General features: G+C 42.0%; 1 protein-coding gene and 1 pseudogene across 1 annotated transcript; one reads left to right on the forward strand and one right to left on the reverse strand.

The window, feature by feature from the left end:
• Positions 1-10,519: 10,519 nt before the first annotated feature.
• zc3h13 (zinc finger CCCH-type containing 13) lies at positions 10,520-108,237 on the reverse strand. Its single transcript, XM_060833358.1, has 20 exons — positions 107,712-108,237; positions 97,386-97,518; positions 89,818-89,927; positions 85,435-85,546; positions 84,806-84,920; positions 75,040-75,179; positions 73,878-74,029; positions 70,723-70,923; positions 61,024-61,328; positions 56,759-57,135; positions 55,159-55,258; positions 50,994-51,182; positions 49,158-49,632; positions 44,752-44,849; positions 38,327-39,331; positions 34,513-34,974; positions 29,246-29,395; positions 21,916-22,116; positions 16,469-16,632; positions 10,520-11,059 (listed from the first exon to the last, which is right to left on the reverse strand). The coding sequence occupies exons 2-20, from the start codon at positions 97,500-97,502 to the stop codon at positions 10,889-10,891; spliced, it is 4,644 nt and encodes a 1,547-aa protein (XP_060689341.1). The 5' UTR covers positions 97,503-97,518; positions 107,712-108,237; the 3' UTR covers positions 10,520-10,888.
• Positions 99,805-100,077, forward strand: LOC132820676 (large ribosomal subunit protein eL37-like; annotated as a pseudogene).
• Positions 108,238-134,787: the final 26,550 nt, after the last annotated feature.

Genomic DNA, 134,787 nt, shown 5'->3' on the forward strand with positions numbered 1-134,787 from the left:
TCCAGCACCATCTGAAAACACAGAAAATAAGCCAACTGTTTTTCATAAAGAGACCACATGTGCATTCCTCCAGCACCTCACCTGTGTTTAATGGAGGTTGGAAAATAATCCTTAGAGCATCTGCTATTTCCTCCCTGACTCCTTCAACATCCTCGGGAACAATCCATTGGCCCTGGGGACTTATTCACTTTCAAAGGAATCCAAGTCCTCGAACATATCTCTCATTACAATTGTCTTGTCCAACATTTCACATTCATTCCTGATGAAGAACTTATGCCCGAAACATCAAATGTCCTGCTCCTCGGATACTGCCTGACCGGCTGTGCTTTTCCAGCACCACACTCTCGACTCTGATCTCCAACATCTGCAATTGTCACTTTCTCCTAATGTTTCACACTGCTCGTTTTAAATGACTATATCCACATCATCCTTTTCCTGTGTGAAGACAGAGATGCACAATATATCCTTGATCAGAATACACAGATCTGTTTTAATATATGAGAAATATACAGGGAGTCCCTGATTTACAAATATCTTTCTTACGACTGCTTGTACTTACAAATGCGATCCCATGCATGGTTGTAATTTCAAAGCCCTGATATATGAACATTTCCCGTACTTATGAACAACTGCTTTCCATTGTCCTACATTGCGTTCTGTACAAATCGACTTATAAACTGACTCCAGGAACCTGTTCACAAATGGGGACTGCCTGTATAGGAATTAATGGGAACGCCTTTATATGTGATCCTCAAATCTCCATCATATGGACAGAAGAGAGCCACAAAGACAGAACTTAGAAACACCCACTGCACACTTTTCCAATGGGAAGCTCTCATTTGTTGTATGTTGCCTCTACAACTGATAAGGAAAAATGAAAAAGATGAAAAGATGTAGCAGACAACAAACTTTATGCAACATACTATAAAGATAATTAAATATTGTTGGTTTTTAAAGGCTAATTTGAATTTGAGATTTTTCTGCTATTCAGAAGGTATTGCATTTCATCCTTACAGTTTATAGTATTAGCAGAGCATTAGAGCTCAAGTAGGCCATTCAGACTGAAGACCTATTCCACCATTCATGAAGATCATGACTGATCGATCATGGACTCCAACTCCACTTTCATCGCTACCACCCCCCCATAAACCTCAATACCTGAGAAAAGTTCACGAGGTGGAGGGATTTTACTACAAGGAGAGGTTGAGTATTTTGGACCAGAAAAGGAGACCGAAACCGTACACAGTACTCTCAATGTAGTCTCACGAAGGCCATGCAGCTGCATCAAAACATCCCCATCTTCACACTCTATTCCCCTTCAATAAGTGGCAATATTCCATTTACCTTCCTAATCATCTGCTTGACCCTCCTCTGTACAAAGATCTGCGATCTCTCTCCATTTATATAACAGAGATTTTCTATTCTTCTGGCCAAAATGGGCAAGTTCACACTTGCCCACATTTTACTGAATCCACCACATTTTTGCTCATTTCCCCATACCTGTCTGGATCCCTTTTGTAAATTCACTACCTTTTCTGAACAACTCCCCTTCCTACCTATCTTGGTGTAATTGACAAATTTAATTTCCTTCCTTCAACTCATGCAGATTGTAAATAGTTCATCCGTCTGTGCTGACACCTTTGGAATGCCACTAGTTACAGCTTGCCAACCTATTTATCTTTACTCTCTGCTTCTCATTAATAACTAATCCTTTATATAAAATATGTGGCATTTTTGGTATTGGCAGGCTGTGACTAGTGGGGTACCACAATGATCAGCACTTGGGCTCCAGATTTTTCACACCATTTATCAATGATATAGATATGGGGACCAAATGTAATGTTTCCAAATTTGCAGATGACACAAAGCTAAGCAGGAATGTGCTTTGAGGAAGGTGTAAAGCTGATTCGGAAGGATTTCAACAGGCTAACTGAGCAGGCAAAAACATGGCAAATGAAATATAATGTGGAAAAGTGAGAGATAGCTCACTTTGGTAGGAGGAACAAAAATATGCAGGAGTTTATCTTAAATGGTCAGAAGCTGGAAAGTGTAGATACAAAAAGGGACCTGGTGTCTTGACAATCATTAAGGGAATCAAGGTTTATAGAGATAAGGCAGGAAAGTGGAGTTGAGGACTATAAAATCAGCCATGATATTCAATGATGTTGTCATTAGTAATCCCCCACTGTCAATATCAAGGCAATTACCATTGACCAGAAACCGAACTGGACTCACAACATAAACACAGTAACTGTAAGAGCAGGAGAGAGACTAGGAATACAGCAGGGGTAACTCACCTTCTGAATCCCCCAAGGCTGTCCACCATTTACAAGGCACAAGTCAGGAAGGTGATGGACTACTCCCCACTTGCCTGGTTGGTACAGCTCCAACAATAGTCAAGAATCTTGACACCATCCAGGACAGCCCACTTGATTGGCACACAATCCATAAACATTCAGTCACTTCGCCACCAACACTCAGTAGCAGTAGTGTGTAATATTTACAAGATGCATTGCAGAAATGACAGAGAAAGTTCAAGAGGTGGAGGGATTTTATTATCAGGGGACGTTGAGTATTTTGGACCAGAAATGATGACCAAAACTGTATACAGTAGTCTCTATGTAGTCTAAGGCCTTGTAATTCACCTTCCAAACCCATGACCACTTCCATTGAGAAGGACAAGGGCAGCAGATACATGGGAACATCGCCACCTGCAAGTTCCCTCCAAGCCACTCACCATCCTGACTTAGAAATATCTTGCCATTCCTTCACTGTCGCTGGGTCAAAATCCTGGAATTCCCTTCCTAAGGGCATCGTGGGTCAACCTTTAGCACATGGGGGCTTCAGCAGTTCAAGAAGGCAGCTCACCACCAGATGGGCCAATGGGATGAGGAGTGGCAGATTTAGATAAATGCGAGGTGCTGCATTTTGGGAAAGCAAATCTTAGCAGGACTTACACACTTTATGGTAAGGTCCAAGGGAGTGCTGCTGAACAAAGAGACCTTGGAGTACAGGTTCATAGCTCTTTGAAAGTAGAGTTGCAGGTAGTGAAGGCGGCGTTTGGCATGCTTTGCCTGATTGGTCAGAGTACTGAGTACAGGAGTTGGGAAGTCATGTTGCAACTGTACAGGACATTGGTGAGGCCACTGTTGGAACATTGTGTGCAATTCTGATCTCTTTCCTATCGGAAAGATGTTGTGAAACTTAAAAGGCTTCAGGAAAGATTTACAAGGATGTTGTCAGGGTGGGAGGATTTGAGCTATAAGGAAGTTGAATAGGCTGGGGCTGTTTTCCCTGCAGCATCGGAGACTGAGTGGTGACCTTGTAGACATTTATAAAATCATGAGGGGCATGGAGGGGATAAACAGACAAGGTCTTTTTCCTTGGATGGGGGAGTCCAGAACTAGAGGGCATAGGTTTAGCGTGAGAGGGGAAAAGATATAAAAGAGACGCAAGGGGCAACTTTTTCACGCAGAGGGTGGTGCGTGTGTGGAATGGGCTGCCAGAGGAAGTGTTGTAGGCGAGTACAACTGCAACATTTAAAAGGCATTTGGATGGGTATATGAATAGGAAGGGTTTGGAGGGATATGGGCTGGGTGCTGTTAGGTGGGACTAGATTGGGTTGGGATATCTGGTCGGCATGGACGAGTTGGACTGAAGGATCTGTTTCCGTGCTGTACATCTCTATGACTGGGTTTGTATTCACTAAAATTTAGAAGGTTGAGAGGGGATCTGATTGAACCATATAAAATTTTAATAGAGGTGGACAGATTAGATGCAGGGAGGTAGTTTTCCCTGGTTGGGGAGTGTAGAAAAGTGGGCAGAGCCTCAGGATATAGGGTAGACCTCTTAGGACTGAAGTGAGGACCAATCTTCTTCACTGAAAGGTCAGTGAGCATGCAGAATTTTGTATCACAGAAAACTGCGGAGGCCAAGTCACTGAAAATGTTCAAGAAGGAGACAGATAAAGTTTTAGATTTTAAAGGTATCAAGGCATATAGAGAGAAAGCAGAAATATGGCATCAAGACAGAATTTCAGACACGATCATATGGGATGATGGAGCAGGCTCAAAGGTCTGAAAAACATTATAGCTCGGTAGCCAGCAATACATTTCGACTCCTCCTCATACACAAAAATTTTATGTAAGTTTTAACAAAATGCAATGAGGATGATTTTACCCACTTGAAATCTACCACCGGTCATAGAGTCAAACAGCATGGAAACTGGCTCATTTGGCCTGGTAGGACAGGACTTAGAGTTAATAGTACGGCCCTGGGAAGTGCTGTCAAACACAGACACCTTGCAGTGCAGGTACATACTTCCTTGAAAGTGGCGTCATAGCTAGACAGGGTGGTGAAGGCGGCATTTGGCATTCTTGCCTTTATCAGCCAGATAGCATTGAGTACAGGAGTCAGGACGTCATTGTTACCGCTGCACAAAATATCGTTAGGTCCACATTTGGAGGACTGCATACAATCCTGGTCACCCAGCTATAGGAAAGATACTGGGAAGGGTGGAAAAAAAGATTGACAAGGATTTTACCTAGACTAGAAAGTTTGACTTGTAATGAGGGGCTGGATAGGTTGGGACTTCACAGTCACACCATTGGATGGCTATATTGACTGGGAAGGTTTCAGGTGTAGTCATTGATTGTGTTACATTTGAGCCAAGACAGTGATACAACGTTGTACTCATAGAACACAGCGCCAAGTTGGTTTGGTCCAACTGGTCGAAAATAGCTTTAATGAGCCTCCTGCCAGCTGCCTCAATCCAACCCCGTTAGTTCAAGACTGCTCTCCAGATATGGTCTGTATAATTGAAATATCACATTTTTGAATTTCAACATCCTTGAGTCGAAGGCTTATTGAATCTGAAAGTCTGGGCTTGTATTGAAAGAATAGGCACTCTAGCAAGGTAACACGAGAGCCACTGTGGATTATGGAACTAGACCCTGGCAAAAATACACTAACCTGAAGAGAGAATGGGACAGTAAGGAGGAAAGGAGGATTTTCAGTTTATTAGTCAGCCAGCTGCCCTTTAGGCCTCAGAGTTAAGCTTTGAAATTTGATTTAAGTCCCACTCCAAATTCAAATCTGGAACTTCAGTGCGGTACAAAAACATTACTGCTCCCTACTGACACTCTGCCTACTGTCTCAAGTAGATGCAATAGGACCTATTTTTAAGAGCAGAGTACTTATTCCCTATGCCCTGGCCCTCAATCAACAGAACAACAGATTATCCAGTTATTACTGTATGTGGAAGCTTGCTCGACATTAACTGATTGCTAGGTTCCTTGCATCACAATACTGACTACAGTTTAAAATTACATAATTGGTTTATTTGTTAAGCATAAATATCAATCTTTCCTTTTTAGTAAATTTTCTTGTTCAAAACACCCTCCTTGTGTAAATTGGAAACTGCACTTAGGGACTTCTTATCAGGGGATAAAAATCTGATGAAATTTGTCATACATTTGAGTGGAGGAAAATGATAAACATTCCTCCTATTTGTTTATTTGTAATTTGAAAGTATCAATTTTCCAGACAGCATGAAAATCTTCACGTACGGGTTGTCTCCCTAGGAGGCTATGTTTTGGGATGACAGTGATTTTCTTCATGAAGCAGCCACAGCAGGTAAGGGGATAACTGTTGCAGGATCTCCAAGCCAGCAAGGAAATTTAAGCTTTGGAAGGGGAATTAAATGAATCAAAAAATGAGGCGATTAGTCTTCCTTTTTTTTTAAACCCTGTTATAGGAAGCATATTATTCAGCTGGAGAGGGTTCAGAAGATATTTACCAGGGTATTACCAGGAATGGAGAGTTTGAGTTCTAAGGAGAGGCCAGAGAGGCTGGGACTTTTTCACTGCAGGTAGGAGGTTGAGGGGTGACCTTATAAAGGTTTATCAAATCATGACGGGTATAGATGAGGTGAATGGTTGGTGTCTTTTCCAGACAGTGATTGATTTCAAGACCGGAGGCATATTTTAAAGGAGGAGAAAGATTTAAAAAGAACACGAGAGGCAATTTTCTTTCACACAGAGTGGTTTGGTGTGTGGAATGAACTTACAGAGCAATTTTGCTACAGTTACAATGTTTAAAAGACATTTGGACACGGTGGCACAGTGGTTAGCACTGCTGCCTCACAGCGCCTGTAGACCCGGGTTCAATTCCCGACTCAGGCGACTGACTGTGTGGAGTTTGCACGTTCTCCCAGTGTCTGCGTGGGTTTCCTCCGGGTGCTCCGGTTTCCTCCCACAGTCCAAAGATGTGCGGGTCAGGTGAATTGGCCAAGCTAAATTGCCCGTAGTGTTAGGTAAGGGGTAAATGTAGGGGTATGGGTGGGTTGCGCTTCGGCGGGTCGGTGTGGACTTGTTGGGCCAAAGGGCCTGTTTCCACACTGTAAGTCTAATCTACGTGAATAAGAAACGTTTGGAGGAATATGAGTCGAGCGCATGCAGCTGGGATCAGTTTAGCTTGGGAAAGTTGGTTGGCATGACTGGGTGGACCAAAGGGTTTGTTTCCGTGCTATATGACTCTAAGGTGCTTTAAATACAGCATGCCTTGATTTGTGAATTAAGAGTCAGAGAGATGTACAGCATGGAAACAGACCCTTCGGTCCAACCTGTCCATGCCGACCAGATATCCCAACCCAATCTAGTCACACCTGCCAGCAGCCAGCCCATATCCCTCCAAACCCTTCCTATTCATATACCCATCCAAATGCGTCTTAAATGTTGCAATTGTACCAGCCTCCACCACATCTTCTGGCAGCTCATTCCATACACGTACCACCCTCTGTGTGAAAAAGTTGTCCCATAGGTCTCTTTTATATTTTTCCCCTCACCCTAAACCTATGCCCTCTAGTTCTGGACTTCCCAACTCTAGGGAAAAGACTGTCTATTTATCCTATCCATGCCCCTCAATTTTGTAAACCTCTGTAAGGTCACCCCTCAGCCTCCAACACTCCAGGGAAAACAGCCCCAGCCTGTTCAGCCTCTCCCTGTAGCTCAAATCCTCCAACGCCAGCAACATCCTTGTAAGTCTTTTCTGAACCCTTTCAAGTTTCACAACATCTTTCTGATAGGAAGGAGACCAGAACTGCATGCAATATTCCAACAGTGGCCTAACTAATGTCCTGTACAGCCGCAACATGACCTCCCAACTCTTGTACTCAATACTCTGACCAATAAAGGAAAGCATACCAAATGCCTTCGTCACTCTCCTATCTACCTGCGACTCCACTTTCAAGGAACTATGAACCTGCACCCCAAGGTATCTTGGTTCAGCAACACTCCCTAGGACCTTACCATTAAGTATATAAGTCCTGCTAAGATTTGCTTTCTCAAAATGCAGCACCTCGCATTTATCTGAATTAAACTCCACCTGCCACTTCTCAGCCCATTAGTCCAGCTGGTCCAGATCCTGTTGTAATCTGAGGTAACCCTCTTTGCTGTCCACTACACCTCCAATTTTGGTGTGATCTGCATAACCTTCTCCTTTAAAAATGACCACGTGAAAGATTCTCCTTTAAATTTAGGGTAAATGTACATAATCAGAACAACATTTTAGCACCGTTCAAATTAAATTGATGCGATTTAATATCAATCTTACTTTTTTGAAAATTCAATTAATAGTAGATCACATATTGAGGCAAAGTCCAAACTAGGTGCTGAAAGTTTCCAACACACACTCTGTACATTAAACACGAAGAACAATAAGTTAGGTGTTAGAAATCGGGACCATGGCCAAGCCAAACGTCAGCTATTCACATCCGTAACTACAATTTCAATTGCCCACAAAACCTATACCATACACCATCTTGGGAGATTCATGATATTTAGCAAAAACATGGTTAATGCAACCAGTTTCATGGCTGAAACATGAACAGTTCTACAGAGTAATCGCCTTCTATCACAGGTTGATGTGCTAAGGGTTAATATTTTCTTGGATATTGTACCTGTATGGGATACAGGCAGTCAATGGTACATTGTTTAAAATATGAAGTACTCTTCCATTTAATCAATGTTGTAATGTAAGCTATTGATCTGTGTAGGGATTTATAGCTGGGGCTTCACTATAAAAAAAAAACTAAAGTTCAGTGAGGCTGTCCACCAAGACAGTCAAGGCCATAGTTATTATCGATCAATAATTTGCTTAAAACACACAGGATGGGTTGGTTTGTTTACTCATTAGTTAGATCTACATTTCTCTTCTTTATTGAGGATAATTCATCATACTGATCCCCCTAGAGAGCATATTCTGTCCAGCCTCAGTATGGGATTACCTTATTTGCTTTGTTTCTTAGTTCTTCCCTTGGGAGTATGCATCTCAGAGTAGAGGGATAGTTCAGGTATAAAACGATGAATCATTAAACACATTCAACTCACCATGACAGAGAAAAACCTGCTGTCAGAGATTGGTTAGTATTACTCATTTATTGACAGTCTCTCAGAGTACAAGAACATTTTACTGTGACTGAATTTGCCTTAAAACAATAACTAAAAAATACTGTGCTTAACAACCCTGCAAACTGCTCTCTCTTTACCTGACAGCAATGAAGTTAGTTGATTCCTCTACTAAATAACATCTCATTATGAGGACAGCCACAAGTCATTGTCTGTGGTTTGGAATTCAACATCCAAGAATCAGAATCAGCATTGTTTACATCTTCAGACTGGTAATGGGATCACTTAATTCACACCATCAGACCCTCCTATCTCAAGGACATTACCTGAATGCTTGCAACTTGTACAGTTGCATGATATTCTAAGCAGCACTTGTTAAAGCTCTACCTGAATTCCCTGAGCATGCAATCAGGTATGATACTTACTCATTATTTTAACTCTGATTAGGCTGCTGTCCCAATAAAGTTGCTTTGATCATTGACAGTGGCCAAATGAGCAGCCAATTATTTTCTTTGATGGGAAAATCACGAGGTGGGGGTATTTTGAAAATGTTACTGTAATCTATGTGCTAATCTTGACCGTATGCGAGAAATCCAGAACTACGACCACATCATGACAGTAGAGAACAGGTGAACTAGCTTTTCTTTCAATAGTAGTGCCCACAAACAGATCCAGAACTTTATAATCAACTAAGTTGCGTACTTTCAAGAATCTATCCTTTGTTGTGGTTCTGCTCGCCGAGCTGGAAGTTTTTGCTGCAAACGTTTCGTTTCCTGGCTAGGGAACATCATCAGTGCTGTTGGAGCCTCGTGTGAAGCGCTGCTTTGATGTTTCTTCCGGTATTTATATTGGTTTATATAATTTTATAAATTTATATTTATATAACCAATATAAATACCGGAAGAAACATCAAAGCAGCGCTTCACACGAGGCTCCAACAGCACTGATGATGTTCCCTAGCCAGGGAACGAAACGTTTGCAGCAAAAACTTCCAGCTCGGCGAGCAGAACCACAACAACGGATACCCGAGCTACAAATCTTCAATCAGATTTTAGAATCTATCCTTGTTTAACTGTTTCACCTGAAGGTAACCATACATGCAGAAACTTGTTCACTGGTGTTAAATATAGACCATCACATACATCATAATTAATTCAGAATGGTGAATATCAAACTGAGACCAGATTTTCAGGCTAAACCAACTAATATATTTATTTAAAATTAAATAAGAATGTTAAGCCAAAAAGTTCATAAAAAATTCAAACAGTGCATTGTATAAATATAGATATGAAAAATGTCTGCTAATTACGTTTTGCACGTAAGTTTGAAGAAATGTAATAGTCTTACAAGTTTGGCAAGGTAAGATCATTTTTTTTGAACCACAGAGGCAAATTCAATAGGTTTTGTCTTCCCGTGCTATATCCATATTGCTGTAACGCATTGCGTCAAATCGAGTCCTCCAATATTAGAGTTAAGTGAGTCTTCTGTGCATTTGGTTACCAGAAAATGCAGGAGGGTTGCACAGTTTCACAGACCTGTGTTAATCTCTTAATTAGTCCGAGGTCAGGTTTTCAAATGACGACAGTTTATTTCGGTTTTGTATCATTCGATGACTCTATGGTCTTGGCAATGAAAATAGCATTGTGCATGAAAACATTCAAATACATTTGTGCATGTGTGGAACTCAACAAAAGAGAACAGGAGAAACGGAATTTTACCTATGGGCCTTCACCAGAGCACAACTACCCATTTGAAGAGGTCTTTTAGCTGTAACATAACCAGACATACACAAAGGTCACACAATTGCTCTGTTTAGATTGAAGGAAATCTTGGCTGCTAACATCAATTTATCTTAAGAAATTTAAAATCAGTCAACGAAGCTGTTCTATAATCAAATACATTATCTGGCTCTTTAATTAAAAATTAAATGAAGTGAACATTATTCATTCATTAGTTGGTAAGATTTCCTTCTTTCAAGGTTGTAAATACTCCTGGACGAGAAGAAGCAGTTGACTGTGCCTTGGAATACTTAGTATAAAGATTTGACACACAAAAGCATTCACCTTTCTGAACATTACTGAAGCCGAAAAATCAATGATCATTACACACAATGGTAAGATACTAAATTGTGATTGGATTTAATTCCTACGAATCACCTCCTTTTGAATACGCCTTTAAACAAAAAAAACACATTTAAACAAAAAAAAAGCACAAAGTTGACAAGGTTTTATTAAAGACTTCAAAACTGTACTGCAAAAATGAAACATTCACTTGTCCAGTACATAGAACAGTATCTGACAAGGCGATCAGAACTTCTAAAACAAATACTCTTGAAAGCTAGAACTTTAAAGTCTGACCAATACAGTCCTGAGTCAGGCTTGTCAATAAGCACACAGTATCCTTCCAATTGTTCAGGTATGGGGTCCAATTCTTTATATACAGATTCATCAAAATCAAACTCAATCCATGATGCGGCTAAAACTTTATGTAACACAAACTTCTTGTTTAACCTTTGGTCGAGAAATCTTGGTCTCATCACTTTTTTCCTGTCCAGAACCACGACATAGTGCCTTGCGTTTGAACAACCGAAGGCTTGATCTCAGAAGGTCATTATCCACGACTGGTTGATTTGCGTACATCTGCTTTATTATACCCTGAGAAGTAAACACCAATACAAATATAATAATAAATGCAAAACCAACAAAACAAATGCCTCAACATCAATGCATTATATGTTCCAGCGAGGTACAAATGTCAAAAAGGCTTCTTTCTCATAAATCTCTCAAACAGCCCACTCAACATCAGACTTTGAACAAATGAGAAGCTGGTTTCTAGTTTGAACACGGGCACATAAGAGCAAAGAGCAAGAGTGGACAATTCAAGGTCTCGAATCTACTCTGCTATTCAATAGGAGTATGATCTCATCTTGGCCTCAACTCCTGTCTGTTTCCAATACTCCTTCAAACTATTACTAATAAATTCACTGCCTATCTTATCCTTAAATTTATTCAGGGTTCCAATATCCACTGCACTCTGGGCAGTCAATTCCAGAGATTCACGACCCTTTGAGAGAAATAATTCCTCCTTATTTATGTTTTAAATCTGCTACCCTTTCACCTAAAATTATGACCTCCCATTCTCGATTGCCCCACGTCTACTTTGTCAATCCAATTTAGCATCTTATATACTTGAAATAGATCTCATTTCATCCTAAGCTCAAGTGAATATCAGCCTAAATGGCTCAATCTCAGGATCTCTCGGAAGCTATATTGAAAAGGAGGGGGCACGGGACAACACACCATGAGATGAAAAGAAACTAAATTGATGCTAAAGGTTTCATAGAGGCAGAGAGCAATATGCATATGTCAAGCCAAATTAGATGAGACTGCTCTGTGGAGTGAGAGCATGGGGGTTGGGAGGACGAGAGGGAGTGAGAGAGGGAGAGGGGGAAGTGTGAGAGAGGGGGAGTGTGAGACAGAGAGAGATCACAGAATGTTATAACAGGTGGCTATTCGGTCCATTGTGTATTCACTGGCTCTCCAAATGAACAATATGACTTAGTGCCATTTTCCTACCTTTTTTCCTAATCCCCTGCACATTATTTAAATAGAAACAATCATCTAAACTCCCTTCTGAACATGTCAATTCAACCTGCCTTCCACGCAGTGCAACTCAGACCCAAATCACTCAGGTGAAAAAGATTTTTTCTCATTTGCTTGTTGTGCAGATCACTTTAAATCACTCTCATTCTCAATCTTTTAATGACCAGCAATAGTTCCTCCATTTCTACCTTTAGTTATTCCCTCATGATTTTGAAACCTGCGAATCGATTTTCTCTGAACCTTCTCTCCCAAGGAGAACAGTCCCAATTCCACAATGTATCCTCCCAAGTGAAGTTTCTGATCTCCAGAGCCACTCTCCTGAATCTCTCTCGCATTCACGTCCTTCCAAAAGTCCGGCACTCAGAACTGTATGCAATACTCGCGATTAATTCTCACAAGTGCCTTGTACCTCCTTACACTTGCACTCTATGCTCCTACTAATACAGCCCAGGATACTGTATGACAATAGATGATAGGTGCAGGAGTAGGCCATTCTGCCCTTCGATCCTGCACCACCATTCATTATGATCATGGCTGATCATCCTTAATCAGTATCTGTTCCTGCCTTATCTCCATAACCCTAGATTCCACTAGCCTCGAGAGCTCTATCCAACTCTTAAATGAATCCAGGGACTGGGTCTCCACTGCCCTCTGGGGCAGAGCATTCCACACAGCCACCACTCTCTGGGTGAAGAAGTTTCTCCTCATCTCTGTCCTAAATGGTCTACCCCATACGTTTAAGCTGTTCGGCACTCACCCATTAGTGGAAACAGGTTTCCTGCCTCCAGAGTGTCCAATCCTTTAATAATCTTATATGTCTCACTCAGATCCCCTCTCAGTCTTCTAAACTCAAGGTATACAAGCCCAGTCGCTCCAGTCTTTCAGTGTAAGGTAATCCCGCCATTACAGGAATTGACCTTGTGAACCTATACTGCACTCCCTCAATAGCCAGAATGTCTTTCCTCAAATTTGGAGACCAGAACTGCACACAGTACTCCAGGTGTGGTCTCACCAGGGCCCTGTACAGCTGCAGAAGAACCTCTTTGCTTCTATACTCAATCCATCTTGTTATGAAGGCCAGCATGCCATTAGCCGTCTTCACTACCTGCTGTACCTGCATGCTTACCTTCATTGACTGGTGTACAAGAACACCCAGATCTCTGTACTGTCTCTTTACCGAAATTGATTCCGTTTAGATAGTAATCTGCCTTCCTGTTCTTGCCACCAAAGTGGATAACCATACATTTATCCACATTAAACTGCATTTGCCATACATCTGACCACTCACCTAACTTGTCCAGGTCACCCTGTAATCTCCTAGCATCCTCATCACATTTCACCCTGCCACCCAGCTTAGTATCATCAGCAAATTTGCTAATGTTATTACTAATACCATCTTCTATATCATTAATATATATTGTAAAAAGCTGCAGTCCCAGTACTGATCCCTGCGGTACCCCACTGGTCACTGCCTGCCATTCCGAAATAGAGCCGTTTATCACTACTCTTTGTTTCCTGTCAGCCAACCAACTTTCAATCCAAGTTAGTACTTTGCCCCCAATACCATGCGCCCTAATTTTGCTCACTAACCTCCTATATGGTACTTTATCAAAAGCTTTCTGAAAGTCCAGGTACACTACATCTACTGGATCTCCCTCGTCCATCTTTATTAACGTCTCACTCTACATCCAATAATCTGTGCAAGTATACACCCCAGAGAGGAGAACAAAAACCTGATCAAAGGGAATGGAAGTGAAGAGACAGGGGTTCTGAAGATGAATTTCAAGTATGGGGCCTAAACAGCTGACATTTTCTTCCAAAGATAGCGCTGTTTGCTTGGAATTTAGGGGAGAGGGGTTCCAACTTCCTGTATATGTTAATTCCTCCAGAGACCAAAAACAAATGAACCTCTAGCATCAGTAATAGTGCATTGAAGCAAAATAGGGAGGAAATTTGCAACAACAATATACTAAACAAAAGACAGCATTACATTGTGCTTTTAACATACTAATACAAACAAACTGTACATCAGAGTAGGAGTGAGCCGGCGAAGGCTTGATGAAAAATAGATATTGAATGAATTTTTTTTTTGAAAAGGAGAAAAACAGGACAGACAACAAAAAGAAAAAAAGCCAACAGGGAAATTGCACTTCAGAAAGAAAAACTTAAACATTAGAGAGTTAATCGTGCCTTAATAGAGATGTACTGGAGGCCAGAATCTGATATTAAAGAGTGAGTGTGAGAAAGCCTGGAGAAGATTGCAGAGGTAAAACAGAGCAAGATCAAAGATTTGAAAACGAAAACATGGATTAGGGCAAAGAACCAGGCCAGCCAACAAGGACATATATTTATAGAGAAATGAGAGTTACAGTGGGAATGGATACGAAGAGATCAATTGTAAGTGGGAGTTTATGAAAGGCAGATAAAGGAAGGAATGCAAAAACAAAATTAAAGTTGAGCTGAAAATTGTGGTTTCAAAGTAATAGGGGTAGCCATTGTTGTAAGGAAAGAAGCAAACAAGTAGGTTTGGGTGCCATCAATACACCCAAAGGGAGTGACACAATGAAGGAGGGGCATGGAAATGTGAAAAAGGAGGGGACATGGCTAAAGGAAGTTAATGGTAGAAATGCTTTGAATTATCAAAGGAGTTGAGAAAATAAACAGTAAAACATTCTTTTAAAATACTGGTCCATAATTGGGTAGGAGAAAGTGAGGACTGCAGATGCTGGAGATCAGAGCTGAAAATGTGTTGCTGGAAAAGCGCAGCAGGTCAGGCAGGATCCAAGGAACAGGAGAATCGACGTTTTGGGCATGAGCCTGAAGAAGGGCTCATGCCCGAAACGTCAATTCTCCTGCTCCTTGGATGCTGCCTGACCTGCTGCGCTTTTCCAGCAACACATTTTCAGCCGTAATTGGGTAACAAACATTTTAAATTTAACATTAGTTGATGGGGGTCAGTTATCTCAATTGGTTAGCGTGGCTCAGAATATCAACAACAATATGGAGTCAATTCCTGCTGCAGCTGGGTAAGACTTGGCACCAACGTAGCCTCGCTGTTCCTGACAGTAGAAGGCAATGACAAACCATTCCTGACAAAAACAGTCAAGAAATTGGCTCAAAATGAGATTTCGGCAGAGAGTCAGCCAAAGACCTCCCACAGGACATAGCACGTATAAAGGACTGAACAGCTAAATAGGTAAAGAGGGAGATTATGGTTTTAGTGTGCACACAACAGGTTATTTGATATGGAATGCTTCAGCTCATGTTGGCTACTGAAGTAAACTGAAGTAAATAAGATCCGGGAAAATGGAATTTCAGCAATTCCATTTCAGAATTTTCAGAAAAAGGTAGCCCCGGTAACGGATTATGCAGTGGCACAAGAGTGGGCCAAAAGAATTTTCAACACAACAGGAAATCAATGATTTCTAGAAGCTACAAATGAAAGTTAGTGAAAAGCTTGAAATTACCTCAGGAATAATGTCATACTGCAAGTAATGATATACGCTTGGTATACTATCCAAGGTTAATTGCTGGAAGAAAAATAATGGCTGTTTTCAAGACACATGGACTTCTATTATGGAAGCACTATGAGCTGCAACTAGGTGAGTAACAAGCATGGTGCATATATTATCTTACTTTCTTACCAGACATTTAAATAAACTCACTTCAACATCATCACTGGATGGCACTAAGTAGGCAGAACCTGGGAATGATTCTTCTACTTTTGGGGCTTTCAACGACTACAGATTGCGGCTACCCAAGCTGAGCCGACTAATTTGTCGCAGGATCAAACAATTAGGATACTTTTAGATAGGGGTCCACCCTGCTTGCAGTTCTCTGCTCTGACCAAGTCAAGATCAACCAGTTGAACACAGGAATCTTGCCAGCTCTTTACGACTCTGTAAAGTGTGTTGACCATACACGTAATCTTCACTGCAAGTTTCCAATAAAATTACTGACTTGTTTAATCTCCATTTAATACCATACTTTTAGAAATTCACTATAAGGTACGCTGTCATTAGTTTCAAAAGTAATGGCTCATTCCAGATTCTGAGCTATGATGTTATATTGAACAAAAAGCTTACCTGCTTCAAAATTAATTAGACCTAAGTTACATCTTAAAAAATGACTTGCATATTCAAAGCAGAGATGAGGAGTAATTTCTTATCTCAGAGTTGGGAATCTGTGGAACCCTTCGCCACTGAAGGCTGTCGAGATTGGGTCATTAAGCATATTCAAGGTTTGAGATAATCAAATTTTTTAACCAGTAAGGGAATCAAGGGTTACAGAGGAAAGGCAAGATAGCGAAGTTAAGGATTATCAGATCAGCCAGACTTGATGGGCTGAATGGCCTACTTCTGCTCCTACTAAGTAACACAGATGTAAATCAGAGATAGACATAAAATTCCACTCTAGATACTAATCCAGTTAGTGATAAAACAAAAGTGGAAAGATACTTACTCTTTCATTTCTTAATAGCTGTTTGCGAATGGCAAGATCCCTCCGAGAACAAAGTGCTTTACAGCAGGGTCCCAGGTTACTAAGCAAACTCGCTCTCTCCTCTTTTCTCTGTATAGCAGCCATGTTGAGAGCTCCAAGCTCATGTTCAAAAAGGTTTTCTGCATCTTTAAGAAAATTGTAAGAATGGCAAATAAGGACAACGTTTACATTAAGGATACAAAAAGCACATATTCACACTTAGACAAGAAAAAGATTGAAAAAGATTAATAATCGAAATGCTTAAAATTACAAGAGCAGACACAAAGTGGTCGAGCATGTGGTGCTGGAAAAGCACAGCCGGTCAGGCAGCATCCGAGGACCAGGAGAATCAACGTATCAGGCATAAGCCCTTCCTGACGAAGGGCTTACGTCCAAAACATTGATTCTCCTGCTCCTCGGATGCTACCTGACCAGCACCACATGCTTGACTCTGATCTCCAGTATCTGCAGTCTCACTTTCTCTACACAGAAAGTGGCATCAATTATGAGGACTAGAGGCTGTCAAAATAGCCAGGATATCAAATGGAGACAATAGTGAGAATACGGACCCCAAGGAGTAGTTAAACAGTAGACACAAGAATCAAACACGAAGAACAGGAGAATGGAGGATGCACTAATTTGTTAGATTCCCTCCAGTATGGAAACAGGCCCTTCGGCCCAACATCGACCCTCCGAAGAGTAACCCACCCAGACCCACTCCCCTCTGACTAATGCACTAACACTACGGGCAATTTAGCATGGCCAATTCACCTAACCTGCACATCTTCGGACCATGGGAGGAAACCAGAGCACCCGGAGGAAATCCACACAGACACGGGGAGAATGTGCAAACTCCACACAGGCAGTCACCAGAGGCTGGAATCGAACCTAGGACCCTGATGCTGAGGCAGCAGTCCTAACCACTGAGCCACCGTGCCGCAATTGCTGCATTCCATATTCTCAGGTCTTTTAAGGTTGCCATGGGCACAGTTTTACTGTGTCCTTATTTGGATATTGTACTTCTTTATATGTGCAGTGTGACTGAAAAAACACACCTTCAAAAGATACTCTGATAATCTTACACTGTGCGTCCAGGATTTAAACTTATACCCACCATACATGTTTCTGAAATTATGAGTATGGCATAAAATAATACCAATCTCACAGATAAGTAACAAGTTATTTTTGTCAGTTGTTTGCTATTTAGTTTCATTATGAAATCCAATGTTTCTGGAGTCATCTCACATACTCACGGGGTTATAATTCATAGGGTATGGAAACAGACCCTTTGGCCCAATTAGTCCATGCAAATCATGTTCCCAAACTGAAGTAGTCTGACCTGTCTGCAATTGGCCCACATCCCTCCAAACTTTTCCTACTCAAGAACTTATCCAAATGTCTTTTAAACATTGTAACTGTATCTGCATCCACCATTTTATCTGACAGTTCATTCCACACACAAACCACTGTGTGTAAAAATGTTGCCCTTCATACCTTTTTAAATCTTTCTCCTCTCACCTTAAAAATATGCCACCTTGTATTGAACTCTCCACCCTTAGGGAAGAGACCTTGTCATTCACCTTATCTCTGCCCTTCATAATTTTATAAACCTCATTAAGGTCACCCCTCAATCTTCTTATGCTCCATTGCAAGAAGTCCCAGCCTTTCCAGTCTATTTTTATATCTCAAACCCTCCATTTCCAGAACTAGAGCTAATCTTTATATATTCTTATAAGCTTTTATTTATGGAAGGACAAATTACGAATAGATAACTCCAAAGGCAGCCATTACAGTTCAGTCAGTTTATGACACACGTCCAGGCAGGTAGGTGATGTTGAACCCTGATCTTCTGAGCCAGAGACAGGGACTATCCACTGTGGTACAAGACCCTTATTCCATTTTATACAGGAATTCAAAGGTTATGACCAACTCCAGTCCATAACATTAAATACTACTAATGTTCAATTATTAACAAAGAAGTTAGAAATAAACTAAAATACATAAGCAGAGTATAACAGTGGTACTTTTTTTTATACATTACATTCAGTTCATTCAGACCTCCTCTTCCAGTCTATTTTAGCAACTGAAAGGTCATTTGATTTGAAATTAGATTGTGAACCTGCCCAGAAACCAATCCACTCACCTTGAAGTGTTGTAATCAATACTGCAGACTTGAGCTCATTTATCAAGAAAGCATTCATTGCGTCGCATTGCATTTTTAACACAGCGATCATTTACTGGCATTATTTCAATCAAACACAATGATTTCAGAATTCCTTATAAGGTAGACACTGCAGGCAATCAAAAATCTAACCATATTACTTTTCACCACTTCAACGTTTGAAATATCAGCTTAGAAGGGTCGAAGTTATACTTGAGTAAAAAGTGAGGTCTGCAGATGTTGGAGATCAGAGCTGAAAATGTGTTGCTGGTTAAAGCGCAGCAGGTCAGGCAGCATCCAAGGAACAGGAAATTCGACGTTTCGGGCCAGAGCCCTTCCTGATGAAGGGCTTATGCCCGAAACGTCGAATTTCCTCTTCCTTGGATGCTGCCTGACCTGCTGCGCTTTAACCAGCAACACATTTTCAGCTCTAAGTTATACTTGGAAAATTATTCATCCTTCACGTATCATGGGTAATCTGCCTAGTTTGAAGTTTGGGGCAGAAAGAAATATTCAGGATGCTCACAAAAGCATCACTGAGGCACTGCATACAGTCCCATATAATATACTGCACCATTATACCCAGATTGTTCCATCCTGAAGTGAATCTAAAACTAATCATCATTTAGCCTTCAATTGTATGCATGTGTTTTTTTGAGAATGTGAATCTTTGGGATTCTCAGTCTCTGAGGATTGCAGCTGCTGTGTTGACGAATATACTTAAGACAGAAATGGACAGATAATTGGTCATTCAGGGAATCAAAGATACGGGCAACAGGTGGAGCTTGGGTTAAGGCTGATGTTCATATGGAAAGAAAAAGCAGGCCCGAAGGTCACATGATCTACTCCTGCTTCCACCTCAGACAAAAATCTATGAAACTCCATCTATTTGGGAGGAAGAAAATCAGATAACCTAAACTGTAGAAATATTCAAGAAAATACGCAACATATAGTTTTCTACAAGGTTTTGGATGTCAAGTAATTTTCTCAGAATGGAGCGTCAATCAAACAATATATGTAATATTGGTCTCCCACTAACCAGACAACACGATTCACCCGATGGTATTACAGCACATTAAAAGTGATAACTGTGGCGACAATAGACAATAGGCACAGGAGTAGGCCATTCTGCCCTTCGAGCCTGCACCACTATTCAATATGATCATGGCTGATCATCCTTAATTGTTATCCTGTTCCTGCCTTATCTCCATAACCCTTGATTCCACTATCCTTGAGAGCTCTATCCAACTCTTTCTTAAATGAATCCAGAGGCTGGGCCTCTATGGCCCTCTGGGGCAGAGCATTCCACACAGCCACCACTCTCTGGGTGAAGTAGTTTCTCCTCATCTCTGTCCTAAAATGGTCTACCCCGTATTTTTAAGCTGTGTCCTCTGGTTTGGCACTGAGCCATTAGTGGAAACATGTTTCCTGCCTCCAGAGTGTCCAATCCTTTAATAATTTTGTATGTCTCAATTAGATCCCCTCTCAGTCTTCTAAACTCAAAGGCATACAAGCCAGTTGCTCCAGTCTTTCAGCGTAAGGTAGTAACGCCATTCCAGGAATTGACCTCGTGAACCTACTAATGCAAAGATTAGAACAAACAGTCTTACTGCAAATACAACCCAAACTCTGGGTCAGATATGTGGACGACACCTTTGTAATTATTAAAAACACAGAAATAGAGAACACACACCGGATCATCAACGTCACACTCACAGGAATCCGATTCACTAGAGAGGAAGAAAAGGACAACCAACTCCCATTTCTAGACCTGATGATACAGAGAACACCTCCTAACGGAGAATTCACCACAAAGGTATACAGGAAAGCCACACACACAGACCAAGTCCTGAACTACGAAAGCAACCACCCCAACACACACAAAAGAAGTTGCATCAAGACACTATTAAAAAGGGCCACAACACACTGCAGTACACCAGAACTGCAAAAAGAGGAAGAAGAACACCTACACAATGTATTCACCAAAAACAGATACCCCCTCAATTTCATCAAGAGATGCCTAAGGGAAAGACAATGGAACGAGGACATGCCGCAACCCAAAGGACTAGCCACACTACCATACATCAGGAGCATTTCCGAACTGACAGCCAGACTGCTGCGACCACTAGGACTCATAACAGCACACAAACCAACAGCCACTCTCAGACAACAACTCACCAGAACGAAGGAGCCGATACCCAGCATGAGTAAAACCAATGTAGTGTACAAAATACCATGCAAGGACTGCACAAAACATTACATAGGACAAACAGGAAGACAGCTAATGATCTGCATCCATGAACACCAACTAGCCACGAAATGACACAACCAGCTATCCTTAGTAGCCACACACACAGATTGATAAGCAACATGAATTCGACTGGGACAACACTACTACTATAGGACAAGCCAAACAGAGAACAGCCAGGGAATTCCTAGAGGCATGGCACTCATCCACAGATTCAATTAATAAGCTCATCGACCTGGACCCAATATACCGGCCACTGCAGCGGATAGCTGGAACTGACAACCGGAAGCGGCAGATTCAAACCACTACAAATGTCAAAGGAAAGATCACAGAAGCGCTTCACAGGAGGCTCCCAAGCACTGAGGATGTCACCTAGACAGGGAATGAAACGTCTGCAACACAAATTCCCAGCTCGGCGAACAGAACCGCAACAACGAGCGCCCGAGCTACAAATCTTCTCACAATCTTCTGCCATTTCTTTGTTCCCCGTAATACATTCCCCTGTTTCTGTCTTCAAGGGCCCAATTTTGGTCTTAACCATTTTTTTTTTGCCTTTCACATACCTAAAAAAGCTTTTACTATCCTCCTTTATATTTTTGGCCAGTTTACCTTCGTGCCTCATTTCTTCTCTGCGTATTTCCTTCTTAGTAATCCTCTGCTGTTCTTTAAAAGCTTCCCAGTCCTCCGTTTTCCCACTTACCTTTGCTATGTTATACTTTTTCTCTTTTAACTTTAAATGTTTCTTAACTTCCCTCGTCAGCCACGGCCAACCATGCCTCTGCCTAGGATCTTCCTTCCTTTTTGGAATGAACTGATCCTGCATCTTCTGCATTATACACAGAAATATCTGCCATTGTTCCTCCACTATCATCCCTGCTAAGGTATTGCATTATTGAATTTTGGCCAGCTCCTCCCTCATAGCTCCATAGTTCCCTCTAATCAACTGAAATATTGTCACTTCCAATTGTACCCTCTCCCTCTCAAATTGCAGACTGAGGCTTATTTTATTATTATCGATACCTTTGGTGTTGTTCATGGCAGCCCGACAAGTTTCATTGACCTTGGCGAACAATTCTGCACCAGCCAAACGCTTGGATATTCCAGCTCGTAACAGGATTGCTCCGGGCGTGAACTTTAACAGAGCAGCTCCGGGCTCCCTCTGCTCTTTAGGCTGTTGGGGCAACAGACTCGACCAATCGACATCAATCACATCCATAGGATCTACAAGATAAGCTTTTGTCTTCAGTTTACTGTGTAAAACACATTTCTGAATCAAATGACAAGTTAATAACACATGTATATTCTGAAAAGCATGCAAGTAGCAAATAAAGATTCTCACTCAACAGACATTTCAAGTTTTGGCATAAGGTTTTTGGATTCATCTGTTCATACAAATACAGAACCCTTAGCACCTCGAGGATTCTCAATTTGTTCATGTAGCTTATTTGCCTATATTGTACATTTGCCTATTAGTAAAAACACAGCTATACTGGTGTGTACTTAAAATACTGGAATTTGCTCTAGAGAACGAGAACTATACACATTCACAAAACAACAATTACTCCTTACAACAGAAGGTTATTCCAAAAATTTATTTTACTGTTAATTATATATTTTCTTTTCCGTTAGTGATGTATGATTACTACTACACGTCCTCTTGGATAGTGAGAGACATGTGAAGGAAATCAAACATGACTTCAGGAAGAAAAAGTAATGTCCTACAAAATTAATTGTGCTATTTGAAATGGATGGATGAGGAAGTCAGGTTGAGATGGTCTCCTTTGAATTTTAACAGTACTATGAAAGAGGCTTCTCTCTAAGCTTCAGTCTCTGGCATTTATGGAAATACATGAACTATGATCTAGGCTGTGTGATTTAAATACATTTTTGATATTTGGAATGAATTAGTGACATGAGATATTTTGTGTGTCTGAAAGTTTCAAGAATTATCTTTCAAATATTCATATAGCTATGGCGATTTATTTTAAAAGTGTCTGACAGCTAGCGTTCAGAACTATTAGTTTTTTTTATTTCCATTAGGTATGGGTTGACAATAAATGGTAAACAATTGTGCATGAGGGTCTGTTAGAAATTTCTGGATTTGGTTTTCTTTTCAATTTTAGGGAAAAGTCGCATAATTTTGAGACCATTTCCAGTTGTAGTTTCAGTTTTGCAGCAGTTCTGAAGTCGCCCTGTGGTGAAGGCATATGTATAAAGTGGTACTTCTGAGTAAGGAGAAGACAGTGAGGTTTGTTAACACTAGATTTTCTTAGGGTAAGGAATTAGTTATAGCTTCAAACCAAAAATGTTTGCACAAAACCTTGAAGAGGCTATTTGAAGCTGAGTACATTTAAACTAATGCGTTTGATTGCTCCAGGAAGCAGCTCTCGAATTTCCAGACTGGGAATTGAGGTCATAATTAACTTAAACCGCATTGTAATGCGACAAGAATATTTTTCTCTGGTGTAACCATGTACAAAGGGTTGTTTTTGGAGCTGGAAAACAGCACTTTAAGATTAATGTAGTTATTCTTTTATCATGCTTTAAAAAGAATTATATACGTTTGTGATACAAGTAAACAGACTGATTTCATTCTTTTGTCTTTATTTTCTTAAAACTTTTGTTTTATTGTTAAAAATCAATCTGCAATATCATATTGCTTATACTTCAGACCACGTTTTAGAAACAAATAAAGCAAAATAAGCCGGATTTCGATCTGAAAGTTGACTTGTCCAGTAAAAACTTCACCAAGGATCATAATAACTGCAAAAGCTCGTTATGAATACATTTGAGTCTGTGTGGAGATTGTTAGCAACTTGAAGAAATCATGTCGGGATTGTTGTGCTTGGCTAATTCAGTGATAGTGAGACTTTGGAAAACGTGCAGAAGGGGACCACAGGATTAATTGCTAATTTAAAGCATCTTGGTTGTCATGATGGGCTAAAGAATTGGAACTTTTACAATTTGAGAGAAACAAAGTCTTGTCTGGTTTGGGGGTGGGGTGGGTGGGGGGGATGTCTTCTGGTTAACGCTTATAGGATGGTGTATTACAGCTGACAGTTTGTTTTGATTACAAATGTTAGGGAGGATCAGAGTCACAATTTTAAGGTGTAAATGGAAGATCTAGATTAAAATAAAGAACTGGAAGATGCAGATGACTGGTTGAAGACAGTATTGCATGTGGTTTTGGTTGGGGAAGATGTCAGCTGTTACAAAAGAGGAGTCAAGGTCAAAGTGATTTGACCTCATGGGCTAGAAAGGACCTTCCCAAATCTCCCCATCCTACTGCGGTCTGAGTTTTTATCTGATTTCTTACTGCTGCTAGGAGATCATATTATTCTGGGTGGGGTAAGCGTGTACATATGTTGTGTTGCACAGGCATTGAGATTGTATGGGGCTGAAGTGACTAGAGAGTCTTTGTTGGTTTATTATTTGTATGTTGAAAGTGTATTGCTGGAAAAGTGCAGCAGGTCAGGCAGCATCCAAGGAACAGGAAATTCGACGTTTCGGGCATAAGCCCTTCATCAGGAATGCTTATGCCCGAAACGTCGAATTTCCTGTTCCTTGGATGCTGCCTGACCTGCTGCGCTTTTCCAGCAACACACTTTCAGTTCTGATCTCCAGCATCTGCAGACCTCACTTTCTCCTTTATTATTTGTATGTATGTTTTTGGTAATCCAAAATCACAACACTGAAACAAGAGCTGCAGGGGAGTGAACGTATGGCAAATTCTGAACTGATCTAAACAATATTTGAGTAAAATATGGGGGTTACCTTACATGACAGCTTTATGAATATTTTTCATTCCAGCATTGCTCAGTGCAGCCCAAAAATAGCAGTGTAATGGATTAAATGATTATTAATGATCATACAAGACCTCTTTCTTGCTGGGTAATATCAATGGGTACATTTACTCATTTAGCAACCAAATAGATTTGCATCTTTATGAAATGACAAATGAACAGATAGAAAAGGGAGGCCGAATGCAAAAATAAAACAGCTTTCGTAGCTCACATGCAACTTTGATTCATTGAGAAATTAAACTACAAGGTTCATTGATACGTTAAGATGGTTTTCTTTATTTAACATCTATAATTCCACCTGCACTGGTAATTTTACAAGAAACTTATCTTTCAGCTAAATTACTGAATATTTATGAGGAATAGCTGAATTGACGCACACCTCCACAAAACTGCCCAGGGCCCCAGCTTAGCTAGGTCAATTGCAGCACCAAAATCAGTACCCCTGAAATCAGCTAACACAACGTAATAGTGTAGGAAAGCATAGGTTAACCACTTGGCACAGATGCTCGATTATGCAGAACTTGAATATTACTGAGAAAAGAGACATGCTTCAAAGCTGTTCATCACACACAGAAAAGGTTTAACTGGAATAGGCAGGTTATCTTGAGGAAGGTTTGAACAGACAAGACTTGTGTCCACTAGTATTTATAAGAGTAAAATGTGATTTGATTGAAACAAGGCATCTTGATAGGATGGATGTGGAGAGGATGTTTCCACTTGTAGGAGAATCAAAAACTAAGGATCACTTGTTTAAATCAGAAATTAGGTGAATGTCTTTTCTCCCAAGAATCATCAGTCTATGGAATTCTCTGATCCTGAAAGCTACCAAAGCTGGGTCGTGAGCCCTGGGAGCTCTCATCCTTCAACTGCAGTGGAAGCAGAATCCTTTCATACTTTAAAGGCAGAGGTGGACAGATTCTTGTTAATGCACTTGGCATGAGGAGTATAAAATTAAAATCTTCAACAGCATCCCTCTTCTACCCAGCAATATCTTGTTTATAAGAGCATTGTTGGATATGTAGCACAGAGCACTCTCGGAATATACTGCCTTGATTTAGTACAATGTATTGAATATTTATGCAAACTGAGCAGTAATAACCAAATATAGAAGTGAATATTTTATATCTGTCTTGTGGGAACTTATTTTGCGTAATAAAGGGTAGCAGAGTTTCAAATTAGATCATAATTGTTCGGGTAGCAAGGATAACATGATAGCATCTTTGAATCATCAACCTTCCAATTACACAGTTATGAAACATTTTAAAAGTTTTATCACTTAAAAAAAAAACCCGAGTAGCAGTCTGCACAGGCTGCATACATGTTTTCCGAATGTCATTCTATTTTTAAGAATGTAGACTTCTATTAACTTAATGTCAATATTTAATACACTATTGGGCTACTTTATTTTTAGTGTCCAACTGAATGTGGTCACATTGATAAATTCAATACTCAATACCAATTAGTAATTGAACCTCAGGTTCACAGGTCCCTCCTGATTTATGGGATATTATGCTTCATTTTTACCCAGATGGCTACCAAGAGCTGCCTGAGTTAGGTGCCTAACTTCTACATAAAATTGATCAACAGTATCACAAAGAAATACATAGATGGAACTCTGTTATATTTCAAGCTGAAACAGCATTGGAGCCCTGACATATCAAAAGACTTGCTCTAGAACACAGATTCTTCACAAAAAATGTTCATCAGTTCATGTAGCTATCCTGCAGTTAACATTGAGAGTACCACTGCATATAGACACAGTGAGCATGTATTTAGAAGTGGCCTGCCACTAGGTAAAGAATAACCTGATTGAAGAATTTCAATATCCCATGGAAGCAGACACATTCTCCAGTGTTCCATTACAGAGTGGGTGTGCGCACTTGTGTGTGTGTGTGTATGTGGGTGGGGTGGAGGGTGGGGGAAGGTTGGTTTGGTGCATACGCTAGGGCACAGAATGATCAATAAAAGATATACTTTGTTTAAACTATGTAGTGACAGAGACATTCCTGCACCATAACTTGCTGGAGTACAGAAACAACACACTTATAATTAATTTTGATTTCTGGTCGAAGAAACAAATGAAGTTGTAGGAATGAAATTCAGTTGAATACAAAAAGCCTTGGATTTAGGAGACAGAAAAATTAAACTCAATGTTGGAAAATTAACCCACCTAAATTTTACCTTGCCAAGGATCATGCATTTTATCACCTATTGGAAGGGTGCAATTCTATTGAGAATGTCATAGAATGTGTGGCAAGCTGTGGTATTGCTCACTCTCAGTGATTAAATTAAACATTTTGAGTATCCCAATGGATAGACACTGTACTTTACTAAAGACCTATGATAAAAGTGACTGCATCTAATATCCTGGGCGGGGGGTTTACTGGAACTCTTCGGGAGGGTTTAAACTAATTTGGCAAGGGGATGGGAACCGGAGCTACTGATCAGAAGATGGCATAGCTGGTGAACAGGCAGACAGTGTGCAGAGAGTCTATGAGGAGTGATAGACAGTTGATCGGTCAAAGTTGCAGTCAGTGTGATGGGTTGAAGTGTCTATTTTAACACTAGGATATCAGGAATAAGGGTGATAAACTTAGAGCATGGATCAGTACTTGGAGCTACGATGTTGTGGCCATTATGGAGATTTGGATATCCCAGCGGCAGGAATGGTTGTTGGATGTTCCGGGGTTTAGATGTTTCAAAAGGAATAGGGAGGAAGGTAAAAGAGGTGGGAGAGTGCCATTGCTAATCAATCAGAGGTAGTATAATAGCTGTAAAAAGGGAGGTCGTCAAAGAGGGTTTACCTACTGAATCAATATGGGTGGCAGCCAGAAACAGGAAAGGAGCAGTCGCTTAATTGGGAATTTTCTATGGACCCAACAGCAACACAGACATGGAGGAGCAGATAGGGAGGCAGATTTTCGAAAAGTGCAGAAGTAAAAGGGTTGTTATCATGGGCGACTTCAACTTTCCCAATGTTGATTGGAACCTCCTTTGTGCAAATAGGTTGGATGGAGCAGAGTTTGTCATGTGTGTCCAGGAAGGATCCCTAACTCAATATGTAGAGAGGCCAACTAGAGGGGAAGCCATATTGGATTTGGTGCTGGACAACAAACCAGGTCAGGTGTCAGATCTCTCGGTGGGAGAGCATTTTGGTGATAGTGATCACAACTCCCTGACATTTACTTATAGAGCAGTGAATGTGGTATATATGGATTTTTAGCAAGGCGTTTGATAAGGGTCCTCAAGGTAGGCTCATTCAGAAAGTAAGGAGGCATGGGATATAGATATTTGACTGTCTGGATACAGAATTGGCTAGCCTATAGAAGACAGAGAGTGGTAGCAGATGGAAGGTATTCAGCCTGGAACCTGAGACCAGTGGTGTACTGCAGGGATCTGTTCTGGGACCTCTGCTCTTTGTGATTTTTTACAAATGATTTGGATGAGGAAGTGAAAGGGTGGGTGAGTAAGTTTGCCAATGACAGGAAGGTTGGCAGAGTGGTGGATAGTGTGGAGGACTGTTGTAGTTTGCAATGAGACATTGACAGGATGCAGAGCTGGGCTGAGAAGGGGCAGATGGAGTTCAACCTGGAAAAGTGTGAAGTCATTCATTTTCGAAGGTCAAATTTGAATGCAGATTATAGGGTTAAAGGCAGGATTTTTGGCAGTGTGGAGGAACAGAGGGATCTTGGGGTTCACCTCCATATATCCCTCAAAGTTGTCACCCAAATTGAAAGGGTTGTTGTGTTGGCTTTCATTAGAAGGGGGATTGAGTTGAACAGCCACGAGGTTATGCTGCAGCTCGATAAAACCCTGGTTAGACCACACTTAGAATACTGTGTTCAGTTCTGGTTGTCTCATTACAGGAAGGATGTGGAAGTTTTAAAGAGGGTGCAGAGGAGATTTACCAGGATGCTGCCTGGACTGGAGGGCATGTCTTATGAAGAAAGGTTGACATAGCTAAGGTTTTTCTCATTGGAGTGAAGAAGGATGAGAGGTGGCTTGATAGAGGTGTACAAGGTGATGAGAGGCATAGATAGAGTGGACAGCCAGAGACTTCATCCCCAGGGCAGAAATGGCCATTATGAGGGGGCATAATTTTCAGGTGATTGGAGGAAGGTTTAGCGGAGGTGTCAGAGGTAGGTTCTTTACACAGAGTGGTGGGTGTGTGGAATGCACTGCCAGCGGTGGTAGTAGAGTCAGATACATTAGGGACATTTGAATGCTTTTGGATAGCAAAATGGATGATAGTAAAATGAAGGGTATGTAGGTTAGTTTGATTTTAGAGTAGGATAAAAGATCAGCACAGCATTGAGGGCCAAAGGGCCTGTACTGTGCTGTTCCACATTCTATTAATGCAATCTTAATTAGTATAGTAAATGGAGCACTTGAACACGGCCAGATGCACCATATAGAGAACATTCAATTTAGATTTTATAAACACATTATTTCTTAACCATTTACAAAAGATTAATCATTTTAAAATTAGACAATGGACAAACATATCCTACTGTACAAAAACACAGTGCAGCTTTTTAAAGGGGTACCTGATATTTTTTCTTCATCCTGGTTCTCTTCTCTTTTTTCTGCATCGTCTGCCAGTATTTCATCCAGTTCATCATCACTAATTGGCTCATATTCCTCACAAGACCCTGACACCGAGTACTGCGCATCATCGACTTTCCCATCTTGCTCACCTAAATGCAAAGAAAAATGCATGCTAGTGACTGAGTAATGAACGAACAGAAGAACCTCAGATACACACTCTTTTTACCCCGTTCTCAAAAGAATTTAAATACAACAGACAAGTTCAGCGGAATCCTTTACTTCTTAGGTACAATGTCATTAAAACTACTTATCTCAGATTGATAATCACAAAGTCCAATTGCTCACAGTGACTGCACGATCCAACAAACGTGTGTAACCAAGGCCTTCATATATGTGCCATGACCCCCCGACCCCCTCCTTTGTTACACTTCAGAAAGTGAACAGTAACACCCACTTTTTCCATCCATTTAAATTATTAGAAGCCAAAGAGCATCAATGGATCATTTCAACACTATTTATCTAGTTTGACAACCTACCGGTCTATACCTCAAAAGAGAAAGTGCACGTGAGTGTCTTTGAGCAGCCTCTGGAATCAGACTAAGATCTGCCTTTCGAGCTTGATTGCAACTTGAGTGCTGCTGTGAAGACAACACTAAGGCAACACCAAATGCGCTTTTTAAATAAAAAAATCTTGTACATGGGGTATGGGCATGGTAAGCTCTATCGTATTCATTATTCACCCTTGTGACGTTAAAAACGTGGTGGTAAGTTGCCTTCTTGAACAACATGGATCAGTGTGCACAGTTGTTAGGTAAGGAGCGCCGTGAAGTTGACCACAACAACGAAGGAGTAGCGGTCTATTTACAATTTAGTCTAATAGAAGACTTAGAGGGGAACATGCAGGTTGTGGTGTTCCCATGCAATTGCCATCCTTGTCCTTCCAGACAAAACAAACTGAGGGAAAGGGATAAAGAAACCTGGTGAGTTACCACAACACAAACTGTACATGTTAAGATGGGTAAGGCGCAAGTTATGTGGGCTGCTTTATTCTGAATGGCACTAAAAGGTAAAGGGTTGAGCTGTCAAATGAATTATACACTTCACACAAAACTTCAGCCTATTTCCATTACAATGCAAGAAACAAGTTCCCCTTTATTGTCTGATCATGACCTCATAACAACAGCACTTACAAGCTCCATAACATCCTTTCAACATCCCAAGCAAAGTATGCCAAACCCCTTGGAATGGCAACTTTGCATATGCAAAGGTACACAGACATAATCCAGCACAGTCACTGAAGCAAGCACAGATATGTGACCAAGGTTTTCAGATAACAGGAGAAATGGTAAGCATTTTAGAGATAGATTATCATCACCAGCACATGTTGTGACACACAGGAGAATCAAGTCAAGTTTCAAACCTGCTTGATAGCTGGTGGTTGGAGAAACTGCAGCCAGATACATGCATACCTACAGATCCCATGCTTAGGTCGAATCAGATGGCAATCCATTATCAAGAGTTGTTTGGCAGTATCACTACTGACCGAACTGGTCAAGTTCTAAAGGACTGGGTCTGTGACAGGTGGTGAAGGATCCAAGAAGATGGGAAAACAAACTTGACTTCATACTGCTGCAGATCCAGTTCACCATGATGGTATCAGTAAGAGAGACGACTGTGCAGTCCTTATGGAGATGAAATCTTGTCTTCATGTTGAGGAGACCATCTGTTGTACTGCGTGGAATAATCACTGTGATCACTGAGATAGACTTTGAACAGATCCACTAAGTCATGGGCGGCACGGTAGCACAGTGGTTAGCACTGCTGTCTCACAATGCCTGAGACCCAGGTTCAATTCCTGCCTCAGGCGACTGACTGTGTGGAGTTTGCACATTCTCCCCGTGTCTGTGTCGGTTTCCTCCAGGTGCTCAGGTTTCCTCCCACAATCCAAAGATGTGCGGATCAGGTGAATTGGCCATGCTAAATTGCCCGTAGTGTTAGGTAAGGGGTAAATGTAGAGGTATGGGTGGGTTGCGCTTCGGCGGGTCGGTGTGGACGTGTTGGGCCGAAGGGCCTGTTTCCACACTAAGTAATCTAATCTAATCTAAAAGACTGAGCAGTGCTGTAGACCAACAGCAGCAGGATTATTATGCAACCCAATCATGGCCCAGTGACTTCCCCACTTACATTATCAAGTCAAGCGATGAACCCCAGTTTAACAAAGAGTGCATGCCCGGAGCAGCAACAGACATACCCTAAAAATGAGGAGAAACCTGGTGAAGCTACAAAACGTGTGCCAAATGACCTAAGAAGGAAGTGACAGACAATTAAGCAATACCACAACTAATAGATAAAAGCAAATGCTTTGGCAAAGGGTCAGTTAGACTCGAAACATCAGCTCTTTTGTCCCCTTACAGATGCTGCCAGACCTGCTGTGGATTTTCCAGCATTTTCTCTTTTGGTTCCACAACTAACAGGTCTGACCCAAGATCTGCAGTCCAGCCGCAGCCAGTTGAGAAAGGTATTGGACAATCAAACAACTCACTGGAGGAAGAGAATATCACCATCCACAATGATGAGGGAGCCCAGCACATCAGTGCAAAAGATAAAGCTGAAACATTTGCAACAAGCTTCGGCCAGAATCTCGGCCTCCTCCTAAAGTTCCCAGCATCACAGTTATCAGTCTTCAGCCAATTTGATTCTCTTCACTCCACCAAGAAACAATTAGAGGCACTGGAATACTGCAGAAGGCTATGGACACTGACAACATTCCAGCAACAGCACTCTGTCCAGACGATGCCGCTCCCCTAGCCAAGCTGTTCCAGTACAGTTAGAACATTGGCATCTATCCAACAATGTGGAAAATTGACCAGGTATGTCCTGAACGCAAAAGTCAGAACAAATGCAACCTGATCAATTACTGTCCCATTAGTCTATTGTCAATCACCAGTAAAGTGAATGGAAAGTATCATCGACACTGCTATCAAACAGCATCTTCTCAGCAATACTGAATTTGGGTTCCGCCAGGGTCGCTCATTACAACTTTGCTCAAACATGGACAAAGGAACTGAATTCCAGAAGTGAGGCAAGAGTGATTGCTTTGGCCATCAAGGATACATTTGGTTGAGTTGACATCAAGAATTCTGAGCAAAATTGGCATTGATAGGATTCAAGGAACAAAATCCTTTGTCTGTTGGAGACATACTAGCAAAAAGGAAGATGGTTGCCATTATTGGATGTCGGTCATCGAAGGTCTGGGACTTTCCTCAGGGTAGCATTCAAGACCCAACTATCTTCATGCTTCGTCCCATTCACAACTCCTTTAATATTGAAATAGTCCAAGTCCAAATGCAGAAAGCCTGGACAACATCCGAGTGTGGGATGAAAAGTGGCAAGTAACATTTGCACCACAAAAGTACCAGGTTATGACCATCTCCAACAAGAGAGAATTTAATCATCAAACCCTGACATTCGATGCATTACTATCACTGAATCCCCCACTATCAACATCCAGGTAGGTTACCATTGACCAAAACTGAAATGGACTAGCCATATAAATAGAGGCTAGAAATTCTGTATGAGTGACTCATCTGTTGACTTCCCAAAGCCTGTTCACCATCTACAAGGCAATTCAGGAATGTGATGGTATACTTCCCACTTGTTTAGATGAATGCAGCTCCAAAAGAAGTTTGCCACTCTCGATTGTAACCACATCCACAAATAGACACTCTCTCCACCATCAATGCTGAACAGCAGCAGTGTGTACCATCTACAAGATTCGCTGCAGACATTCGCCAAGGCTCTAACACAGCATCTTCCAAACCCACAACCACTACTATCAAGAAAGACAAGGGAGATAGACACATGGGCACACCAATACCTGCAAGATTTCCTCCAAGTCTCTTACCATCCTGACTTAGAAATATATCGTCATCCCTTCAGTTACTGGGTCAAAATTCTGTAACTCCCTGCCTTATGACATTATACATCAAAGACTGGTGCAGTTCAAGAAGGTAGCTCATCACCACAATCCCAAGGAAATTAGGGAGGGGCAAGAAACCTTGGTCTACCAGTGAAGCTCATACGGCGTGAATAAATTAAGTATAAAATTCAGGCACCCTGGGCCTGATTATGATGTCTAATCCAAATCCCATAATGACTTGGATGAGGAAAGTATATGTACGAAAGCCAAGTTTGCAATTGATACAAAAATAAGTAGGAAGGCAAGTTGTTGGGATGACACAGTCCCATAGAAGGACTTGGGTTAAACAAGTGGGCAAAAACTTAGCAGATGGACTATAGTGTGGGAAACGGAGAGGTGGTCCACTTTGATAGGAAGAATTGAGGAGCTGAATATTAAATGGTTTAAAGACTGAAGAAAGCTACAGCACCAAGGAAATTGGGAGTGTAGTCAAGATAACTGTGGGAGTAGGTGGGTTTGTAGTGGATATCAGTCGACACCTTATCCCAAGAAATGGAAACACTGAGGTCAAGGAGGGGAAGGGGGGGGTGGGGTCAGAGACAGTCAAGCTGAACGTGAGTGAAGGATGGATATTGGAATTTAAACTGATCAATGCTTCCAATTCTGATTGAATTCTACATCTGGTTTGAAAGGGAGAAATGTGGGTCCAAGACTAACTTTTGAAACTTAATATGTGGACATGGACATGGAAGTTGAGCTAACTGAAGTAATTTGGGGTAGTAGGTTAGAAGACAGATCAGTAGAGAAGCGGCAAACATTTAAAGAGCTATTTCGGAACATTCAGAATAATTACATTCTTACTAAAGTTGTTAACGAGGGCATAAACCGAAGGAAAGACATAAAATTGTGTAAAGGTGAGCGCAGTTCAGACCACCGGTCAAAATTCAAAGAGTGGCAGAGAATTACTTAAAAGGTCAATTGAAGATTAAAAGAACGTTTACTATCGTTCAGTATCTGGATCAATCATTCTTTCTGGCATCACATTTCAGATCCTAATAACACATCACCTTTAAAAAAAACCTCTCATCTCTCCTCTGACTCTTGTGCAAATTACCTTAACTTGTGTCCTGGCAATTTGGCTAGTTTTGCCTGTGGGACAGTTTCTCACCATTTACCCAATAAAAGCACTGCAATGTCACTCTATAACTAACCACTAGAAGGAATGTGGAACAAGAAACTAGAAACTAGGTAATTTTGTCACTTATGCAAACATATGTATCATTGATTCATGCTTGGTTCAATTCAGACTTTTAAGTAAATATCCTCTATTCTATAATGAAACACTACCTTCAATGCCATCAATGGGTTCATCGGCTTGGTTCTCATCATTCTCAGGCTCTTTCACCAACTCATTCACATCTCTTTCACTGCTTAACACAGTTGCAGTTTCAACTTGCTCAAATTGTTTGTCAGATTCTCTTCCTGGTCTTGGCTCAACTCGGGGCTGTTCCAATGTGGAAGCAGCCTCCAGAGTTCGCTCCTTGTCTTTATCAGATACTTCTATGGATGGCTTCTCCCTCTCTTTGTTGACCTCTCTTCGCCGGTCTCTATTTCTGTCCCTGGTCTTAACCCAGTCTCGGTGTTCCCCATCCCGTTCCCATTCCCTTCTCTCTCGTCTTTCGCGATCTCGGTCAAGTTCACCCTCTTGAAGCTTTTCTCTACTCTCAAAGGATCCAGCGCGGGAGCGACCTTGTCGATCAGATTCAGGGGAGCTTCGTCTAGAACTGTGACTCCTTGAATCTTGACGATCTATAAAACACATTAAGATCCATTACTCACTTAAATGAAAGCACATTTCCAAACGTTTTCTCCCATGAAATGTAGAATATTTTATTTATCAAGGGAATGGCACCAGCTACTCTGACCAATTACTTGATGGCACCATGCAGGGTCTTTCCCCAATCAACACCTGCAGTCACGCTGACACAAATGGAACATTTGGCAGTCAATTCATCAGACACGCCAGGCTCTCAAATAAAAACTGAAGTTTTAAATCATAAGAAAATCTGGAAAACAAATGACATGCTTGATCTATTGCGTTTTCAATTCCAAAATGCCCTTGCTGTGTTACAAAGTCCTTTTAATTTAACAAGTGCATCACAATATAACACTGCAAATGTTTCTACATTATTGTGTTAAGTAGGAGGGATGGATTTTTGCCATACCTTTATTTTCTACCATTGTCATGCAATCCTTTGTCATCTCAGAACACCACAAATTAAAAAAAAAGCAACTTCCTAGGTGCATCAACAATGTTCCAGTTATAGTAATATTCTCTCAGGCTAACCCCTCCAGTGTGAGAAAGCAGTGTCCAAGGCAGGTGTCTTAATATCCAGAAAAACGTGAGCTTGATAAAGAGTTAAACTTGCTATGTATTAGGTTATATCCTTAATTCCAAAACTATGCCCCCTGCTGTGCCATATTAATTTTTCTATTTTTCACCTGAACAACTCTAATTCAGCATAAGACGCACTAAATTATCAGTCTGACTCAAAGAAGGTAAGCACAGGAAATCGGAAAATGCCAGTTGCCATAGTGAAGGATGCCTTTTGAATGAGAAGGTTAAACAAAGGCACCAGCTGGTCTCAAAAGAGAATGCAAACAAAAATCCCATGACATTACTTTGAAGAAGTAGATAATTATCTCATATCTTGGCAAAACTAACTCTCAACCAACTTCACTGAAACAAATCAACTGATCTTTATCACATTGTGTTTATGGCATCTTGTTGAGTTCAAATCGACCGCATATCTTCCTGCATTACAAACAACACGATATTTAACAATACCTAATTGGCTATAGAAGGATCTTTAAAGCAGGCCATGAAAGAAACTGCATTAATGCAAGTCCACTTTCTGTTTCTCTTCTGCAGTTTATTGTAGAAGAAACCATCTTCCGATCTGGGAATGTTTGATGTGTGAAACGGAAGTTGTTCCATCTCTCAGCACAAACATACATCATTTTGATGAAGAAGAAAACTTTCAAAATTAAGTCATTTAAAAAAAAATCAGTATTTCAACAGAGAAATTTTTTTTCCCAAAACCATTGTCTGTTAAAAATATCAGTAGTTCTGGAAACATAATGCATAAGGTTACAATTTCCAGATGAACCAATGTTGAAAAGAGCCGAAGATTGATTAAAATAAAGTTCTTCACTTCAATTTTGTGAAAACCATTTCTGCTAATAAATTGAATGAGTGCAAGGGATCTCAATCGATTAACAAAACAAAGACTGCAGAATTTTTTTTTAAGAAGAATCAAGAAATAATTGCTTTTAGTATTTCTGGTTCAACTGAATTGCATCCAAGTATTTTACAAGAATTTAGGGGAGTGAATAATAATTGATTCGGAAAAGATGCAGTACCAGAAGACAAGATGACAACTAAAGTAATGCTTACATTTAATAGGGATGGGAACCGAAATGCGTCCAGCATTATAGACCATTAAGTGAACATTGTTCATAGGAAAGATAATAGAACCCTTATTGAAAAGAATAGAAGAACATCCAGAAATGAGAAAAACAAGGTGAGGTCAAAAGTAGAGGGCATATTTTTAAGATGAGAGGAGAAAGATTCAAAAGGGACTCGAGGGACAGCATTTTCAAACAGAGGGTGGCTCGTGTGTGGAATGTACTGTAAGAGAAAGTGGTAAATGCAGGTATAGTTATAACATTTCGATAGGAATATAAATGAGAAAGGTTTACAGGGATGGGGGCCAAGTGCAGGCAAGTTGGACCACTTTAGTTTGGGAAATTGGACTGATGAGTCTATTTCCTTGCTGTATGACTCTATAATAATGAATAGTCAGCATGGATATCAAAGGAAACATTTTGCGTGACTAATGTTATTGAGTTTTTTGAACAGTTGAAAGACAAAATAGATAAAGGTAATGCATTTGATGCGATTTATCTGAATTTTGACTGTCTTCAAGACGGAAATCAGAGAGTGGGAGTAAAGGATAGTTTTTCCAAACAGCAGAATCGAGACTTGATGTTCCATCTGCAACCATAGCTGTTCACAATTGACACAAAAGAATTTGGATTTTGGAGTCAAAAATACTGTCTCAAAATGTTCTTGCCACCAAATTGGAAGGAGATGGGGTGGTGGAATTGTCCAGACTGAAGACTTCTATACCAAATTACAGGAAGGCATTAATAAACTCAGTGGGAAAATAACTGGTAATGAAGTTGAACTCAAATAAATGCAAAGTAGCACATTTTGGAAGAAAGAATAGTAGCGATTTAATACTTGACGTGGGATACAGGAACGAGAGAGATATTAGAGAATAAATGCCTCAACTGCTGGAAGTTACAGCACAGGTTAGTTAGGTCATCCAAAAAAAAAGGAATAGAATTGATAAGTAGGGAATTACGTTAAATCCGTATCAAGCTTTGGTCAGGCTTCATTAAGACTACTGCATACAATTTTGGTTGCCATAAAATAAAAAGGGTGCAGAGACACTTGGTAAGGTACAGGGAATACGTACAAGGATCACCTTTGCAATCTTAATTTCATTTAATTTCACTTGTAATAACATACAGACTTCTATTTTAGTGGATAAAGAAGAGGTCCAAATATTTGAAAGTAAGCTTACAATGATGTCCTGAAACATGGGATTGAAGACTAGTACAACATAAATGACAGACAATGACAATAATTTTGATGAAATTTCTGGATTGGATCAAAAGGAAGGAATTGGGTTTTATGCATATACAATCATGTCCAAGAATCTGCATCACACAACATTCTGGCAAGCAGTGATAACTGCAAATGTCCTTGATAAGGTAAATTCCTGCTGAACAGGATTATGATCATTTTGAATACACATTAATACTTGGGGCATTATAATAGAATCCATCTTTTCCTGTATTCTCAAGAATGATCAAGTATCAACCTACAGTCATTCATCGCACCGATTTTATCAGGGCCCGAGCTATTGTAAATCATTATTGCATTAATGACAACATTATTTACTGCCAATTGCTAGCAGATTTTTCACATGCTATTTCGATTATTCAATGTAAAAAGATGCCAGTCCATTTACCTTGTATATTTCAACATTTGTCATGTTAATACAATCAGAGAAAGTCGAAAGTACTCTACCTGAGGAGGTGCTGCGGCTGGGCTCCCCACGTCTGAGGTGATCGATTCGGGATTTCCGTTCACTGGACTCAATGCTTCTATACTTCTGCCCATCTCTCGATGTTCCGTGCTGTAACCTCCTTCCAGCACTCTGATCATCGCCACTGCGGTGGGTGGATTCATTGGATGGCGATCGTAACCGACTTGAAGTCCGGCTGCGGTTACTGCCAAGGCTGCTGCTTCGTTTGTGCTCATCGGTTTTACGTACACGGTCGTCTGCCATGGTAGGGAGCTCTACCTTCTCTACCTTACTTCTGTGACTCTTCCTTCGAGTTTCATCAATGCTCTTGTCAGAAATGATACTTTCGTCACGATCCGGCACATCTTCATCCGACCAGTCACTGAAGACCACATCCCCTGTTCCATGTGCATTTCCTTCAACACTCTTTTCAGACACCTCTTCTACAGATTCTTCCTTTAGTGTTACAGGTGGAGTCCTGGGCCCTTTCCACTTTTTGGCTTGTTGACCCACTTCCTCATCAGAAGGCTCTGAATCACCTTTCGAGCGTTTTCGCTTCTTATCGGCGTTTTTCTTTTTTGGAGGTTTTCGAGGTGATAAAACCGAAGATTCCTCCACTACCGGCTCCGGTATGTATTTGTCAGACAAATAATCTTCATCCCTCCTATTTCTCTTCTGAAATTTCCGCGGCCCTTTAGTCTTTTTCTTACCATATTCGTGTAATGCGAGAAGTACCTCTCTATCCTCAGCAGCATGGTGAGTCGTGTTGTCTGATTCTCTGCCTCGTGAGCTCTCAACAGTATCTGTAACATGCTCCCTCTGCTTCTCCCCTGAAGAAATCCGTTCTCTTATAGAGTGGTCATCACGTCGCCTCGCACCTTCCTTCTTGTCCGACTTCCTGTCATCCTCTTTCCAGCTGCTTGTTCTGTCTTCGACCGAACGGGACGGACTGATGGCCCGGAAGTCCTGTGGGCGCACAACCTGGCTCAACAACCGGTGGCTCTCACCTGAAACAAAAAAAAATAAATATTTCACTCCAACTGACGGGACGTTAACAAATCAATTCTACAGAATCACCTGCTTCCGCCTGGATAGCTGTTAATTTTACCTTTGTTATCAACGTACTACTTGCCTCACAGGTCCAAAAGAACCATACGGAAATACTTCAATATTTAGGAAAATTTAATTCATTGTCTCCATTTTCTATAATTTTAATAAAGCATTTATATGCACTAGAAAGCAGAGATTTACAAGATTTAACACTGACTGCATAGTCAGACATTGGCAGTTGAGCAGCATTCATAGGAAGCATTCTATGGAAAACTTTGACAAACTGCCTGGTTAACTTAAACAGACTAATAATCAGAGACCACGGCTCTTATGGTACAGTGGCAGTGTTCCTATGTCTGAGGCAGGAAGCCATCGTTCAAGTCCCACTCTGAAAGGTTGATGAGAAAACAGGGCTTATGGGTCTAAGACAGACTTCTTGCTATTCCCTAATGAATACCAGAGCAGCCTCAAAGAGTCTGAAGGAGAATCGACGTTTCGGGCATAAGCCCTTCTTCAGGAATCCTGAAGAAGGGCTTATGCCCGAAACGTTGATTCTCCTGCTCCTTGGATGCTGCCTGACCTGCTGCGCTTTTCCAGCAACACATTTTTCAGCAGTGTTATAACATTGGTGATTAACACTATTGAGAAGGGTGATTTCTTTTTTTAACAACAATTATGGATAGTTTCAGAACACTGTTACTAGCTTTCAGCTCCAGAGTTTATTAATCAAATTTAATTTCCATCAGCCATAGTGCTACTACAGTCTTTATCCCCCAAATTATTACCCTGGGCTTTTGGATTGTGGGTGTAGTGACTCTACCATGACACCACAATCTCCCCAAGATTAAAAGGCTGAGAGATGTTTAGCATGGGCCATAAATTAAGGCATGGACCATTGGGGGCCATTATAATTCTATACAATCTGGAGAGAGATGGTGAGCATACACAATCCAAAAGATCCAAATGTGATTATGACTTATAAGAACAAAGAAGTCAGACTGTAATATGGGTTTGGGCGTCTTAATTAAATCCAGTTCACAAAAAATGAATTTGGATTCTTCTTGGCCTCATACTCCTGAACATAGAGGAAAGGAGGCTTCCGGAATTATAACGTAGCTTCAGGACTAACTAAACAATCACAGATATCATCAGGCTGGATTAAATGTTTTACATTGCAACTCTGCGGTTGAGAGAATATCTATTGGTTCAGAGACAAGTTCTCGATGGAATGTGTGGCAAAGCGTGCATTGACTCTGTCCAAATTGTGTGAAGCCGGATTAAATATAAGGGATGGCTCCTTTGTAAATTTACTCCAAATGACGTAACTAGACATCGATTATAAATTTGTACACTTCGCTTTTTCTAGATTGTGAATACGAAAGTTCTGCCTGCATAAACAATACCACAGCAGATCAATTAGTTACAATTAAATAATGCAATTTTAACCTTAAAAAGAAATTATGATGAATACAAGTTGTTCATTCTGAAAAAGATCTGTGTGACTAAATCATCCAGAACATTTCCAAGTTAATCCTCCCCAGCAGCCACCCAGATACGACGCACTAGATAAATAGAGCAACACTGCCACATTGCCAATTAGTTTCACAGCAGGCTGCCAAATGCCAATTTATCATCTTTACTCTTGGCACTGCTTATTGTACCTTGATTCACCATAAAACAGCTCTCCATAACCCTAAAATCACAGGAACTAAAACCTCCACCTGTTGGTCAGGACAGCAGAGAGATTAGATTACATTCCGTACAGTGTGGAAACAGGCCCTTTGGCCCAACAAGTCCACACCGACCCGCCGAAGAGCAACCCATCCCCCCCCGACTAATACACCTAAAACTGTGGACAATTTAACGTAGCCAATTCACCTGACCTGCACATCGTTGGAATGTGGGGAGGAAACCAGATCACACGGAGGAAACCCACGCAGATGCAGGGAGAACGTGCAAACTGCACACAGACAGTGTGGGACCCTGGTGCTGTGAGGTAGCAGAGCTAACCAGAGGCACCATGCCACCCTATGCAGGCTGTCATTGACAATGCTAAAAGCCAACTGCAGCCTAATCTGAAGACGATGCTTACAGATTAGGTACAGAGATATGACTTCAGAGTTGTGGATTGCATATGATCCTGTAAAGCATAAACTAGCCCTAATCAGATGGGATAAATTACATGGGTAGATTTCATACATTTAGGAGGCATCATGTCTAGAATGGAATTGTCACCATTATATTGCTGCAGCATGTCTTCATTCTATTCTAATTGTAGGTTGCTGCGCAGAGCAATAGAAAACACCTCAGAATAGGAAATAAAAGCACATGGCATGAGATTACCCATGGCTATTTCAGATCTTGCAGCCAGAGGTCATCTTTCAGGAATCACCGGAGTAAAGGAAAATCCCAGACGATTGTAAAATAACTAATAGAGGAATCTCAATTATCCAGCATTCGATTATCCAAACAGCTATTATCTGGCAAGATCGCAAGGTATGGATGCTTGGCTAAACTATGCTATCCAGCATTCGATTATCCGGAATTTGATTAACTGACCAAAAGACTCTTCGCCAGTGTCCTTCGGATAATCGAGGTTCCTCTGTATATCATCCAGGTTTAAGAGGGAGGGAGGCAGAAGACAGGAAATTATAGTGTTATGACATGGGGTAAACCCTTCTGTTAATTTGAACTAGGCCCACGAAAAAGCTCACCCTGCCTCGTAATCTGTTAAAGTATGAGTGACCAAGAAATACAAAAATCCGTCTGTGTAAAGAAAAAAATTTTTTTTAACATTAAATTAGATTCCACACAGTGTGGAAACAGGCCCTTCGGCCCAACAAGTCCACAACGACCCTCCAAAAAGTAACCCACCCAAGCCCATTTCCCTTTGACTAATGTACCTAACACTATGGGTAATTTAGCATGGCCACTTCACCTGACCTGCACACCTTTAGACTGTGGGAGAAACCAGAGCACCCGGAGAAAACTTACGCAGACACAGGGAGAATGTGCAAACTCCACATAGACAGTTGCCCAAGGCTGGAATTGAACCTGGGACCCTGGTGCTGTGAAGCAGCAGTGCTAAGCACTGAGCCACCGCGCTGCCCAAAACACTAACTTAATTATTTATTCTTTAACTCCGAGAAACACAAGAAAATTAAACAACCATCATCTATAGGGTAATCCTCCTTTGTCTGATCAATTTATCAACTTCCCACACCACAGTAACATACTGATCGGATAAAACACCCCTGATCAAGTTTACACACACACACAAAAAAAAATCACGTTTCAAAACCAGCCAGTTGCCGCTGTTCCTTTGATATCTTTACCTGTACTTCCCTGGGTCTTTTCTGTCTACTGTTTCACAAATTTCATATGTAAAGATACCTTTCAGACAGCGATTCTGCAGGCCATCTGTGTTTGTTGGTGCTCTTTGTCACTCTGGCTAACTGTTCAAAATACCTGACTCTAAATACCCCAAAACATCGCACCGTCTCATTGGTTTGATGTTACCCAAAATTCAAATTCAGTTGGATTTTGGTATCTTGGGGCATAGTTTAAACTGACTGGCCGAATTCGAATTTGTTGTGTGACGCAGCAACGCAGCTTCAGCTATTTGTTTCACAATCACCCGCGACATTTTTAAATATTTAAGCACACTCAGTGACTCTCTAGATCCGTGCCAGCTTCCACTTTCTCTTAAAGATGCAGTAGACACACACACCTTCATAACAATAGGCTGGTTAGCCTGGCCTCGATCGTTCGTAACATTTTAGATTATTAAGGATGAGATTGTGGAGTATGTGGAAGTGCTTGGTAAAATGGGCAGAGTTTTCAAAGGAGAGATCACACCTCACAAAACTGTTGGAGTTCTTTGAGGAGGTAAGTTAGTCAAAGGAGAGCCAGTGGACATGATCTACTGGATTTCCAAGTCTTTAACAAGGTGCAGCATAGGAGACTGCAAAATAAGATTAGAGCTCATGGTGTTAGGAGCAAGGTATGGGCATAGTTAGGGGATTGGCAAAATGGTAGAAGGCATAGAGTAGGATAAAAGGGACATTTTCCAGGAATGGCTGCCATTGAAAAGTGAAGTTCTGCAGGGGTCAGTTGGGAACACAACTATTCATGGTTTACATTAACAACCTGGACAAAGAAACTGAGGACATTATTGTTTAACTTGCAGATGACACAAAGATCGGTAGTGGCACAGGTAGTATTGAGGAAGTGGGGAGGCTGCAGAAGGACTTGGACAGGCTAGGAGAGTCATCAAATAATTCATAGATGGAAGACAAGTGGGAAAGTCAGGGATTATGCACTTTGGCAGGGAAAAACAGCAGCACAAGCAATTTTATAAATGAGGAAAGGCTTCAGAAATCTGATACACAAAGAAACTTAGGAATCTTCGTTCAGGATTGTCTTAAGGTTAACATGCAAGTTCAGTTGGCAGTTATAAAGGCAAATGCAATGTTAGTATTCACTTCAAGCAGGCTAGAATACAAGAGCAGAGATATATTGCTAGGGCTGTATAAGGTTCTAGTCAGAGCATTTGGAATGTTATGAGCAGTTTTGGGGTCTGTAGTAACGAAGGATATTTTGGCATTGGGGGAATCCAGAGGAGGTTTATAGCAATGATCCCAGGGATGGAGAGCTTGTCATATGGAGAGCACTGAGTACTCTGGGTTTGTACTTTAATGAGTTTAGAAGGATGAGGGGGAATCTGATTGAAAATTATAGAATATTGAGAGGCCTGGATAGAGTGGATATGAAGAAGACATTTCCACTTGAAGGAGAGACTAGGACCTGAGAGCACAGCCTCACAGTGAAGGGGCGATCATTCAGATTTGAGGAGGAATTTCTTCAGGCACAAGGTGGCGACTTTGCAGAACTCATTGCTGTAGAAGGCCATGGAGACCAAGTCATTGAGTGTATTTAAAGAGGAGATAGATAGGTAATTGGGAATGGGATCACGTGTTACAAGGAGAAGGCAATAGAATGGGGTTGAGAAACATATCAGCCATGATGAAATGGCTGGGCAGACTGAATGGGCTGAACAGCCTAATTCTGCTCCTCTATCTTATGGTCTTAACGTTAGTAGAAAAGAGAACCCCTTGAGCAAATGGTTCTCAAGTGCAAGTGGATAACATAGTATGATATAATATAATATGAATAAAGATGAGTTGATTTTTTTCACAAATAACAATTTCCCATAAATTAACTTTTAAGAAATCTCCTGCAACTTCATGTCAAACACTGAAAAGGTTGCAGTAATCAAAGATCTTCACAGAACACATTACTATGCAGAACATATATAGCTGATTGGCTAGACATCATTCTATGAAAAGAAAATGTTGGGTTTAATAAGTAGACTTACTTTTCTCATCACTACTATTGTAAGTATCACTATCCGGAGATTCCTCACGGACACGCTTTGCCAATGGACTGAGGCTGCTCTCTGTTCGAGGCCGTTTCCTGGTGAAAAAAATAATATAACTTCAGCATGATGGACACACTGGATGCACAGCAACTCTAAGATTCAGCTATACAGCTACTTTTGAATCGATGGGAACAATCTTGGGTACCTACTGGCACAGAAGTAGCTCAGGTATTAGATGTGAATCTCAACCAGCTACAGCCTTAATTATGCAAAGTTATTGCTGCTTATATTATTCCACAAAATATGTAAATATATTAATTTAAATGTCTTAAACTGTAAGTCTAGTTTGCATTTTCCATTTAATGCAACTCAGCCAAACTTGTAGCGATTGATCCTCTGATTTTTCATCTACTTCTCAAAGTATAACTCAGGCTGTAATATGGCTACATGGTCCACAGTAACCACTAGGCTGCTGCCATTCAGTAATGAACACAGACATTTTCACTGTTGAATGGCTCTGGCAGTGTCACACAAAGTCACGAGCCTGTCATTGCCCACTAGTCTACAGACATACACCGCCAGCACAGATCACCAGGAAACATTAAAGAGCAGAAACTGAACTGGTTTTATTTTCTCATTCATACTCTGAGGGTTTTCAGACACACAGTAGCATTCTCAATGCAAACTGGTCAAGACCAATCAATGTATGCACAAAACAATGCATTGATAATCTTGAATCAGTATCACAGTACGTGGTGCATGAGGTTTACAGGAAAGAAATTAATATGAAAAATATGACATAAAACCTTTTCAATTTTAATTAGGTTTGCTTGGGTTTTTTTTTACTTTGGTTGTGCAATGAAGCAATATTTCTTGTGAAAATAAATCTATTAACCATTCAGCTTAACTTCTGGATCATAAATATGTTTCAAATGGACAGCTGTGCATCAATCTGTGCATAATTTATTTAAGGTGTTAATCAAACTTCTTAATATCTCAACTTTAAAACTTTTATATTCAAAAAGCCTAGTGCTGAAGCCACGTTTAAGGGTTTCTGTAAATTCTAATAAGATAGACTGACCCCTTTCATAATGGATTTCGTTACACATTAGCTCATTACATTTCAGGTACAAATTTAGTCACTCACATTTACATACTTCACATTAACCACATGGACATATTTATATCACATTGTTTCTATTATGCTTGAAGTATCATCAAACAAATACCTAATGCTGATAGAATAAGCTTATGTTTAAATATATAATGCACGAGAGTAAGCTTCTTAATTGCACGAATCAGATAGAATATTTTTAGCCAAATGCTAATTCACTGTTGATTTGATACAAAGCCAGTGATCCATAAAGATTACTTATGTACCAAAAACAAAGTTAATCGGAGTGAAACTGACCACGACAAGCCGAATATTATTTAAATAGTGAAAGACTATAGAAAACTACAGCACATAGGATTTTGGGATCCTCAGCATAAATCATAAAATGCTAGAAACCAAGTTCAGCAGGTAATACAGAAAGCAAATAGTAAGCTGGCTTTTATTTCAAAGGAAACAGAGTGTAAAAATAGAGACGTCTTGCTAAAGCTTACAAGGCACTGGTCAAAACACAGATGAATACTGTGAACAGGTCCCCTTATCTAAAGAAAGGTATACCAGCATTGGCAGCAGTCAACAGAAGGTTCATGAGGTTGATCCCAGGTATGCAGGGATTTTCTTATGAGGAGAGATTGAATAGGCTGTTTAGAAGAATGAGAGGTAAAGTCACTACAGTCCCAGAGGACCACAGGTTGCTCTCTCATGTGAGGCAGACATAAGTGGTGCAGAGTTTAGCCTGAGGATCACCACACCTCAGGCAAGAGATGAGGCTGAGAAGGCAGGAGCTTTGTGGCAATCTTAGGTAGTGCAGGAATTGAACCCTGATGCTGTCACTCTACAGTGCAAATCAGCCATCCAGCCAACTGAACTAGCCATCCCCCAAAACATTTGCTTAACCCATCTATACGCGCCTGCAGACTGCAGATACATCTGTCATTCTCTTCACTTGCTTTCCACACTTACTTCTGAGTCATCCACGAATGTGTCTACAGTACATTCATTTTCTTTACCCATGTCATTAAAACATTATAAGTAATTGTGGCCCAGTACTTTGGCATTTTACTGGTGACAGATTGCCATCTTGAAAATGTCGCCCTTATCCCCATTCTGTGTCTTCTATTAGTTACATTGCTATTTTGTCATATCTTATCATGGAAAGGGGATTGGTTCTATCCATGCTAACATATGACCTCCAACAATGTCAGCTTTTACATCAAGTAGATTAACATCTGGCACTTATCAAACACCTTCGGAAAATTCAATTACATCCACCACTTCCCACTTATATATCTTACAGGTTATCACCTCGAAGGATTCTATTAAATTTGTCAGCCATGATTTCCCCTTCATAAGTCATGCTAACTCTGCTTGATCATATTATGCACTTCTAAATGCTCTGTTATTACATCCTTTATAATAGCCTTGAAAATGTTGCCAGTCAAACATGTTAAGCAAATTGATCAATTGTTAACTGCTTAATGGTCTCATTCTCTTTCAAACAAAGGTTTTACACATTTTTCCAATCCTGTAGGATTTTCCAGAATCTAAGGATTCTTGGAAAAGCTTACCAAAAGTACATTTACTATCTCTATAGCTATTCCTTTTAATGTCCTAGGATGCATGCCTTATCAGTCTTTAGCCCCATTAGTTTCCTGAATACTTCTTCTCTGGTGCTGGTTATTGTATTTGTTTCTTCACCTCTTTTTGCCCCTTGAATATTTAGTATTTCTGGGAAGCTATTAGTACATTCTAGTCTGAAGGCTGATGGAAACTAATTATTCAAGTCCTCAGTCATTTCCTGGTTCTCCATTTTTATTTTCCCAGCCTCAATTTCCAAAAGGACTATATCCTCTTTAGCTTTTCTTTTCCTTTTTATATATTTAAGTAAACTCTTGACGAGCGGGATGGTGGCTCAGTGGTTAGCACTGCTGCCACACAGCACCAGGGACCCGGGTTCGATTCCAGCCTCTGGCGACTGTATGTGCGGGTTTCCTCCAAAGATGTGCAGGTTAGGTGAATTGGCCATGCTAAATTGTCTGTAGTGTTAGGTGCATTAGACAAGGGTAAATATAGGGTCGGGGTCGGTTACTCTTCGGAGGGTCGGTGTGGGCTTGTTGGGCCGAAGGGCCTGCTTCCATACTGAAGGGAATCTTATTCACTCTTCTTGATATTACTTGCAAGTTTACCCTCAAAGATTATTTTCTCTCTTTTTTATGGTCATTATTCCTTGGTTTTTAAAATGTCCCAATTCTCTGCCTTACTGTGAATCTTTTCCAGATTGTTCATGTTTCCTTTCAATTTGATGTGATTCTTAACTTCTCTAGTTAACCATGATTATCCTCTTGCTAGAATTGACTGACTCATTGGGATATATCTTTGCTGTAAGCCATGGTTATTTTCTTAAATGTCTGCCACTTTTCCTCAAAAATCTTTGCTGTTAAACTCGTTTCCTGGTCCACTCCAGCCAGCTCTGCCCTCATTTCTTTCTAGTTACCCTTATTTTAGCAGTTTATTTAGTACAGTTGTTTCCAACCCAAGTTTCTCACTTTCAAGCTGAATCCCAAAATTTTACCATGTTTTGGTCACTGCTTCCTACTGTATCTTTAACTTCATGGCCATTTATTAAACCTGCCTCATTACACATCACCAGATCCCAAATGACATCTGATTGGATCCACAACACATTGTTCTAAGGGACTGTCCTGATTGCACTTTATGAATGCTTCCTCATGGCTACCTCTGCCAATCTGATTTTCCCAATGGATATGAAGATTAAAGTCATCCATGATTACTGCCTTTTTTGGCCAAGTGCAGTTTACGGCATGAGGGGACCAAGGAAGGAAATAGGAAAATACAGTTAAACAAACTACACTGCACAAGTAAAAACAAGATGCTGAGCTTCAGCCAAGTTTGCACATTTAAACTGTAGAAATTCATGTTTATTCTTGATACATTCCCAAATTAGAAATATGAAAAGATGCTTTGTATGGCATAAACCCCTGATTGTGCCTTGGGCTTATGTGATATAGTAATACTGAAAATAGCCATTGAAATTGAATAGCACTTTAACTTTGCTTCCCTACTGAAAAGAATCAGAATAACTGGAGATTTATTAAATTATGTTACAGCAAGTGGTTTTACTTTGCGAAAAGCAACTTAAATATATATTGAAAATTGATCAGTAGTCATGCATTAGTCAATCTGCCCTCATGTAGTTCAAGCACTAAGTCTGAATATTTGTTCTGTTAAAACATATGGAATAATTTTACAAACATACTTAGAATGAACTTACCTTGTTTTTCTTTCTCCATGACCTTCTCGGTCTTCTCGTTGATCGTCCTTTTTATCTTTGCGTTCATCTCTTCCTTTATCTTTCTCATCCCAGTCTTTTTGCTTCTCCCTTTCCCGATCCCTATCTTTAAGCCTCTCTCTCTCCTTCTCTCTGTCCCTTTCTCTGTCTCTCTCCCTGTCCCTTTCCCGTTCTCGCTCTCTTTCCTTACCCCTGTCTCGCTCCCGTTCTTTCTCTCGCTCTTTCTCTCGATCTCGTTCACGGGCTCTTTCTCGTTCCCGCTCTCTATCTAACTCTCTTTCCTTTTCCCGCTCTCTGTCTCTATCTCGATCTTTGTCACGATCCCTTTCTCGCTCTCTTTCCCTTAGCCTGTCATCCCTCCTCTCTTCTCGATCTGATCTCCTCTCATCCTTTTTGTCCTCATGGTCATGATCATCAGGTCGTGCTGGGTGTCGTGTGGCAGAACTAGCTGTGTGGTCTGTAAAACAAAGAGAGCACCTCGATCAGAACAGAATCAGTTATACAGCACCTTATAGCACAGCAGAAGACCAGTTGATCTGCAGTGCCTGTACAAGGTTTCTGAAACATCTTTCCCATTAAGTTCTGTTGTGTTGCTCTTCACTACAGAGTAGTTCCACCGAGGAATTCCTTTTCAAGTATATGTTTAATTCACTTTTGAAAGTTACTATTGTGAAATTTTGCAACCATTTGTGAAGAACCTAGAAGTGTTAAATCAAGGTCACCTTAAAGATCATATGCAATTAAATTTGCCAGTTTTCAATTAAGTCTTTTATATACTTCATGATAGGAGTAAAAATACAAATTACAAATAAAAGCAGAAGTTGCTAGAAAAACTCAGCAGGTCTGGCAGCATCTGTGGAGAGAAAGCAGAGTTAGTGTTTTGGTTCCAGTGACCAGTCTTCAGAACAGGTTCTGTTCAGTGTTGATGGACTCCTGCTAACTGGATGTTACAGTCAGTAATCTCCACTCTCATGATATTGCTCTCGTATTATGACTTTAACTGGTGTCCTCAGTGTCAATTTTTCAAACCTGTAATTTCTTATTGCGTGAATAAGGAAAGAGTGACATTGAGACAGATGGGCATTCTCAAAGCATTGTTCACCCAAGCATTAGCCTGACAATTATTTCAGAGGCTGCTGATGAGAGAGACGTGATGAATATCATTACCACATCTCCTCTGGAGGGAACCAAGAGCAGCTAGATTAGACTATTAAAATAATTACCTTCCGGAGAGACCAACGTACAATAAGTCCTCAACTTTAAAGAGGTTCTTTAAATGATCAAAATCAGCTAAAGACTATTTGCAGCTCCACATGTATGCAGACAATACCTAGCTCTACCTCATCAATCCTTCCACTTCTCTGATTTGAAGTGGCATGTTCAACATACAGGAATGCGTGAACAGGAATGTGCTCCAATTAGGAAGTATTAAGCTATTGGCTCTGGCCCCATCAAAAACAGCTCCTCAGTCACTGATTCTTTTCCTGTCTCTGGCTACTGTATCAGTCTGAATCAGACTGTACACAGCTTCTATGTACTATCTGACCCTCAGCTAAGCTGTTCATTCTGTGTCACATAGTCTGTCTTCTTTCATCTCTATCACCCATCTCCTCATTCAGCACTTCTGAAATGCCACCAAGTCCAAAACAGAAGAGTAAAATTTTAAACTTACTCACAACAATGAAAATACACTTTCCTTGTTCAAATGGCAAGGTATTGAGAACTTTTGAAGGAAATATTTATAGATCTGAGCTCAGGTTACGAGCAAGGCTAATTTGGCTTCAATATACCACTGTCATCATCCATTGCTGCCCATACCTCTTTCGCGATCTCTATTTTCACGCCTATCCCTTTCTGCATGACCACGCCTATCAAAGGAAGCATCCTTGCTTTGGTCTCGATCATATCGATCTCTTTCTGTGTATCCAGATCTTGTATCCCAGTTTTCATGGTAACTGCTGCTTGTGCTGTGTGCATCAAATTGAGTGCTTCTAGTTCCACGGCTCCCTGGAGAGATCAGAGATTGGTTTATTTTGCATTGCAAAATGAGCTCTTCACCAGAAACACGCAGGCCTTGTTCATGGTGTAGTCTTTGATCCTGAAAAAAGCAAGTAGATATTTCCTACAGACTCCCTTCAATGAAGGAGTCCTTTGGCATTTGAGGCCAATTAAAAAACGTTTGCATTTTCCTAAAGTACCAAAAATCAGAGTTCAATGTGTTTTTCTCTCTCAGATCATTTGCTCTAGCTGAAACACGGTTGACTCACTGAGAGCAACTTTAGCTACAACAAAAGCTATGTGGTTCAACAAGCAGAAATTATTACTCATTTCACTTCACTATATCAAACAAACTGAAGGACACATAGGTAGCAACAGACTAAAAAAAGGTAAGTGAAACAAAGGGAATTTATGTGTCACTTTGATTAAAATAACAAAAAGACAATGTGATGGAGATCTCATCATTTTATAACACAAATAAAAGAAACTTTAACTTTTCCTGGTGCACCACTCAGTTGATGACAATATCAGGGGAAAAAAATTCTGTTAGTTGACCAATTAATAATGGATTGCCTAAAGATGAAAAGAAAATCACTTTCTTAGTTTAGGAAAGGTCTGCAGTTCTGTCAACAAGAGAAACTACAAAAAAAGAAACTTGCTTGTACAGTATATAGCTCCTTGCTCTTTCTCAGGACGTTATAAATGGCTCAGGAACATAAATTAGTTTTGAAATAATTTGAAGATAAATGGGACTGACATAAAACGATGTGGGCTGGATATTCCAAGGATTGGAAATCAGTCAGATGATCCCTCACTTATATTTCCTTATGTGCCCGATTCGGAGGCTCAAAGGTTCAGAAGCACAGCCAGACACGTTAACAACTACTGTGAAAGGATAAGATAGGCTTTTGACTGCTTAATATTTCATAGAATCAACAGCCCTTCCAAACACTCTGAAGAGAGTTTCCCAAGAGGGGATTTGGCCATGAGAATTTTCATGCTCCCCGGAAATTCCCACTGAGTCAGCTCCAGCTGGAATCTGTAGGGTCCCAAAGTAGAACTCAGAGTTGTACTACTCAATGATTATCTGCTCACTGGAATATTGGGTTAGTAGCTTTGGTGTTGGTGGTGGCTGTTAAGGGACCTTAGCTTTTTGTCACTGCATTGAAAATTCGAGACTGATTTGGAGTCTGGGATCAAGAGTGTGTTGCTGGAAAAGTACAGCAGGTCAGGCAGCTTCGAGGAGCAGGAGAATCGACGTTTCGGGCAAAAGCCCTTCATCAGGAATAAGGCTGGGAGCTGGTGGGTTGGTGAGGTAAATGGGAAAGGGATGGGGCCAGGGGGAAGGTAGCTGAGAGTGTGATAGGTAGATGGAGGCGGGGGTAATGGTGATAGGTCAGAGAGGAGGGTGGAGCGGATAGGTGGAAAGGAAGATGGACAGGTAGGTCAGGCCATGAGGGCGGTGCCAAGCTGCAAGGGTGGAACTGGGATAGATGGGGGGGGGGGGGGGGGGGGGGAGAAGGGAAATGAGGAAACTGGTGAAATCCACATTTATGCCATGGGCCCTGAGGCAGAAGATGAGGAGGTCCAGGACCTGCATGCCCTAGACGGAGTGGGAGGGGGAGTTGAAGTGTTCAGCCTTTATGATTTGGAGCCTTCATAACTGAAGTGGAGCTTGACCCATAATCTGAGTGATTTTTAGGTTTGTGGAATTGGAAATACCTTCCTGCTCAGATTAATGGCATCCTCCACCTCCTTTTATCAAGATGTGACAATCTCATTCAGAGCCAGAACACAACATGTGGATCAGACACTGTATTCTAGTTTGTCAGCCAGGTGCCCACAGCTGCGCTGGACTTTGTGAAGTCATTGATGGGTTCGCTGAGGGTACAGCTCACTTATTTCAAGGTGCCCACTGCTCAGAATTATTTGATTCGGCCACCTAAATTGTAGAAGAAGAGTGTGGTGCTGGAAAAGCACAGCCAGACAGGCAGCATCCGAAGAGCAGGAGAATCGACGTTTCAGGCAAAAGCCCTTCATCCAAATGAGGCTTGTGGGCCAAGATGGCTGAAAGATAAATGGAAGTGGGGTGGGACTGGGGGGGTGAAGGTAACTGAGATTGTGATAGGTAGATGAAGGTGGGGCTGGGAGTAACAGGTCAGAGAGGAGGTTGGAGCAGACAGGTGGTAAAGAAGATGGATTGGTAGGACCTTTCAAGAGAGCAGTGCGGAGTTGGAAGGTTGAGACTGGGATGAGGTGGAGGGGAGGGGAAATGGGGAAACTGGTGAGATCCACATTAATTCTGTGTGGTTGGATGGCCCCAAGGCAGTAGGTGAGGTGTTCTACTTCTGGGTGTCAGGTGGTTAGAGTTTGGCAATGGAGGTGGTCCAGGACCTGCATGTCCTTAGCAGACTGGGAGGGGAAGTTAAAGTGTTCAGTCACAGGGCAGTGGGGTTGGTTCGTGCAGGTGTCCCAGAGATGTTCTCTAAAACCATCCGCAAGTTGGAACCCTGTCTCCTCAGTGTGGAAGAAACTACATTGAGTGCAATGAATACAGCAGATGATGTGTGTGGAAGTGCAGGTAAATTTCTGACAGATTGTGGAGGGCTTGGACAGAGATGAGGTGGGAGGTGTGGGCGCAGGTTTTGCACTTCTTGTGACAGGGGAAGGTGCAGGGAGGGGAGGGGAGGGGAGGGGTGGGGGGGCATGGACCTGGCAAGGGAGTTGCGGAGGGAATGGTCTCTCTGAAACCTAGATAGGGGTGGGAAGGAAATATAATTCTAGTGATGGGATCTGTTTGTAGGTCACGGAAATGATGCTGTGTATCTGAAGGTTGGTGGGATGGAAGCTGACAACCAGGAGGGGTGGGGAGGGGGTTCTATCCTTGTTGCGGTTGGAGGGGTAGGGTTCAAGGGCAGAAGTGCAGGAAGTGGAGGAGATGCGCTGGAGGGCTTCGTTGACCACATGGGAGGGGAAATTGTGATCTCGTAAGAAGGATGACATCTGGGATGTTCTATGGTAGAATTGGTCTTCCTGGGAGCAGATGCGATGGGGGCAGAAGAATTGGGAATATGGAATAGCGTTTACAGGAGGCAGGGTGGGAGGAGGTGTAGTTCAGGCAGCTGTGGGAGTCCATGGGTGCTTGTGGGCCAAGGGGGCTGAGAGATAAATGGGGGGGGGGGGGCGCAGGCAGTAGTGTGGGGATGAATATAGCTGAGAATGCGATAGGTAGATGAAGGTGAGGCTGAACGTTATGGGTTGGAAATGATGACGGAGTAGACAGGTGGGAAGGAAGATGGACAGGTAGGACTGAGGGCAGTGCTGAGTTGGAAGGTTGAGACTAGGATAAGGTGGGGGGGGCAGGGGAGGGAATGAGGAAGCTGGTGAGATCCACATTAATCCTGTGTGGTTGGAGGGTCCCAAGGTGGAAGATAAGGTATTCTTCCTCCAGGCGTCGGGTGGTAAGGGTTTGGCAATGGGGGAGACCCAGGATCTATAGGTCTTTGGTGGAGTGGGAGGGGTACCCAAATTGTAGTCTCCTATTCTCAATTCCAAGTACACGGTACTCTTACACCTGACAGTATTTTACTCAGAGATATTCAACCCTTCTGGTACTCTTCAGTTCCACAATCCCACATACACAAACGTAACAAATGTAACTCGTTAGTATAGATGACTTGTAAACAAAGTTGCTGACATACCTCTGGTTTAAATTAAGTCAGCTTCTGAAAGTCATACACGAGTAATGTTTTTTATGCTGATCAACATCGCTAGCAGAATTTAAAACAGCAGTTATGATTTCATTACTGTAACCACAGAACATTCCCACTAAACTCACAACTACAATTTATTTTCGTTATGCAAGCAAAGCTGTTACAGAAAAATTCTGGATGCTTCCCTTAAGGAATGGTGGGCAGGTGGCAGCAAACCATGAATAACGCAACTGGAATTCAACAGGATGATAATAAAAATATAGAAATCTCACCCTTTTCCAATAAGTCAGATCCTCTTCCTCTCCCCCTGGCTGCCCTTTCATTCCTGGAGTCACTTCTAGCATCGTTTCTGGCATCATTCCGGCTCTCACTCTTCGCGTCAGTCCTGCTTTCACTCCTGGCATCAATCCTGCTTTCGATTCTAGTATCGATCCGGCTCTCACTCCTGCCATCACTCCTAGAATCACCTCTCCCCTCATTCCTGGAGTCACCTCTCCCCTCACTTCGGCAGTCACTTCTCCCTTCACTGCGTGAGTCACCTCTGCCCTCGTTCCGGGAGTCACCTCTCCCTTCACTGCGTGAGTCACCCCTGCCCTCGTTCCGGGAGTCACCTCTCCCTTCGCTCCGGGAGTCACCCCTGCCCTCGCTCCGGGAGTCACCCCTGCCCTCGCTCCGGGAGTCACCCCTGCCCTCGCTCCGGGAGTCACCTCTCCCTTCGCTCCGGGAGTCACCCCTGCCCTCGCTCCGGGAGTCACCCCTGCCCTCGCTCCGGGAGTCACCTCTCCCTTCGCTCCGGGAGTCAATCCTGCCCTCGCTCCGGGAGTCACCTCTCCCTTCACTCCGGGAATCCATCCTGCTCTCGCTCCGGGAGTCACCTCTCCCTTCACTCCGGGAATCCATCCTGCCCTCACTCCGGGAGTCACCTCTCCCTTCATTCCGGGAGTCCATCCTGCTCTCGCTCCGGGAGTCACCTCTCCCTTCATTCCGGGAGTCCATCCTGCTCTCGCTCCGGGAGTCACCTCTCCCTTCATTCCGGGAGTCCATCCTGCCCTCACTCCGGGAGTCACCTCTCCCTTCGCTCCGGGAGTCACCTCTCCCTTCGCTCCGGGAGTCACCTCTCCCTTCGCTCCGGGAGTCCATCCTACCCTCGCCCCGGGAGTCACCTTTCCCTTCGCCCCGGGAGTCCAGCCTGCTGACACTACGGGAATCAATCCTGCCCTCGCTCCTGGAGTCCAGCCTACCTTCACTCCGGGACTCAACCCTTCCCTCGTTCCTGCCCTCACCCCTGGAGTCCACCCTGCCCTCACCCCTGGAGTCCACCCTGCCCTCACCCCTGGTGTCCACCCTGCCCTCAACCCTGGTGTCCACCCTGCCCTCACCCCTGGAGTCCACCCTGCCCTCAACCCTGGTGTCCACCCTGCCCTCACCCCTGGAGTCCACCCTGCCCTCACCCCTGGAGTCCACCCTGCCCTCACCCCTGGAGTCTATTCTTCCCTCACTCCTGGAGTCCAACCTGCCCTCACCCCTGGTGTCCAACCTGCCCTCACCCCTGGTGTCCAACCTGCTCTCACCCCTGGTGTCCAACCTGCCCTCACCCCTGGTGTCCAACCTGCCCTCACCCCTAGTGTCCATCCTGCCCTCACCCCTGGTGTCCATCCTGCCCTCACCCCTGGAGTCCATCCTGCCCTCACCCCTGGAGTCCATCCTGCCCTCACCCCTGGTGTCCATCCTGCCCTCACCCCTGGAGTCCATCCTGCCCTCACCCCTGGAGTCCATCCTGCCCTCACCCCTGGAGTCCAACCTGCTCTCACCCCTGGTGTCCAACCTGCTCTCACCCCTGGTGTCCAGCCTGCCCTCACCCCTGGAGTCAACACGAGAATTTTCATCTTTGCTATGACTTCGACCATAGTCTCGGTCATCATGACACTGATCATCTTTCCGATGGGAGTCCCTGCTTTCTCTATAGTCATGAGCATCTCGTCCAGAACGCTGCTCTCTCAGATCTCGAGAGTCTTTGCTGTCCCTGTAATCTCGGGAGTCTCGTGTATCACGAGTCTCATGTGATTCTCTGTAATCTCTGCGTTCACTGTTGTCTTTCACTTCTTTGCGATCACGACTGTTTCGGGTATCACGGCCATCCCTGTGCATTCGCTCATCCCTTTCTTGAAGAGTAGGCGGATCATGTTCATAGTCCCGCTGGTCACGACCATCTTTGCTCTCCTTTTCTCTTTCCCGCTTTCCTCGGCTTTCTAAAAAGAAAGTCTGTAATTAGCTTTAAGAACATAATTATCAGTTAAGTGAGACAAAGCATGTCCTCTGCACATAAAACATCCAAGTAATTACAAGCATTATAGTGTTGAGACTTGAACCACCGAAGGTTGAATGCTGCCTGCATCTGTAAAACCTTAAAGCCTTAATGATTTTTAAATCTTCACGAATTCAATACAATTAATGACTACACTATTTATATTCTATAGATGGCAGAACAAAGTATTTAATTAAGTGGAAACAATGGAGTCAACAAATTTTCATAATACTAATTTATTAATGCAAAGCTAGATATAATCTTGCAATTTTAAAGATGACGACAAAATCTGTTGACCGCATTTTAAAGTGGAATATTAGGAAAATTATGGAGTAGAATTCATTCTCCACGTACAATTGGTAGAACAACTGAACAAGAAGTAGACATAGCGAGTTTACAGGGTATTCCTGAAAGAGAATGGGTCTGTTTAAGCAGTTTGTCATTAGTACCTCCCTTATCAGCTAAAGACAGAAAAGACTTCCTGTAGTACTTTGAATACATCAGGAAGTTCCCAAATGCTTTGCAGCCAATGAAATACTTGCAGTGAAGTCACTATTTAATGCAAAGTTCGGGGCAATCAATTACATACATGAAACTCCTATAAATAACAATATCAAAATGACCTGGCAATCTGCTTCTCTGATGCTGATTGATCAGGAAACCAGCGATGCCTCCCCATTCTTCTGTGAATTAGTGCCATGGAATCTTATACTTCCCACTTGAGAGGATACACAAAGCGCGATCTAACTACTGCCTTGTATAGTTTTAGCAAGATTTCAATACTTTCATTGTCCTTTCCCTTTGCAATTGCCTTCTCTCAAACCTCCTATTACTTGTACACTAACGTTTTGTGATTTACACCTCCAAAACCTGTGCTGTAGATTTCTACAGACTTTTCCCATTTAAATAATAGTCAGCTCTTCTATTCTTGCCTCAGTATCCCACATTATATTTCATCTGCAGAGATTTTGCCCACTCACTCAATCCATCTATATCCCTCCATAGACTTTGCGCTACCTGGAGTACTTTGCTTCCTTCTTCCAAGCCATAAATGGACATACTGCAAATAATTGTGACCCCAGCACTGACCCTGATGGCACACTACTTGTTACAGATTGACATCCCGACAATGGACCTTTTATTCCCAACTCCCTGTCTATTAATTCACCAATCCTCTATCCACGCTAATATAGTAATCCCAACAAGTAGCCTTTGTGAGGTACCTTACCAAATGCCTTTGAAAATCCAAATATATTATATCTATTGCCTCTCCTTTATGTATCTTGTTTGTGACTTCTTCAGAGAACCCAAATAAAATTGTCAAGTATGAATTCCACTTCATGAAGTCACGCCAACGATGCTCAATGTTATGATGTTTTTTGAAATATTCTGCAATACAGAGGAACCTCGATTATCTCTGAACCTCTGACAAAGATAACTGATGATTCAGTTAATCGATTCAATGCCTTTCCTCTGGGGCTCTGGGTTTTCTGTTAAGACTGCTCCCCATTCTGGAGACTAAGCAGCAGCAGACCATGCACATGAACCCCTGTCCCTGGCCCATCCCTGCCCCCGTCCACTGTCCCCCGGCCTGAACAACACCTCCCACCCCCTCTCGGGGGCAGCTGGACTGGACACCAACAAGTCTGTTGCTGCAGATACTGCTTTTTAGGGGGTGTCCAAATAGCGCGTGCATGCACACACACTCACACAGCCCCACGCACAACTTTTTACTGCAACTTTTTTGACAGATTCCACCTTTACCCGTACAGGACAATGTTGGAGAAATTATCTGGGGAAGGGGGATTTAGGGTACACGCCTGTGTAGAACTCCAGGGAAAGTGTGGGGAGAGAGAGAGAGAGATGGCAGGAGGTCAGTCATTCAGAGACGGTACCTGGACTCCCATCAGTCCAGGACTGTTCTCGGCAGCATTGAGTTCATTTTTAATCACCGTAAACAAAAGACGCGATCACTGTTGGAAACACTTCCTTGATGTAAAGTTTCCGTCGGGACCTCAAGTGCTCCTTCGGATAATCCGATATTCGGATAATTGATATTCAGATAATCGAGGTTCCTCTGTATATACCTTATAGCATTCTTAAGATTTTCCCAATGACAGATGTTACCTTCTTGTTACCTTCCCTTTACCATTCAGGGTCTTACACTACAGTTTTCTAATCCTCTGGGACTTTTTCAGAATCGAAGGATCCTTGGAAGATTACCAGAGCATCTACTATCTCTACAGATACTTCCTTCAAAATCTTAGGATTTGTGATGCAACCCATCAGGTTCAGGGGACTTTCTGCCTTTAGCACCATTAGTATGGTGTTCCAAGCGGACTGACGGGCAGTCCTTGGAGCACCTACCCTGCCAGATCCAGGAATCCAAACAGCTTGAACTATTTTAGTTGTGTCAGAGCACCTAGGAATGGCCTTGGCATGGTTGCCACTAGTTCTCCAGTTACTGTGATCCCATTCACCAGCTATTAAATTCAGTTCAAAGCTAATATATAATTACTTGGTAGAACACAATTTAAATATTACTGCAGTCAAAGTTTTTTTTGCCTTGCACTCATCAGCATTATAGCTGACATGGTGAGTCATGAAGACAAACCCTATTGTACATATCACCGAGAAATCCAATGATAAGCCGGGTGCTGGCAGATGGGACTAGATTGGGTTGGGATATCTGGTCAACATGGACGGGTTGGACAGAAGGGTCTGTTTCCAGGCTGTACAGCTCTATCACTCGAAGTCCAGCAAGTATTTTTTCGTTTGATTTTGAGGAAGACAACCCAGTCACGCTGAGCGACAAGTCTAATGAATCAGAATTTGGACTTTCATTAAGAAAGGCTTGCGTTTTGCTGATTAGTCACATTGGTTAAGAGTGTCTATTTCAGGCACATCCTGGTTCTGTGGGAGTTAGCCCCCACCCGTTCAGGCTGCTTCTACTGTTTCAACTTTGACAAAAAAAAACGAAGACTTCACAAATTGTTTACTCTAGTGGTTCTGCATTGACTGCTTTGTACCTCTGTCTTAAAACCTCTCTTCAAAAAAGGACAAAATACACCTCTTAAAGCCATGGCCTGTTTTGTCAGAGCCATGTTTGTACAGGCTACCCAAGAAACACAAAAGTGATGCCCCTATTTTCAGCAATACCCTATTTAGTCAGCCTCCACCTCTGTGGAAAAGAGAGTTCCGAAGATTCATGAATCTCCAAGAGAAGAAATTTCTTACTCTGTATTAAATGAGGGGCTTCTTATTTTTAAACTCTATTCCCTAGTTCAACGTACTCACATGAGAGGAAACATTCTCTCAGCATTTACCCTGTCAAGCTCCCTCAGAATCTTGTATGCTTCAATAGGATCAATTCCCACTGGCCTAAACTCCAACAAGTATAGACTCAATTTGCTAAACCTTTCCTCATAAAGCAATCCTTTTATGCCACTTTGTGGTGGTGGCGGCGGTGGTTGTGGGGTGTGGCCTTGAATTATGCTTCAAGGCTGTTTTTTTTAAACAGTATGTAAACATCCAGTGCTGAGTAATATTCCAATTTTTCATCTATTTACAGGAGCATTTTTCTCTCTCTGCACAACCCTATTACATAAAGAATAGAGCTGATTATGTGGAAAATTGCAGCTATGAACTAGAATCTTCCTCAACATAGTAGCTAGCACTTGTACCAATGTATAAAAATGGAAATCAATGGATATCAACAAACATTGAGTGTTCAAACGCATTACATCTGCTACAACAAATTGTAACTACTCGATGAAAATAGAAGATGCACTTAAACTCAGCTTAATCTTTCCCAAAAACCATTTGTTTTTACCTTCCCTTTTCTCACGACGTCGCTCTTGTAGTGGTGAGGTTTCCTGTTCAGTTTTGCCTTTTTCTTGGCCAGACGACCTGTGTCTTACTGGGCTCTGTTTTCTCTGCGGAGATGAGGAACGGGGAGCATATGGTGATGGGGAACGCCTTCGAGAGGGAGTTACAGCAGGATGGTAACTTGGCGAAGAGGATCGTTTGTGGTGTGGTGATGTTGACTGTCTTGCTCCAGGTGAAGCTGACCGTGAAGATGGGGAGTGCTGCCTAGACACCGTGGGAGTTTGATGTTGACGCTGGGAAGATGGCGATCTGCTAGAAGACCAACATTCTGAAAGTTAACTCAAACCTTTAAAGTATTTTTAAAAATGTCTTTAAATATAACTGTGCCTCTGTAAATATCAGAACAAACTTAACTAACAATTTCTAAATTCATATTCATGCTCACGTTTACTAATCAGGCTTTCAATTAAACTTTAGAATAAAGTCTTCCATTCAAATAGACACTTTTCTTGATATTCGGCCTTTTCACATAATAAGCTCTTTCAAGTTTGTTTATGCCCTTGGTGTTAATGAAAAACAGACAAACGAAGCCAACAATTCACCAGCTTCACAACTGATATTATGTTTTCTCATTCTGGGTTATGGATCTATAGTCAAGTGGAGATTATTGACATGTTTCAGGCACAGTGGAAAGCTTCATTAATGGGAATGAGTAAAGATAGGCCAACAGTAACTGGTAACAATATTCCACGCTGGCCATGCAAGCCATTTAGCATTCCCTCTCATATGTGTTCAATTGTTTCATTAAGTTTATAATGTTATAGTCTCTTTCCATTCCGTAAATGACTATCTGGCCTGTCTAGTCAAGTCACCTCTCTACAGAAAAATCCAGTCAGTTTCATTATCCAACTTGTGCAAGATTATTTTCTTGAATTATACATGCAATTCCCTTCTGAGATTGCTGACTGTCTCCACTTTCACCACCTTCTTGGGCAGTGTTTTCCACTCTCTCCGTGTAAAAAATAAAGAACTTTCTCACAAACAACCCTGCAATTGCCTGCCCAAAACCTTATACTGCTGTCTCCTGGTCCTTGTACCATCAGCAAATAGGAAGAATTTTTCTTTACCTATCTTACAAAACCTGTTATAATCTTGTATGCCTCTATCAAACCTACTCTTTGCTCCAAAGAGAAAATGTCATTTTCTCCAAAATAAGCTTATTGCTTAAATCCCCCATTCTTGGAACTGTTCTGGTAAATCTCATCTCTACACTCTCAAAAGCCCTCACATTTTACCTCGTGTGATGATCAGAACTAGATGCAATTCTCCAGTTGTGGCCTAGCCAAAGCTTTGTTCAGGATAATGCCCCTGCTTTTGTAGTCAATGCCTCTATTTATGAGGTCCAAGGTGCAATATGCTTTCCAAGTATTATTTCAATGTGTCTGGCCACCTCCACAGATAATAAACATGCATCCTGACTGACTGTGTGGAGTTTGCACGTTCTCCCCGTGTCTGCGTGGGTTTCCTCCGGGTGCTCCGGTTTCCTCCCACAGTCACAAAGATGTGCGGGTCAGGTGAATTGGCCAAGCTAAATTGCCCGTAGTGTTAGGTAAGGGGTAAATGTAGGGGTATGGGTGGGTTGCGCTTCGGCGGGTCGGTGTGGACTTGTTGGGCCGAAGGGCCTGTTTCCACACTGTAAGTCTAATCTAATCTAAGTCTAATCTAATCTAATCCCTAGTCCTACTACCTCTGCACTGTGCCATCAAGTCTATATTGCCTTTGCCCACCGCCAAAAATACCTCACCTTTCTCTCTTGCAAATAACAGCTGAATGTACTTGTTCATTTACTTGTATCATTCTCTCTGTTAACCGCATGTCCAGTTTTGGTACCAACAGTAAATTTTGAAATTCCAATATCCAAGTTATCTATCAATTGAATAAACAATGGTCCTAGCACTGACCCTTGGGAACTCCCCTGGCTAGTAGTGTCCAGGCTGAAAGGCGGGTTTTTTGTACAACTCAATGTCTTCTGCCTTCAAGTTATATTTTATGATAATAATCCTTCTATTCCATGGGCCTCATGTTTTGTTAACCAGCCTCTTACATGGTACTTTTTCAAATAGCTCTTAACATCCATGCAAACATCCACTGCATTCCTTTCATCACGCTGCTCTGTACATCAAGACATAGGTCTAGCACAAACTGCCTTTTATAAATCCTTGCTGACAATTCTTAATTCACGCAAACCCTCCAGTTGCCAGCTGATTCTTTCCCCCCACAATTATAGTTTCTAAAACTTTACTCACAAGTGACATTAAACCAACTGCCATTTAGTTACTAGGACTGCCCTCACACCTTTTTTGGAATATGTGATCCGAATCCACTGACACTTTCTGCTCACCCATGGAAGATGCCAAGGTTGTAGTAAGTGTTCCATTATCTACACCGTCACTTCCCTTTGCTAGTCCTCCAGACCAGGTGTATTATCGATGCTTAGTACAGCCAATCGTTTTGGACCTCCTACTTTCCAATTTTCACCCTACCCACTCCTATCCCCACTTCTGCCAATATTTTGTCAGCTTCTTTCGCGGTAGATACCATGCATCCCAAGCTTGTCCTGCACCCCTAAGCATACACTGTCTTCTTTATCCCTAATATTCTCAATTTCATTACCAAAAGACTTCTGGCTTTGGTCTGCCACCTTTCGCCCTTGTTGGAATGTACCTAGTTTCCTTAAAGAGCCCCCATTGTTTAATTTCAGTTCATCAGCCTTTGGTTCCAATGCATCCTGGCTAGATCCATTCTCACTCATTCAAATTTGCTCTCATTCAATTTAGACGGTCTTGTTTGTTCCTATTCTTCTGAACTACTAGTCTAAATTTATGCTACACTGATCACTCTCACCCAGGGGAACCCCACATACATTTGTCGAACATTTTTAATAGACCAAAAATAATGTGGCAGAAACCTCATCTGCTGAGGAGTGTCCTAACCAGCAGACGGTCTATTTAGCCTTCCTCTTAAATAGGCTAGGTGAGCTGTTGAAAATTTCTGAAACACCAGAACTATAATTAGATCATCTTTTACAACAAAACATCAAAAAAAAAACAAGTGTACTTAATATGTGGTGATACTGCCTGACAATTATCCAGTTACAAGTTGGATACTTTTAGCGTAAAATCCAGATGAACGTGAACAATATAAAACTTTAACCCTCCTTTAAAGTGACCACTTTTCTCATCCACATATCTTAAAAAGACTTCATCTGGTGTTCAACCTAATTGCTCTTTACTGATTACAATCTCCTCAAATACATGCAAATAATTTGAAACCTGTATTCTCATCTCAGTAAATTTTAAAACAATTTCTAAGGTTTCACTATCCACATTTCTTAGTGATTGTTGGAAAAGAGAATCCAAATGGGGAAAATATGAATCACAGATGGTATCTTATTGAATTTCATAAGCATCGTTAAGCAAAATTAATAATGGTACACCCTTATATTCAAAACTCCTAAACACTTACTCAAATACTTATTATTTCAACTTCAGGAATACACCACCAAACTTAAAAAAATCACTGCGAAATGAACTATTATCCAAATCAAGAAAAATAGCCCATTCAGCCCCTCAGCTTGCTCTGCTGTTCAATAAGATCATGCCTGATGTTGGTATTTCAGGTTCCATGTTCCCATCTACCCTCAATAAGCTTTGATTCCCCTGCCTATCAAGAACCGACCTATTTTTACCTTAAGTATATTCAATGATGCCATCTCCCCCAACTTCTGAGAGGAGGATTTCCAAAGTCACATAGCTTCCAGAGTGAAAAATTACCTTCGCACATACTTTTAAAACAGTACTCTCTAGTTCTGGACTCACTCATGAGAGGAAACATCCTTTTCATGCCCATCTTTACATGACTATTCAGGACCGTATACACTTAAATAGGTCACCCATATTTTTAAAGTTCAATGGAAATAAGCCAGTCCAACTGAACCTCTCTATATTGGTCCTCTTCAAAATATACTTTCCAACTAACCTTTGGATCATCTGGAAATGTAGCTACTCCCCATCTAAGTTACTGATATAAGTTGTAAAATGCTGTACCTGTACAGAACCTTTGTGGTCTGCCACACATTACAACCTTCCAATCAGAAAAAGACTCATTCAAGCACATTATTTCCAGCCAGTCAATCTACTATCCATGCTACACCACAAACTTCGCCTTTATCCCATAAATGATTAATGCATACTTTACAGTATGTCCACAGGCTCCCCTTTATCCATTGCACGTATTAATCCTCTGGTAAACTCTAATTAATTGATTAAACATGGCTTCCCTTTTGCAAAATAATGAACTCACTTGAGTTTCTCTATGTGTCCAGCTAATCTAATGATAGATTCTAACATTTACCCCATGACAGACATCAAGATAATTCCCCAAGCATTTCCTGTTTTCTGCCTCCTTTCCTCCTTAAAAAGAGGTGTTATATTTGCTACTTTCTGGTTTGATGCAATGGGACGGCACGGTGGCTCAGTGGTCAGCGCTGCTGTCTCACAGCACCAAGGACCTGGGTTCGATTCCTGCTCAGGTGACTGTGTGGAGTTTGCATGTTCTCCTAGTGTCTGTGTAGGTGTGCTCCGGTTTCCTTCCACAATCTAAAGATGTGCCGTTTAGGTGAATTGGCCATGATAAATTATCCATAGTGCTAGGTGTACTAGTCAGGGGTAAATATAGGTTAGAGGAATGGGTCTGTATGGATAACTCTTTGGAGGGTTGGTGTGGACTTGTTGGGCCAACGAGCCTTTTTCCACACTGTAGGGATTCTAATCTTCTAATCTAATCAATCTTTCAAGAGTCTAGTGAATTTTGTAAAATTAACATCGATCCATCGTTACCAGGCTCCTTGGGTGAATATTGTGTCAGAACCTGGGGACTGTCAGCTCACACCTCCATCGGATTGCTCAATCCTATTTCTCTAGTTTCAACCTTTTGATTTACAGCAGTCACTAGAAAGAATTTTGTATCTTCCATCATAAAAGCAGAAGCAAAATATTTGCTCATTTCATCTGCCATTTCTTTTCTGACTCCCCATTCTTAGTCTCTAGAGCAGTGATTCCCAACCTTTTCAATATCAAGGTACACTTCAAAGAAAAACAATTGTGCGCACACCCAGATTTTTTCCAACTAAATTGCTTGCTCATAAATGTCACATTTACTTGCCATAATAGGAATTGAGACAGAGTGATTGGAAAGGCTTCCTGCCGTCCACCCATCATCCAGCTGCCTCTCACAAAACACACCCATCTTGTATAGGTCGCTGTGTGGCCAAGTCATAGAGAGGAAGTCCAGACACTGGTGACAGCAGCTGTTTGCCTGCCTCGAACCTTACAGGACTCGGACGATACTGTGCAAACACCTTTGGCCTGGACTCAGTTCCAACAAAATGAAATAAGACAGACTCTGTGTGCTGCAGCTCCCGCACTCAACATGTTCTCAGCTCCAACATGACGCAGCCCTGACGATCTGCAGTAGCAGTGGAGTGTGATCAGCCTGGACCAGCTCAGCAAAAGGCCACAGTGACATACTCACTGGCACTGCACACTGAGTGACAGCGCTGTGCATCAATCAGATGGTGGGAGCTGTCTACCCTCACTCCAGCAATAGGGGCGACTGCTGTCAGAAGGTTACGTGGCACTGCTCCCCAATAATCTTACACACATTTCTCACCTTGCCATGGCATACCAGAATGCCACAGCACACTGGTTGAAAACTACTGTTTTACTGGACTTCACTGACTTTTTTCCCTTTTAAACACCTTTTGAAACTCTTGTGATCCATTTCTGCATTTCTTTCTAGCTTCCTCACGTACTGTAATTTCTTTCCAAGGGTAATTATGTAGTTATTCTCTGCCATTCTTTATTTTCTAGCCAATCAAAAGAAATTTCCACAACAAAATATGAGACAATCGAAGAACTTAGTCATGCACGATGATCAGTTATTCCTAAATTTCCAATAAACACTCTAAACTGAACATTAAACCACAAGACTTCATCTCCTTACAATGGAGCCTCTGTACCATTTGTAGCTTTCTTCAAGAAGGTTAGCTGAGGAAAGATTGCCCAAAGGCATGAACAAGGCAGAAACTGTAATAATGGTCAGAAATGCCACTGCTAAGTTATTCCCAAAACATCTATACTAGAAGGATGTTTTCACTTTAATTACTAGAAAAAGGACTAACAGATCGTATCAAAGAGCTGGTGGACAGAAGCTTCATTCTGCTGTCAAGCACATGGCATGGTCTTGGACAGAGGTCAAAGAAAAAGGGAACACACAATGGCCATCCCTGTTGAAATGTTATCATTCACTGCTTGGCTTTTGTGTCATAAAGAATTAGGGAAATGTTTTCTGAGCAGACAGCAACTTTAACAAAAAGGTTCTTTTCTTTCAGTTTTTGTGAAATATATGTATTCATGAGATGTGGGCTGATCTGGCTAGGTCAGCATTTGGTACCCTCAAGGTTGTGGTGGTGAGCTGCCACCTTGGATCACTGCAGTCTATTTGGTACAGGTACAGCTATAATGTCATTAGTGTTGGAATTCCAAGATTTTGACCCAGCAACGCTGAAGGAATGGCAATATATTTCTAAGTCAGAACGGGGAGCGAAAGGGAGAGGAACTTACTGATAATAGTGTTCTATCTGCTGCTAGATGGAACGAGTCATGGGTTTGGGTGCTGTTGAAGGAGCCTTGGTGAATTTGTGCAATGTATCATGTAAATGCTGCTGAGTATCGGTTGTGGAGAGAGTGAACATTTGTGGATATGTTGTCAATCAAGTTGACTGCTATGTTCTGTAGAGTGTCAAGCTTCTTCAGTGTTGTTGTAGCTGCACCCAGCCAGGCAGTGGGGAGTATTCCGTCACACCCCTGACTTGTATCTTGTAGATGGTAGACAGGCTTTGGGGAGTCAGAAGGTAAGTTACTTACCACACAATTCCTAGTCTTTGGCCTGCTTTTGTAGCCACTGTGTTTATATGGCTAGTCCAGTACCATTCTGATCAATGGTAGCTCCCAGGATCTTAACAACAAGGGCTTCAGCAATGGTAATATCAATGATTGTCAAGGGATGGTGGCCAGAACATTACTTGTCACTTATCGTCCAAACTCGGATCAGGCTGGGTCTTGCTACATTTGGGCTTGGACTGTTTCAGTATCTAAGGAGGACCTAAACATCATGCAGTCATGCAGCAAACATTCCGAATTCTGACTTCCCCTCTGATAGAGGGAAGGTGATTGGTGAAACAGCTTAAGATGGAGTTAATTGTTGTGGCTTCAAAAAATGTAAAGTACATTTACTTCCAAGTTAAAATTATTTTTCTTCCAACTTACTCGAGTAAAATAATGCCTAAGTCTTAGAAAACAAAAGTAGATGACACATCAAAAACTCAATCATCATTGCTACATCTTGAGAAAATATTCGTCCTTCCAGCAAAAACTTGCCTTGTACAACGAGAATCACATTGGTTTTAATTTGACGACACAAAAATAAGTAAAACATCTCCTACCAATTAACTAGAAATCCAATCCAGTTTTAAATTCTAAACTGCTCAATCACACTATATAACTGCAAACATAACGAATGAATGTTTACACAACATGTTTTCACATATCATAGTAATCTTACTATGTAGAAAACATATGCTACTTACTATGTAGAAAACATATGTATGCACCACACCCTTTTAAAATATTTCAAGAATATCCTACTCCTCTGTCACCGTCACCCTCACTTTCTTCTTGTCACAATTTTGAGGATTCTATACCTGTGACGTGGGGAGAAAGAATGCTTCCGAGAAGAGGAAGATGAAGTTGACTTAGGTGGAGCTGGAGAGACTGATTTTCTCCTTGCTGCTGGTGGGGAATATTCTCTGGAACGAGAAGAGGTGCTGCCAGACTGTTCCTCGGGACTTAGAGACCTCTTCTGTCTATGCAGGCTATCAGAATGATCCCTGAAAGTTGAACAAGACAGAGATCTAACCTGCAATGGTGTATTGTATCATTTCTTCACTTTCTCTGCCAAGTGTGGCAGAAGCCATACAATATCTAAAATATTCAGAATTTGTAAGTTTATCAAATATTGGGCAGAGCGAAATCTTGAGTGGATATTTGAAGAAAATAAAGAATAAACTCATGACTTTTGTTGGAAGAATAATCTCCCATAACATCACATATGGATCCCACGCACACTTTTTTTTCTATAATATTCATCCGATTAATGGATAAAATTATTGGGAAGAACAAGTGTTGGAAAGAGAGAAGTCATATACTGTCTGGTTGGGTAACATTGATTTAAGAGAAGGAACTTGACATGTACAATTGTGACATTTCAGATGATATGCTAGTCCTTTGAAATTGATAATGAAATTTGACGAATGTTTCAGTGGCATAGGCTTGTCAATCAAACCACACTGAATTTGTTGCTTATGCCACTTAAATTCTATCCAATCATTAGTAAGCTCAGACAGCTATTTTGTTTATCTGATTTACTGCAACAAAGATCAATCGTAAAGTGATAAATTTCCATACCTGAATCAAATAGCTAAATAAAGATTAAATACTGTGCAACATGGTTTAAGATTCATAATGCAGAACAATGTTCTGATTATTTTTAAGTTACTTTAGGCTCGAAGCAGGAATTAACTGTTCAAAGATTAATTAGCACTTCCACAGAACCACAAACTTATTTGGGCAGTCTGCTTTTCCAAATATTAATTTGACAATTGGAGGCAATTACTTAAAAAGACAGCTTTAGACACATTCATTGGAAAATGCGACTGACTTTAAAATGGGATACTAAATCAATGCATGGATGCTTGGAATTTTAGATCTATTTTTACATCAATCTGTGCTATAGACTGAAAAGCATAAAGCGGATGAATATGCTTCATTTAAGCCTTCATTGATCATTTAAAAAGCTCACCAAGAGATATGCTGCTGCCGATTAAATATGGCTGCATGGGGTACATCTAATGCAAATTAAGGACCAAACATAATGAGAAGCCTAGGTTGGATATATTTGACTCCTCTAAAAAATGTACTGTAAGGGAGCTGTTGCAGTTGCTGTGGTAGTGACCCTACTTCTAAGGCAGGAGATTGGGGTTGAAGTCCCAACTGCTTCAGAGATGTATAATTATATCTCTGCATAAGTTGACTGAAAATATCTGAAATACATATTGAATTTCAGCATACATGGTTACATTAAATTATAAAATAATTAAATTGGGAAAAGAACCTTTATGTTTACAAGCCAAAGGTGTCCTCTCTGACCTTTTAAACCCTATTTTTTGTTGGTGCATCAAGGTCTACAGTATCCATGCAAAAAGACGAAATAATGTACCTACATGAAGCTACCAAATATCTGACAGTAATAATTTCAAGAAAGATACAATCTCCAATGTAGGGCTTCTGTGGTGCAAGGTTAGTGTCCCTACCTATGGGCTAGGAGACCTGAGTTCAAGTCCTATCTGCTCTCGAGGTGCATATCATCATCTCTGAACAGGCTGATTAGAAAATGTCTACCACTGCTAATGTTGTCCATGTTGTATGATCATATACAGAGGATATGACAGATGATTAGGAACTTGGTAAGGAAGGGAAATAAGACAAAATCAGATTAAGCTTTTTCAAGAGACAGTATCACTCGCCTGTGTTTTTCTTTTTTCTCTTTGTGCTTTTCTACATCCCTTCCTTTTTCTCTACTTTCACGGGCTTTTTCTTCAATTCTCTCCTTCGCCCTTAGTTTCTCTTTATGCTTTTTAGTTACAGGAATCTCTTCGTGAATAGGAGGTGGTGGGCTTGGAGTACGAGGTCCCTTCTTTTTACCCTGTTGCACCTTTGAAGATCTTCTGAAAGGAAGATAGTGTATTGCTGTAACAAAGGCCTCTACTTAGTTAAATAATAGAAGCATATCAAATTATTCACAAGATTGCCAAGTACAAAGATAAAGAGCAGTAGATTTTACAGAAGTGCTGTGTCTCTAACCTGCTGCTGGTCAATTGGCGAAGGACCTGCTTTGCTTCCTCTGGGAAGGCCCATCAGTGTTCAGCAAAACTTGATCACTCAATAGCTGACAGCAGACTCTTTCCAAGGATCAAAGGCCCAAGCAGGGTGAAAATCCCACTTAGTGAGAACTGCTGGCCAATCTGAGGCCCGCAGTTCCTTTGAATGGCAACTCCACTGTGCAGGCTGTGATTGAAGTTGGAACAAAACCAACTAGTAGCCCAGATTACAGGACAGACCCAGACTTCAACTAAGTCATTATCGGAGGGATTTTACAAAGTGGGAATTACAAAGAGAGGAGGGAGGGATTTCAGCAGCAATGGTGACGATGGCCTTCACAAAGTTCCACATCCCCCCGAGACTTGCCAATGCCACATCCCACAGTGGGGCACTCAACGTGTTTTGACACTTCCCATTTCCCTGAACATTTGCTACAATGTGCCAGTGAAGCCAAACTGAAGATGGAGGAATGGCACCTCATTTTCTGATTACACACTTCTGGGCTGAACTGTGTTCAACAACTTCAGATCATAAACACCATCTTCCATTTTGATGTACTTTTTCTTTCCTTCAGCTCACTTTCAGCAAGAATTGACTGATATTATTTTTAACGCCTTCTGGTGGATTTATGGGTCCTTACTCTGCAACAATCACTTCACTATTGCAAGATGGTAGTGGGGTAGAATGCCCCAGCCAGAGCTTGCACACTCTGCTCCATTTTCTTCTTTTTCTTCCTCTTAGAGATTTTTATTTCTTCTTCTCCTTTTTCCCCCTTTAATTCCCAACCTCCGGCATGCGACCACTCACAGTATCTGGCGATGAATGCTGCAAGTGACGATTCCCACCCTGACGCAGTGGCAAGACACGATGTCCTGACCTGGTGCAGTCATCTCCTCCCTTAAAGACCTCCTGGTGTGACATGACAACCTAGCAGCCTCCTGCAGTGGACTCCCACAGTGGCCTCCCAGCATGATGGGGCGATCTTCTGGCCTCCTGCAGCAGGTTGCTGGCCCGGTGTGGACTGAAACCTCGGTGCGAGCGTGGTCTGCTGTACTGAATTTTTATTTCTATAATGCTGGACATTTTATTTCTGTATTGTCTAAAATCTTCTAACTGAAGAAGCTGTGCCTAGGTATCTAAGTCAGCACTGTAACTGGTGACATACAAATCATTCACTATACACCTCAGAGTATATGTGACAATATTCTATTCTATTCTATTATTTCTTTTATTTTATAACACTTTTGATCTCTAATCTCCTGTGCATGCTAATCTTTTCCATATTGTTCCATTGGTTCCTTCCCCAACCTTTTTCAAAAGCGTAAAACACATCATATTTCTAGTTCCCTTCTGTTCTGAAGGACAATCAGATTGGGCTCAAAATTTCAATGCCTTTTTCTCTTCACTAAAGCTGCCAGATCTGCTGAGTTTCTCCATCACTCTGTTTCTAAAAAGAAACTTGATTTTTGTTAAATTGCAGCCTTACTTAGAGAAAGCAGCCGCCTTTGCAGAGACACAATTGAGAAAGGGAGAGGTTCTAAGCTGGCCCATTTCCAAAATTTAGAAGTAGGCCATTCAACCACTTCAGCCTGCTCTTTCACTTGTTTAGATCATGGATGATCCCCAGATTATGGCCTCAACTCCGTTTTCTTGTCTGTCCCCCATACGTTCAACTCCCCTGTTGATCAAAAACCTGTCTAATACAGCCTTGAACATATTCAATGGCCCAATATCTGACGGAAGATAAAAATGTGGTCAAGATGATGGCAGTGTAGGATGCTCCTGTCGGTGCTCCTCTGCTCGACTTGTTCGTTTCCTTTGTTTCCCTTTTTTTTTCTTCTTCTCTCCCCAGGAGCAAATACTGGCACTGCAGCAGGCACCGGCAACAAATTCCTGCAACAGCATATGCGCTACAGGTGACAGAACACCGTGGGCAGCAAGCCCTGGTACAGCATGTGGGCTACAGATCCCAGAACACCGTGAGCAGTGAGCCCTGGTACAGCATGTGGGCTATAGGTCCCAGAACACCGTGAGCCCCAGGATAGGGCATGGGGAACCAGCCCCTGAACACCGGGAGCAGTGATCCCCGGAATAGGGCGAGTGGAATCAGCCCCTGAACACTGTGAGCAGTGATCCTCGGGATAGGGCATGGGGAACCAGCCCCTGAACACTGTGAGCAGTGAGCCCCGAAGCAGGGTGTGGAGAACCAGCCCCTGAATACTGTGAGCAGTGAGTCCCGGAGCAGGGTGTTGGGAACCAGCCCCTGAACACTGTGAGCAGTGAGCCCCGGGGTAGGGCATGGGGAACCAGCCCCTGAACACTGTGAGCAGTGATCCCCGGAGCAGGGTGTGGGGAACCAGCCCCAGAACACCATGAGCAGCGAGCCTGGGAGTTGGGCATAGGGAACCAGCCCCTGAACACTGTGAGCAGTGATCCACGGGGTAGGGCATGGGGAACCAGCCCCTGAACACTGTGAGCAGTGAGCCCCGAAGCAGGGTGTAGGCTGCAAGTCCCGGTGCAGCATGTGGGGAACGAGCCCTGTGGCACGTTTTGAGCTTCCCTCAGATATTGGGCCATTAAATATATTGAAGGCTGTATCTGATGGGTTTTGGTACCTAAGATGTCGCCATAAAAAGGCAGACATCATAAAAGCTTTTCACTGTACTCCTAAAGGATATTGTATACTAGGAACCTATGGTGACCCAGTTAGAAGGACAGTTACTCAAACTATAAAACCCACTGCTTGCAGCGGTAAGGGTGTACTGATATTAAAAATACAGTTTAAAACTGTCACACCAACCTTTGTTGGTCTCCTACAGGTGATGAAAACCTTGATCCTTTTTTCTCCTTCTTACCAGATGAAGATAACTTGGGACTTGTTCTACGCTTAGGAGATTTGCTTGTCTTTCTCGGAGATGGAGAGTGCTTACTTCTCACTGGTTCGGGAGAAATCTGCAACATATCATATACATTTGATTTTAAAATCTAGTCTCAGATGTTAACATTTGTAACAGAAATGAATCTGCAATGGTCTAATACCTGTGACGTAATCATATATATAGTCATTTACAACTGTAATCTCTAATTACCTCTGCTGCCAGTTTATTTTGCCACTACTCTTTACCTGCTAACAGGCTTCAGAAAGCAGTCAAACACACACTTTCAGGTATAAACAAATTTTGTGATTGGGAAGTTTAGTAACTGAGTGAATTTTTAAGAGAAACAGAAATTACAAAACAACAGCTTAGCAAACAAACCACAGTCTTTAACCACTTTCCTTTTTGAGGAGACATTTGAGAGGATTTCTATCATGTTCATGCCCATTTTAGATTGCCACACATTTGCTCATTAATTGTTTAATAAATTAACAATCGTTTGAAACTTGAATGAGGCGTGTCATGATTTGCTATTACTTATTGAAAATTGAGGCGTGATCCTGCGGAGACAAGTGAGTAACTCCAACAGTTTGGAAATAAGCACACACCTCTCTCCCTTTAACTTAGGTTATTACATAACATTTAGTCAAATTTTAAGACAGGTGAAAATGCTTTCAGGGATATTGGGTTTGGGAACTCATTTGGAGAGTATGCCAAGAAACAACAGCCACAAAAAAGCCAGCACTGACATAAGGATATTGTTCCAAAAGATGAAATATCAAACTGCCGAGATGTATCAGGTTAACTGGAAAACTGCACACTCCTCCTCAATTAATCCTTGAACACCTGCTCACAAATAGATCATTTTCCACTACACTTTTATAAACACAAACAATAAAAAGTTCAAAAACCAGAAAAATGTTTGCAATGTTTATCATAATACATTCAATTTAAGCTGTGGCAACAAGAGGCATTTAGTATTAAGTATTGGAAAACATGTCACATTGTTAGCATGCTTTCACTCGTTATGATGTCTTTTGGTTAGAATCTCAGTGGCAAGACCTAGACATTTCCATGTTCACAAACCTCCTTCTTGATGACTATTTCCTCTCTTTTTTCCATGTTCTCCTGTTCAAGTTTCATCAGCTCCCGTTGTATTTTCTGCCGCTTCAGCTCAAGGGACAGTTCATGATCATAATCATAGTTAATATCTCCATTATCAGAATCTGTAAACACATAATATTACCATGATAGAACAAGAGCCACGCATAAGACATGAATAGTCTTGATAACCTCGCCAACCAATCTCCTCCCACAATGGAGTCAGGACTACTGAAATTATTCAGCTGGAAAAACATATCTCAAACAACCTACATATTTTTAAAGCTTCCTATTTGTAACTAGATATTTAACTTGCAAAATAAATATGTGACCCTAGCTTTGGTAAAATTCCCTGATTCAGTTTAGAAGCTCAAAATAAGAACAGCATTGTTTTGAAAGAATCAAAGGTTACAGTTTAGGTATGACTTCCTGAAGAGTCATATCCTATTTGCATTCCACTTGCTGTTTTGATTGCATGTCAAGTCACTGCAGTGCAGTACAGTGGCAAGGGTGCTTATACTCCTAGGTCTCTAATACTTGTTTGTTTACATTTTTACATCCATCCTCTGCATTTAAATTTAACTGACATTCTTTGTATCACTTACACAATTTTTTTTTTGTAGATATTTTTATTGAAATTTAACATTTTTGCAAATTTACAAAAATAAACAAAACTCTCAAATACAAACATTGATGTACAATTAAATCATATATACAATAGTCATAATTTAACAAAGAAAAGAGAAAGAAAGAAAACAAAAAAAGAAAAAAAAAGAAACGAGAAAAGAAAGAAAAAAAAACTCAACTTTCTACTAATCTAACCTATAACTAACCAGAGTGTATACCTAAGTCTCTTACATGCTCGGAATGTATAAACATCAAATATAATAAAACCCGTATTCGCGCAGGATTCCTCTCCCAAGGGGCCCCGGAGCAGCCTGGTCTGAAATCTTCACTAAATAAAAGCCCTTGTTAGGATAGCCGAAATATCTGCATTTATATAATTCAAAAAGGGCTGCCATATTTTATAAAATAATTCAGTCTTTCGGTGCACCATATTTGTGAGGAAGTCAAGGGGGATATATTCCATAATTAATCTGTGCCAATTTGAAAGTCCAGGGGGGCCCTCAGCCACCCAGTTCACCAAAATATTTTTCCTTGCACAGAAAGAGAGAATAGAAAATAGTCTCTTCCCATGCATATCCAGAGATGAGAGGTTCGAAAAGCCCAAAAGGAGAGATACAGGGTCCACCCTAATTTCCGTTCCTAAAATTTCTGTCAGGGTATTTGCCACTTTAGTCCAGTATCTGCGGATTTTCTGACAAGTCCACAGACAATGTACAAGAGTACCCACCTCTATTTTGCATTTGGGACACATTGGAGATGCTCCTGCCTTAAATTTTGCCAGTCGAGCCGGAGCTATATGGGCCCTATGAAGTATCTTTAGTTGGATAGCCTGAGTTCTGTTACAGATAGCAATTCTTCTAGCATTTTCCCAAATGTCATTCCACATATCCTCAGAGATTTCTAGCCCCAAGTCCTGCTCCCATGTTTTAAGCAGGTCATCCATGTCTCCTGAGACTCCATCATGTAGCAAATGGTATATAGTACTAACGGAGGATGCCCCCGCTGGTCGTAAGACATTACGTTCTCTGTCTGATTTATAAAGACTATCTATTAATGTAGTCTTCCTCTGTATATAATCTCGAACTTGGAAGTATCGAAAGAGATCCCCATTAGGTATTCCGAATTTCAGACGCAGCTGCTCAAAGGACATCAGGATCCCATCTTTAAATAGGTCCCCTAAGCATGAGACGCCCCTGGATCTCCAGAGTTTAAAGGTGGCATCTGTAATCCCCGGTTGGAATCCCCATGCGCCTACTATTGGTGCATGGGGGGATGTTTTATGTGAGTTACCCTCATTTTGCCGCATTATATTCCAGGCCTTAATTGTGTTTAATATTATGGGATTTTTACAGTGGTCTGTAATGATTTTCCTCTTATCTGAAAATAAAAGGTTAATAAGTGGGTATTTTACTTGGGAGGCTTCGATATCCAGCCAAATTGATTGTGGATCAGATGAAACCCAATCAGCTATGTAACTTAGTAGGGAGCTTAACTGATATTTCCTAAAGTCTGGGAAGTCCAGTCCTCCCCTTGCCTGTGGAAGCTGTAGCTTCTTCAGCTTAATAAGGGGCCGTCTATGGTTCCAAATAAAGGAGCCCAACCAGCCATATAATTTACGTAGGGCTAGCCTTGGCAGCATCAGCGGGAGCATCCTCATAGGATATAAGAGACGGGGCAGAACATTCATTTTAATTAATGCTATTCTCCCTAGCCAGGAAATCGGAAGGTCTCTCCATCGCTGGAGGTCCTGCCTTATCCTTTCCATTAATTGTACAAAATTAGCCCTATACAGCTGATCAAATACTGGCGTGATAAAAATACCTAAATATAAGCAGCCCTCCAGGGACCAACGGAAGGGAAAAGGGGATCCGTCCATTAAGTGGGGTATCATAGCCAGACCACCCATTGGCATGGCTTCCGATTTTGAAAAATTAATTTTATAGCCTGAGAATGCACTAAATGTATTAATAACTTGAATTAGACGAGGCACTGACATTAAAGGATTACTGAGGAATAAGAGAATGTCATCTGCATAGAGGGTAATTTTGTGTTTACCTGTACCAATCCTCGGGGCCATTATATTAGGATCAGTCCGGATGGCTTCTGCTAATGGTTCGATTATCAGTGTAAACAACAATGGTGAGAGAGGACATCCTTGACGGCAGCCCCTACCCACACTGAAGCCATCCGATCTTAACCCATTAGTAATAACAGCTGCTTTGGGGTCATTATACAATGTTGAAACCCATTTGGTAAACACCTGTCCAACGCCAAACCTTTCCAATGTGTAAAATAAATATGACCATTCAACCCTATCAAATGCCTTTTCCGCATCCAATGAAATTACTACTCCTGGTATCTTTCCCTGATGACAGGCTTGGATCATATTCAAGACCCTTCTGATATTATTGGATGATCTGCGGCCCTTAATAAATCCCGTCTGGTCCTCCTTTATAATATATGGCAGTACCCTTTCTAGTCTTAGTGCTAACATTTTTGAGAGAATTTTAAAGTCTACATTTAGTAAGGATATTGGTCTGTAAGATGCACAATCTTCTGGGTCTTTTCCTTTTTTGAGGATAAGAGAAATATTTGCTCCTTTCAGCGTGGGCGGGAGACAGACCTGACTATGCGCAAAATTATACATATCCATAAGTGGGTCAACCAATATTCCTGTAAATTCTTTATAGAATTCAGCTGGAAAACCATCCGGGCCCGGTGCTTTTCCGCTCTGAAGTTGCCTAATTGCCTCAAGTATTTCTTGGACTGTTAAAGGGGTATTTAGGGCCGACACCTGTTCCGGAGTCAGGCCCGGGAAGGTCAAATTTTTAAAAAATGACTGCATCCTCCTAATCCTATCTTCACAATCCTGCGATCTATATAGTTCAGAATAAAATTCTTTAAAGGTCGCATTGATCTTTTTATGATCATGAGTCAGGGTACCTGTACTTTCCTTGATGGTCGGAATAGTTTGAGGGGCTTTCTTTTTCTTTGCAAGAAATGCTAAGTATCTACCCGGTTTGTCGCCATATTCATATAATCTTTGTTTCGCAAATAATATTTCCCTTTTAGCCGTTTGAGTAAGCGCGGTGTTTAAAGCTGTCCTAAGAGCTGTAATCCTCTGCAATTTTGTGATAGAAGGTCTATCAGCGTATGCTGTTTCGGCTGCTTTTAGGCGAGCTTCGAGCAGACGCTGTTGCTCTCCCTTCATTTTCCTCTGGGTCGCTGAATAGGAGATGATCAAACCTCGTGCATAAGCTTTGATGGTCTCCCACATCATTGACGGATTGCTAGCCGTACCAGTATTAATTTCTAAAAAAGTTTTAAGTTCTTGGGAGAAGTACTTTAAAAATTTGCTATCTTTTATCAGGAAGGGGTCCATATGCCAATGCCGAGCAGATGTCCCATTGTTCTTTACCTTAGTTTCCATGTATACAGCGGCATGGTCAGAGATTGCTATAGTACCTATTTTACAGGTTGCTATAGAGTTTAGAAAAATCGATGGGGCAAAAAGCATATCAATTCTTGTGTGACATTTATGTGGATTAGAGTAGAAAGAAAAATCTCTACCCTGTGGATGGACACATCTCCATACATCTACCAATCCTAATTCTTTATTCAGGTCCGCCAGTTGTCTAGATCTGGGAGATACTCCAGCGGCACTCTTGGGAATCCTGTCTATTTCCGGATCCATAATACAATTAAAGTCTCCCCCTATAATTGTATGACGGGCACCAAAGGCCATCAGTTTTGAAAAAGCTTCCGTTATGAATTTAAAGGGGTGTGCCGGGGGGCAGTATACATTTAAGATCCCATATTCCTCTCCATTTATGAGGGCTTTAATCAAAATATATCGTCCAGATTCGTCTTTTATCTGATTTAGAATTTTCAAAGGGAAGTTCTTCCTGACAAGGATAACCACTCCCCTGCTTTTTGAATTAAAAGAGGAAAAAAAGGCCTGATCAAATCCGCCCTGTCGTAATTTTAAGTGTTCTTTATCCGACAGGTGTGTCTCCTGTAGGAGAGCTATATCAACTCTCTCCTTCTTAAGATTTGATAATATTTTCTTCCTTTTAACTGGCAAATTACTCCCCCTGACATTCCAGGTGCACCACTTAACCGACTGTTCAGCCATAATCATCTGGACAGATCCGAGACCCCTCGGGAAGGGAAACCCTATCTAGAACATCCCGAGCATGGAGCATACAAGATTTACAAAAGTAAAGATTCTCTGATACACTCAAAACAATATAACAAAAAACTCTTTCTAAGTATAAAAAATATAAAACATTCCGAATTGGAGATTTTCTCCCTTGTTCCCAGGGAGTGTCACTTCCTCTCCCACAGTCCATCTTACCCTCTTCCAACCAGTGCCCCACCCTTGACCCAGGTGTTCCTCAATAAAATGAGGAGAATTCAAATATAATATAAAGCTAGAGTTAACAGTGAACACCCCACCCCCACCCACACCCACATCTAAATATATTTGGGAATATTAATACCATATATAACTATAAGATTACAATCTCAACACGTAATACTTAAATATAATACCACAAAATAACAGGGGAAAGAAAAACAACCCCGCTCCTAAAAACAGAAGTAAAATAGAATAAGGTAACCACCTCCCCCCATCAACATTAACCAAACGCCCCAACATATATATATATATATACATACACACATAGGGGGAAAGATAAGAAAAGATGAAGGGATGTAAACCAAAATAATGGGAAAGGCAGACCAGCGTCCACAATCTCTTACAGCTTATTTAAGAGAGTCCAAGAATTCCTTAGCCTTCTCCGGTGATCCGAAGTTATATATGGATCCTTCGTGGCTAAGGCGTAGCGTCGCTGGATATCGTAAGGAGTACTGGATATTTAAGTCCCTTAAACGCTTCTTCGCCTCATCGAATGCCTTCCTCTTTCGGACCAAAGCTGGGGAGAAGTCCTGGAACAGCATGATCCTGGATCCTTTGTGGGTCATAGCTTGGGGATCTTTTCCCAGATTTCTTGAGGCTTCCAGGAGCATCTGCCTCTCCCTATAGCTCTGCAGCTGGAACAGGACCGGGCGTGGGCGCTGGGTTGAGCCGGGCCCACGTACTGTGACCCGGTAGGCCCATTCTACCCTTACCCGGCCTGATCCATTATGCAGATTTAAAAGTTGTGGCAGCCAATGCTCTAAGAATGCTGTCAGCTGGCCTCCCTCTTCCTGCTCGGGAAGGCCCAACAACCGAATATTTTTTCTACGACATCGATTTTCGAGGTCATCAATGTGGTTTTCTAGGTTCTGGACTCGATTCTCGAGAAAACGGATGTGGTCGGCTGTTGATTTTATCCCAGTGTCTGAGGCTGCGGCCTTCGACTCCACCTCTCTGACTCGGCACTCCAATTCCTGAATGTCTCTGCCCTGCTTCTGCAGCTCGGCTGATAGTGCTTCTCTGCTCTGCCGAGACTCATCGATAAAAGCATCAATCTTCGCCTCCCACCTGGCAAACATCTCCTCAAAGCTCATCTTCATTGGTAAATCTCCTGAAGTAGCTGAAGACACCTTTGTTGCAGCTGAAGAGGGAGAGGGTGGGGGAGGGGTCCCTGCTTTCTTAGAGCCGCCTGTTCCCTTCCCTTTACTCATTTTCCAGCTACTATTAGACTATTTAAATGTACTAATAGGTAACTATTTAAGGTTAACAACTATTATAAATGGTTTAGTGAGTGTGGTGGGGGTGGATAGCCCACTTTTCCCAAGTTTTGGGTAGAGCACTGTGGACTCAGTCTTGCTGGGTCGCCGCCATCTTGGATCCCCCACTTACACAATTTATAAAACTCATTTAATTCCTCACTAAAGTTTAATACCACATATATACCTAACTTGTTCAAGAAAGCTTCTGCATCTAAAATTGTTTTTATATTGCAGATCAAGAAGCAAGCCAGCACAACATATAAAATCAATATAACTTGTTCTCAGTCAGAAACCGATTGACACCAATTTCTCAAGCATCCTGCCTCCCACCACTGATACCATTTAAGCAATCTTTCAACCACCACTGGTTATTCTGAATTTCCAACACTGAGTGGAATTTTGAGGGCCTTTCAGAGTTGGATATGAATGAAATAGGTCTTTCTGAAATACAATTGGGAATTCACTTATAAAAGTCAACAAGGTTGATCAGCAACTATCTTCTTCTGAATAGAATTTGGTGTTCAGTTTATTCAGTCATCCAAGATACTGTAAGGTTACCGTTGACAGCCAGCTATTCCGATGCGTCAAAAGTTAATTGGTTTGTTCTGACTATACATTTTTTTTGCAAATGGATAATATATTAGCTATTTTGCAATGCAAGAGGACCATGTACCAATTGCAATAGAAAGATTAAAAAATAGCAATTACTTAAAACAGAGAACTGCAGAATACCAACATGTTCAGGGATTTGAATGTTCTGGTGTACAAGTCACAATACGTTAGTTCTCAGGCACAGCATGTACTCAACAAAGTTAACAGGATGCTATATTTTATTACAATAGGAATGGAATATAAAAGGATGGTATCCAGGGATACAGCGTATTAGTGAGACCATATACCTCAAATGCAGTGTGCAATTTTGGTCTCCTTATTTAAAGGAAGCTATAATGGCATTGGAGACGGTTCAAAGAAGGCTTACTCGATTGGCACTTGGAATGAGCGGGTTGTCTACAAGGACAGATTGGACTTGTTTCCACTGGAATTAAGAATACTAAGGGATGACTTGATTGAAGTGCTTGAGGTTCTGATCGGTCTTGACTGAGCAGATGTGAAAAGGATGTTTCTTCTTGTCAGTCAGCAAGTCCAGAACTCGGGGGTCAGAGATGTAGAGTTCTTTTTTCTCTCATAAGGTTTGGAATTTTATGACACAGAAGGCAGTAAAAATGAGGTCATTTAATAATTTGTAGGGCAGAGGTAGATAAATTGTTGTCAGGCAAGGGGATCAAGGGCTATTGGGGTAAGATTGAAATGTGGGATTTGAAACACAAACAGATAAGCTGTGATTGTACTGAATGGAGGAGAAGGCTGAAAGGACCAAATGATATTTTCCACTTACTCTATATGGTTCTAGGACATCCTCTTAATTGATATCACCTCAAGAAACTTGTTGTCTTTACACACCTCAGGATTTTCCTTAGGAATTGTGACTTCAAAAATACCACTGAAGGAGACTGACAGAACACATTAGAGATAGGCAGGGACCTGGTTGTGCCAAGTCTTCCCTGTTTCAGGGAGTTTGTTCTATCTGTTCCCTGAAGCAAACTCTACCAGAATGACAGCATCTCCGTGCATTTGGGGTCCACAATTCCTTGGCTTAGGAGCAGCTTATGCAATTTTCAAGGCCAGCATGGAATGAGCAGAAGCATGCCAACTCCAGATGGACAGAAGTGAGGACTACCTGGAACACCAAGCCAATTAGGTAGAACTTCTTAAAAAAGCAAGATTTAGTTTCTTTTAAAATCTTGATCCATTGCCAAAGAAAATATCGCAATCAAAGGAATCGGCAGGTACAAACCCTGCAAGGACACCTGGGTGGCATTTCTAGAATGGCAGAACTGTGCAACATCCAGAACATCCATCATGTTTTCTGTGGTTCTGTTCGCGGAGCTGGGAATTTGTGTTGCAAACGTTTCATCCCCTGTCTGGGTGACATCCTCAGTGGTTGGGAGCGTCCTGTGAAGCGCTTCTGTGATGTTTCCTCCGACATTTATAGTGGTTTTTCTCTGCCGCTTCCAGTTGTCAGTTCCAGCTGTCCGCTGCAGTGGCCGGTATGTTGGGTCCAGGTCGATGTGTTTGTTGATAGAATCTGTGGATGAGTGCCAAGCCTCTAGGAATTCCCTGGCTGTTCTCTGTTTGGCTTGCCCTGTAATAGTAGTGTTGTCCCAGTCGAATTCATGTTGCTTGTCATACATTCATGCATGTAGCAACATGAATTCGACTGGGACAACACTACTATTACAGGGCAAGCCAAACAGAGAACAGCCAGGGAATTCCTAGAGGCTTGGCACTCATCCACAGATTCTATCAACAAACACATCGACCTGGACCCAATATACCGGCCACTGCAGCGGACAGCTAGAACTAACAACCGGAAGCGGCAGAGACAAGCCACTATAAATGCCGGAGGAAACATCACAGAAGCGCTTCACAGGAGGCTCCCAAGCACTGAGGATGTCACCTAGACAGGGGACGAAATGTTTGCAACAAAAATTCCCAGCTCGGCGAACCGAACCACAGCAACGAGCGCCCGAGCTACAAATCTTCTCCCAAACTTTGTCCATCATGTTTACACTGAAGTTGCTAAACTTACTAGAATGGACAATAGTTGTGGAATTCACATTACTTGTCTCTTTTCTGGCATTTTGAGGAAACATTCAATGTAAATCGTTAAGTATTCTTGTTCTTTCCCAGCTTTGTAAACCTTTAGGGTTGTCAAGTTCTTCTAGCTGTTATAGTAGTGAAAAACCGTTGATATCACTATGTGAAACACTTCCATTGGACTCACTCCCAGAATCCTCACTGACCCTCAACCATATTTTAGAAATGCTTCTGAACCTTCTTTATATTCTTCGGTGTCTGCCCTCAACCCCATCCATCTCTTTTCCTACAAGAATGCCAAAATTTATTTTCCTCCATCCTTAATTTCTTACTTTTCATTTTACTTCATCAGCTTGTCCTCGGCCCTTGGTAAGACAAAACCACTATTTTGTTTCTTAAAAATGTCAATAGCCAGTCATCACATAACTACATGAATGAGTAATTCAAATTTCTTCCTTTCAGTTAGTGAAGTTAAATCAATTTTGAAAAAGCTACTTCTCATTGTTAAATCACTACTCATTATTCCCTCTCGGTGGAATCCTACAGACAGATGCAATGTTCCCATGGGGAACAGAGTAATCCCACATATTGGAAGAAATCCTGTTCAACTCTTTGTTTTCTGTTTGGCTCATTTCGAACTGTTTCCTTGTTCAGACTGTCTTATTGCATTTGCTAAATCTATTGATATAGTAAAGCTCCCAATCTTGACCTCAACTTCAAAATGCTTTTATTAATGCCATGTTTGAATGCACATTGATTTTGGTTATAGGAATGGCATCTAACTTACCATCCCTGCCTGCTTCCCAATCAGCTGGTTCTTCCTCACTTTCTGGGGTGCGCTCCTTTGTAATTTTGAGATTAGCATCTTCTTTTTCCCTGTGTCTGCTCCTGGAGGCATCTCTCTAAATAAAATTAGAATGCTTTTCACTGTACAATATTACAAAACAACATACTGCATTTCTGCAAAGTTATTTGCTTTGATTTACTTCATCATCATTTTGGTTTTTGCATCTAAATCTAAATTTACCAACACAGCAAGTCTCAATCACAATTTTTTGGGGCTGATCATTTTAGTTCAACTTCCTCGAAAACATTAACATCAAGAAATAAACTGAATTGCTTTAAATGTTATAAATTTCCAAAGATCCCAAAATTCCAAAACAATTAAATCTAGCTTGTATTACAACAAAAGAGGGAATCAAGTTATTCTATATGAAAACTTTTTGAAAAGGTCAAATATCATTTCATGCTACCAACTATCACTTTAGCTATCCTTCTCAACAACCAAAACAACTCTCAATGAGTCTTTTTTTTAAATTTAGAAACAAAAATTATTGCCTAAGCATGTAAGAGTCAACCTTAATTGGAATACTTGTCAGTTAACTTCATAAATTCTGAAATAGGCATCACCCTCACCCTTGTTGGAGATGAAGTCTCATCCTGGGCTCTCTTCTGTGGCTCAGATTCTACATCTTGCCTTTTGTTCTTCATTCTCTCTCGTAAATCACCAGTTGGCCTTTCTGGAGATCTGTATACCCACAAAATAAAGTAACACACTTTTCTCTGTTGATGCAAAGCAGAAATGTTCCTAAGGGACTCTTGTTTCTAATCTTTAGATCAAAACACAGGCAACAGGGCATGCACAACCACTGTATTAGAGACATGCAGATGATATATTTATTGATGGATAATATGACCCATGCAATTAAAACATCAAGTTAACTTAAATGCCACAATGTAGATAATAACTGATAACACTAAGCTCAACTTTAACTTAGCAACTAGAAGGTCACATCCAAGCAAATCATTTTGAAGTTATTACTTTTTCAGATTATCGGCTGGGACACCATTAATCCAGGATACTACAGTACTATTAACCTGAAGGGGCTTCAAATTTTTGCTTCAGTTTATAGGCAATTTGATACTTAAAAAGTTTAATAACAGCCAATCTATAAAACAAACACTTATTTCAGCGCTTACAATTATCAAGGTAAGATATTCTAGCTAGAGGTTTCTATTTGGGCTCACCTAAACTGGGCAGCCTTCACCTAAACGATAATATCCTGGCTGTGTCTGGCAGGCTTGAATAGCAGGGTCACCCTGGGACTGTAATTTAGAACGATTCTCACATCTCAAGAGTTGACAATTTTAAGCTTCAATGTATGAAAGTAAAACTGCTGCACCCTTAACACAGATTACAGCCCTAATTTGTTTTAAAAGCTTGCATTTTTACATCTTTAACAATTTATATTGTAATATTATATGCACAATGGGCCAACAGTTATGAAAACCGTTCAAAATTGAAAGCCTAAAGCTAATTTGAATCTGCGGCCCTTGTTAGATATTCAGTTGCCCTCACGGATGGGAACAAATATTCCTTTCATATGAAAGGGACTCTGCATTCAAGGGTTTTTAGTCATAAATTTCACTGTCCTGGGAGAAAATACAACTTTATGAGATCACAATAACAATTCTGACGTCATAACAATTTTAACCATGACATCATAATGTACTTCAGAAAGTATTTTCGAAAAACTATCCTCATCCTGTCATTTCTTCGTACAAAAGATGAATGTGTTTGGATCATTACTGCGCATTCAACGAAATTACTGGATTGGAGAGGCCAGGCATTTCTCCAGTGAAGGATGAACAAAATAGGGTAAAAGGGAATTGAATGGCTTAAGTACCAGCCATACTGGATTGCTGTGGATAATATGCTCAACTCGGTCACAAATTCACAATTCGAAAAATTGGGCCATGTAAAATGTGGTGTGACTGGATTGCCTAACTTGTTCTTTCACCATGTCATTCTTCCAGCTTTATTACAAAAAAATTCCTCTTCATTAGTGCATTAACAAAAGCTGATTTCCACTCAGAATGATGAGCAAATATTTTAATATGGTTAGCTGTAAAAGGATGCTGAGTGACTAGGCATCCCTCTTCCCTTGTCTTTTATTTTCAGCAATTCCTTTTGCAGATGACTTTCCTGCTACTCTTTCTTGGTGCAATGGCACATTTTCCTATGTTCAGGCCTTATGTAAATATAATGTTGAATGCCGAGAGCAACACAGAGAATATGTTCATCACGACTGGTCAGGTGGGCAATGCAGTGGCAGATGAAATATGATTTAACTTACTTATTTTTCTCTCAATGGACATTAGTACCACTTTCTTCTTTCCATCTAGTTCCTTAACAGTGCAGCAAGTCAATTATCTCTTGCTTTCATTTGTAATTGCTTTTCGCTTCCCTTATTCTCATCCACATTTGTAATTTTTTTTTCCTGCTTCACCTTCCAGTTCACTGAATCTGGTGCAGTTATACAATCCAATCATCAGGACTGGTTTGCTTCATTCTCACTCTTTTATTGAGGTACAGGGCACAGGAAATCTATTTCTGCTACAAAATGTTACACAAAGCAAGATGCTAAAACTAACTCAGTATTGGGCAAAGCAGAAGAGCAAGTCGACACTCACCATAAAAGTCAGATTGATTAGATTCCATGTGTTGTGATAAAAGCTGTTTGCACTAATATGCTCTTACACTATCAATCTCTCACTGTTTAAAATCTGTCAGAACCACTTGAGTTTCACACTAATTCAATTTCAAAGTTGCCAGTTATAACATCTTGAGCTTGTTTATTTTGAGTATAAATAGTGGTTCCCCCTTAATACTCCACACTGTTGATGATCTAATGAATGCAAGAACAAGTATCAATAATACCTCAAAAATGATTTTTAAATAGCCTTTGCTGACACACACACACACACACACTCCCTGAGACTTCCATTTCTTTTACAATCTAACATGCAAGTATTCAACTATTCTTTTAAATCTTTACTGTTCACTAAGCTTCCTCAAGTTATGATCCCCTGTGTAGACTGATAATGATTAAAAAAAAGGAATTAATTTCCCAATGTAAAGAATCACCAACGCTTTAGGACATTTACTGCACCAAGCTATAATCAATATTGACTAAAACCTTACTTAGAAGGCAGTTAATCTACAAAACTACTGAAAATCCCATTTAACTCCAGCCCACTCTCTGGGTCTATGTTTGTGGCTCTTGGTTTCTTGTCCCATCTTCCAGGTTCTAGTCGCCTATATATTCCTGCCAATTTGCAAGGATAACAATTCCTGAACTTGTCTACGATAATGAAGGTGGTGTTTTTTTTTTGTGGCTGGCAAGGAGGAATTTGTTTTCTCAAATTAGAATAAATTTGATGTTTCACACATTCCAGTCTTTCACTGTCAGAAGAAATTTGACTCATGTAGCAATTCAGTGTCTCCTCCTTGCCTCCGTGTATTCTGTCATGTTACTAAGCACATCGTGGCATTGTCCAATCATACTTACTGATTCTAAGAAATTCAAGATACATCGATGGCGTGAACCAGGATTTGGGGACTTTTATGAGAAAGAAACAGGTTTGCAAATTTTATAAGTTTTTCTTATAACTGTGGTATTTTTAACTAGCTAGGACAGACTCGTGGAATATCTTAAATTTCTTTAAAAAACTATTTCAAGCATCAAATGTATTCATTCCCTCCCTTTTCAGTGGGTAATGCTGACTTTTTATAAAATTTAAGACAGAATGCCTGTTCATTATTCGGTGACAGGTACAATATCTCCCTAATTTGTACATGTGGAATTTGAACAAATTTAGGTGAATAGATGGCAGACAAAGTATCACTCGTTATAAATAAATATTTAGATACAGGAAATCTCCTGCTGCATTACTCAAGTTGATTTGGAACATGTTTTATTAAAAAAAATTAATGTAACGTGCATGTATAAAATGTAGTAGATGATGGGTCTGTTACTGAGATATTGTACCATCAATAGTCACAGGTGAGGTGTCGGAAGACTGGAGGTTGGCTAATGTGGTGCCACTGTTTAAGGAGGGCGGTAAAGACAAGCCAGGGAACTATAGATAAGTGAGCCGAATGTCAGTGGTGGACAAGTTGTTGGAGGGAATCCTGAGGGACAGGATGTACATGTATTTGGAAAGGCAAGGACTGATTAGGGATAGTTAACATGGCTTTGTGCGTGGGAAACCATGTCTCACAAATTTGATCGAGTCTTTTGAAGAAACAACAAAGAGGATAAAGAGGATCGATGAGGGCAGAGCAGAAGATGTGATCCATATGGACTTCAGTAAGGCATTTGACAACGTTCCCCATGGGAGACTGGTTAGCAAGGTTAGATCTCATGGAATACAGGGACCTAGCCATTTGGATACAGAACTGGCTCAAAGGTGGAAGACAGAGGGTGGTGGTGGAGGGCTGTTTTTCAGACTGGAGGCCTGTGATCAGTGCTGGGTCCATGAATTTTCATCGTTTACATAAATGATTTGGATGCGAGCATAAGAGGCACAGTTAGTAAATTTGCAGATGACACCAAAATTGGAGGTGTAGTGGACAGCAAAGGTAGAGGGCATAGGTTTAGGGTGAGAGGGGAAAAAATATAAAAGAGACTTAAGGGGCAATTTTTTCACGCAGAGGGTAGTACATGCATGGAATGAGCTGCCAGAGGAAGTGGTGGAGGCTAATACAATTGCAACATTTGAAAGGCATCTGGATGGGTTTATGAATAGGAAGGGTTTGGAGGGATATGGGCCGGGTGCTAGCAGGTGGGACGGGTTTGGGATGGGATATCTGGGCGGCATGGATGGACGGGTTGGACTGACGGTTCTGTTTCCGTTGGGTACATCTCTATGACTCTATCCAAATGCCAAGCAACAAAATGGCTGACTAAGTCATTATATTTAACCTTTTTCATTAATAAATCAATTATATTTTACCTTCTGTATGTGGCACTATATCCTTTACCTCTGGGTGAGGATCCATGCGTAAATCTACAAGTGTTCCCATATGGACAAAGGCCAGTTTTCATCCAATTACGGCATTGTGTCTACAGAAAAATAAAAAGATTTTGTCATTATGCAATTATTTAGACCAGTTTTTAAAAAGATTCATTCAATTTAGTAAACACGGATTGTCATTTTTGTAACTTTTAATTAAAGCCTCTTTCGAAAACCATGTCAACAATAACAGACTTTCATTACAAATAATCAAATACGTCGGCCCTTCAGGTTTCAAAGCAAACATTCTGATTAAACGCGTGAGTTATTTTGCCTTTTGGTACAAGGTAACATTACAAAGACCTGAATAGCATTCACTGAAAGCTAATAGGTCAAAATTTAGAACGTTAAAGCGCAATACAGGCCCTTTGGCCCTTGATGTTGCACCAACGTGTGGAACCATTCTGACGCCTAGCTATCCTACACTATTCCAAATGTTTATTCAATGACCATTTAAATGCCCTTAAAGTTGACGAGTCTACTACTGTTGCAGGCAGTGTGTTCCACGCCCCTACTACTCTGAGTAAAGAAACTACCTCTGACATCTGCTGTATATCTATCACCCCTCAATTTAATCAATGTCCCCTTGTGCTAGCCATCATTATCTGAGGAAAAAGGCTCTCACTGTCCACCCTATCTAACTCTCTGATTATCTTATAAGTCACCTCTCAACCTTCTCTCCAATGAAAAAAGCCTCAAGTCCCCCAGCCTTTCCTCATAAGACCTTCCCTCCATATCAGGCAACATCCTAGTAAATATCTGCACCCTTTCCAAAGCATCTTTCCGATAATGTGGTGACCAGAGCTGTACGCAACATCCCAAGTGCGGCCGCAGCATGACCTCCTGTCGCCGAAATTCAATCCCTCTACCAATAATTGATAACACACCGTATGCCTTCTTAAAAACTCTATCAACCCCCTGGAAGGCAACATTCAGGAATGTATGTACATGACACCCGAGATCTCTCTGCTCATCCACACTGCCAAGAATCTTACCATTACCCCAGTACTCTTTATTCCTGTTCCTCCTTCCAAAGTGAATCATCTCACACTTTTCCACATTAAACTCCATTTGCCACCTCTCATCCCAGTTCTGCAGCTTTTGTGACCCTCTATAACCTTCAACATCCTTCCACACCATCCACAACTCCTCCAACCTGAATGTCATCTGCAAATTTACCAACCCATCCTTCTATGCCCTCATCCATGTCTTTTGTAAAAATGATAAACAGCTGTGGCCCCAAAACAGATCCTTGCAGGACACCACTACTAACATTTCCCATCAACCACCACCCTCTTTCAGCTAGCCAATTTCTGATCCAAGCTGCTAAATCACCCTCAATCCCATGCCTCCTTACTTTGTACAATAGCCCACCGTTTGGGCATCTTACCAAACGCCTAACTGAAATCCATACACACCACATGAACTGCTTTATGGTCATCCACCTGTTTGGTTACCAACTCAAAGAACTCAATAAAGTTTGTGAGGCACGACCTACCCTTCACAAAACCATGTTAACTATCCTTAACCAACTTACTCCTCTCTAGATGATTATAAATCCTATCACTTATAACCTTGTCCAAAACTTTACCCACAACCAAATTAAGGCCCACTGATCAATAATTACCAGGTTTGTCTCTACTTCCCTTCTTGAACAAGGGGATATCCTTTGCTATCCTCTGGCACGATTCCTGTCAACAATGATAACATAAAAATCAAAGCCAAAGGCTCTGCAATCTTGTCCCTGTCTTCCCAGAGAATTCTAGGATAAGTCCCATCTGATCCAGGGGACTCATCTATTTTCACACTTTCCAGAATTGCTAACACCTCCTGCTTGTGAACCCAATTCCATCTAGTCTAGTAGCCTATATCTCAATATTCTCCTCGACAACATTGACAGTATTCACACTGGAAAAAGGCAAAAAATATTCATTTAGCACTTCCCCATATCCTCTGACTCCACGCACAATTTCCCAATACAATGCTTGATTGGCCCTAATCTTACTCTAGTCATTCTTCTATTCCTGATATATCTATACAAAGCTTTCGGATTTTCCTTGCTCCTTAATCTAAAGACCCCTCCTGGCTCTTCTTGGTTCTCTCTTTAGGTCTTTCCTGGCTCACGTGTTACTCTTAATTGCCCTAACTAAGCCTTCATGTCTTATCCTAATATAAGCCTTCTTCTTCCTCTTGACAAGAGATTCAACTTCTTTTGTAAACCATGGCTCCCTTGCTCGACCATTTCCTCCCTGCCTGACTGGTACATACTTATCAAGGCCACGCAGTAGCTGTTCCTTGAATAAGCTCCACATTTCAGTTGTGCCCATCCCCTGCAGTTTCCTTCCCCATCCTATGCATCCTAAATCTTGCCTAATCACATCATAATTGCCTTTCCCCCAGCAATAACACTTGCCCGTGGTATGTACCTATCCCTTGCCATCGCTAAAGTAAACATAAACGAATTGTGGTCACTACCACCAAAGTGCTCCCTACCTCCAGATCTAACACCTGGCCCAGTTCATTACCCAGTACCAAATCCAATGTGGCCTCGCCCCTTGTTACCTTGTGTCAGGAAACCATTCTGCATACACTGGACAAAAACTGACTTATCTAAAGTATGCAAACTATAGTATTTCCAGCCAATATTTGTACAGTTAAAGTCCCCCAGAACATTTGTCCCTCATTTAGCATTACCAGATCAAGCTACTGCTTGCAACTTACTAAATACATTTTTAACACATTGTGACCAGATTTTGAAAATTGTAAGACCATAAGACGTAGGAGTGGAAGGCAGGCCATTCGGCCCATCTCTATGAATTAAATTTCTATATATTTCATTATATAGAATTCATAGAAAGTTACTGTATTACTGCTGGTAATTTCATTAAACTTCTCAATCCAATTATTCCATTTTGCAAAATGATTCGCTTCCTTACCAGATTTAACCAAAGCAAAATTCCACCACAGAATGAAAATAAAGTTGAAATTGTTCTTCACCAACTATAAACTAGAATAAATAAATCAAACTATGACAAATTTTGGACTCAATTAATTATGCTATCACAGTTTTCCTATCTTTTCCTGCTTGTAACTATTCCCACCAGGAAATCAGCTTATAGTTCGTCATGACTATTTGCCATGTGCAATGCTCGCATATCTGTCATAACTCATCTGACTATGATTAATGACCGGTCCTGGGCGACTGACGTGAAATTAACTGTTATAGGTTTTCAGTCCATTTGTAACAATGGTTGTCTTTCCGCTAATACAAGTGATTTTAGAAACTAGATGGTGCTCTCTTGGGATTATGGAAACTCGACAGATCTGAGCTCCCAGATCAAGTTTTTTTCCTTGGTGGCAGTCAAATCTAGTTCAAAACAATATTTTATAATAAAGTTAATTTTAGCTCACAAAGTTTGTCACAAGGCATTGCAATGAACAAATTATGGACTTAGCACTGATATTTCTTTCAATGTAATTCTGTGTAAACTATCAAAATAGTCAATCCATATCCTGTTGAGAATTTTTTATATTTATACTGTTATGCATCATTTGATGCAATGAATGTTCTAACCTTATTCACCCTAGATCTGCAAACTTTGGGGTTTTAATGTGCATGATTTTATTTCAACAACTTAAGTTTTAAAAACTTAGTTTTTCAGATATATAGTACATCATCCTAGCTACTTCCTTAATTTATTAAGGTATCATACACTTTTTGTCTGTTTTGAATATGAAATGAATTTGAATGGAGTGCTGCACCACCTCGGGAAATTTATTTTTATGACTTCTGTCACATTTAGAATATAAGTAAGATCTGTTTCCAAACTCGGCTCCTCTTTTTCATGTGCGCAGTTAAGAATTACAATACTTCAAACCATTGATGCAAGCCACAGAATTCAAATCAATAATTCTAAAGGTACATCACTTCAATCCTAACGAATGTAACTATGAACCAAAACTATAATGGGTCTCAGATTGAATTAAGAACTTAATTCCTTTTATAAATCAAAAGTACACAATATAACTGAAAACAAATATTTTACATAACATGCTGTAATTTAGATGTCTCTGTTGCTAAACATAATTCATACATTTAGAGATGTGATTAATGAGCAAAATATTGCAGAAATCTGAAACAAAATCAGAAAATGCCAGGAACACTTAACAGGTCAATCAGCAGTTGTGGACAAATTAAACAAGTATATATTTTCTCACAGGAATTTGCTCATAAATAAAAACTTGGCAGTTTACTGTACGATGTTGACTAATCTGCTGAGTGCTCCTAGCATTTTATAACATGGATGTTCTGAGTTTGCTGAGCCATATTTTTGAAGTTAATGTTCAATATATAGAGCTTTTCTTTGAAGTACATATACTGCATACTTTGGTTTTACTGTGCTTTAATGATTTGTAGATATATTCCTTTTACAAAAGTGGTTCTCAATTTTAAGTGAGAAACTTGGTATATAATATAATAATTATTGAACAAGTGCTCTCGTCAATAATGTTTATTTAACCAGTGCACAGCAAGCTGAGAGGCTATCTTTCATCTAATTATGAAAAATCCAATTTGCTTTCACATCATGATAATGCATGACAAGATTATCTTTGCCACTTGTTCATTCCCAATATTCAGCAGTCTGGCTAAGAATATCACAAATGTGCCTGACCATACTCACTGTTCTCAACCTCTCAGTGACTGATGAGAGACTTTCATGAGAACGTGTTTAATATTCATTAACGCATGATCTGTATGGCTAACATCTTGTAATTAGCTTTATTTTGACTAGAACAACTCTGAAAAATCGCACTATAAATGTGCACCAACCTACTTATTCAAAAATGCTCTCACATATATGAACTAGAGTATTTGAACCCTCACGTTATAAAATAATGGCTAAAGTTCCCTTCTCGGAAAACATCCTATTGTGTATCTCACAATGAGTGTTATGTATGGGTGACAAAATTATTCTCTGAAAGAAAACTGGTGATAGATGATTTCACATTTAAATCGAACTAAAATTAACCATGTGAACTATAAAACAGGATACTAGCTGCATCTCACGCATTTTCCAAACAGACAAAAGAACAGTGAACTGGTATAATGTACAAGAACACAGAAATACAAGTTTGATTTTATGCTGAATTCTCACAATATTTACGTTTAAAATATTCCAGATACTTCATGCTCCTGCAGCATTGTTGAAAGCATTTCCCCTACTTCACAAAAAGTGGTCTACTGTTCTAAGTATCTACAAATCTCCTAAATTAACCTTCCTTTACTTCATTATCTTGAACAATGACATTTTTACCTTAAAACGACAGAAACAAAAGGAAAGAACCACCACATCTCATACTGATCATCTAATGAGGCCTACTGAGTGTATCTCACAATGGGAATTTTTTTTTCAGTTATCCTTTTAAAGAGGGAGAACTGGCATTCAGATGACGCTAAATGACCAGTTTGAAGCATAACACAGCACAGTAATAAACCAATAATATCATTAAACTACAGTGCAAATTGTGCACTTTATTTCTGGACACCACAGTCACACAGTGGAAGTACAGATTTCAAAATTACTTACCACAAAATGCTCATGAATACATATTCTTATTGTATCTTAAAAGCAGTACCTCAGGGAATCAGTGACACATTCAGTTTAGTTTAATATTTTTAATGAATTTGATAATCACAGTCCATATAAAGCAAACTTTGCTTCAACTGGCACCCTTGATAAACCGGCAAAAATTATATACCTCAAATACTGAACGTTTATTATATTATCGCAATCTTCTCGATGTCAGTTGCAAGTGCAAAGGCTTTCTACCATTAAGTTTTATTTAAGACAAAATTGCAATATTGTTTAAGAGATTTATGCTGTAAATAAAATATAACAGTAATGTGTGTTACTCCCTGCATTACGTTTCTATTACTTAGTGTGTGTTTTTACATTGATTACATGAACCTCTTGATCAACTGGTACACGCCTGGTCCTGTAGGTGCAGGTTAATAAAAAGTTTGCTATACTATCAATTGGAACTTTTCCCCAATGTTGGCATTATTCTTATCAGATAATTACAGATCTGGAACAACCCAGCATGAACCTCTGGTCTGCTCTACGAAAGTGCCTTAACCCTTTCATTAGAAAATCATCCTTTCCTATATAAGAATGTGAGTATCAGTGGGAGCAGTATTTCTTTCTTCCAGTATTCTTGATGAGACAGTATTTGCTTCAAAAAGTATTCTGGATTTCTCTCCGAATGGAGCTGCAACCCAAAGCCAAATGAGGGACAGCGCTATGAATTGCGTTTCAGCTATCTGTGAGCATTTAATTTAAAGTTCACACAGCCAGTAGAGATGGGAGTTAAGGTAGGATTCAATCTTGTGTCAAAGGTGAAAGAATTGAGTTCACATACATGACACTACCCCCAATTTCCAAACCATTACTCAAGTCATTGCTGTGAAGTATATTTGCATTTTTAAAACAGTCTATAAATATTGAAGTTGGTGTACGAACATTACTCAGTCATTGTCATGAGTACATTTTCAGAACAATGACTCATGATATAGATTTCCACTCTGTTGAAGTGCACAAGTTTTAAAAAACTGTCATGCTAAATCTGCAAATGATAGGGCAAAATATACCAAATTAATTAGCTTGAGGAAGGTGATGATATCAGGACAGCAAGGATACTACAGGTAAAATTACAAGCATTCTAAATACACTATGCTGATTAAAAAAAAACAAAGCATAATCAATTTTAATATTTGAGAAATACATCTATGAAGTATTTGAATATTTGAGGAGCTCCCACAGAGTGTACTTCATGTTTAAATTAATATTTTGGCCTTACGTAAATTATTCTTCTACTTGAGTACTTTAAAAGATTTAGGAGATCTTTATAATTCATTAAAGGTCGGTTAACTTCTTCCATAAACTTCAACTTGCATTTAATTTGAGTAAATCTGAACACTCCCGACTTCACATCTGAGTACTCCACTTTAATTTATCTCATTTCGCTGACCAAACGTTATTTGCACGTATAGCTCAAAAACCTTCTTGGCTATCTGAGCTGTGTTGTCTTAGAATAAAATGGAAAACCACAAGGTGATAAAAGCCAGTGTTCTGCAATATTGTGGAAGAAAATACACAGAAGTGTCACAATTGTAATCAATTTGATTTTAAATTATTGTTGTTTGACACAGTGGCACATGTATCAGAAAGTGGATTAAAGCATGCCTAGCCCTCAGTTTAAGAACATACAGGGAAACGGGAGAAATATATTTCAGAAAGGACAAAACATAAAATTCCTTTTCAGAATATGCATCGGAAATCTAAATTGAACTCAAAGATATTATTAGATTAACAGGACTGCAGTGATTAAATGCAAGTGTACCATTCAGCGTGTGCCGGTATTTGATGCTGTTTGTCCAGAATAACCTTTTAAATAATATTCAGTAGAAATACTAGAAAGTATAAGCTGTCCCCATCATAAATACTGACCTCAGCACTTGACCCTGTGCTAGGCCCAAGCCTTTCAAACACACTGGGTCTACGAGACGTGCTTTCAGAAATGGTCTTTGAATTTTCAACAGTAACCTTCCTCCTCACTTTTGACATTCTGATTCATTGGAAGCTAAAAATAAAAAGACAACCATATGAAAGTGTGTAGGACAACAGCTAGGCTTCTGCAATTGCATTTTTAGCTTTAATCACAACAAATGCTGAAAGTAGCTCTGGGTTAAGTCAATTATACAACAAAAGACTTTGTTTGGGAGCATAAATTTGCAAATTGAAACACCAGATTTATAAAGAATAGAATCCTTGGGTTAAAACCAGATGCCTAGTCTTGAGGAGGGATTATCTTAAAAATAAAAATCACTGGTTTACTGTCTATTTCTTTCAGAATTCACAGCCATACTTCTGAGAATTGCACAAGCATGAGAAAAATATGGATAGCTTAAACTCATTTTAGCTCACCCATTCAGTGAAGCCTACAGTCCCACATCAATGTAATCAGTTACCCTGACATTCATTCCATTTATTAATTACTCTTTGTGAAGAACTTCATGACATCAGGGCTAAATTTGTCTTACCTTCCAAGGATTTTCGCTTCTCACTGCGGGATAGATTCCTTCCATTATATTTGCAAGAAAATTTTAGAGTGCAAGAATCTTGGGGATAATTTTGTAAGATCAGTGGTGAGTACAACCCAGAGAATGAGACTACTGCAGCACAGTCATGTCAAGCAAGATTTGGAGATGCTGGTATTGGACTGGGCTGTATAAAGTTAAAAATCACACGACACTAGTTATAGTCCAACAGGCTTAATTGGAAGCACTAGCTTTCAGTGTGCTGCTCCTTCATCAGGTTCATCAACCACCTGATGAAGGAGCAACACTCCAAAAGCTAATGCTTCCATTTAAACCTGTTGGACTATAACTAGTATCGTGTGATTTTTAACTATGTCTAGCAAGGTTCCGCACTGACAATAGAACTTTGTATTAGCACCTGCCTTATCTATGTAAATGATGATGCCTCTCTATATGCTCAACAGAATTAAAACCTTAATGTTTTTAACAAATTTTGGTATGCAATCTAATTTATAGTGGTCTGCGCAAATTCACAACAAAATTGCACTACTGTGCATAGCTCCTCATCTCTTTGTTCAAAATAACCTGCAAATTTCTCTCTCAGATCGAAAGTGCATGATCTCACATTTTACTATGCGGCGTCTACCTATTGATTATCTCACACACTGGCTCATGTTTCTTTGTAAATTCCTGCTTCTATCAACATAATTTGCTATGTTGCCCAACTGTAAATTTTACTATGTTACTCTCGCTCCCTTTATATAATCTATTAATATCCAATGCAAAGCTCAGTGGAGATCTCTAGGAAGCACCACTTGTCACATGCTCCCAGTCAGAGAGCAAACATACAATCTTCTCCCTCCCAAACAATTATGAATCTTCCTCTCCCAAAGAATTATCAATCTATGTCACATTGCTACTTTTAACTCTCCTTACCTTCATCTCTGTACAATTTATCAAATTACTTCTGGAAACCCAAAGAAACAACCACAGGCACTGTTCTATCAGCCATAATACTGACCACCACAAAATCTTCAAATTAAAACCATGCAAATCTTCTCTGGACAGCCGTATTTGCCCAAGTTCAAAATGCTCTGCCTTTATTGTAAATTCTATTGGATTCCTCCTCAATAGTAAAAATAGCTTGTCCCATTACATCGCATTCATACTGTCGCGTCACAAGTAAAAAGAATACCTATTGTTAGGAATAATGCATAACCTTCATATTTTTGTTTATTAAGAAGGGGGAGTGGAGTTCATTTTTAAAGTTGTTCTTGTGAGCTTAGTACTGAGAAATCTTGCTGCCTGTTCGTTTACAGACAAAAACAGATGCTGGATTCCAAGGTGGACAAGCAAAAAGCTGGAAGAACACAGCAGACCATGGAGCATCCGGAGGTGGAGAAGTCAACGTTTTGGGTATAACCCTTCTTCAGGGCTGGGGGTGGGTGTAAGGAGAACTGCAGATAAAGAAGGTTGGCAGGGGTGTGCATGTGAGAGTGGTGGGGATAGATGCACACAGGGAGACAGTGCAACCTGGTTGGGTGATGGTCAGGATGAATCCAGTTGGTGGCTAGAAGAGTCGATGAGAGGAAGGGGAGGGTGGAGGGGCTGGGAACGGGGTCGGGTGATGGGAAGGGAGGTTTCTTGAAATTGAAGAACATAATATTGAGTCTTCTGGGCTGTAGGCTGCCCAGGCGGAAGATGAGGTGTTGACCCTCTAATTTACGGTTTGATTTGTGGTAGTAATGGAGGAGGCCAAGGATGGTCTTGATTTTAATGAGATATTATTTAATGTATTTAAAAGAAAAAAAGAATAATGTGCTGTGAAAATGAAGAAGGAAACATTGTTATTTGGTAAGAGGTAGAACAAGACCCTCACGCTTTGTGAGACTAAGGCATTTCAGCTGCAGAAATACACCAGCAGCAAATGTGCCAATTTTGCCAAAAGAAAGTAGCAGTGTGAAGGACAAAAGGGCAAACACAATTGGTACAGATCACATGGGGCATCTGAACGCGGTATATTAAGGTTCAGGATTGGATTCTGAGAGGGGATCACTCCAAAGCCCAGATGTGTCACAATGGCTTCCTCCAGCAGTGCATAAACTATCAATGTATCAACACAACAGATGAAGCTCAGATTTGGAAAGTTAAAAAAATTGCCTAACAACAAGACACCGAAAGGTCCAGAAGGGAGGGAGTCAGTCTAACAGCTGGGTTTCATTCTGGGATCTGACTTGCCCAGTATTAATGTCAAATGGGACCATGACCTTAGCAACACTAATGATGTATTTATATATGGAAGAAAATGGTAGTCAGGATTGTAGTTATTGTATTATTTTTCAGAATGAACATCTACTATGGAAAATGAGATGAATGAGGACCCAAAATGTCCCATGAGTGCTGAAGCTCAACATTTAGCATTTTGTGGGTAAAAGTTTATCAAATGATTTATTAAAATAATTTCATTCACAGAGTGTAGGTATAGAAGATGTTGAACTGCTGCAGCCCATGACTGGTCAACAGGGTGACTCATGGTGCAGAACACTGAAGTCTGCCATCCAGAGTTATGTTCTTGCCCTTGCTAGTTTTCATTGTTTTATCTAAATGGTGTGCAACTTTGAAGGGTGTTCATTCACCAGGCAGGGGAGGATGATAATCAGACGGACATTTCCTTGCCAATGTTCAGTCTTATGCTTGATGTGAGGAGTGTAATTATTGTGGCGCGGTAGGGCTGAAGAAGAGTCAACCGAATCATACACAAACTGCTTTAAGTGTAAAAGACATGCTTCCGTTGCAATCCTGTAATTTCAAAATACAAGTTATGTGAGATATTAATGTCTGACTTGCAAGTATGAACATTTCATGCTGGTGTTACACAGTTCAAGATGACTAATTCACATCTAACTCACCAATCAGAAGGGAAAAAGACTACAGCTTTTTGATCCCCACAGCTCAATGGGGCAATCTCCATTACACTTCATTGGAATGATAAGGATAATACAATAGCTGTCAAACAGTTCAGCCTATAGAAGGCAATATCATAAACTTAAAAATCCTCATTTAGTGGTTTAAGATTGTAATACTAGGTTTATCAATTCAACAACAATACCAACAGTGTCAATTTTGGATAGTAAATCTTATATGGTGTCTTGCCAAGGCACAGTTTCTATCACTCAAATATTCTGAAGCAAAGTATTGGTACTTTAAAACAACGTCAAAAGCGACAATTGTCAATGGGGACAATTTGAGACTATTTACAAACCTCAATTGTAAATCATAATTGTATGAGCATTCATGTTTCCCCAAGGACAGGATGTAACTGAGTTATTCAGGCTGGAAAAACTCAAACTCAATTTCTGACATGCACTGATCTGAATCTGGGCACCCAGTTGGAATTCTGTAATTAACCTCAGCACCTCTGAGGCAAAGAGATGTGTTCAGTCAGAACTTCTATTTGAACAATTTCCAGTGATCTATGCAGGAAAATGAACACGCTCATATTGTGTTAATGGGATCGGATTAGGCATGGCCATAAGACTCTCAACGGGACAAGTACCTACTAATAGTCACCATCCAAACTCACATCCAAAATATAAGCATTTAACAAAGGCACTGGACCACAACAAAAACTGTCAAAATAGAATCTAACAGTTTGTGCACACAGAAGAATATTTCCAAATGGAACTCAGAAATAGGTGGGGCTGTGAATTCAGCTGGTTAAAGTTCAAATCTGGTATAGCTTATTCTAACAATATACTGACCAGATCATATGATAAAATGGTTGATCTGAAGACCGACTAACGCAAATACGTTAATGTTTGCAACTACATGCAAGGTGAAAAGGAAAGCCTAAGAAAGGGGACACACAAAGAGCAAAAAGAACTGCATTAAAAGAAAATGGTTGGGCACCAGTAGAGAGCAATAACTATTTGGACTTTCTTGCATACTCAAATTTCACTTATCTTATTTATACTATTCTGAATGTTTATCAAAAAATGCAAAATACTCTGTATACCCTCCAATTTATAGAGGAACTGAAAGTAGATGACTGATTGAGTATCCTCATGCAAAAATGCACTTGCAAACTATAAAAGGACAGGTGTTATGCTTTTTGCTTCATGTCTCAAAAATATCTCTTCCGTTCTGATTTTAGCAGCACAGCCTGCTCACATTCACAACTAAAGAGGCTGCATGACTGGAAGTCATTACAGATATTGACATGCAACATGCAATATCAGATATGCATTGCTCCAACTATATTATGTATATTTACTGGCAAAATGTCATCCAACGGTTCAAAAATACATTTCGCTTTTCACTGTATCACTAACTCCTAGTTGTCTTGGACTGAAGTACAGTTCCTGATCCATTCCTTCTCAACATCAGCACATTTTATATTAGCTCCAAACCTGGGTCGAGGTAGAACCCACTGTTGTATGCAAGGGGTTGGAACCTCACATGAGCTTTCAATGAGGTAGTTCCTTACTTCACCAGTATACTGAATAGCTGATATTCTATTTCTCCCACACACAAATATTCTTCAACATTCAAACACATACCACACACGACTAAACTGAAGTTGAGCAATAAATTGTCCCTTCAACATCAAAAACTCTATATTGTTGCGGTTTTACACAGTCAATAGCACTGATTTAAAGTTTAAGAACTTCCTCCAATTTTCAGCATTCACATACGTGCCTCAGTCAAAGGTTCTTTTGGCCAATTTGATATTCTTAGATATTACCTCCACCCAGATTAACTTGTCTCTATTTCAGTAAACCCTTTCTTGGAAATACCCAGAATTGTTTCAATATTCCCACCAACACCAAATCCCCGCCTCCCTACCCCCTCCCCTCCAAAACACCCTCCAAAGATGACGTACAGTTTTGCCAAGAATTGCTGACATAACTAACTATGCTCATCTAAGTTGAAGAATGGGTTGACATCATTAAATACCTCACATATCATTAACAATATGGAATCCAAGTAATACACCAAACTGAAGAGCAATCTCCCACACAGGTAGTAAACTGAGTGCAATACATCAAGATTCTCCTCAGGATTACTTCATCAAAAGCACTAGCAAGTCATGCTTCTAATATGCCTAGGTCCAGATCTTCTGGGTGTCTTAATCCACTTCAGATTTGGCTCTGAGTATTAATGCCAAAGCCCAGACATTGGATTCAGTTCAGTCTTCATCTGAGAGTCTCGAAGACTAGAACAACATTTGCGGACAGCAAATACCAAAGTCTTGATAACAAGCAGAAAAATATAAAAGCAAGAAACAGAATAATCAATAAATCTGCAATTAAAAGTTAATCAGGAATCATTGATCGTGAAAATGGAATAAGCTGCCAGAGGAAGTGGTGGAGGCTGGGATAATTGCAACATTTAAGAGGCATTTGGATGGGTATATGAATAGGAAGGGTTTGGAGGGATATGGGCCAGGTGCTGGCAGGTGGGACTGGATTGGGTTGGGATATCTGGTCGGCATGGGCAGGTTGGACCGAAGGGTCTGTTTCCATGCTATACATTTCTATGACTCTGTTTCCATCTGATTCATAATGTCTTTTAGCAAAGGAAAGATTAGATTAGATTAGATTCCCGACAGTGTGGAAACAGGCCCTTTGGCCCAACAAGCTCACGCCGACCCTCCAAAGAGTAAGCCACCCAGACCCATTTCCCTCTGACTAATGCAGCTAACACTACAGGCAATTTAGCATGGCCAACTCACCTGACCTGCACATCTATGGGCTGTGGGAGAAAACTGGAGTGCCCAGAGGAAACTCACGCAGACACAGGGAGAATGTGCAAACTCCACACAGACAGTCACCCGAGGCTGGAATCGAATCTAGGACCCTGATGCTGTGAGGCAGCAGTGCTAACCACTGAGCCACCATGCCACTCAGCTGCCTGGTCTGGTCTCCACAGAACTCCACTCCCAGTGACATGGCCAATACTTAACTGCCCTCTGAAATGGCCAAGCAAGCAACTCAGTTCAAGCTGAGGAAATGGCTAATGATTCTCATATCTTGGGAAAGAATTAAAAGTACAGTCCTCATGCTAAGCTTCATTAACAATATTCCGAAGGGTGGAACTCCATTGTCTTCAAAAGTGCTTTGAGGGAATGGCACTGTTCAAGTCAAAACACAAGAGTTTAACTCCCGGGTGAGAGGAAAGTAAGATATCTACAAAACTATTATTAGCTTTGCACAATGACCAATTAAAATAAATCAACGTAGCTTGGCACTATCAGTCAAGTAAGATCTTAGAAAAATTTATTGACAAGGGAAATTATATGAAACATCTAATTCTTGCTAGCATGCTTGCAATTTCTAAATTGGACTCTATGCTCTAATAAGTACCATAACGCAATGCAGTAGATTCCATTATTCCAAACAGCGTATTTTAATCTCATAGAAAAGTGATATAGATTGCAGCAACAACAAAATCTCAAATAAGCAACTGGAGACAGAGAGACAGACAGACAGAGACACACACATACACGCAGGGAGGAGAACACACCAGTCAACACCAGCAACTCAACTGACAGTTCCTTTACTGACACAAAAACTTCAATCTCTGAACTTCTCCAACAATTTGCAACGAATTGCCTTTTATGGGAGATGTAACAGAGAACTGAGAGGAATTCTTACCTTTGACCCTTACATCAGTGTTGTAAATTCCTCAAGATAGACGTCTTGGGTGAGACATTTCTTAACCTTGGGAATGCTGTTGCACATCAGCAGACACACACAGTCCTTGACAGAAGGAACATTCCTTTCCAGTGGCAAGGAGACCCTGACGATTAAGAATCTACCTACTGCTGCAGCCTTCACCTGCCATCACAGCCGTTGATATCACGTAAGTATCTTTCATCTGAACCACCACCAAGGATTGCCTTTGGATGGCACTTCGCCTGGTTCCTCCCCTCCAATCTTACAGGCATGGGAGAGCCTGCTAGGAGTTGAGAACTCTCGATCGCATCACTCTGAGGATCAGTGGAACACTTGAGCCTCTTGACTGCAGAAATAAGTGACAAACTATGGAAAGGCAAAGGAAGTGTTTCAAACACTCCCTGAAAGCTTCAAGAATTACAAACATAAACATCAATGCATGGGAGACCCTCATTCAGAAGAAACCAGCTTGGAGCAACCTCCTGTATGTAGAGACACAATTATTTGAGAACAGCTGCCTGAGGATGTGGTGGAGGCTGGTACAATTGCAATATTTAAGAGGCATTTGGATGGGTATATGAATAGGAAGGGTTTGGAGGGATATGGGCTGGGTGCTGACAGGTGGGACTAGATTGGGTTGGGATATCTGGTCGGCATGGACAGGTTGGACCAAAGAGTCTGTTTCCATGCTGTACATCTCTATGACTCTATGGCAAGAGGAAGTACAGAAAAAGAACTGGAGAAAGGAGCGCTAATGATGTCAACACCAAAGACCAATTCCACCTCACAGAAACACTGGCGAAGTGTGCAGAGAGAGATGCAAACCTAGGATTGGGCTCATCAGCCATGCAAGGACCCACTGACCAGTAACACAGATTTTCAGGGGTGGACAATCACACTCATTCGCGAGTGATCACCACTGCAACTGGGTTTTGTGAAAGGTTTATTCTCTGATCACAAGTAATAATGGGGATTTTCTCAAACTTTAATGCAATTTATTGAAATTCTATATAATCAACTAGCCCAAATACTGACTCAGAATTTAACCGACTAACCATTTAAACAGTAGGCAGACACAACAGGAAGAACTGTGTTAGAAAAGAAATCCTGAGACAGTTTCCAGGAGCTAAGCTTGAAAACTGCTTTAGTAAAATGTAAGTACAAATTTTAAACTGTGTGAAGGCAAAATGATCTGGCAAACTAAAGATAAATTTTTTTATCTTTAAAGATAAATTTCCAATTTTGCCTTAGTTAGCTGCATCCCAAACATCTCCACAAACTCCAACAGCACTTCGCTGAATCATGCGTCAATGCAGATGAGCATCTACAGATCACACATGAGATATTTGGAAATTAGCCCAATCCTGTGCCCCTTGACATTCAAGCACACTTGCAGGATCCCTAGATATTGATCATGAATAGAAGCCCTAGTGAATCCTTCCTTTTCCCAGTCCAAGCACACCAAGCATCATAACAAAGCAAAAAATGTCTGATGCTGGAAATCAGAAACAAAAAGCAGAAATTGCTGGAAAAACCCAGCAGGTCTGACAAAATCTGTGGAGGCAAAACTGAGTTGATGTTTTAGGTCCATTTCTGAAGGTGGGTCACTGGATCTGAAATATCATCTCTGCCTTGTTTCAACAGATGCTGATAGGCCTGCTGAGTTTTTTCAGCAATTTCTACTTACATGTCACACCCAAGCATCAACCCAGTGAAAACCAGCCAATCAAGCCTAAACCAAACCTAGCAATGGAACAGTTTCCTTGGTTGCACTTTACATTAGAGACTACATTTACCCATGAAGTCACACAAAAAACTTGGCCTTTCTTGATACGAGATGAGTTGGTGGTTTAAAGTGAATTTCACAGTACATACTGTGTATGCATTACATAAAAATACAAAGAGTGAAGGGCATACAAAACTAGCAGACATCAAACTGAACTGTGCCAGTAAGGCGACAGGATTTAAGTCTAAACTTGTAAAAGGCAAACTTAGGATTGGCATCTGGAAGTTCTTCACAAAGGTTTTTCAGACAAAGCATCAGGTAAAACCTGAATAGTCACAAAGGAATCATGAGATCTTGGGTGGGCCAGGGGCTGATAGTTTATTTTCCTCACTATCTAGCCCCTGCTGGATGAATGAGCTACAAATAGTTTTGCTGGTTTATATTTACCTTGTGAGCTCCACACAAGAACCTACTTCTAGCTATATTGAATTTCTCCAATCTGATATTTGGCAATTTCTTTTTACCCTCCTCTGCCCTTCAGTTTTCTCCTTTGTAAAAGAATCAACAAACTACCAATTTGGGGCACAGTTTCACTCTAACATTTGCTCTCTAATGCCCTGCCTGCTTGTGGAGTTTGCAAGGTATTTGACCACGTAGCACATCAGTTGAGAATAACCCTTCCCTCATACCACACGGACACTGATGTATTTCAAGCAAATAGTCTGACAAAACCATTCTTCTCTTCCTTAACCCTGGATGTCAAAACCAATCGTTGCGCCCTTATCAGCACCCTGGCAGAATTCAGCTGGAATCCTGGTACGTGCGGGAAAACTATACATTGCTGTCACCAATAAAGCCACAGGGGAATTTTTTTTTAACTATGCCTCAGCTTTTCATAGAACTTAAATGGAAAACTGGAACATGCAATTAAATAAACGTGGTTGAGGGAAGGTTTACCCTTCAAATGTCATCATGCACTAAACTCTTAAATAAGCAACAACCTCTGCAAAAAAACAAGAACTGGGGTTTTAAAATTAGTGGGAAATATATCAGCATACTCATTTTAAAAGACCCCATTAGAGGAACATGGTGAATCTGAAATCCCCAACTCTCAAGCACAATGGGCAATAATCTCATTCTGTGCTCTAAGGCTCCATAACTTTTAAGAGAAACACAAGGATTTTCTCAACAGTCAAGCATGAAAAGCATGACACTAGGCTTTCAAATAAAATCTTTGCAGCATGTCTTCCTGGTACTTGGCTGCATTGGCAGGCTTACCAAAGATTAAACTGGAAACAAAGTTGAGGAGAATATTGTTTCTTGGATTACCCACACGGAATATTCCTTGAAAGGTATAGATCTCATTCCATGATGTCAATTAGAGGACGTTCTATTGAAAAGAAGGATTGCACCTGTTGAAGGATGTCAGTCTGGAATCATGGCGCCTCAATAAAGTAGTGTACTTCCTCAGTTGGTGGTTTGACTTCCTAAGATCAGGGATCAAATCAGTCCAAAGTCCGGTGCTCAGTGATTTCAAAGCATTTGGAATGGGGGGGGGGGGATTTGTTGTCAGTTGTGCAGGGTGAAAGTCACCATAGTCCTACCGGACCATTTGGCAGCCCGCTCATTAGAGGTGGTGGTTTAGACTTAAGGGTCACTATGTCTCAGGCGTGGGGAAAGGTTGGGATGGACAGTCCTTCATGGTAACCTCAACCCGGTGCAAGAATTAAACCCATGGTAGTGGCATCATTCTGTGTTGAAAACCAGCCATTCAGCCAATTGAACTAACCAACCCCAAAAGTGCAGCACAAAACTGGTGCTATCACATCATTTGTCGATTATACATCGTGACTTTGAAGGAATGGAAACCTATGCCAGCATGCACAAGTGACATAGATGTTTCTACTAGTTAAGAATAATTGCTACCTCACAATATCAAATGTGGGGTCAATTGATAGCACTTGCCAATAAATCAAAAATTTATAGCTACTCTCAAACTTAAATACAAGGCTGAGATTCCAGTGCAATAGTGAGGGAGTGCTACCCTGTCAGAGGTGTCTTTTGGATGAGAAGTCAAATTGAGGCACCATCTGCCAGACGGGTGGATGCAAAACGATCTCAGGCACTGTTGCAAAGAAGAGCAGGGGTGCTGTCCTTGGTTCCTGGCCAATATCCAATATCTATCCTCAGTGTGGTGCTGGAAAAGCACAGATCAGACAGCATCCGATGAGCAGCAGAATCAACGTTTCGGGCATAAGCGCTTCATCAGAAATTCCAGCATCTGCTGTCCTCACTTTCTCCCAATATCTGTCCTCAATCAACATCACACAAAAAAAAATCATCTGGTCATTGCTGCCGGTGGGAGCTTGGTGAGCCCGGAATCAGCTGCCGTCCCCCTTCGACACAAACAAAACATGATGACACTTCCGAAGTAATTCGTTGGCTGTGAAACATTTGGGAGACATCTTGACGACCACCCCGTGTGGGTGAAATCCTCTCTCTTTAGAAGGCTGAGGAAGGGGGTCACCATACTCAGAATGGTTAACTCTGTAATTTCTCTCCACAGGTGCTGCCAGCCCTGAACTTTTTTCCAGCAATTTCTGTTTTTGTTTCCTCTCTCTTTTTTTCCAGGACGCTTCGTGGGTGAGGAGAGAGCCATTCAAACCCGTTTTAACACACGCTTCCAGCTGGAGCTGCCAGGGCAAGGAGGGCAATAGATAATATGAATTTTGTAAGCGAGTCCTTCTGAATGTGAGAAAGGGAGGACGGGGGGGAAAGGAGGAGGAAGATGAGGGAGAGGAATAGAGGAGCAGCACCCCGAGAGCTTGTACTTCCAAATAAACCTGTTGGCCTATAACCTGGTGCTGTGTGATTTTTAAACTTTGTCCACCCCAGTCCAAAACCGGCAGCTCCAGATCCACAGGTTTCAGTAAGCAGACAAAACAGGAGGCCGGGAGGACACAGGGAGCCAGGCAGCGCCAGGGGAGGCGGAGAAGTCAACATTTCAGGTCCTGAAGGGTTACATCCCCAAAAGGTGGGTTCCTCCACCCCGCGCCTGACTGCCTGTCTCCCTGTGTTATTCCGTCCTCCTGCCTGTCTCCAGAGTGTGGGGTGCTGGAACAGGGTCATGCAGCATCCGAGGTGCAGGAGAATCGACATTTGGGGGAGGAGGGGGGGGGGCAGGAGCTCTTCATCAGGAATCACTCCTGTGCTTTTGCAGCACCACACACACACAGAGTCGACTCCGATTTGCAGTCCTCACTCTCTCTCTCTCTCCTGACCGGGTAAAAAGTGAGGTCTGCAGATGCTGGAGATCACAGTTGAAAATGTGTTGCTGGTTAAAGCACAGCAGGTCAGGCAGCATCCAAGGAACAGGAAATTCAGATGACCTGGGGGGGGGGGGGGGGGGTGCAGTGTGAGAGAGAGAGAGAGAGAGACGAAGGGCTTATGCCCGAAACGTCCAATTTCCTGTTCCTTGGATGCTGCCTGACCTGCTGTGCTTTAACCGGCAACACATTTTCAGCTCTCTCCTGACCGTCTGTCTAGATTCCAGCCTCTGCGGGCGGGGGGGATGGGGGGGGGGGTGATGGGGGGGGATGGGGGGGGTGATGGGGGGGTGATGGGGGGGGGGTGATGGGGGGGGGTGATTGGGGGGGGGGTGATTGGGGGGGGTGATTGGGGGGGGGGGGGTGATTGGGGGGGGGTGATGGGGGGGTGATTGGGGGGGGTGATGGGGGGTGATTGGGGGGGGGGTGATTGGGGGGGGTGATTGGGGGGGTGATTGGGGGGGGTGATGGGGGGGGTATTTAATCGTGTCTCTCTGCCTGGATAGAGCCCGGTAACCCGGCTTAAATAAAACACGCTGGATTCTAAAAGCTGAAGAAAGATAAAGCTGCTCTGAGACCCTTTGTACCACCCCCATCACCCCCCCCCCCCTGTAGCCTAATGGCAGGAGGCGGGCCGGGCCCACATGCCGAGGCGCGAGCGCCCTCGCCGCCGCCTCTCTGTCCGGTGGAGCCCGGCGGTCCCCTGCTTGCCTGCCCGTGAGGCCCCGCTGACTGCACGCACCTGGGAGCGGTTGGAGATGCCGCCGGAGTTGAGGAGGGGGGCGGCGGCGGCGGCTATGCAGGGAGGTGGGGGATGATGGGGGGGGGGGGCGCGGTGTCCGGCTACCGACAGCCGAGGCCCTCGCCGCTACCCCCGTTGCTGCTGCCGCTGCTTCCTCCGTCACCGCTGCGACGCCCTGACGTCATCGGCGAGCGACCGCCCGCCCCAGGAGGACCCCGTTGCGAGGGTGACCCGGAGGGTGCCTGCAAATTCGAACCCCTCCTCCTGTCAAAAGTCAGGACGCTGCGGTAAGGTCCAGTTCACTCGCGGCATGTTCGGTCAGATTCACCTTTTGAAAAGTGTCAACGGCACGGAAACAGGACCGTTCGGCCCAGCCAGGTATCCTAAACTAATCTAGTCCCATTTGCCAGCACCTGGCCCATATCCCTCCAAACCCTTCCTATTCACATACCCATCCAGGTGCCTTTTACATGCTGTAATTGTACCAGCCTCCACCACTTCCTCTGGCACAAAGTGAGGACTGCAGAGGCTGAAGATTAGAGTGAAGGGTGTGGTGCTGGAAAAGCACAGCAGGTCAGGCAGCATCCTATTCCTGGTGAAGAGCTTTTGCCTGAAACGTCGATCTTCCTGCTCCTCAGACTCTGCCTGTCCTGCTGTGCTTTTCCCGCACCACACTCTCGACCCCACACCCTCTGGCAGCTCATTCCATACACACACCACCCTCTGCGTGAAAAGTTGCCCCTTCGGTCTCTTTTATGTCTTTCCCCTCTCATCCTATTCCCTCTAGTTCTGCACTCCCCCACCCCAGGGAAAAGACCTTGTCTATTTATCCTATCCATGCCCTCATTATTTTGTAAACCTCTATAAGGTCATTCCTCAGCCTCCGATGCTCCAGAGAATACAGCCCCAGCCGATTCAGCTTCTCCCTATACCTCAAACCCTCCAACTTTGGTAATATTCTTGTAAATCTTTTCCAAACCCTTTCAAGTTTCATATCTTCCTTCTGCAGGAGGGAGACCAGGATTGCACACAATATTCCAAAGGTGGCCTAAAAATACAGCTGCAACACGACCTCCCAACTCCTATACTCGATGCTCTGACCAATAAAGAAAGGCAAATCAAACGCTGCCTTCAATATCCTATCTACCTGCGACTTCACTTTCAAGGAACTATGAACCTGCACTCCAAGGTCTCTTTGTTCAGCAACCTCCCCAGCACCTTACCATTAAGTGTGTAAGTCCTGCCCTGATTTGCCTTTCCAAAATGCAGCACTTCTCATTTATCTAAATTAAACTCCATCTGCTATTCATCAGCCCATTGGTCCTTCTGATCAAGATCCTGTCCAATTTTGGTATCATATGTCAAATTACTAACTATACCTCTTATGTTCACTAGTCTAGTTCTGATCAGTTCTTAAAACTAAAATTTCTTGTGCAGTGACATTAGCTTGTACACGTAAGGTCAAAAGAATCAAACAACACCTGGTTATAGTCCAACAGGTTTATTTGAAACAAGCTTTCGGAGCGACGCTCCTTTCTCAAGGGTGAGCTGAACACCAAAAGTTTCAAATTTCAAATAAAATGACCTGTTGTCATTTGAATTTCTTTTTGACCTTGTCCATCCCAGTCCAACTCTGGCGTTTCCACACCATCACTTCTTCACATAGTGGAGGATACAAACAGTGTTATTTTCATTCAATAACAAATATATTTATTAATGTAACAGAAGCCCCTCAAAATTTTCTGCTTAAACTAAGTTGTCTTAACACTATGTTAACTCGAAATTTCAACTTTTATTTAACTCTAAATTCATCTTTAACCTTCTTGTTGAGTGCATCGGCAATTTTATAACTGTGGCATGTTAGTTTTTTTTTAGTGTAACCTCCTCACAAATCCCCTGTTTATTTCTTTCTGTGTGTACAGGTGTAGGACACTGCAGAACAACAAGTGCATAATTTTTATTTGTATTCCACCACCAGAAAGAAAAAAAACACCCGAGTGGCTGGTGACAAGCAGTGCCCTTCTCATCAAAGGGCAATGCTGCTTGATCAAAAAAGTAAAGGGGAGGGCAGAGATTGAACCAAAACAGAGTTGGAGGAGGAAGTAAAATACTCCACTCCCTGCAGTGCCCACCTCTCCCTGGACAACTCAGGGGTGTTGGTGGACACTGCATGCTCCTTCTCCAGGGACAGCTGGGCTCAAACATAACATGTTAGTGTTTTATTTGAACTTCCCACTTAGCTGCAATTGCTTCATTTTCAAATTAATTGTGAATCATATTTCTGAGAGGTGAACATACAAGCATTGAATTAAATTTCATCCTTTTTCCGATATAACACAAGGAATAGTCTGAGAAATGTAACCTCTCCATTTTAGTGCTTTGTGACCTAATGGGTGGTAAAGAAATTGAAAGGAGAAATTGAGACATTTCAAGGAACCGTTTTTGAGATTAGAATTAGAAAATCCTTTATTATTGCCTGTACTTAAGTATGGAAGTACAGGAGTATAGTGAAAAGTTTAGAATGTCGCCCCACATGTTGCCATCTTAGATACAAGGCATCTAGGTACAGAACTAAGATACAAAATCGAGAGATAATGGAGAAAAGAGAAGTTACATTATAGGGTCATAGAGTTGTACAGCACAGAAACGGACCCTTTGTCCAATTTACCCATGCCAGCCAGATATCCTAAATTTACCCATGCCAGCCAGATATCCTACATTTACCCATGCCAGCCAGATATCCTACATTTAATCTGGTCCACATTTGCCAACAATTGGCCCAAATCCCTTCAAGGTAGACAACACCTTTGTTTAGGGAGAGGTGGGCACCACAGGGAGTGGAGTGTTTTATTTCCCTCTTCCTGATGAAGGCCGTTTGCCTCGATTTTCCTGCTCCTCCTGACCAGCACTACTATAATCTTGACCCGAATCCTTTCAAAACTTTCCTATTCAGATACCCCTCCAGATGCTTTTTAAATGTTGCAGTTGTACCTCCACCACTTCCTCTAACAGCTCTGTGTGACAGGTTGCCCCTCAGATCCCTTTTAAATCTTTCCCATCTCACTTTAAACATATGCCCTCTAGTTTTTGACTCCTCTACTCTGCAAAAAGCATCTTGATTGTTCACACCATCCATGCCCCTTGTGATTTTATAAATCTCAATAAGGTCACCCCTCAGTCTCTGATGCTCCAGGGAAATTAGCCTCAACCTATTCACTTACACGCGTAGTATAAGTTAGAAAAAGTGAGAAATAAAGACACGCATTACAGTTTTTCTGTAAAGGACCTATGGTACATCAGCACAGAGGTCTTCCACACGTGATCTGACCTCCTGGCAAGCTGATGACTGCCCATACCAGTGCCCAGTACAAGAACTCTCCTGCTCCACTCGGACCCCCAGTCTGCTGGCCATCCCTGCATCACCACACAGCTGGTGACACAATGTGAAGTCTAAACTTATGAATTAAGAATCATTTGGACAAAGAATTCCTATTGGAAAATAATAGAGGTCTTGATAGAGCTTGATTTCTGAGGGTGGGGAGTTTATTTTTGAGATAACTGTATGTTCAGTATTTCATTGTGTGTGTGCACATTAAGCAGGGGAATCATAGTGAGTCAGAAACTACTAAGGACTCTTTCTAATTTTGTGTAACTAAATTTTTTTATTGTTGCAGTATCCTTGTCAAAGCTTTGGACATCTATGCAGAAAAAGGTGGCATTTCTCCTGGGGAAGTATACAGGAAGGATGATGGCATTTTTTTAAATTTCAAAAATATACTTTATTTGCAATTGAAAGCCCTTCTAAACAGACCTTTTTCTGATCCCATATGATATAATGCTGCCAGAATATATTGCACAACACCAGACACCTTTCACTAACTCTTACATCTGCCATGATTTGGAGATGCCAGTTGGACTGGGGTGTACAAAGTTAAAAGTCACACAACACCAGGTTATAGTCCAACAGGTTTAATTGGAAGCACGCTAGCTTTCGGAGCGACGTTCCTGATGCTATCACCTGATGAAGGAGCGTCGCTCCGAAAGCTAGTGTGCTTCCAATTAAACCTGTTGGACTATAACCTGGTGTTGTGTGATTGTTAACTTCTTACGTTTGCGCCATTCTTCAAGTTTATGAATGTCGCATACATAAAAGAAATCCAAGGTTGACCTAATGCCCTGTACCTCTCACTAGGAAGCTAAAAGAGTACATTCCTTGTCTCAGCAAGATATGTTAAGATCTATGCAAATGAATAATAGACAACTACAATATTCTCTTTCATGAGGCAGGGGTGCTGAATTTGACAGAGAATCAAGTGTACTTTGTGGAGCATTGACCAATAGGCTAACCAGCAGAAATACAAGTTCATGCACAAGTGGTACCTTAAAGGTACAACAAGTTGCCCATCCCAATTCATCATAGAAACTGAACTGTTCTAGTGGATGCTCATGTTATCCTGAATATAGGTTCAGGAGGGATGAATGGTGCAGTAATTTGTTTTTCAAATAATATTCTAAAGTAGATTAAGCGGCAGCTGTACAGGATATGTGTCTATCAGTTTTTGGTGTAACAGAACTCCTGTGCATGCACTAGTACTTCTTTCAGCTGTGAGCAGTGAGGTACATTTATGAGAATTGTAGCAAAGAAGGAAAACAATTCTTAGAGTCCCTACAGTTTGGAAGCAGGCCTTTGGCCTACCGAATCCACATTCACTCTCCAATGGTGATCCCGTCCAGACCCAGCCCTGAATTTCCCATGGCTAATCCATGGACTGTGGGAGGAAACCTGAGCATATCCACACAGACTTTGGGAGAATGTGCATACTCCATACAGACAGTCACCTGAGGCTGGAATCGAACTCGGGTCCCTGCCGCTGAGAGGCAACAGTGCTAACCACTAAGCCACCATAATTAATAAAAGCAAATTACTGCGGATGCTGGAATCTGAAACCAAAGAGAAAATGCTGGAAAATCTCAGCAGGTCTGGCAGCATCTGTAAGGAGAGAAACGAGCTGACGTTTCGAGTCTAACTGACCCTCCGTCAAAGCTAAAAAAAAGGGAGAAATAGGAAGGTATTTATACGAGGCTGAGAGAAGGTGAGTCATGGCCCCAGGAGCAAAGGTAGCAATAAAGAGATGATAATGACAGTGCATAAAGTGATTATAGGGAGATTAGGAGCTGTGACTGGCCAAGGCTGAAGTCAATGCTCTGTGACAAAATATGTGGGGGTTGGGAGGGATGGGTGAAGCAGAGGCAAGATGGAAAACAGGGGAGAAGGGTAGCAAAGGGGGAAGAGGAGAGGAAAAAGGTGATGAGAGAGTGGGGAGCGAGAGAAAGAGAGACAATCAAGAAATAAGAGGTACAGAGCAGTGAAAAAAAAATGTTAAAAAGGGTAAATAAAATAAATGAAATAAAATTATGGAGCAGAATGAAAACAGAGGGGTAGAGATGGGATAATCATTTGAAGTTGTTGAATTCACTGTTGAGACCGGCAGGCTGTAATGTGCCTAGTCGGACTTTCTGCCCTTCGCTCCCTTAGGTCCAACCCCAACCTTGTCATCAGACCTACTGACAAAGGGGGTGCTGTTGTCATCTGGCGTACTGACCGCTACCTTGCAGAGGCTGAGCACCAACTCTCAGATTCCTCCTCCTACCTCCCCCGGAGCATGACCACACCACTGAGCATCTAGCCATTGTCTCCAACACCGTGACTGACCTAATTTCCTCCGGATGCCTCCCCCTCACAGCTTCTAACCTCATAGTCTCCCAACCCTGGACAGCCCGTTTCTACCTACTCCCCAAAATCCACAAGAAGGACTGTGCCGGCCGGCCCATTGTGTCAGCATGCTCCTGCCCCAATGAACTTATTTCCTCCTACCTTGACTCCATCTTTACTCCTCTGGTTCACTCCCTCCCCACCTATATCCGGGATTCCTCTGATGCCCTGCAACACATTGACAGCTTTTAATTGCAGGTCCTAACCACCTTCTATTCACCATGGATGTACAATCTCTTTACACCTCCATCCCACACCAAGAGGGCTTGAAAGCTCTTCACTTCTTTCTCGAAAAGAGGCCTGAACAATCTCCATCCACTACCACTCTCCTCCGCCTGGCTGAACTTGTTCTCTCTCGCAACAACATCTCCTTCAACTCATCCCATTTCCTCCAAATCAAAGGTGTAGCAATGGGTACCCGCATGGCCTGCCTTTTCATGGGGTATGTGGAACATTTCTTGTTCCAGGCCTACCCGGGTCCCCCCCCCCCCCCCCCCAGCTGCTTTATCAGTACATCGATGACTATTTTGGTGCGGCTTCATGCTCTCATCCTGACCTGGAAAAATTCATAAACTTCGCTTCCAGTTTCCAGCCCTCCATCACCTTCACCTGGTCCATCTCTCACACTTGCCTTCCTTTCCTTGACCTTTCTGTCTCCATTTCCGGCAATAGTCTATCCACTAATATCCATTACAAGCCCACTAACTCCCAAAGCTATCTGGATTACAGCTCTTCTCACCCTACGTCCTGTAAGGACTCTATCCCTTTCTCTCAGCTCCTTCGCCTCTGCCGCATTTGTTCCGATGAGGCCACTTTCCAAAGTGGTGCTCTTAATATGTACTTCTTCTCCAACCGCGGCTTCCCATCTACAGTTGTTGGCAGGGCTCTCGACAGCGTGCAGTCCATCTCCCACGCCCCGACCCTCACTCCCAGAACAAGGATAGGATCCCTCTTGTTCTCACCTTTCACCCCACCAGCCTTCTATGCAAAGAATAATCCTCTGCCATTTTCACCAACTCCAACATGACGCCACCACTAAACACATCTTCCCTCCCCCTGTCTGCATTCCGCAGAGATCTTCCCTTCAGGACAACCTAGTCCACTCCTCCATCACACCTTACACCTCTCCCATCACACTCGGCACCTTCCAATTACACCTAACACCTCTCCCATCACACATGACACCTTCCCATGTAATCGCAGAAGGTTTAACACCTGCCCTTTTACCTCTTCCATGCTCACCATCCAAGGCCCCAAACACTCATTTCAGATTAAGCAGCGTTCCACTTGTACCTCTTTCAATTTGGTCTATTGGATTCGTTGCTCCCAATGTGATCTCCTCTATTTCAGAGAGACAAAACGCCAACTGGGTGATCGCTTTGCTGAGCACCTTCAGTCTGTATGCAATCAGTTCCCGGATCTTCATCTGGCTTGCCACTTCAACACCCAACCCTGCTCCCATGCCCACATGTCTGTCCTTGGCCTGCTGCAATGTTCCAGTGAAGCTCAACACAAACTGGAGGGACAGCATCTCATCTTCCGACTAGGCACGTTACAGCCTGCCGGTCTCAACATTGAATTCAACAACTTCAGATGATTAAGCCATCTCAACCCCTCTGTTTTCATTCTGTTCCGCAGTTTTATTTCATTAGTTTTATTTATCTTTTTTTCTATTTTTTTCACTGTTCTGTACCTCTTATTTCTTGATTGTCTCTCTTTCTCTCACTCCCACTCTCTCATCACCTTCTTCCTCTCCTCTTCCCCCTTTGCTACCCTTCTTCCCTGTTTTCCATCTTGCCTCTGCATCCCTCCCAACCCCCACATAGTTTGTAACAGCATTGGCTTCAGCCTTGGCCATTCACAGCTCCTAATCTCCCTATAATCTCTCTATGCACTACCATTATCACCACTTTATTGCTACCTTTGCTCCTGGAGCCGTGACTCACCTTCTCTCAGCCTCGTATAAATACCTTCCTATTTCTCCCTTTTTTTTAGCTTTGACAAAGGGTCAGTTAGACTCGAAACGTCAGCTCGTTTCTCTCCTTACAGATGCTGCCAGACCTGCTGAGATTTTCCAGCATTTTCTCTTTGGGTTCAAGCCACCATAATTGTTGGGAGGATAGAAGGAATATCCCAGACTCTGTAGCCTGGTGGAGGACAGGAACATCTCATAAGACCTGAATTAAGAACGTGGTAACAAAAATGTTTCAGGCATTCGTATTGGGTACCCAGAACTTGCTGTTAGCTGTAAATGAAAGAGCCTGCAGCAACATGAAATACATTAATATTGCATGCAGCTCTGGTCACCACATCACCAGAAGGATATGGAGACTTTGGAAAGGGTGCACAGAATGTTTACCAGGATGTTGCCTCGTCTGGAGGGTTTTAGTTATGCAGAGAGGTTAGATAAACTCATTGCTTACACTGAAAAGATGGAGGCTGAGGAACGACCTCTCCAAAATAGACAGGCATAGACAGGGGATATAGTTGGAGTTTTCTTTTCCCAGGATCGAAAGGGACCATACAAGAGGGCACAAGTTCAAGATGAGAGGGGGGAAAAGTTTAGGGGAGAAGTGCAGGGAAAATGTTTCACACCACGATGGTGGGTGCCTGAACACACTTCCAGTGGAAGCAGGCACGTTAGCAAGTTTAAGACAAATCTTGGTAGACACTTGAACAGGAGGTAAACAGGGGCATGGGCAAAAGGCAGTAGGTCTAAATAAGGATTAAGAATCTGCAGAGGGGTGGTGGGCCAAAGGGCTCTTCCTGTGCTGTATTGTATGTGATAAACATGTACATGTACAATGGGCAAACTGTGAGATGGGAGAACAATTGCTAGAAGGAATGACCTGAGTATGAGAACTTGCAGTAATATATCCAGGGTTCCACTGTATTTATGTATTGATCGAGCTGCTCTAACTCTGGGCCTCCATCAGTTGAGGCAATCCCTCTTTAGAGAGCATCAGTACTATAGTGAGCAGGATAGTGGCAATGAGCCAGACATCTCATGAGGAACTCCTGACATTCGCTGTCTGCTCAGTGAGACCTTTAGAACATAATTGGCAGTACAATCAATTATTCTCCAGGACCAGACTTCCAACTTTATGTTAGAATTTGGCTAGGGATCAGTAAGTTTTATTTTTAAACTAGACAAAGCATGAGCTTCAGAGGACGTATTAACAGTGTGAAGCCACAAGATTCCATGTGCTGAGCAAAACTTTACAACATTAAAATAGCAATCCAATTGTGAGATATTGTGTGAAAGGTTATCTTTATTAACTCACTCACCAGCTGGCTATATTCATTAACATCGGGTTCCCGTTCATTCATTCATACATTACCTTTGACTAACCCATTATTTAGAATAACATGGTTTCATTCATAAAACTGCAGTTCTGTAGTGTCCAAATTTAAAAACAACCCTTTCAGACCCATTACTGCATCTCCACACCTTATCAGTCCTTGATACAAGCAGTGTTTACCTCAAATAAGTGCAACAATACCATCCCCATCAAGAATCCAAGAAACATTACAATATTAATCAGTCCTCACCAACCATCTTATTCAGAACAATACCAAGCCCATCAAATCTCCACAACACATAATATTAATCAGCCCTCACCAACCATCTACTGGACCTGAATAGATTAAGTACTTGTTAAATACTTTTTAACTGGGCCATTATTCCTTTAAGTGTTTCCATAAAATTGCATAAATGAATGAAACTTACCCTCAAATAGTAAATAAATTTCACAACCCAATTGAATTTATTGTCACGTGTACCGAGGCACAGTGAAAAGCTTTGTCTTGTGAGCAACACAGGCAGATCACAGAGTTAAGTAGCATAGATAGTAAATAATAGGTAAACAGTGGCAAAAACCAAAATACAGGTACAGATGAATGCTAAGAGTTTGTGAGACCATTCAGTTTTCTAACATCAGTACAGTAGAAATTGTTTCGAAACCAGCTGGTGTGTGTGTTCAGGCTTCTGTACCTTCTCCCCAATGGTAGAGGTTGTAGAAAAACATTGCCAGGGTGGGATGGATCTTTGAGAATGCTGGCAGCCTTTCCTTGACAGCGGGGCCTGGTAGATGGATTCTATAGATGGGAGGTAGGCCTTTGTGATTGTCTGGGCTGAGTTCACCCACTCTCTGTAACCGTCTCTGATCATGAATGGTACAGTTTCCATACCAGATAGTGATACATCCAGACAGAATGCCCTCGATGACGCACCTATAAAAGTTGGCAAGGGTATTTGCAGTCATGTTTTCTCAGCTACCTGAGGAAGAAGAGACGTGGTTGGGCCTTTGTAACCAGTGCGTCCACATGAAGAGTCCAAGAAACCTTGTTATGGATGACCACTCCCAGGAGCTTGACTCTCTCCACTTGTTTTGTGTGTGTGTGTGTGTGTGTGTGTGTGTTGGGGGGGGGCGGGGAGCGGGCCATGAGTTACATCCCGCCAAAAGGCATAATGAGTTCCTTGGTTTTGCTGGTGTTGAGAGCTAGGTTGTTCTCAGTGCATCATTTTTCCAGGTCATCCACCTCCCATCAGGTCTGTTTAGTTGCTAGCTGAGATTCGATTGACTATGCTGGTGTCATCAGCGAACCTGGTATTGGGTGACGCTGCCAAGGCTGTACAGTGAGTACAGTAGGGGGCTGAGTACGCACCCCTGGGGGGCTCCAGTGTCGAGCTGCTGTAATCAGTTTAATATCCTTAATTCTTTTATTAAGTATTGGTACAATTTTTAACTTATTTAGAGCATATACGCCTTGCATTTTATTCATTTAAAAGACAAAAGGACGAACACCACCTAATTATTGCAAGCAAACCGGACAGATGTCCCATCAGAAGTAGCAGCCAGCACTTAGCACATGTTTTACCCCATCTCCTGTCTCCCAGGACAGAAGCCTTTGTGTACTAGAAATAAAAAATGTAACACCATAGTGATGGGATTTTAATATATGTAAGAACGATGTATAAAGGGGCTTTTGCAAGAACTGTATTTCAGGATTCTGTTGCTGCCTTGAATTTGTGCTGTGATTGCTGAATAAAGAGTCTATTTTCGCCACTTACCAATTTTGGTTGTTAATTTGAACACGATCCCACAAGTTGGCGTAGTTGGCAGGATTGCTGCGGGACACCGTCTAAACTGACTGGTCACTGACAGTTCTTCAAAGGTAAGAAGCTCCCTTATTAGGGTCATGATCTAGTCCCTGAACGCGATCTCAAGCCTTTCCTGTGTTAGCTATTGTATTTCGAATCCCCCACGCCTAGACCTCAGATCAGCTAACATAGTCTACGGCAGGAAATTGCCCGTGAATTAGGGTGATCATGAGTGCCTATACCGTTCAGAGGTGGACTAGCCCCTCCTGGCATAACTGAGGAAGAAATGCTGCAGAACTACCTCGAGGCACAGTTCTCATTAGGGGAGACCCTAACCAAAATTGGGCAGAAGTCTAAGGACAGTGGAACCTAGACGATATGAGTCTGGTCTGGGGAGAAACCATCCGACAGAAACATAAAGACAGGATTAAATGATCCCTTGCATTAATGGGACAAACTTGCCTGAGAAATGAAGTCATATCCTAATCAACCCACAATGGTGAAGTAACCAACTTAAAGAGCAATTAAAAGCAGTGCATAAAGAATTGCAGAGAGAAAGATCCAAACAGGAAACAGCTCACCTTAAAAATCAGGAGCTTGAAAAAGAGAACAAGTAACTGAAGGATGAGAGAACAGTCCTGTCAGTTTCTTCCCCGGTTCCCAAGCACATACACGACCACCTGAGACATCCAGGATGGGATTCGGAAAAACAAAGCTACTGACCTACAGAAACAGAGGGACTCCTGCAGTGACAGCGATGAGGACTGTATATCCCTGATACCATTTTTACGACCTCTTAAAACCAGGAAAGTAAAGATTGAGAAAACAGTCAGACAAAGATTAGAGGATGGCACTGAGGTACTCCAGGCTGAAAGGACCTGTGACCCCTGAGAATATGTAGTCGAAAGAAATGCCTCACCCAAAGAAGAGGCCAGTGAAGACATAGCTGAAAATGTGTTGCTGGTAAAGCGCAGCAGGTCAGGCAGCATCCAAGGAACAGGAAACTCGACGTTTCGGGCATAAGCCCTTCATCAGGAATGAGGGAAGTGTTGAAAATGTGTTGCTGGTTAAAGCACAGCAGGTTAGGCAGCATCCAAGGAATAGAAAATTCGACGTTTCGGGCATAAGCCCTTCACGAAACGTCGAATTTCCTATTCCTTGGATGCTGCCTGACCTGCTGTGCTTTAACCAGCAACACATTTTCAACTGTGATCTCCAGCATCTGCAGACCTCATTTTTTACCCTTTAATGAGGAAAGTGTGTCCAGCAGGCTAAGATAAAAGGTAGGGAGGAGGGACTAGGGGGAGGGGCGATGGAGGTGGGATAGGTGGAAGGAGGTCAAGGTGAGGGTGATAGGCCGGAGTGGGGTGGGGGCGGAGAGGTTAGGAAGAACTCCTTCCACCTATCATTCTTCCTGACCCCTCCGCCCCCCCCCCACCCACTCCGGCCTATCACCCTCACCTTGACCTCCTTCCACCTATCCCACCTCCATCGCCCCTCCCCCAAGTCCCTCCTCCCTACCTTTTATCTTAGCCTGCTGGACACACTTTCCTCATTCCTGATGAAGGGCTTATGCCCGAAACGTCGAATTTCCTGTTCCTTGGATGCTGCCTGACCTGCTGCACTTTTCCAGCAACACATTTTTAGCTCTGATCTCCAGCATCTGCAGTCCTCACTTTCTCCTCCAGTGAAGACATAGGAAAGCCTCGACCGGTTAAGGGGAATATATATGTTCAATCTGTGGGATAGGGTATGTTATTGTAACTACAAGAGAAGGACGCCCCCTCTTGGAGGCAAGTCAAAGGTGCTCTTGGAGAGTATGAGCAGGAGCTGCAAGCTGGCTGGACAGCAATGAAACATTGGTTACAGAGGTATAGTCCACAAATGAGCAATTGGACAAAAGTCACAGCTTGCTGTCAAAAACCCACAAAAGAAGTTGCAGAGTATGAGGAAAGGGCGACCTGGAAAGAATATGCAGGAGTTCCAAATGTGCAGGACGATTTTGAAGGTTGTGGTCATGGCCATCTGAAGTCTGCTTTTGTAGCTGGATTTCAACCTCAGCTCACTAAAATGTTAAAGCTGACCTAAATCGGCTGGGTCCAGAGGGGGAACTAAGTATTCTGATTTGGTAGACCAAGCCCACCAGCTCAACTGAGATATAGGTGCCAAATTGTGAACTGTTCAGGCAGGACAAATGAAACAGACCTGCTTTTACCCCTGGCAGACCCAAGACAAGCGCCAAGGGAAGTGTCACTTCTGTGGGAAGGAAGGCCACTGGGCCAGGGGGTGCTGGCAAAAAGGAAAAGGGAGTAATCGCTGAATAAGCAATGAGGAAGAGGAGACTCCGGAAGCTGGGAGTAGGACTGATCTTCTAGAACAGTTGAAAAAAACTAACCATCCAGCAGCAGCAGCGGGGGCTGCTAAAGTTGACAAAAAGCTGAAAGAGCCCACTCTGTGCCCTTCCACACTCCTCCTGGCTTTATGCCAGCAGAGGGGAGACGGGATGTGAACATGAAGGTGGGTGACCTGGGCATTGAGTGCCTTTTGGACACAGGAGCAGAATTGATGCGCCTAGCCCAGAGTCATAGAGATGTACAGCACGGAAACAGATCCTTCGGTCCAACTCATCCATGCTGACCAGATATCCAAACCTGATCTAGTTCTATTTGTCAGCACTTGGCCCATATCCCTGTAAACCCTTCCTAATCATATACCCAACACCCTATGGAGCAGGAGCTGACAGGATTGAAATCAAGTGGACAAAACCGATACACCCTGGATTCGGCCCCCACAAGTTAGTAACCTTTACATGGGTAGGACCTGTAGCCCAGCTGCTTGTCCGGGTGGATATCCTCTCCCAGCTGAATTCCTCTTTACATTTCGATGATGGACGGGTAACATGGTCCATCAGAACCCGGCAAAGAGAAGAACTAAAAGACCACCCCATCTGGGCTAAAGACAAGGATGACTGCCCATGACAGAAAATGGAACCCGCCACCTTTAGATGAACAACTCCACCTTGTACCAAACAAGAAACAGGGACTTTAATAAAAACCCACAGCACTTATAAAAGCCTGGTGTGGGCCTGTGCGAAAAGCAAGTAGAATAGGAATGGATATTAACTACAGATCACAGAAAAGCTGGATGCGTTGTCATAACATTCAGCACTGTCATGACATCGGGAAGCCTACCCCCTGGAGCATCTGCACAGCCAACAGAATTCCAGGCTCTGACTGAAGCCTGCACAGCAACAGAGGATCAGCCTGCCAACTTTTCCACACACTCCCGTTATGCTGCAGACTGTCAACTCGTTGCCTTACTGTCAGGTACTAACTGATGCTGGAAGTTCTGTTTTCTCACCGGAGAGCCTCGCTGGAGGGAGGTCACGACACTTTACCAGCCAAGTGGGTTCTTGTGAAAAAGACCTACAAGGAACCTTTAGGTGTGAAGTGGGAAGGACCATACCAGCACTGTCAAGGTCCAAAGAAAGGAGGCCTGGATTCATGCCTCCCACATCAAATGGGCATCTCACAATACAATGGGACCAGAGACTGACTGATCACCATGATGTTTGTTATTGTTATTTCAACTGTGGATATTTTCTTTTTGTAAAGTATAGTTGCCAAACTGTTAAAAGTCTGTCAGCTTGGAAAAGGATTGTGTGATTCTCTTTGAAAGGTCTCAGTAGAATCAAAATGAGGGACTGTGAAATATTGTATTATGAGATATTGCATGATAAGTGATCTTTATTAGCTCTGAAAATGTGTTGCTGGAAAAGCGCAGCAGGTCAGGCAGCATCCAAGGGGCAGGAGAATCGACGTTTCGGGCATGAGCCTTCTTCAGGAATGAGAAAAGTGTGCCAAGCAGGCTAAGATAAAAGGTAGGGAGGAGGGACTTGGGAGAGGGGCGTTGGAAATGCGATAGGTGGAAGGAGGTTGAGGTGAGGGTGATAGGCCGGAGTGGGGGTGGGGGCGGAGAGGTTAGGAAGAAGATTGCAGGTTAGGAAGGTGGTGCTGAGTTCGAGGGTTGGGACTGAGATTAGGTGGGGGGAGGGGAAATGAGGAAACTGGAGAAATCTGAGCTCATCTCTAGGGGGTTGGGGGGTTCCTAGGCTGAAGATGAGGCGCTCTTCCTCCAGCTGTCATGTTGCTATGGTCTGGTGATGGAGGAGTCCAAGGACCTGCATGTCCTTGGTGGAGTGGGAGGGAGAGTTGAAGTGTTGAGCCATGAGGTGGTTGGGTTGGTTGGTCCGGGTGTTCCAGAGGTATTCTCTGAAACATTCTGCAAGTAGGCGGCCTGTCTCCCCAATATAGAGGAGGCCACATCGGGTGCAGCGGATGCAGTAAATGATGTTTGTGGAGGTGCAGGTGAATTTGTGGCGGATATGGAAGGATCCCTTGGGGCCTTGGAGGGAAGTGAGGGGGGAGGTGTGGGCGCAAGTTTTGCATTTTTTGCGGTTGCAGGGGAAGGTGCCGGGAGTGGAGGTTGGGTTGGTGGGGGGTGTGGACCTGACGAGAGAGACACGGAGGGAGTGGTCTTTTCAGAACGCTGATAGGGAAGGGGAGGGAAATATATCCCTAGTGGTGGGGTCCGTTTGGAGATGGCGGAAATGACGACGGATGATACAATGTGTATGGAGGTTGGTGGGGTGGTAGGTGAGGACCAGTGGGGTTCTGTCCTGGTGGCGATTGGAGGGGCGGGGCTCAAGGGCAGAGGAGCGGAAGTGGAGGAGATGTGGTGGAGAGCATTGTCGATCACGTCTGGGGGGAAATTGCAGTCTTTGAAGAAGGAGGCCATCTGGGCTGTACGGTACTGGAACTGGTACTCCTGGGAGCAGATGCGGCGGAGACGAAGGAATTGAGAATATGGGATGGCGTCTTTACAGGGGGCAGGATGGGAGGAGGTGTATTCTAGGTAGCTGTGGGAGTCGGATGGTTTATAGTAGATGTCAACATTTCAACTCCCCTCACACTCCACCAAGGACATGCAGGTCCTTGGACTCCTCCATCGCCAGACCATAGCAACACGATGGCTGGAGGAAGAGCGCCTCACCTTCCGCCTAGGAACCCTCTAACCACAAGGGATGAACTCAGATTTCTCCAGTTTCCTCATTTCCCCTCCCCCCACCTTGTCTCAGTCCCAACCCTCGAACTCAGCACCGCCCTCCTAACCTGCAATCTTCTTCCTGACCTCTCTACCCCCACCTCCACTCTGGCCTATCACCCTCACCTTGACCTCCTTCCACCTATTGCATTTCCAACGCCCCTCCCCAAGTCCCTCCTCCCTACCTTTTATCTTAGCCTGCCTGGCACAGTCTCCTCATTCCTGAAGAAGGGCTCATGCCCGAAACGTCGATTCTCCTGTTCCTTGGATGCTGCCTGACCTGCTGCGCTTTTCCAGCAACACATTTTCAGCTCTGATCTCCAGCATCTGCAGTCCTCACTTTCTCCTATCTTATTAGCTCACTCACCAGCTTGCTATATTCATTAATACCCGGTTCCTGTTCATTCATTCGTATCTCTTTACTAACCCATTATTTACTATAACACAGTTTCATTCATTCATTCATAAAACTGCAGTTCTGTTGTATCCAAATTTAAAAACCCTTTCAAACCCGTTCCTGCATCTCCACACCTTATTAGCCCTTGCTACAAACAGTCTTTACCTCGAATACTGATCAATACTATCCCCATCAAATCTCCACAAAACATTATAATATTAATCAGCCCTTACCAACCATCTCCCGGACCTGAATAGATTGCGCTAAATACTTTTCAACTGGGCCATTACCCCTTTAAGCATTTCCATGAAATTGTATGAATGAATGAAACTCATACCAGCAAATAGTAAATAAATCTCACAACCCAGTTGCATTAATCAGTTTAATATCCTTAATTCTTTTATTAAGTAGAGGTACAATTTTTAACTTATTTAGAGCATATAGGCCTTGCATTTTTACTCATTTAAAAGACAAAAGGACGAACACCACCTAATTATGCAAGCAGACCGGACAGATGTCCCATCAGAAGTAGCAGCCAGCACTTAGCACATGTTTTACCCCATCTCCTGTCTCCCAGGACAGAAGCCTTTGTGTACTAGAAATAAAAAATGTAACACCATAGTAATGGGATTTTAATATATGTAAGAACTATGTATAAAGGAGGTCTTGCAAGAACTGTATTTCAGGATTCTATTGTTGCCTCGAATTTGTGCTGTGCTTGCTGAGTAAAGAGTCTATTTTTACCACTCACCAATTTTGATCATTATTTGAACACGATTCCACACAATTTACAATATGCCGCACACCATGCTAATACTAACCGGTATTTGCCAATATTAATTCGACTGGATTGTGTTTGAATACTAGGCGAAAGTGGGTACTGCAGATGCTGGAGATTAGAGTCGAGAATGGCATGTTGGAAAAGCGCAGCGGTCAGGCTGCGTCAGGAACCCAGTGAAGGGCTTTTGCCCAAAACGCGATTTTCCTGATCCTCGGATGCTGCCTGACCTGCTGTTCTTTCCCAGCAACCACACTCTCGACTGTGACTGAATACTGCACAGTGCAAATGAAATAGCAAATACGATCAAAATGGATTCCACAGCAACACCGGAATAATTTTGACTATTCTGTCTTTGGGTTTTTACCCAAGCTTCCATCTTGCTCAGGTTGTATCAAGCAAACACTGATTCTGAGCTTTCCAACCCCACATCTCTCATCTGCACGGAGGTATGAGTGCAAGCAGGCTTCTTCAGAACCTCTCTCAACTTCCCCTAACCCCAGAGCTTCCCAGTTCTTTAGTGCTCTCTCTAGGATGGATCCTGACTACAACACTAAGCTGCCTACAAACTCCCAGAATATCTGAGTGATTTCGTTCTAACTGCTCATCTCCTCATTGCTTCGTCTGCACTGAATTCTCTGTAGTTCAACTGCATTCACAGTGATACAGCTGATTACTGCATTCAGCGTTGGCTTCTGTTCTTGTTTGTCTTCCGTACTCCCTTTTCCAACATCCTGTAACCTCTGCACCCCTTCCCCCCACCCCGGATTGTCCTAAGTAACTTACCTGAAACCTTGCAATAAACCCCTCCCATATTGCTGGGCAGAACTGAATGTTCTGAATAGTTCAAATCATTCAAATGGAGCATCCTTAGAACTGAACATACCCAAAGAGGTGTCCAGCAGTATCATGGATATCTTTTGAGAAAAGTGGGCAGCTCAAGATTTAGAGTGCATTATTTCCCCCTCCAACTCTATATTAATTTAGGACCCTGCTTCTTCTCCTACCCTTCTCTGCTTTTGTTGTCACATTGCCCCAGTATATAGTTCCTTTAATTGGTGAAGTAGGTGATTTTTATACACGGGTCTTGCTGGATGGCTAGCTTTTATTGCCCATCCCTAATTGCACTTGACCAGGTGGTGGTGAGCTGCCTTCTTGAGCCACTGTAATCCACAAAGCCCTTGGGAAGGGAATTCCAGGATTTTGTCCTAGCAACAGTGAAGGAACGGCGATATATTTCCAAGTTAGGATGGTGATTGACTTGAGGGGGTGATGTTTCCATGTATCTGCTGCCCTTGTCCTTCTAGATGGAAGTGGTTGTGGTTTGGAAGACGCTGCCTAAGAATTTCTGCAGTGCATTTGTAGATAGTACACACTGCTGCTGCTGAGCATTGATGGTGGAGGGAGTGGATGTGGTGCCAAATTGGTAGAGGTTTTATTTAATTTAAAAATGTCTTAAATAAGCTATGTTTACAGAGGCTGGAATGCATTAGGAAAATGCAGATATTTTCCTAATTTTAATGGACTTGTTGTAGAATTGTTACATTTCACAAGGAGGCTATTCAGCTTCTCGAGATCATGCTTCCTGCAAGGGTAATTCAGTTAGTTCCACCTTTTCCTGTAACCCTGTCCAATTCAATCCAGTTCCCTTTTGAAAGGTAAAATGGAATTTGTTTGCACCAGGTTTCAGGTGCTGTACTCCAGATCTGAACCACTTACTGCCTTGAAAAAGAAAACACTTTACATGTTATCTTTGGTTCCTTCGCAAAGCAGATGACACCAAAATTGAAGGTGTAGTGGACAGCAAAGAAGGTTACAATGGGATCTTTATCAGATGAGCCAATGGGCTGAGATGTGGCAGATGGAGTATTGCATCCGCTGCACCCGATGTGGCCTCCTCTATATTGGTGAGACAGGCCGCTTACTTGCGGAATGCTTCAGAGAACACCTCCGGGCCGCCCGAACCAACCAACCCAATCACCCCGTGGCTCAACACTTTAACTCTCCCTCCCACTCCACCGAGGACATGCAGGTCCTTGGACTCCTCCACCGGCAGAACACAACAACACGACGGCTGGAGGAGGAGTGCCTCATCTTCCGCCTGGGAACCCTCCAACCACAAGGTATGAATTCAGATTTCTCCAGTTTCCTCATTTCCCCTCCCCCCACCTTGTCTCAGTCGGTTCCCTCAACTCAGCACCGCCCTCCTAACCTGCAATCCTCTTCCTGACCTCTCCGCCCCCACCCCACTCCGGCCTATCACCCTCACCTTGACCTCCTTCCACCTATCCCACCTCCATCGCCCCTCCCCCCAGTCCCTCCTCCCTACCTTTTATCTTAGCCTGCTTGGCTCTCTCTCTCTCTCTTATTCCTGATGAAGGGCTTATGCTCGAAACGTCGAATTCTCTATTCCTGAGATGCTGCCTGACCTGCTGTGCTTTGACCAGCAACACATTTGCAGATGTGGCAGATGGAGTTTAATTTAGATAAATGCGAGGTGTTGCATTTTGGGAAAGCAACACTGAGCATAATTTATATGCTTAATGGTAAGGTCCTAGGGAGTGTTGCTGAATAAAGAGACCCTGAAGTGCAGGTTTATAGCTCCTTAGAAAGTAGAGTTGCAGGTAGATAGGATAGTGAAGAAGGTGTTTGGTATGCTTTCCTTTATTGGTCAGAGTATTGAGTACAGGAGTCAGGAGGTCATGTTGCAGCTGTACAGGATATTGGTTAGGCCACTATTGGAATATTGCGTGCAATTCCGGTCTCCTTCTGATCGGAAAGATGTTGTACAACCTGAAAGGGTTCAGAAAAGATTTACAAGGATGTTGCCAGGATTGGGGGATTTGAGCGAAAAAGGGAGAGGTTGAATAGGCTGGGGTTGTTTTCCCTGGAGCATCAGAGGCTGAGGGGTGACCTTATATAGGTTTGCAAAATTATGAAGGGCATGGATAGGATAAATAGCCAAAGTCTTTTCCCTGGGGTCAGGGAGTCCAGAACTAGAGGGCATAGGTATTGGGTGAGAGGGGAAAGACATAAAATAGACCTACAGGGCAATATTTTAATGAGTTGCCAGAGGAAGTGGTGGAGGCCAGTACAATTGCAACATTTAAAAGGCATCTGGATGGGTATATGAATAGGAAGGGTTTGGAGGGATTTGGGCCAGGTGCTGGCAGGTGGGACGAGATTGGGTTGGGATATCTGGGCGGCATGGACAAGCTGGACTGAAGGGTCTGTTTCCATGCTGTACATCTCTATGACTCTCTGACTCTATAAGCATTTTAAATCTGTCTCTTCTGGTTCTTTTACCCTCCACTAAGAGGAATGTGCCTCTTCCCATCTAAATTCCTCATGAGTTTGAACACCTCCACCAAATCTGCTCTCACCTTTCCCAAAGAAGAACAGCTCCAATGTCTTCAATTTAGTCTTTGAACTAAATTCCCTCACCGCTGGAACCAAATGTATGCCAAATTTGTAACCACTCATGCCTTCAACAAATGTAGCTGCCAGACATTCGATCCCTTTCTCGAAATCGTTACTGTAGCCTTATTGAGGCTCCAGCACTCACTTTTTGACAGGCAATTTGTCCCATCTTGCCAACCCACAAATGTCTCCCTTACTCCTTATCTCTGTTTCACGTTAGCTAACCAATCTTTTATCTATTTTACCCCCTACACTACAAGCTTTTATTTTGTGTGGTAACATTTGATACATCACCTTGTCAAATGCTTCTGGAACTCCCAGTACACCATACCCTAGGGTGGGTGTCATGATGGCTCTGTGGTTAGCACTGCTGCCTCACAGTGCCAGAGACTTGGGTTCAATCCCACCCTCGGGTAACTGTCTGTGTGGAGTTTGCACATTCTCCCTGTGTCTCTGTGGGTTTCCTCTGGCTGCTCCAGTTTTGTCCCACAGTTCAAAAATGCGCAGGTTGGGTGGATTGGCCATGCTAAATTGCCCATAGTGTCCAGGGATGTGTAGGTTAGGTGGATTAGCCGTGGGAAATGCAGTACAGGAATAGGGTAGGGGGTGGGATGCTCTTTAGTCAGTCGATGTGCACTTGATGAGCCGAATGGCATATTTCCACACTGGGGGGACTCTATGATTCTATCACATCTATCGGCTGCTCATTATCCACTTTGACTCTGCCCTGATCATTTTATGATTTTCCAATTACCTGCTATAATCTTCTAAATAATAGATTGTAGCATTTTCCTCATGACACATGTTATTATATAATAACTGGCCTGTAGCTTCTTATAGAGTATCTTTGGATTTCTCTTGATGTTACCTGCTAGTTTCTTCTCAGACTTTTCACTTCCTCTGAACTGTGTACGTTAAGCCTTGTTCTCATTATCAACTTGACATGGTTTCATTTGCACCCTTCTTCATCTTGCCTCATGTGTCATCCAGGGAGCTATCACTTTTTATGCACCATCTTATTCAGTTTAGCTTACCTATCTTTGATTCCAATTTATCCAGGACAGTTCCCAATTTACTGAAATTGTCCCTCTATCAGTTGAGATTTTTTTACTCTAGATTGCTCTTTCTCCTTTTCCGTTGCTAATCTCAACATTATGTCATTGTTTACCAAGTGTTTTCCAACTGACATTTAATCCACTTGTTTAGATCAGAGTGGTGCTGGAAAAGCACAGCAGATCTGGCAGCATCCAGGAAAATCGATGTTTCGGGCAAAAGCCCTTCATCAGAAATGGAGGCAGGGAGAGATAAATGGGGGAGGGGGGCTGGGGAGAAGGTAGCAAAGAGTACAATAGGTAAATGGTGGTGGGGATGGAGGTGATAGGTCAGAGGGGAGGGTGGGGGAAGGTAGCAAAGAGTACAATAGGTAAATGGTGAGGATGGAGCGGATAGTTGGAAAGGGAAATTGGCAGGTAGGACAGGTCATGAGGACAATGCTGAGCTGGAAGGTTGGAACTGAGGTAAGGTGGGGGGAGGGGAAATGAGAAAACTGGTGAAGTCCACATTGATGACCTGGGGTTGAAGTGTTCCGAGGCGGAAGATGAGGCTTTCTTCCTCAAGGCATTGGGTAGTGAGGGAATGGCGGTGGAGGAGGCCCAGGACCTCCATGTCCTCAGCTGAGTGGGAGGGGGGAGTTGAAATGTTGGGCCATGGGGCGATGGGGTTGATTGGTGCGGGTGTCTTGGAGATGTTCCCTGAAGCGCTGTGCGAGGAGGCATCCAGTCTCCCCAATGTAGAGGAGACTGCATCAGGAGCAACGGATACAATAAATGACATTGGTGGATGTGCAGGTAAAACTTTGAGGGATGAGGAAGGCTCCTTGGGGCCTTGGATGGAGGTGAGGGTGGAGGTGTGGGCGCAGGTTTTGTAGTTCCTGCGGTGGCAGGGGAGGGTGCCAGGATGGGATGGTGGGTTGTTGGGGAAGGGAGGGGGGGCGTGGACCTGACCAGATAGTCACTGAGGATGGCATTTTTGCAGGAGGTAGGGTGGAAAGAGGTGTACTCCAGGTAGCTGTGGGAGTCGGTGGGTTAGTAAAAAATGTCAGTGTCAAGTCGGTCGTCATTACTGGAGATGACGAGGTCCAGGAAGGGGAGGGAGGTGTCAGAGATGGTCCAGGTAAATTTAAGGTCAGGGTGGAATGTGTTGGTGAAGTTGATGAACTGCTCAGCCTCCTCGCGGGAGCACGAGGTAACCCACTTGGCTCACCCGGACCAAATCCAACATTTTTCCCTCCCTCGCTGAGCTGGAAGTTCTCCCTAACAGACTTCAGAAATTCTTCTCTTTCTTTGCCTTTACACATTTCCCAGTTTATATTAAAATAATTGAAGTCCCCTGTTGTAATTACTGTCTTAATTCTGGCACCTTTTGTAATTTCCCTGTAAATTTGTTCCTGTATATCTATCACATTAGTTAATGGCATATAGAAAATAGCAGTAGTGAAAGTGATACCCCTATCATTTCTTAATATGAACCAAATATATCCTGCTCCTCAGTGCTGTAATATTCTCATTAAGCAATACTCACATGTCTCTTCTCTGCTGAACATTTTGTATCCAGGAATATTTCATGTGTAGTCCTGCCCTTTTGTGAATGTCCACATCATATTCCCATGTGGCTATTTGCATTTGCAACTCACCACACTGACTTTCCTTGCGTTGTGTGTTTATGTGCATGCACTGTGAATTGGAATTGGACTTTACTTTGTTTCCAATGCAACCTTCAGTGACCTCTATCTCCCATACAGTTCACAGATTGCCAAAGTTCTGCTCAAGTTGCATGCCAAATTTGAAAAACCCGCTTATGCAGAGGAGGATTAAACAAAAAAGGCTTTTGTTTTTATGGCACTTGTCATGACCATTGGACATCTCAAAGTGCTATACAACTACTGAAATACACTTTAAAGTACAGCCACTTTCGTAATATGGAAAACGTGACAGCCAATTCGCATACAGCTAACCCCCCACAAACAGCAATGTGATAACAATCAGACAGCCTGTTATTGGGATGTTGATTAAGAATTAATTATTGACCACAGCCCCATGGTTAACTCCCCTGCTGTTCTTTAGTAATGGTTCTGGATTAGTGGTGCTGGAAGAGCACAGCAGTTCAGGCAGCATCCAAAGTGCAGTGAAATCGACGTTTCGGACAAAAGCCCTTAATCAGGAATAAAGGCAGTGAGCCTGAAGCGTGGAGAGATAAGCTTCAGGCTCACTGCCTTTATTCCTGATGAAGGGCTTTTGCCCGAAACGTCGATTTCGCTGCACTTTGGATGCTGCCTGAACTGCTGTGCTCTTCCAGCACCACTAATCCAGAATCTGGTTTCCAGCATCTGCAGTCATTGTTTTTACCTAGTTCTTCAGTAATGGGCCTTGGGATTTCTTGTATGCCGTTGAGTTGGCAGATGGGCTTATAGTTTAATGTCTCATCCAAAAGACAGTCCAATAGGGGCAATTTTTCATGTTGAAGACTTTATTTTTAAAACTCCATTTTCAAAGGAAAAGTGCTCCCTACATATTTCTCTAATAAGAAACTGCTATCAATTTTTGTTTGGAGGAGTCGGTGTTGGACTGGGGTGGACAAAATCACACAACACCAGGTTAGAGTCCAACAGGTTTAATTGGAAGCACTAGCTTTCTAAGCACTGCTTCTTCACGAGGTGGTTGTGAAACAGGATCATAAGACACAGAATTTATAGCAAAAGATTATAGTG

Source organism: Hemiscyllium ocellatum, chromosome 12, assembly GCF_020745735.1.
Source record: "Hemiscyllium ocellatum isolate sHemOce1 chromosome 12, sHemOce1.pat.X.cur, whole genome shotgun sequence".
Lineage (NCBI taxonomy): Eukaryota > Metazoa > Chordata > Chondrichthyes > Orectolobiformes > Hemiscylliidae > Hemiscyllium > Hemiscyllium ocellatum.

Bases quoted from the DNA above. Each gene is read 5' to 3' on its own strand.
- zc3h13 (XM_060833358.1), bottom strand. From the start codon at position 97,502: ATGTCAAAAGTGAGGAGGAAGGTTACTGTTGAAAATTCAAAGACCATT. The intron at 39,332-44,751 runs GTAAGTCTACTT...TTTTTGTTTCAG, and splicing joins CAATAGTAGTGATGAGAAAA to GTGAGAGCCACCGGTTGTTG. The intron at 16,633-21,915 runs GTATCGATAATA...ATTTTCTTAAAG, and splicing joins TGCCATGAACAACACCAAAG to ATGCAGAAAACCTTTTTGAA.